Source organism: Pleurodeles waltl, chromosome 7 (genome assembly GCF_031143425.1).
Source record: "Pleurodeles waltl isolate 20211129_DDA chromosome 7, aPleWal1.hap1.20221129, whole genome shotgun sequence".
Lineage (NCBI taxonomy): Eukaryota > Metazoa > Chordata > Amphibia > Caudata > Salamandridae > Pleurodeles > Pleurodeles waltl.
The window spans coordinates 1,136,717,086-1,136,858,209 of NC_090446.1; the positions used below are offsets into that span (position 1 = coordinate 1,136,717,086).

The 141,124-nt window shown below is 47.0% G+C and overlaps 1 protein-coding gene across 2 annotated transcripts; it reads left to right on the forward strand.

Moving 5' to 3' along the window:
* Nucleotides 1-23,843: 23,843 nt before the first annotated feature.
* Nucleotides 23,844-84,544, forward strand: LOC138246025 (tripartite motif-containing protein 16-like protein). 2 transcript variants are annotated; one of them, XM_069200179.1, is made up of 6 exons: nucleotides 23,844-24,414; nucleotides 62,563-62,658; nucleotides 62,758-62,982; nucleotides 70,206-70,365; nucleotides 74,610-74,708; nucleotides 81,496-84,544. In XM_069200179.1, the coding sequence occupies exons 1-6, from the start codon at nucleotides 23,851-23,853 to the stop codon at nucleotides 82,083-82,085; spliced, it is 1,734 nt and encodes a 577-aa protein (XP_069056280.1). In that variant the 5' UTR covers nucleotides 23,844-23,850; the 3' UTR covers nucleotides 82,086-84,544. The 2 variants fall into 2 exon arrangements, with proteins under 2 accessions (XP_069056280.1, XP_069056282.1); XM_069200181.1 differs by lacking the exon at nucleotides 74,610-74,708.
* Nucleotides 84,545-141,124: the final 56,580 nt, after the last annotated feature.

The following is a 141,124-nucleotide window of genomic DNA, read 5'->3' on the forward strand; positions in this document are numbered from 1 at the left end:
AGAGGAATGAGGGGGGCCTTTGGATGGCCACCTGTCTTACCACTGGCTTGACAGGTGGCACAGGAGGCACAAAACTCCTTGACTTTCTGGGACATGTTGGGCCAATAGAAATGGTTGACTAACCTCTCCCATGTCTTGGTTTGTCCCAAATGCCCAGCAAGTGGAATGTCATGGGCTAAGGTCAGAATGAACTCTCTAAACTCCTGAGGCACTACCACTCTCCTAGTGGCACTAGGTGTGGGATCTCTTGCCTCAGCGTAAAGGAGTCCATCTTCCCAATAGACCCTGTGTGTTCCACTTACTTTACCTTTTGTTTCCACAGCAGCTTGCTGCCTAAGGCCTTCAAGAGAGGGACAGGTTTCTTGCCCCTTACACAGCTGTTCCCTTGTGGGTCGCCCTGGGCCCAAGAGTTCAACCTGATAAGGTTCTAACTCTGTAGGTTCAGTTCCCTCAAAGGCAGAACTTCTTCCTGGGAAGAGGGGTTCTTTTTCTTTTGCTGTGTTGAAGTTGGTTCCCCAGTCTTCTTTCCTTTTCTCTTTGAGGGTTGGGCCATTATTCCAGACTCCAACACCTCTTTTTCACCCTGAGCCTTGCACTATGCCCTTGTCTTGACACACACCAGTTCAGGGATACCCTGCATGGCTGCATGGGTTTTGAGTTCTACCTCGGCCCATGCTGAGGACTCCAGGTCATTTCCAAGCAAACAGTCTACTGGGATAGCAGAGGAGACTACCAACTGTTTCAGGCCAGTAACCCCTCCCCATTCTAAAGTTACCATAGCCATGGGATGTACTTTAGTCTGATTGTCAGCGTTGGTGACTGGATAAGTTTGTCCAGTCAGGTATTGTCCTGGGGAAACCAGTTTGTCTGTCACCATTGTGACACTGGCACCTGTATCCCTCAGGGCTTCACACTAGTCCCATTAATAAAGAGTTGCTGCCTGTATTTTTGCATTTTAGGGGGCCAGGCAGCTAGTATGGCTAAGTCCACCCCACCCTCAGAGACTAATGGAGCTTCAGTGTGGACCCTGATTTGCGCTGGGCACACTGTTGATCCCACCTGGAGACTGGCTATTCCAGTGCTTGCTGGAGTAGTAGTAGAAGGGGAACCTTTCTTGGGACAGGCCTTGTCTCCAGTTTGGTGTCCCTGCTGATTACAGCTACAACACCAGGCCTTTTTGGGATCAAAGTTTTTACCCTTGTACCCAAATGAGGATTGTGAAGAGGCTTTGGACCCTCCCTCCTGAGCAGGTGTTTGGGGCCATGTAGAAGACTCTTTACTTTTTCCCTTGGATCTCGCAACACTCTTCCCCTGGGGAGGCTTTGTGACCCCTTTCTTTTGGTCACCCCCTGTGAAAGTGTTGGTCGCCCTAGTCTTGAACCAATGGTCTGCCTTCTTTCCCAATTCTTGGGGAGAAATTGGACCTAGGTCTACCAGATGCTGATGCAGTTTATCATTGAAACAATTACTTAAAAGGTGTTCTCTCATAAACAGATTGTACAGCCCTTCATAATCATTTACACCACTGCCATTAATCCAACCATCCAGTGTTTTGACTGAGAAGTCAACAAAATCAACCCAGGTCTGGCTCGAGGATTTTTGAGCCCCCCTGAACCTAATCCTGTACTCCTTAGTTGAGAATCCAAAGCCCTCAATCAGGTTAGCCTTCATGAGGTCATAGGATTCTGTATCTTTTCCAGAGAGTGTGAGGAGTCTATCCCTACACTTTCCAGTGAACATTTCCCAAAGGAGAGCTCACCAGTGAGATCTGTTTACTTTTCTGGTTGCACAAGCCCTCTCAAAAGCTGTGAACCATTTGGTGATGTCATCACCATCTTCATATTTTGTTACAATCCCTTTGGGGATTTTTAGCATGTCAGTAGTATATCTGCCCCTATTTAAGCTGTTGCCACCATTGATGGGAGCTAAGCCAATCTCTTGTCTTTCCCTTTCTATGGCTAGGAGCTGTTTCTCCAAAGCCAATCTTTTGCCCATCCTGGCTAACAGAAGGCCATCTTCATTGAGGCTGCCCTCAATGCTTCCAGAGCTGTTGGACTCCCCTGTGGGAGAAGCAGCACCTCTGACAATCACTTGTGGAGTCAGGGTTGGAGGAATCCTGGTCTCCCTAACTAGGAGTGGAGGGGGGAAATTGTCCTCCACTTCACTAGCTTTCTCCTCTGTAAGGTTATCTTAAGAGGGGTTGTTTCTAGCAAACTCTGCCAAGAGCTCCTGGAGCTTTACTTTGGTAGGGTTTGATCCAGTTTTTATCTTTTTGATTTACAGAGAGTCCTTAACTCGGACATCCTAAGATGCAGGTAAGGGGTGAGGTTGAGCTCCACCAACATCTCATCTGTAGTAGACATTATTTCTCTAAAAGTTGGGATACTTTTTAAGAATCTAAAACTATCTCTAGAACATAATTCAAACCTTTACAAAACTTTTAAACTCTAAAAGAAATGCTAACAGGAACTAACACAAGGCCCCAGCAGGACTTTTAAAAATTTAGAAAAATAGCTCAAATTTCAAAAATCAGTTTCTAATGACAATTTTTGGAATTTAGTTGTGTGATCGGGTATTGGCTGAGTAGTCCAGCAAATGCAAAGTCTTGTACCGCACTGCTGATCCACCAATGTAGGAAGTTGGCTCTGTATGTACTATTTCAAAGTAAGAAATAGTGTGCACAGAGTCCATGGGTTTCCCTTAGAGGTAAGATAGTGGCAAAAAGAGATAATTCTAATGCTCTATTTTGTTGTAGTGTGGTCGAGCAGTAGGCTTATCAGAGGATAGTGTTATGCATTTGTTGTACACACACAGGCAATAAATGAGGAACACACACTCAAAGACTTACTCCAGGCCAATAGGTTTTTATATAGAAAAATATATTTTCTTAGTTTATTTTAAGAACCACAGGTTAAAGAATTACAAGTAATACTTCATATGAAAGGAATTTCACTCAGGTATTCTAGGAACTTTGAATAATCACAATAGCATGTACAATTTTGACAAAAATGGCAATAAGCTATTTTAAAAGTGGACACTGCAAAAATCAACAGTTCCTGGGGGAGGTAAGCAAATGTTAAGTTCACAGGTAAGTAAAACACTTACAGGGTTCAAAGTTGGGTGTAAGGTAGCCCACCGTTGGGGGTTCAAGGCAACCCCAAAGTTACCACACCAGCAGCTCAGGGCCGGTCAGGTGCAGAGGTCAAAGAGGTGCCCAAAACACATAGACTTCAGCGGAAACAGGGGTGCCCCGGTTCCAGTCTGCCAGCAGGTAAGTACCTGCGTCCTCGGAGGGCAGACCAGGGGGGGTTTGTAGGGCACTGAGGGGGGACACAAGCAGGCACAGAAAGTACACCCTCAGCGGCACAGGGGCGGCCAGGTGCAGAGTGCAAACAGGCATCGGGTTTTGTATTGAAAGTAAACGGGAGACCCGGGAGTCTCTTCAACGATGCAGGCAGGCAGAGGGAGGGCTCCTCGGGTAGCCACCACCTGGGCTTGGCAGAGGGTCGCTCCTGCACTGGAGTTCGGTTCCTTCAGGTCCTGGGGGCTGCGGGTGCAGTGTCTTTTCCAGGCATCGGGTTCCTTGAAGCAGGCCGTCGCGGTCAGGAGGAGCTTCTGGATTTCCTCTGCAGGCGTCGCTGTGGAGGCTCAGGGGGGTCGTCTCTGGTTACTCACGAGCTCGCAGTCGCCGGGGAGTCCTCCCTGAGGTGTTTGTTTTCCGCAGGTCGAGCCGGGGGCGTCGGGTAGAGAGTGGAAAGTCTCACGCTTCCTGCGGGAAACGTGGAGTCTTTAAAGTTGCTTCTTTGTTGCAGAAAGTTGCAGTTTGTTGAACAGGGCAGCTGTTCTCAGGAGCTTCTTAGTCCTTTAGATGCAGGGCAGTCCTCTGAGGCTTCAGAGGTCGCTGGTCCCTGTTGGATGCGTCGCTGTTGCAGTTTTCGTCGAAGTAGGGAGACATGCCGGTGGGGCTGGGGCCAAATCAGTTGTCGTCTCCGTCTTCACTGCAGGGCTTCAGGTAAGCAGTCCTTCTTCTTCTTTAGGTTGCAGGAATCTATATTCCTCGGTTCTGGGGGGCCCTAAATACTGAATTTAGGGGTGTGTTTAGGTCTGGGAGAGCAGTAGCCAATGGCACATCCCTAATCCTATTGGGGGAATCCTCCTTCTACAAGATGGAGGATTTCTAAAAGTAAGAGTCACCTCAGCTCAGGACAACTTAGGGGCTGTCCTGACTGGGGGGTGACTACTCTTTGTTTTTCTCATTATCTCTGTAGGAGGCTGGACTGGCTTGTAGTGAGTACCAAGGGGTACTTACACCTTGCACCAGGCCCAGGTATCCCTTATTAGTGTATAGGGGTGTCTAGCAGCTTAGGCTGATAGAAAATGGTAGCTTAGCAGAGCAGCTTAGGCTGAACTAGGAGACGAGTGAAGCTCCTACAGTACCACTAGTGTCACTTGCACAATATCATTTGAAAACACAATACACAGATATACTAAAAATAAAGGTACTTTATTTTTATGACAATATGCCAAAGTATCTCAGTGAGTATCCTCAGTATGAGGATAGCAAATATACACAAGATATATGTACACAATACCAAAAATATGCAGTATAGTATTAGAAAACAGTGCAAACAATGTATAGTTACAATAGGATGCAATGGGGACACATAGGGATAGGGGCAACACAAACCATATACTCCAAAAGTGGAATGCGAACCACGAATGGACCCCAAACCTATGTGACCTTGTAGAGGGTCCCTGGGACTGTAGGAAAATAGTGAGGGTTAGAAAAATAGCCCACCCCAAGACCCTGAAAAGTGAGTGCAAAGTGCACTAAAGTTCCCCAAAGAGCACAGAAGTCGTGATAGGGGAATTCTGCAGGAAAGACACAAATCAGCAATGCAACAACGATGAATTTCCAAACGAGGGTACCTGTGGAACAAGGGTACCAAGTCCAAAAGTCACAAGCAAGTCGGAGATGGGCAGGTGCCCAGGAAATGCCAGCTGTGGGTGCAAAGAAGCTGCTACTGGACAGTAGAAGCTGAAGATTCTGCGGGAACGACAAGGGCTAGAGACTTCTCCTTTGGAGGATGGATGCCCCATGCCGTGGAGAGTCGTGCAGAAGTGTTTTCCCGAAGAAAGACTGCAAACAAGCTTTGCTAGCTGCAAGTCGTGCGGTTAGGGGTTTTGGATGCTGCTGTGGCCCAGGAGGGACCAGGATGTCGCCAATTGTGTCAGGGGACAGAGGGGGCGCCTAGCAAGACAAGGAGCCCTCTCAGAAGCAGGCAGCACCCGCAGAAGTGCCAGAACAGGCACTACAAAGAGGAGTGAAACAGTGCTCACCCGAAGTCGCACAAAGGAGTCCCACGTCGCCGGAGGACAACTTAGAAAGTTGCGCAATGCAGGTTAGAGTGCCGTGGACCCAGGCTTGGTTGTGCACAAAGGATTTCTGCCGGAAGTGCACAGAGGCCGGAGTAGCTGCAAAAGTCGCGGTTCCCAGCAATGCAGTCTGGCGTAGGGAGGCAAGGACTTACCTCCACCAAACTTGGACTGAAGAGTCACTGGACTGTGGGAGTCACTTGGACAGAGTTGCTGGATTCAAGGGACCTCGCTCGTCGTGCTGAGAGGAGACCCAGGGTACCGGTGATGCAGTTCTTTGGTGCCTGCGGTTGCAGGGGGACGATTCCGTCGGCCCACGGGAGATTTCTTTGGAGCTTCTAGTGCAGAGAGGAGGCAGACTACCCCCACAGCATGCACCACCAGGAAAGCAGTCGAGAAGGCGGCAGGATCAGCGTTACAGAGTTGCAGTAGTCGTCTTCGCTACTTTGTTGCAGTTTTGCAGGCTTCCAGTGCGGTCAGCAGTCGATTCCTTGGCAGAAGGTGAAGAGAGAGATGCAGAGGAACTCTAATGAGCTCTTGCATTCGTTATCTAAGGAAATCCCCAAAGCAGAGACCCTAAATAGCCAGAAAAGAGGGTTTGGCTACTTAGGAGAGAAGATAGGCTAGCAACACCTGAAGGAGCCTATCAGAAGGAGTCTCTGACGTCACCTGCTGGCCCTGGCCACTCAGAGCAGTCCAGTGTGCCAGCAGCACCTCTGTTTCCAAGATGGCAGAGGTCTGGAGCACACTGGAGGAGCTCTGGGCACCTCCCAGGGGAGGTGCAGGTCAGGGGAGTGGTCACTCCCCTTTCCCTTGTCCAGTTTCGCGCCAGAGCAGGGCTGAGGGGTCCCTGAACCGGTGTAGACTGGCTTATGCAGAAATGGGCATCATCTGTGCCCATGAAAGCATTTCCAGAGGCTGGGGGAGGCTACTCCTCCCCAGCCCTAACACCATTTTTCAAAGGGAGAGGGTGTAACACCCTCTCTCTGAGGAAGTCCTTTGTTCTGCCTTCCTGGGCCAAGCCTGGCTGGACCCCAGGAGGGCAGAAACCTGTCTGAGGGGTTGGCAGCAGCAGCAGCTGCAGTGAAACCCCGGGAAAGGCAGTTTGGCAGTACCAGGGTCTGTGCTAGAGACCCGTGGGATCATGGGATTGTGCCAACTATGCCAGGATGGTATAGAGGGGGCAATTCCATGATCATAGACATGTTACATGGCCATATTCGGAGTTACCATTGTGAAGCCACATATAGGTAGTGACCTATATGTAGTGCACGCGTGTAATGGTGTCCCTGCACTCACAAAGTCCGGGGAATTGGCCCTGAACAATGTGGGGGGACCTTGGCTAGTGCCAGGGTGCCCACACACTAAGTAACTTAGCACCCAACCTTTACCAGGTAAAGGTTAGACATATAGGTGACTTATAAGTTACTTAAGTGCAGTGTAAAATGGCTGTGAAATAACGTGGACGTAATTTCACTCAGGCTGCAGTGCAGGCCTGTGTAAGAATTGTCAGAGCTCCCTATGGGTGGCAAAAGAAATGCTGCAGCCCATAGGGATCTCCTGGAACCCCAATACCCTGGGTACCTCAGTACCATATACTAGGGAATTATAAGGGTGTTCCAGTATGCCAATGTAAATTGGTGAAATTGGTCACTAGCCTGTTAGTGACAATTTGTAAAGAGAGAGCATAACCACTGAGGTTATGGTTAGCAGAGCCTCAGTGAGACAGTTAGGCATCACACAGGGAACACATACCTATAGGTCACAAACTTATGAGCACTGGGGTCCTGACTAGCAGGGTCCCAGTGACACATAACAAACATACTGAAAACATAGGGTTTTCACTATGAGCACTGGGCCCTGGCTAGCAGGATCCCAGTGAGACAGTGAAAACACCCTGACATACACTCACAAACAGGCCAAAAGTGGGGGTAACAAGGCTAGAAAGAGGCTACTTTCTCACACAACCCCCCCTCAAACGAAGGACAATAAGGCTAACCTTGGCCAGTTGAGACTTTATTGTCTAAGTGGTGATAAGTAGAGAGTAGCTCTGCAATAGACTGGTTACTCCCTTTATCATCCACTATATGGTTACTTCCCTGTGGGGATGTAAACCACCCTTTTTGAAGTTTTTTAGCTAAGCAACAATGTGAAGATGTATTTTTAGAGTTTCTATCAGTAAGTTTTAGTTTAGAGCAGTGGGAATTGTCCACTGAACCTATTTGTAGTGATGGAAATGCCAGACAGGGATGCTGTCTCAGAAAAGCCATAGCTGGGCAAAAACTTTGTCCATTTGGCTGGAAGAGAGAACAGGGATGCTGTTTCTCTTGGGTTGGAGCAGGGAAGGGATGCTGTCCTAGGAGCTCCACACTAGGGCAGGGATGCTGTCCTAAGTGTTGTGAGGCAGTGCAGGGTTTCTGCACTAAAGTTTCTCTGGGAGGGTTGGAGGGGTGCTCCATGTTAACCAAAATGGTGCTATTTTTGTCACCAATGTTAGTTATCCCACAGAGAGGTACTTCTACCTCAGGGAGTACAGCTTTGCCAGCTGATGATTCCCTTGGAACAGGTGCCACCCCAGGAGAGGTTTCTCCTACCACAGGAATTATATCCTGATTGGCAGGGTGGTTAGGGGATACTGTGATACCCTTTTTACCTGTTGTTGGAGAGGGATCCTGAGTTTTCAGGCCTTCTCTCCTTTGCTTTTTCATTTCAGTAGAAATGAGAGGGAACAATTCCTCTGGGATGCCCAGCATGGCTGCATGGGCATAAAACTCTACATCAGCCCAACCTGAGGCCTCTATGTCATTACCTAAGAGACAGTCTACAGGTAAGCTAGGTGATACCACCACATGCTTAGGGCCAGTAACTTCACCCCAACTAAACTGAATTATAGCTAAGGGAAGAAACTTAGTGGAGTTATGGACATCAATAATTTTATACTGTTGTCCAATGATGTGTTGTTCAGGAGCCACTAGGTTTTCAGTCACCAAAGTGATACTGGCACCTGTGTCCCTGTAGGCCAAGGCCTCAACACCATTTATTGAATCTGTCTGCCTGTACTTATCCATTGTAAGGGGACAAGCAGCCAGTGTGGCAAGGCCAATGCCACTAGGTGTGACAGAAACTGTCTTGGGACTTACTACCCCAGTTTCTATTATGGACCCATAAGTGAACCCAACTACACCCTTAACTTGACTGTTGCCAGCAGTCCCACCATTAGTACCACTACTGCTAGGGGCACTAGAGCTTGATGTATTAGTGGTGGTAGGCTCAGGGGGTTTACCTGGACAAGACTTATCCCCTGGCCTATGGCCTCTGTTTTTACACATGAAGCACCAAGGCTTTTTAATGTGTGCAGGTTGAGAAGAAGAGGAAGAATTTGTTTTATCCCCACCCTCTGAAGAGTGTTTAAGATTTGAAGTGGGATCTTTGGTTTTACCCTTATCCCCATGCTTATCTTGAGATTTTTCACCATCTTTCTTCTTGCCATCTTTGTCACCACCTGTATGAACTTTTCTGTTCACTCTTGTTCTGACCCATTTGTCTGCCTTCTTTCCCAATTCTTGGGGAGAGGTCAGATCTGAGTCCACTAGATACTGGTGCAACAAATCAGACACACAATTATTAAGTATATGCTCTCTCAGGATTATGTTATATAGGCTTTCATAGTCAGTCACTTTACTGCCATGTAACCACCCCTCCAAGGCCTTCCCCTGAATGGTCAACAAAGTCTACCCAGTCTTGTGAAGACTCCTTTTTGGTTTCTCTGAACTTCATCCTGTACTGTTCAGTGGTTAAGCCATAACCATCTAGGAGTGCATTCTTAAGAACTGCAAAATTATTGGCATCACTTTCTTTTACAGTAAGGAGCCTATCCCTACCCTTTCCACTAAATGATAGCCATAGGATAGCAGCCCACTGCCTTTGAGGGACATCCTGTACAACACAGGCCCTCTCAAGTGCAGCAAACCACTTGTTAATGTCATCCCCCTCTTTATAAGGGGGAACTATCTTGTGCAGATTCCTGGAATCATGCTCTTTTGCAGGATGACTATGGGGAATACTGCTGCTGCCACCATGGGTTTCTAAACCCAATTTCTGTCTTTCTCTTTCCACTTCTAAGGACTGCCTATCCAAATCCAGCTGTTGCTTCTTGAGCTTCAGTCTGGTTTGTTCCACTCTCAATCTATTGAGCTACCTTTCTAACACTCTGTCATCAGGGTGGGTGGGTGAGGCATGTCTAGAGACAGAAGTATGCTGAGATTGAACAGAAGGAGACCTGGCCCTAACAGATGGCACCCTAATAGCTTGACTTACAGAAACAGCACTTCTACTATGATGAGAAGGGATACTCTTACTGTGATGTGAGACAACACTATCAGTATGGTGTGACTCTACATCAGTACCAGCTATGCTAGGTGGCTTGCTAGGGGGCAGGCTTGGAAGTTTCCCTCCCACATCTTTTGCTAGGGGTCCCCCAGAATCAGAGTGGGAACCATCAGCTAACTTTTCAACAGGAGTGCCAGCTCTGGCCTTATCCTGTTCAACAAGCATATTCACCAACAGTTCTCTAGGGGGATTCTTCCCTACACTTAAACCTCTTTCTATGCAGAGACTCCTTGCTCCTTTCCAGCTAAGGTGATCATAAGCAAGTTTGGACAGATCAACAGTTTGGCCTGTGCCAGACATTTTAGAAAGTGTTTAGGTGATAGAAAAAGGAAGTAAAAGTTTTTCAGAACTTTTGGAAAGACAGAAAAAAAACTTTTAAAACTTTTTAAGAACTTTTTTGAAAGTTAGAGGTACTTTTCAGCACTTTAGAAAAGAAGTGAGAAAAGAAATGCAAAACTTTTTGGTTAGGTGTACATACACTGAACTTGTTTTGTATATTTTTCTCTTATGAAAAGTACAATGACAAAAGTGGTAAGTAGTTACAAAGTACTTATCCCACCGCTGCACAACCAATGTAGGAGGCTGGACTGGCTTGTAGTGAGTACCAAGGGGTACTTACACCTTGCACCAGGCCCAGGTATCCCTTATTAGTGTATAGGGGTGTCTAGCAGCTTAGGCTGATAGAAAATGGTAGCTTAGCAGAGCAGCTTAGGCTGAACTAGGAGATGAGTGAAGCTCCTACAGTACCACTAGTGTCACTTGCACAATATCATTTGAAAACACAATACACAGATATACTAAAAATAAAGGTACTTTATTTTTATGACAATATGCCAAAGTATCTCAGTGAGTACCCTCAGTATGAGGATAGCAAATATACACAAGATATATGTACACAATACCAAAAATATGCAGTATAGTATTAGAAAACAGTGCAAACAATGTATAGTTACAATAGGATTCAATGGGGACACATAGGGATAGGGGCAACACAAACCATATACTCCAAAAGTGGAATGCGAACCACGAATGGACCCCAAACCTATGTGACCATGTTGAGGGTCGCTGGGACTGTAAGAAAATAGTGAGGGTTAGAAAAATAGCCCACCCCAAGACCCTGAAAAGTGAGTGCAAAGTGCACTAAAGTTCCCCAAAGAGCACAGAAGTCGTGATAGGGGAATTCTGCAGGAAAGACACAAATCAGCAATGCAACAACGATGGATTTCCAAACGAGGGTACCTGTGGAACAAGGGGACCAAGTCCAAAAGTCACAAGCAAGTTGGAGATGGGCAGGTGCCCAGGAAATGCCAGCTGTGGGTGCAAAGAAGCTGCTACTGGACAGTAGAAGCTGAAGATTCTGCGGGAACGACAAGGGCTAGAGACTTCCCCTTTGGAGGATGGATGCCCCACGCCATGGAGAGTTGTGCAGAAGTGTTTTCCTGAAGAAAGACCGCAAACAAGCCTTCCTAGCTGCAAGTTGTGCGGTTAGGGTTTTTGGATGCTGCTGTGGCCCAGGAGGGACCAGGATGTCGCCAATTGCGTCAGGGGACAGAGAAGGCGCCCAGCAAGACAAGGAGCCCTCTCAGAAGCAGGCAGCACCCGCAGAAGTGCCGGAACAGGCACTATGAAGAGGAGTGAAATGGTGCTCACCCGAAGTCGCACAAAGGAGTCCCACGTCGCCGGAGGACAACTTAGAAAGTCATGCAATGCAGGTTAGAGTGCCGTGGATCCAGGCTTGGCTGTGCACGAAGGATTTCCACCGGAAGTGCACAGAGGCCGGAGTAGCTGCAAAAGTCGCAGTTCCCAGCAATGCAGTCTGGCGTAAGGAGGCAAGGACTTACCTCCACCAAACTTGGACTGAAGAGTCACTGGACTGTGGGAGTCACTTGGACAGAGTTGCTGGATTCAAGGGACCTCGCTCGTCGTGCTGAGAGGAGACCCAGGGTACCGGTGATGCAGTTCTTTGGTGCCTGCGGTTGCAGGGGGACGATTCCGTCGGCCCACGGGAGATTTCTTCAGAGCTTCTAGTGCAGAGAGGAGGCAGACTACCCCCACAGCATGCACCCCCAGGAAAGCAGTCGAGAAGGCGGCAGGATCAGCGTTACAGAGTTGCAGTAGTCGTCTTCGCTACTTTGTTGCAGTTTTGCAGGCTTCCAGCACGGTCAGCAGTCGATTCCTTGGCAGAAGGTGAAGAGAGAGATGCAGAGGAACTCTGATGAGCTCTTGCATTCGTTATCTAAGGAAATCCCCAAAGCAGAGACCCTAAATAGCCAGAAAAGAGGGTTTGGCTACTTAGGAGAGAAGATAGGCTAGCAACACCTGAAGGAGCCTATCAGAAGGAGTCTCTGACGTCACCTGCTGGCCCTGGCCACTTAGAGCAGTCCAGTGTGCCAGCAGCACCTTTGTTTCCAAGATGGCAGAGGTCTGGAGCACACTGGAGGAGCTCTGGGCACCTCCCAGGGGAGGTGCAGGTCAGGGGAGTGGTCACTCCCCTTTCCTTTGTCCAGTTTCGCGCCAGAGCAGGGCTGAGGGGTCCCTGAACCAGTGTAGACTGGCTTATGCAGAAATGGGCATCATCTGTGCCCATGAAAGCATTTCCAGAGGCTGGGGGAGGCTACTCCTCCCCAGCCCTAACACCATTTTCCAAAGGGAGAGGGTGTAACACCCTCTCTCTGAGGAAGTCCTTTGTTCTGCCTTCCTGGGCCAAGCCTGGCTGGACCCCAGGAGGGCAGAAACCTGTCTGAGGGGTTGGCAGCAGCAGCAGCTGCAGTGAAACCCCGGGAAAGGCAGTTTGGCAGTACCAGGGTCTGTGCTAGAGACCCGTGGGATCATGGGATTGTGCTAACTATGCCAGGATGGTATAGAGGGGGCAATTCCATGATCATAGACATGTTACATGGCCATATTCGGAGTTACCATTGTGAAGCCACATATAGGTAGTGACCTATATGTAGTGCACGCGTGTAATGGTGTCCCTGCACTCTCAAAGTCCGGGGAATTGGCCCTGAACAATGTGGGGGCACCTTGGCTAGTGCCAGGGTGCCCACACACTAAGTAACTTAGCACCCAAGCTTTACCAGGTAAAGGTTAGACATATAGGTGACTTATAAGTTACTTAAGTGCAGTGTAAAATGGCTGTGAAATAACGTGGACGTTATTTCACTCTTAGGCTGCAGTGGCAGGCCTGTATAAGAATTGTCAGAGCTCCCTATGGGTGGCAAAAGAAATGCTGCAGCCCATAGGGATCTCCTGGAACCCCAATACCCTGGGTACCTCAGTACCATATACTAGGGAATTATAAGGGTGTTCCAGTATGCCAATGTAAATTGGTGAAATTGGTCACTAGCCTGTTAGTGACAATTTGTAAAGAGAGAGCATAACCACTGAGGTTATGGTTAGCAGAGCCTCAGTGAGACAGTTAGGCATCACACAGGGAACACATACCTATAGGTCACAAACTTATGAGCACTGGGGTCCTGACTAGCAGGGTCCCAGTGACACATAACAAACATACTGAAAACATAGGGTTTTCACTATGAGCACTGGGCCCTGGCTAGCAGGATCCCAGTGAGACAGTGAAAACACCCTGACATACACTCACAAACAGGCCAAAAGTGGGGGTAACAAGGCTAGAAAGAGGCTACTTTCTCACAATCTCCTCCAGCCTTGCTGCCAAAAGTGGGGGCAATGGCCGGAGGGGCGGGCATCTCCACTAGCTGGGATGCCCTGTGGTGCTGTAACAAAGGGGGTGAGCCTTTGAGGCTCACCGCCAAGTGTTACAGTTCCTGCAGGGGAAGGTGTGAAGCACCTCCACCCAGTACAGGCTTTGTTTCTGGCCACAGAGTGACAAAGGCACTCTCCCCATGTGGCCAGCAACATGTCTGGTGTGTGGCAGGCTGGCAAAACTAGTCAGCCCACACTGGAAGTCGGGTATGTTTACAGGGGGCATCTCTAAGATGCTCTCTGGGTGTATTTTACAATAAAGTGCACACTGGCATCAGTGTGCATTTATTGTGCTGAGATGTTTGATACCAAACTTCCCAGTTTTCAGTGTAGCCATTATGGTGCTGTGGAGTTCGTGTTTGACAGACTCCCAGACCATATACTCTTATGGCTACCCTGCACTTACAATGTTTAAGGTTTTGCTAGGACACTGTAGGGGCATAGTGCTCATCACATATGCCCTCACCTGTGGTATAGTGCACCCTGCCTTAGGGCTGTAAGGCCTGCTAGAGGGGTGACTTACCTATGCCACAGGCAGTGTGAGGTTGGCATGGCACTCTGAGGGGAGTGCCATGTCGACTTAGGCCCTCATTCTGACCCTGGCGGTTTGAAACCGCCAGGGCAGAGGGCCGTGGAAGCACCGCCAACAGGCTGGCGGTGCTTCATGGGCAATTCTGACAGCGGCGGTAAAGCCGCGGTCAGAAAAGGGCAACTGGCGGTTTCCCGCCGGTTTACCCCTGGCCCAGGGAATCCTCCATGGCGGCGCTGCTTGCAGCGCCGCCATGGGGATTCCGACCCCCTTCCCGCCAGCCTGTTCCTGGCGGTTTACACCGCCAGGAAGAGGCTGGCGGGAACGGGTGTCGTGGGGCCCCCTAACAGGGCCCCATAATGATTTTCAGTGTCTGCTTTGCAGACACTGAAAATCGCGACGGGTGCAACTGCACCCGTCGCACCCCTGCAAATCCGCCGGCTCCATTCGGAGCCGGCTTCCTCTTTGCAGGGGCTTTCCCGCTGGGCCGGCGGGCGATCTTCTTGAGATCGCCCGCCGGCCCAGCGGGAAAGTTAGAATCACTGCAGCGGTCATTTGACCGCGGTGCGGTGTTTGGGCGGTTTCCGCCCGGCGGGCGGTGCCCGCCGCCCGCCGGGGTCGGAATGGCCCCCTTAGTCTTTTTCTCCCCACCAGCACACACAAGCTGTGAAGCAGTGTGTATGTGCTGAGTGAGAGGTCCCTAGGGTGGCATAAGACATGCTGCAGCCCTTAGAGACCTTCCCTGGCATCAGGGCCCTTGGTACCAGGGGTACCAGTTACAAGGGACGTATCTGAGTGCCAGGGTTGTGCCAATTGTGGAGACAAAGGTACAGTTTAGGGAAAGAACACTGGTGCTGGAGCCTGGTTAGCAGGGTCCCAGCACACTTTCAAATCATAACTTAGCATCAGCAAAGGCAAAAAGTCAGTGCTAACCATGCCAAGGAGGCATTTCCTTACAATTATCATACCATGTATTTAGGAGGTTCATGTGGTATATTTGTTCTCTACCGGACCCACTGGGTATTTCAATTTTATACGTTGCGGGCGTAACTTGTCAACGAGCGAGCCATTTGTTTTCTGTTGTGGGTAATAGTACTAACACTTTTTGACCTACTGTTAGGGTGCTGGGTTTACTGTGTATATCATAATCGTCTTTTTGCTTCCTTTGGGCTTCTTTCAAACACTTCTGGGTTTCTTCCCATATGGTGTGTAGGTTTTCTTTTAGGTCTTTAGTGTAGGTGAGAACGTCCTTAATTTCTTCCTCTGTCTCCTCCCATTGTTCTGCCAACATGTCTAATAAAGTACGGGGCTGTCTACCAAAAAGAAGCTCAAATAGGCTATTGCCAGTGGATGACTGTATATGGGTTCAGAGGGCATAGAGAACTTGGGGCAACTTTCTCTCCCAGTTTTTTCCTGAGTCACTAATGATCTTTCGCAGTAAGTTTTTGATTGTTTTATTATAGCGCTCCACAAGACCATCTGTTTGAGGGTGATAAACTGCTGTCCTGATTTGTTTTACCTCTAGTATTTGACACACCTCGGACATCAGCCTGGACATGAATGGAGTTCCCTGGTCTGTAAGGATCTCTTTGGGAATGCCTACTCGAGAAAAGAACTCTATCATGGCCTGTGCTATGGTTTTGGTGGTCATGCTGGCTAGTGGAATGGCCTCAGGATATGGGGTAGCGTAATCCACTATGACTAATAGGTATTGGTGTCCCTTTACGGAAGGAATTAATGGACCCACTAAATCCATTCCTACTCTTGTGAAGGGAACCTCTATTATGGGAAGCGGTTGAAGGGAAATGGTGGAATCGGGGGAGGGGTTTATCAACTGGCATTTTGTACAGACCTGGCAATGTTTTCTAATATCGTCGTACAATCCTGGCCAATGGAATCGTTTGGTTATAGCTTCCTCGGTTTTTTCTCTACCTAGGTGACCCTCACCATTGTCACTGTGAGCTAAGTGGAGTACTTGTTCCTGATAGCTTTGGGGAATTACTAACTGTGGATTCCGATTAGTGGAGTTGGGACACACTCTATACAACAACTCATTGGTGAGCTTAAACGTCGGACCAACTGACGGGTTACCAGGCGATAACACTATCTGCCACGCATTCTTCAGGGTTGGATCTTCTCTTTGTGCCTGCCGGAATTGTCCTGCCATGGGCATTATGGCTTTTGGACGTTTGTGTAAAGGTGTGATGGGATTAGCGGTCTCTTTTTGATCTAGTCGCTTTTGCTCGCGTTTTTGTGCATTTGTGAGTTTCCTTCTTGGGCTACTTCCCTCTATGTTGGAGGATACAAAGGAAGCCTCTTCCCACCATGACATATGAAGATTATCCTGATTTGCAGTGTTTAGCAGTAGAGGGAAGGCTTCATAGTCTGTCCCTATGATCAGATCTTCCCCTAAATCTGGACCACACCTACAGAAAGGTATTCCTCTTGCCCTCTCCAATTTATCTCTATAGTGGCGACAGGGTAGGTGCCTCTGTCTCCATGTACACAAGTAATTAATACCTGGGTATTCAGGTCCCACTGCTCTGGTTTTACATATGCCTGATTCACCACACATTGACTGCACCCGGAATCAATAAGTATGCTCCTCCTCTCCTTGTTGACCAACATGGAGGTGGTATACTTTGCCATGCTGTGTCCTAGCCATAAGACACGTCCTTTCGTCATTCCTATCTCCATTGGTTCATACTGCTGTCTCGAGTGTGCAGTGTCTTGCTATATGTCCCCATTCGGCACAATGGCAGCATTGCGGACCTGTCATGAACTCTTTGGAGGAGGGATGATGAGGGTTACTGGATCTTTCCGTACTAGGACCTGGTACTGGTTTAGCAAGGAGGGGTTTAGGAGTAGAGACCCGTGAGGGTACGGGACTGTTTTTAGGATAAGACCTCCTAAACTCAGGAGCTCGTGGAAGGCACAAGCGAGATCTATAGCGGTACGGTTATTAAGGTCAGGATGTTGTCTGATCCAATTTATTGTAGTGGGTGGGAGGGCGTCTAGGTATTGCTCCAGAACCACAGCTTCAAACATATCGTCTTTGGAGGTTTCTGATGGATTTAACCATTTTCCTGTCGCATGCTATACTCTATAATACAGGGTGCGAAGATTTTCCTGTTGTGTCCACTTTGTCAAACGAAACTGAACTCTATAGCTTTCTTGGCCCAGACCTACTCGTTCAAGAATGGCTTTCTTGATTTCGCTGTATGGGGTTACTCCTCCTGGATTTATGGCCTGATACTCCGCATGTAGATTGCCGGTTAATAACGGAGCAATGTACTGTCCCCACTTGTCTGTTGGCCAATTGGCAGAACTTGCGAGCCTCTCAAAATTCGTGAAGAAAGAAATCGGGTTTTCGTTGTCCTTATATTTTTGGACGACACTGCTTGGAACATTGGGGTGTACCCTGGTACTGGCTATGGTTTCTGTTAACTTCCCAGTAGCTGTTTCATGCACCAGTTGGTTATTCGCAGTAATCGTGGCCTGACTCTTCAATGCAGTCTGTAACGCTTCTCGTTCTTCCTTAGCCTCCTTCAATTGCTCCTCCCAAACCAGCTGGAGATGTCTTTGTCCTTCTGCTAATTGGGCAATCATATCGGGAAGGGATGGTTTGTCTTCAGAGACGCCTATTGAGTGGTTTACGGTCGGTTTACGTCTGGGTCACGGACTCCGGACTTGATGGTGTCCCTGAGGTACTGCTGGGCCGGAACATCGATAGTCGGCCTGGCACAAGGACGTGCTTGAATTCAAGAGTAGAAACATTTTTGATAAGGTTTATGTGGCAATAAAAGGGTTAAACATATTATGTTGGTTTAATCAAGGATTGTTTCAAATGGGTTTGAGGTCAGGCACCAAAGAACAAGTATCTGTGGTAGAATCAAGTGATTATGGGGTCAGTTTAAAGGAACAGTTTCCACCATTAAAGACTTTACTCATCAAATAAAAGTCAAGGAGGATGTCATAGCATACATTCAGGAGTGTACCATTCAGTGTGAGAGACAAGCTAGAGAAGGAATTAAAGGATTTGAGAAAAGTATTTTTGAACCCATAGAATCCTCTCTATGGTTATCTCCTTTGGTGGTCGCAAGGAAGAAGAATGGCGATTTGAGAGTTTGTGTTGATCTTTTCAGTTTGAACAAGCATATTTGGGTGGATTTGAACCCTCTGCACAAAATAACAGAGATGTTAGCTACTATTGGAGAGTCTAAATGGTTTTCCAAAGTGGATCTAGTGGCAGACTACCATCAAGTTGTTTTCAATCCAGCTTTGAGACACCTTACTACATTTGTATCACCTTTAGGTACCTTTCAATATTGCAGAATGCCTTTTGGATTGGCATCTGCAGAAGTTGTTTTTCAAAGGGTAATGTCCCAGATCTTAAAGGACATTAAGGGAGTAGCTGTTTTTCAGGATGATGTGTTGATCCATGCAGCATCTAGGGAGGAGCATGATCTCACTGTGAGAAGAGTACTGAAGATCATGCAGGATAGAGGGGTTGTTCTGAGAAGTGAAAAAGGCCAATTTTTGAAAAATAAAGTTGAATATTTGACTCATGTTGTGTCTGAACAAGGAATTGAACCTAAACCTGGTTTAGTCAAAGCAATTAAGGATGCATTACCACCTTGTGACAAGGCTGGATTGAAATCTTTTATTGGGTTGTGTGAATTTTAATCACGTTTCATGAATGATTACGCTACTAAAACCAAGTCTTTGACAAATTTGTTAAAGAAAAATGTTGCATTTGAATGGAAAAAAAGACTGTTGTCAAGTCCCAATTGGGTCAAGTCCCAATTAGTAGGATCAAAAATTGAAAAGATTTTGATCCAGAAGTGCAGTGTATTATACTGTGGATGCTAGTAGATTTGGTGTGGGTGCAGTGTTGACTCAAGTGAAAGGAGGTGTGGTAAATAAATTGGGTTATGTCTCAAGGGTTTTGAGATGATCTGAAGTTACCTTCTCAGTTATTGAAAAGGAATTGTTGGTGTGTTGGTGGGCTATTAGGAAGTTTCATCCGTATATATGGGGTAACAAGTTTGTTCTGTGCATTGGTCATGGCCCACTGGTGTCTATTTTGGCAGGAGATAAGATTAAGGAATTGACACCTCGCATTTCAAGACTGGTCACAAAGTTGTTGCAATACGATTTTGAAGTCCACTACATTCCAGACAACAAGAATGTTAGGGCAGATTTTTTATCTATGTTCGCGACACATGAAGAATCTACCATTAGTGTGGATGGAGAAGAAGAAGATGTAGATCACTGTTTTATAGCAGCCATAGATTTAGAGGGTATGTGTGCAGTGAGTGAAAATGAGTGGAAGGAGGAATTGGCAAAGGACATGGTATTAGCAAAGGTCATGAAATGTGTAAAAAAAAATGGTTGGCCCAGAGAAAAAAAAAATCCGATTCATTTACAGACATCTGTTAAAGTGTCTGAAGAAATGTCAGTTGAAGATGACATTCTGAGGGTTGAGAGGTTTGTTCTACCGGAAAGTTTGAGACAAAAAATTGTTGCTGGTGTACATGAGGCCCACCTAGGTAAGACACTTACAAAGCGTAGATTATGTGCAACATTTTGGTGGCCTGCAAGGGATCAGTGTGTTGATGCATGTGTGGATGAATGTGTAATATGCAACAGTTGTGAAAAGGGATTTAACATGAGAACTCCACCTTTACAACCTGTTGATTTACCTTCAAAACCTTGGGAAAAGTTGAGAATTGACCTAATTGGTTCTTTCAACATGTTACCAGTTTTGTTGAAATTTGCTGTAGTCCTAAATGACTATTACTCAAAGTGTCCTAAAATTAAATGTATAGGTGATCCTGCTACGAGGAATGTGATTGAATTCTTGAGAGATGTGTTTCTACATGAGGGGTTTCTGTCTTCTATTGTGTCTGACAATGGTGTGCAATTTGTAAGTCATGAATTTAAGACATTTTTACTAGAAGATGTCAATCACATTAGGAGTTCACTATACCATCCTCAAACTAATGGTCTTTTGGAACCAGGGGTGTGGAATTTAATAAAATATCTACTTGTCCATGGAACAGGTTGCTTCTTAAATCTACTTGTCCTGTAAAGAAAATAAACTTGTCCCTTTGGTGCCACGTAGTGCGGCGACAAATTATGGCAGAAAACTCCTTATGTAAGAGCTCCGATAATAGTCTCTTTGATTATGCCAGGGCTACTGCAATAGTAGGGCTTGAATACTTGTAATTTCAATCCCGACCATAGCAATTTCCTTATTTTGCCACGTTCAGCAAATCTACATACTTGGGCTGGAAGAAGCAGAAAACAATAGTTCCAGGGCTGGAGTGCCTTTGAGTCTGCAAACCTACTAACTTGCGTGTTTTAAGGATTTTCACCAGCTGTTCTCTAATCTTTTCCCATAATGAGAAAGACTGGACATTTACTCCTGACAATGGCAGAAGTAGAAGTTCTTCCAGGGTTGGGAAAAAGTGGGTGGAGAGAAAGTAAACTTGTAAACGTGCAATAGATTTTCACATGAGCTAATCTACACATGCATATTTGCTCATGCTAAAATACAGTTCACAAATTTTTTCTAGGTGTACAATTTCCTGGTCCCTAATTAGGTCTGGTGTTAAGAAAGACATTTTGTTTATATTAACCTTCTATTTCTCTCTATCGGCTGTCTTTACTGTGAGTGATCGCATTCTGCTCTTCCACAAGGAGCATACTGACAACCAAAGTAGTTTTATTCAGTGCCAGTGTGGCATTCGGTGGCATAATGAAACTGGAGGACGCCCCTTGCAAATTACATGGAGCACCCCCCCACCTAGACTCACTCAGGGTGGGTACTGTAATGAGGGGCTGCAGGGCCTTTGTTACACCACTGGTGGCAATGTGTGCTTTTAGGAACCAAAAACGTTTTCTTCTTTTTGCCGGTGTTTGTTACAATGGTGAGGGCCTGGCAGCTCCCACAACAATAAAGGGGCATATTTAAGAGCCCCTAGCGCCATCTACTGACACATTAGCATAATTTATTTGATACTTATGTTTCTTTAGATGGCCAAAATCCCTGCACTATATTTACAAAGTGGGGCAATGGATGTGTTGCATCACTTTGTAAACCCTTGCACCACATTATGCCTGTGTCAGGCATAATGTATGCAAGGGGGGCGAAAAAATGGCACAAGGAAATCTAAGAGACTTCCTTGCGCCATTTTTTTCGGCACTTTTAACGTCTGCTCAAAGCAGGCATTAAATGGGGGCATATCATTATTTATAACGTTTTGGCGCTACTTCTGCAAAGTACATCAATAGCTTCATAACAAATTATGTGATAGCCCCCTACCCTGCGCCATGGTGTGCCGTATTTTAATATGGCACACACATGGTGGCGGTATGAGGGTGGTAAAGGGCGCAAGGAAGGTGGCGCTACACAGTGTGTAGCACCACTTTTCTTAAATATGCCCCTAAGTGTTTCAAAAGTCCTGTAAAAAAGACAGGCATTGATGAAACCAAAAGACTCACAAAAAAATGTCAGATCGGTTGGTATTGTCAGTGCTTGTTTATTTTCATGCTTCCCATAATCTTTTTGAAAATGGTTACAATGATTTTTCCATTAGGAATATTTTTGGGGAAATGCTATCTTACATCAACACATTTTACTAACTGACGCTTCAAAAAGAAATAGCACTTAACATTTCATAGTAGCGAAACATATTTTTTTTCCTACTTGCATTTTTTTCTGAACATTTTATTTTGAAAGCAAAGCTTTGGCAAACATTTGCATCTAATCAGAGAGCATTCTGGGAGCATTATACTTAGTCTCATATTGTTAAACTTTTCAAATGTGTGTACACTTTTTTTTTTTTGCTAGAACCACTGCCAGTAGTGCAGTGTGACCTTAAAACGTTTATGTACAGCGCTCACTCTAATAATGAAGGCTTTTCATTAATGAACTATAAATACAAGTTTGAACAGTATTAACATATAGGCATACATATAACCTGAATTGCAAACAGTTCCCTTCTCTGTAAACTGGCAGCCAAAGAGCTTGTGCTGCAGGGTGTGGGCATACTTGTCCCAAGGACAAAATAAACATACAAATGTGTTGTCCCTGACCCCATAGGACAAAATAAACATGAAAATGTGCACATGAATCAAGTGTGCAGTGGGCTATTTCTAACAAATAAAATGTTCAAATTGCAGTACAATCTGTGCTTTTGTTTTATCGCACAACTCATTCATCCACTGGATTTTGTCCTTTTGAGTTGTTGTGTAGCAGGAAACCATCTTCAAAAATCTGTCTTGGCTGGATGTCCAAGGGGATTAAACAAAGTGAGTGGAGTGAGATTGATGGTATGGTCAGAAAAAATGTTCAGGTGGTACAGTTCAAGCAAAATAATTATTGTTATTCCTCTAAAAAAGTTTGTTCCTACCAGTTGTTGGTTGGGAATAAAATTAGGATTAAGATACCTGTTCACAAGAAGAAAAAAGAGAAGAAGTTTTCTGAACCAATGGTTATTGACAAGATATGTGGTAATGCCGTCAATGTTGAGAAGGTGGTCAAGGTCAAAGATGAGTGTAACAGAACGAATGGTTCTAATCAATCTTTCTTTGTGTTTCAGAGAAATGAAGTTCCAATCGAACATGTTGTTAATCAAAAAAATCCAAAAGATGTAAATAGATTTAATCCAGATTTGTTTGTCCACAGAAATTGTAGGCAAAGGGTTAAACCTGTGAGATACCGTTGACCAGTGCTTTAAATGGAAAAATAGAAGTGCAGGTACTCTGTGATAGAGTACCTGCTTGTTTCTCAGAAGTGCCGGTACTCTCCAATTAAAAGTATTACATTTTTCTTGAGATAAGCCGGTACTCTCCCTCTCAAAATAAAAAAGTGCCGGTACTCAGTACCGGAGAGTACCGGCCCATTTAAAGCACTGCCGTTGACTTTATAATTTTATCTTGGTTACCTGTTTTCAAGGTGCTAAGTTCTTTAGTGAGGTTTGCATTACAGATTCAGCTGAAATGTATGCTTAATTATGTTGTTAATGTATCACTTTTTGATCTTTCGTTTTTTTTTTTAGTTTTTATGTTTTCCATTTCTCAGAGGGTAGTATGTGTTGTATTTGAAATTTTGTTTGCCATATGTAAAAGGAGAGGATAATGTAGTGTGATGCTCTCGTGTGGGGTCCCGTGCGCTATTGCCATACACAGGACTCGAGAGCAGAATGTTGCGAGGGTTGGGCGGTGGAGACAAGCGACCGTGTGCACTGACGATTGTACGGCGGTCTTAGGTAAAATAAATCCTGAAATATACAACCTCCTTGAGTGTGATCTTCACTACATACACAAACTCGAATATAGCATACCACAGTAACCACACTTGATATGTTCAGACCCATTTCTCTTATGGGACTGTAGACCTAATTTAGAGGAAGATATTCAAGAATGAAACGCATAAAATAACTTTGTAACCCACAGTGTGCACTATTTACTTATTTAACTGTGTCCCAACCCCCATACCCTCAATCAGTGCGAACCTACTTTTCGGTCCCTGGGAAAATGTTTGTGAGTAATCCCTGGATGTTAGATCGGGCTTCTTTGAGCAAGTGGAATGCTTCAGCTCCGGCAAAACCAGCTCCTCAGAGCTTAACCAGGAGACAATGGGAAACAACATCCTGGTGCTGGCCTGGGACTAAGCTATTCTAGTTATCGGACCCAAAAATCGAGACGGCCCTACGCACGGACAGGCGACAGGATGTGGCCTTTTCCGCCCATTGTTCGGACACTTCCCATCTCTGCCGGGCAGTAGTGATAACTTTTCCCCTTCGAGGCTCTCTAGTAGAGGCATGGCAGCTGGTGGTGGGCTCTTCGCCCAGGAGTACCTGCGCTGTCCCGTGTGCCTCGACGTCTTCAGGGACCCTGTCACCATCCCCTGCGGGCACAGCTTCTGTCTAGCTTGCATTGGGCGCTGCTGGGCGCAGGCAGGCAACCAGGCCGCCTGCCCGCAGTGCCGCGAAGCCTTCCAGCCGCCCCCCCGCCTCTGCAAAAACAACATCCTTGCCCAGCTAGCCGAGGACTTTGCCAGTTCCGAGGCGAGCGCCCCCGGGCCGGGGGACACACCATGTGACTTCTGCGTTGGTCGGAAACTCAAGGCCGCAAAGTCGTGCCCAGTCTGTAGGGCGTCTTTCTGCCGACAGCACCTCGGGGCTCGAGCAGGCGCCTCGGCCAGGAGGAACACCTGGCTACCCTCCATAGAGCAAGGAGCCGAGCCCGGGCCCTGCCAGCAGCACGGAAAGACCCGAGCGCTTTTCTGCAGGACCGACCAGACCTGGATCTGCTCGGAGTGTGGGCAGCAGGCGCACCTTGGGCACAGCGTTATGGAGCCGGAGAGCGGTGACACCGAGCAGAAGGTACTGTAACTGCAACCCAATATTATATGCTTACTGGGCGTGCCTGGTAGTTTCGTTAAACCACGACAAAAAAGGTGGGCTCGGAGCACCGGTTGAATATGGTCAGTTTTTATTTCCTTCCTTATTTATTTATGCTTTTCTATATAGCGTGGACATTCCCCAGAGGTGTCAGAGCGCTTTACAATAGAACGTTACATGAGACCTTTAGAATAGCATGGCTGTAGGTAACAAGACGTATAGCTACTAAGGTGACATATAACGGTACTGGTCACGCTATAAAATGTGCGGGCATATACCTGGTGGGGAGCATTGGAGGAGAGCTATTGAGAAAAATGTATTTGGAAGAGAAGAATTTTAAGCTCTCTTTTGAAGATCCAAAAAGAGGTGGCGGTTCGAAGGTTTGGAGGTAACAAATTATAAATTCTAGCCGTTTTACCACAGAAAGATTGCGTCATGAGTCTTTCCCTTTTGAAGGTTGGAAGTTCGAGCAGCAGATTTTCAGCATTTCGTGATGGTCTGGAGAGCCACCTGAAATTTTGAGTTTGTTGTCTAGGTAGTGAGGGGTGGAAGTGTGAAGGGCTTTGCGGGTGATACAAGCAGTCTTGAACATAGTATTGGCTTCAATAGGAAGCCAGCAAAGAGTTAGCAGCATAAGTGTGATACCGTCATTTCTTCTGGCACTGTTGACGAAACTCACAGACGAGTAGAGGATGAATTTTAAAGGTGGCAGTTGGGTCTTGGGTAGGCCAGCAAGGAGAGAATTACAGCAGTCCAGTCTGGAGAGCACCAAAGATTGGACAATAGTTTTCAGGTCTTGCTCAGGAATGTATCGTCAGATCCCCCTGAGAAGGTGCAGTTGGAACCCTGCATTTTTGGCCATGGTCCTGATTGGAATTGGAGGTTAATGGCCTCATTATGAGTTCGGAGGTCCCACTGTGGGGTCGCCAAACTCGCGGGGAGATTGCTACTGCCATGGTGTGGTGTCCCCCCTGCCCTATTACAATGTTACTGCCAGTCTGAACGGCGGGAACATTGCAATAGAGCAATCCCGCCGGTCAGACAGGCAGGATTAGTGCTGTGAGGTAGCACTCTGCTCCCTTAAAAGAGCCGAGTGCTATCTTGCAGCACATAGAGGACCGACCAGCACCCTTAGAATGCGCACTGTCTGCAAGACAGACAGTGCACATTCTGACAGTGCTTGGCAAGGGGGCACCTGCATTGCCCATGCCATAGGCATGGGAAGTGCAGCCCCCGTGGCCCCTAGCACACCTTCAGCCCCAGCATTTCCATGTCAGGGAAACTGCCATGAAAAGGTAGCGGTGAGGGGAGTTGTAATCAGCCTGGCGGTGCCGAGTTCAGCGCCGCCCTGGCTGAGTACAGCGAGGACTGTCGTCATTCCGTCAGTAATCATGTTCCCGGTGGGGACGGTGGTCATCTGGAGGGTCCGCCTTCCAAGGTTGCAATTAGGCAGTTGGACCGCCCAGAGTGCGACGATCCGACCATCAACGCGAGTGTGGTGGACCTCAGACCCCCCCCACACTCGTAATGAGGCCCTAAATCTTTTGTCCACGATGACACCTAGGGATTTGGCACTGACAACAATAGTAGGTTTACTGTTAAGAATGTTTAGTTTATCCATTCATGACTGAACAGGAGATGGAACATTTTAGGTAGGGATACGAAGAAATTCAGTTTTAGAGGGATTCAGTCAAACGTCATCCATTGTTGTTAGAATTGAGAGTGGTGGCGAGAAGTGAGATGTCGTGTGCGGAGGACGCCTTGAGGTAGAGTTGGGTGTCATCAGCATAGAGGTGACAAAGGATCCCGGCCTCTTTTAAAAGGGCTTCTAGCGGTTCAGTGTGTAAAATTAACTATGGTTGGAAGAAGGATAGAGCCTTAAGGGATCTACCACCTTTAGAGTTAAGAGACCAGGGACTGGGGTTGGTGGTACTTGATTCCTCTGCTACGCCCGTTGCTTTTCTCAGATTATACATTTACTTGCATGCACAGTGGGATTGTGGTGCACCCATGTTATTGTTTCTGAAGGTGCCACAATGCTTCTAGTGGTGTGGTGGATGTTATACTTATAGAAACATTTTTGCTGCAGGCACTGGCCCAAGCATAGCGCTAGACTCCAAACTACTAAAATCATTAGGGGCGAACTACTCATCATTACGTAAAGACCCATAACTTGTCACTGACTTTAGAACAATTGATTTTGACCAGTGTTCCGAAAATGGGGTACTGCTTGACTTTTCCTCCAGAGCACAAGATGCCAAGACCTGGAGAAAACTCACTCACTTAATCTTCTGCTCATTGACTCATTCAACAATGCACACACTCTCTCATTCACTCCCTTTCGCAACCATTCTCACTCTCAGTTACTCACTCCTAGTTCATTAACTCACTCCTCCGTTAACTTACAATCAACCACACAAGCCGTTCCCCTCTCTATAGCCATTAAATAATTTGCTGGACGGAGAAAGACTTTGACTGCAAGCAGACGAGGTGCTGTAGTTTGAGAATAGCTGACTGGCAGAATAAGGGAATGAGTCAGTAATCCCATGGTCTGGGTAGTGTGTCTCAGTCGCTGCCAATGCCACAGCAGAGTTTGCTGTGTCAGCTTGTGGTTCCAGCCGGTCAGGCGCAATGCAGAGCATCAATTTATAAACACCTCCTTGGTGACTTCTGTAAGATGTTGGAGAATGGGATTGCCATGCAGTTTATCCACAATATTATCTAAACCCATTAGGCATAACTCTGCTTGGTAGGGTGGATCAGTCCAACCTCTACAGAGCCAGTCATTGATTACCAAGATGTGGGCTGCCCAGTAATAGAAGCAGATGTCTGCCATCCCCTTTCCCTTTTCATATGGGGTTGCTGGCATTTATCAGATGTAATGTGAGGAGGCCTCCCAGCCATAGGTATGTATGAATCTTGACTGTGAGTTTTTTAAAGCATTAAGGCAGAATAGCTAGTGGGAATTTCTGTAGGGCTTACAAGAATCATGGGAGAATCATCATTTTAAACAGAGCCACTCTGCCAAGGATGTGGAGCGGAAGCTTAGCCCATTCATGAAGATGTGTTTTCATTTTTGTTAATGGGGGGAAAGGTTAAGGCTCCACGTCAGCTCGTGTACTATCGCAAAATGAATGCCCAGCTTTTGGAAACTCAAACGATTAACTGTGAGGGAAATGTGCTAGTTTATATGCTTGTTGTCACCTTTAAGTTGAACTAACAATTAACCTTAAGGCCGGAGGCCTCCTCGTAGAGGTTCAGTATTTGGATAAGGCAGGGCCCAGAAGTGTAGGATTCAGTCAGGAAAAGTAGTACATCATAGGTATAAAGAGTGATTCTGTGTTCTGACCCATCTTCCCAACACCATCCCCAAATTTGAGCATCAGATGAGATTAAACAGGCTAGGGGTTCAATTGATAGTGCAAAGAAAATTGGAGTTAGAGGGCAACCTTGCCTGGCACCTCTAAGGATTGGGAATGGATCTGAGGCAACACCGTCGACATACACTTGTGCAGAAGGTTCGGAATACAGTATTCAGACATACCTGCAGAATCAGGGACCAAATTCCATCCGGAGAAGGACACAGCCCAGTCCACACTATCAACTGACTCCTCAAAATCAATTAGGAAACGTGTACATGGGTCTCTAATAAGACGAAGGTAATCCAGAGTGACATATACTCTAAAGATATAGTGGTGGGTGCTGCAGTTAGAAATGAAGCTGCACTGGTCTGGATGGATTGGTGACGTAAAGACCAGCAGCTGTCTGTTTGCCAGAGCCTTGGGAAGATCTTAACCTCTGTGTTTATAGGGATATGGGCACTTATGAGACACATAGTTTCGGTGGACAGCCAAGCTTATATATAACCACAAGAATGGCCAAGTCGAGTTCTGATAGAAAGGTACACTGTGACTCAGCATCAGTACAGAGGTCGAAACCTGGTAGTATTCCAGAGTGAAGCCATCCGGCCTGGGAGTTTTAGCCGATTTTATGTCTTCTAGTCCGTCAACTATCTCCTCTAGTGTAAGGGATAGAACTAATTCTCTCCTGTTCGAGGTAGTCAGGAAGTGGAGCAGTATTTCTGTCAGTAAGGAGTTAGGGGGTCATTCCGACCCTGGCGGTAACAACCGCCAGGGCCGCGAAGGACAGAAAGCACTGCCAACAGGCTGGCGGTGCTTCCTGGGCCATTACCGCCGCAGTCAGAAAACCGGGTCCGGCGGATTCCCGCCGGATTAACCCCGGTTGGCCCAATCCGCCATGGCGGCGCTGCGATTCTGCCCCCCTTCCCGCCAGCCTGTTTCTGGCGGTTTTTACCGCCAGGAACAGGCTTGCGGGAACGGGTGTCCTGGGGCCCCCTAACAGGGCCCCATGAAGCTTTTCACTGTCTGCTTAGCAGACAGTGAAAAGCGCGACGGGTGCAACTGCACCCGTCGCACACCTGCAACACCGCCGGCTCCATTCGGAGCCGGCTTCAGTGTTGCAGGCCCCTTTTCCGCGGGAATGTTGGAATGGCCCCAGCGGTCTTTTGACCGCAGGGTGGCCAAATGGCGGTTCCCTCCAGGCGGGCGGCAACCGCCGCCCGCCGGGGTCAGAATGACCCCCTTAGTTTGCTCACAAAGTGATTGCATTTGGGGGGCATATAGAGTATGGTAAAAGTGGACAAATTATGCCACAATTTCAGTTGACTTGCAGTGTTTTTGTTAGGGGGCCCACTGCCAAAGCCAGTGGCATGGGCAGTGCAGGGGCCCCCAGGGGCCCCACGACACCCTTTCCCGCCATCCTGTTTCTGGCGGTGAAAACCGCCAGAAACAGGCTGGCGGGAAGGGGGTCGGAATCCCCATGGCGGCGCTGGATTCACTGGGCCAGGGGAAAACTGGCGGGAAACCGCCGGATCCCCTTTTCTGACCGCGGCTTTCCCGCCGCGGTCAGAATGGCCCTGGAAGCACCGCCAGCCTGTTGGCGGTGCTTCCGTGGTCCCCGGCCCTGGCGGTCATGGACCGCCAGGGTCGGAATGACCCCCATAGTCATGCAGTAGTTTAGCTGTCACTGACATTTTGGTCGTGGGGACCCCTGTTGGAGTCAATGTTAGGATCAAATGGAGTTAAAGTCACAACCAATTACAGTGGTGCGTGGAGGAAGTTCAGTACCATCCCGCCAACAGCTTCAAAAGTTGGTTTAGTCTGGGAGGGTCGTTATACTGTCGACCTTGCAGAAGAGAAGGCCTGACACCTCTCAGTACCTATCATGCAGTGATTGGTTATAGTAGAGACCACAAAAGAGGAATTCTGATGCAGTAGATGGCCACCCCCTGGAGCTCTTGGCAAACCCAGCGTGGAAGACTCTGTTGTACCCAAATCGACTCAAAAAGAGACACCTTTTTGTAAGTACTTTATAGCTTGAGAACACCGGCCAAAACTCATTTGGCACGGCACAGAAGTGCCACCCTCCTAAGATGGTCATTAAGACTGTAACTTTGTAGGACACAATTATGAAATCAGTCTGGGGAATTAAAGCTCAGGGTGTGAATTTCACCTGGGTATTTCAGGTAACCAGTTATGGAGATGGCTAGGTTTGATTAATTTTCTCTGTAATATGGAGGGTACAGATAGCATATCCTGGATGCGATGGATACTGAACTGAACAACAACCTGACATTAATAGCATCTCTGTCCCCTTACCATCCTTCAACTCCAGAAGTATCTACCACCCAACAAAACCCTTCCAAACAAAGCATTTTACAGCTTATACAGGGCATTAGCGCGTGTACCTCCTCCTGTTTTAGAATGTAGAAAGTTTAACTTCTCACAACTCTCGTTACCAGCTGGGAACAGTAGCAATTAACAATTAACATTGCTGCTTCAGCAGAAATTTGGAAACAAATGAGCTTTGGTGTTAGCCTCCCTTCTGTATTGCAAGGTGATCGCTTCATCAAATGTCAATTGTCATGGGGCCCTTCATTATCTGAATCATGCGTCTGTGAATTTGCAGAACCCTTAGGTCCAATAAGTAGTCAGTTATTACAACTAGGTTCTATGCAGGGGTGGCCTTTATTTGTCTCGGATGAGTTTGGGACCCCCTGCCACAAAGGTCACCACTGGGATTTATGTGAGTGGGTTCTTCATCTAGTTTTAGATCCAAGCTCCCTGCCATGTGGGAGGAGGCAATAGCATTGGCCTCCAGGATCATGTGGTGGAGGTTCGTAGTTTTCCAGTATTTTCTGTTTGGTGCCCCATTCCCACGCTGCCTCTGGGGTGTCAAAGAAGTGGGACCTGGGGTTGTGGATTTCCCTGAGTCTGGTGGGGAAAAATGTAGCATGTGTTGCAAGTTCATGGCTCAAAGTTTTTATTTTAGTGCATCAAACAATCTCCTCTGCTTCTGGACCTGTCTGGTATAAAATGGTGTAACCTGGGAATATCATGAAGCAGAACGAATAGTAGATAAGCTCACCTTTCTTATTTGCTTCACTCAAGTGATTGCGTCTCCAGCTTGAAAGTTCAATATGCAGGCAATCAAGGGATGCTGGAGAGCGAGTTAGTGCTCTATCATCCCTCCTTATTCCAAACCAGGATGACAGTGTCTGACTAGGGGCAGATTTAATGAAAGTGGCGCTGCACCTAGTGCAGGGGCGCGCCACTTTCCTTGTGCCCCTTATAGCCCCCATGTGTGTGCCATATCTAAGATACAGCGCACCATGGCGCAGGGTAGGGGGCAAATAGCGTCAACATTTTTGACGCTATTGATGTACTGTTCAGGGTTAGCGTCAAAATTTGGGTGCTAACTCCCAACAGTACATAGGGGCTCATTGTAAACAATGGTGTGCCCCCTTTTAGTGCCTGCTCTGAGCAGGCATTAAAAGTGCCAAAAAATAATGTAAAGAAATCACTTAGATTTCTTTGCACCATTGTTTTGGCCCACCTAAAGAGAGGACACCCACTTTGCGTACATTATACATGGCACATGCATAATGTAGCGCAAAGTGTTACAAAGAGGTGAAATGCATGTATTTCACTACTTTATAAATATGGTGTGGAGAAAAGTCCACCTTTGCACGACCTTAGCGTAAAAAAAAATGAAGCTGAGGCAGCGCTTAAAGTGGCACTAGGCCCTCTTAAATCAGGACCTAGGTATCCAAGTTGTAATCCATTTCCAGGAATTGCTCTGGCACAGTAGATTCTGCTGCCTCTGTAAATCCAACAAAGCAGACATTTTTACATCCTTGTCTATTTTCTATGACCTCAGCTTTGTCTTCTAAAGTTTTGGTGGTGGGGAGAAGCTTAGATACATTAGGTTTAAGAGTTGTTTGTCATCTCATCCTCAAGAGTCGAGACGCTGTCTTCCACCTCGGAGACCCTGCTTTCCACAATTGAAGATCTTGGCATAGGAGAGAAACATCCATACTCACCTTAGACTCCAAAGCTGCACAGGAGGCTGGAATCTCCTGTAGGATCATGCCATTATTGCTGAGATCAGTCAGTGGCTGATTTATGGAGCGAGTCCTGTAGGATGGGTTGTGAATTTGTCCATCTTTGTTTGAGCATTCAGACTTGGGCCCTTATCTTTCCACATGGGACTACGCTGTTTGTTTCACAGGTTTTTGACGAATGAATCTCTGAAGCTGCAGAAGTTTCCTAGTTATAAGACTTGGATGAAGTGGGAAGGCTCCCCAATGCCAAGGAAGACAAAGGCAATCAGTGCTTGAACTGGCTTCCCGGTCCAGACATGAAAGCTGTATAAAAGGAAGCCCTAGCCCCTTCAACTGTAGTCTGGCCCACTTGCTCCATCCCCAAGGTAGCACAAGTGACCAGACCTAGCACAGAAATGTGTCTCCCACAATTATAAGTTGGGCTTCCCAGGCATCAAGACAAAGCACCTGGGTCCAAAGGGAGGCCACCCAATGCAAATGTCAAACCAAGTGTGCCTCTGTTATTCTTGAGATAGGCAGAAGGAGATCAGTTAGAGGGCCACTAAATAACCATTCATGGAGACCCCCTTTGCAGGGAGAGAGGGCCTATGCCTCTGCTACAGCTATCATACCCCACAGGTGGGTTGTGATTTAAAAATGGCTAGCCTGCAGAGCAGGGGGAGAAGGGATCACTCACCAGATAAGGCATGCATTTGTTCCAGTGGTATACATCAGGGGCGGCTGTGGGCCCTTGCAGTGACAGATGCGGGCAAAGGTGGCTGGGATCGCTGGCGCCTCCCAAGATCATGCAACTCAGGGCCAAGGAACATGTACCCAGGCTTCTGCAGACCAAGCTAGGCTATGGCTTCTCCCCCCTGGCGCCTCTGCTTCGCAGCCCACTCTAGAACCCTGGCCGCCACCATGTCCCATACTGATCCCATTTCCAGGGAAGTTCGGTCAACGGGTTCTGCTCCTGACACTAGACACAACCCCAGTAGGGAAGAGAGGAGCAGGATTTGTGAGGCAACGCCATCCCACCAGCACTCATAAAGTCTCCCTTGGGCATAGCATGTGGCTGTCATAATTTTTGGATCTCACATCCAAGCAGCAAGCCCTGCAGGACACCAGGAAAGAGCTTCAGTAGAATCTACAGACAGCTTCACGCAGGGGGATGTAGTTATTGCATTACTGTCCCGTATCGGTGGATAGCGTGTCTTGTGGCAGTGGCATGGCACAGGATCATGCAGGAGGTCCAGAATGTCAGGACCTCCTCCATCTTTGACAGCCAGGCCACATCCCCACAGACTCCTACATTGGTTTTACAAATACTGCTACTTAATATACAAGAAGAAGTTCTCAGGAAAATATCAATTTGATCCCAGTGGGTGAGGCATTGGAAACATTCACTGTCAGTGAAACATAGTGCTACAGAACTCTAAAGAAAAGAAGCATTGTTATTTGTCTGTGTGTAGTCTTGCACTCTATGTGAGGGGGATGGCAGGGAAAGAAGATCCTTACATGCTGAAAATATGGCTGCAGGCAACACCAACCATTAAGAAATTGAGGCCTACATTAGCTAAGAGTATCATGAGCAAGCACATTTGCCTCAATATAATTCTGTTATTCCAACTACATGTTCATTTTTTTTTACCTTATTAATGCTATTTTATTCATATAAATAGAAAAGCCTTGATCACATGTGTGGCCTTCGTAAGATATTTTTCACACTAAATCCTATTTAGACATGTTGGTAAGTGGCTATGTTTAGCCATCAACTGAGCAGACATGGCCTTGCATATCAAATATTAAATATGCAAGCTTGGTGCTGGTATCTGTTGAAAATATAAGTAGGTAATTTCAGGATTTTTGAAACATATTTAATGTCCCTTAACACTGCCCGGCTGTCACCTGGGAGACATTCTAGGGAGCGCATGACTCTTGAGTGTCAAAGATGCTCTCCACCAAATGATGCCACATTGGTGGATACTGGAATCCTTCTTTTTGGGGATTTTTTGAAAGGCAAGTTTCGATAAAAGGTGCTGAAGCGTTTTATTTTCACTGAATGCTGCTTTAATAAACTGTTGAATGCCTCTGGCTGTGAAATATAAACACCATGGCCCTCATTATGGTATTGGCACTAAACTCCACTTACCGCCACGCTGGCCGCCAACATACCGCCACGGTGGCGGAAAACCGTTCTGCATATTACGACACACAAACACCAAACCAACAGAATACATCTACATACACAAATCGGCCAGCCCAAAGGTCAGTGATAAAGTGGCAGTCCCAACACCCATACTGTTACGCCAACAGAACAACGCCCACCACATCATGACCCACGAATCACCACGGCGGACATTCAACGGCGGTAAACCATTGGCGGTACACACTGCCGCGCTCAGAATGGACACCCAAAAACTAAACTACACAACATTGGCCTATTCAAACAATACACACCTGACCCCCATATACTCACCACACCTAGCCACTCACACCACTATAAAACACACACCCACATTACCCACAACCCCCTACAAATACAAATCCTTGGCACCTGACAGACATCAAGACCACTGCGACAAACACACACACCCATACATCCCTCACGTACTCCACTATGCACACCCAATCACACCACCCAACACCCACACACATCACACATGTCCCCACAAAGGCACCCCCATTTCACAGATGAGGAGTTGACGGTCATGGTGGAGGAAATAGTCAGGGTAGAGCCACAGCTGTTTGGAGCAGATATCCATTTCAAGGAAGATGGAGCTCTGGCAGAGAATTGTGGACAGCGTGAACGCCGTGGGACAGCATCCAAGAACAAGGGACGACATCAGGAAGAGTTGGAACATCCTACGGGGAAGGTACGTTCCGTGGCAGCAAGGCACCAGCTCGCCATACAGAGGATTGGCTGTTGACCCCCACCTCCTCCCCCACAGCTCACAGCATGGGAGGAGCAGGTCTTGGCATTACTGCATGCTGAGGGACTCACTGGAGTAGCCGGGGGACTGGACACTGGTAAGTCAACATTTACCACTTATCATCCCCCCCACAATATCTACATGCCATCTCACACCCTCACCCTCACTCCCATCACTCCACTCCATCCCATACACTGCACCAACGCAGATGACTAACCCCAATGCCAATCCCTGCCTGCCATACCAATGCATGGACAGCCCTCCCAGCCCTGCATGGACACCCATCACCAGCGTATGCATAGCATAGGGGAACTAACAATCCCACAATAAATCACCATACACAATCAAAAATGGCAGGGCGAAAGCAACCATAGAGGGGATATAGGGATGTACAACATGTCACAGGCATGAAGCAATAATACACCTCTTACATACCCACAGGTGCCCCAGCCAACCTCAGTGCAGAGGAGGTACCACGACTATCCAGTCCCCCAACAGGAGATGCCCCCAGTGATGACAGTAACTCTGGACTCCAGGATCTGGATAAACAACCTGGCCAGTCAGGGACCACTGGACAGTCGGTCACCCCAGCCCACTCACAGTCCACCACAGAGCCTCCCCCATCAGTTACCAACACCACAGCACCCACCAAGCATCCCCACACCTCTGTCTCCAGGACACGTCAATCAGCAGTGTGCCCACCTGTACAGGGACCCCAGGCCACACCTCATACCCAAGACAATCAGGGACCTGGGGTCAGTGGCAGTGGGCACACCATTCAGGGGACAGGGGTACAGGGCAACAGGGACACTGGGAGGACCTCCGTGCACCAGGGGGAGGACAGGCCCAGGGAACCGACTCTCCAGGAGGCACTCACCAATGTCCTGGGTGCCTACCAACAATGCCAGGACACTATGGGCCAGGTCCTGAACAACGTGCAGGAGAACAAGATGTTGCAGGAGGAACACCATCAGGAGATCAGGGAGGACTTCCATGCACTCAACACCACCATGATCTCCATAGCAGGGGTGCTGGCAGACATGGCCAACATCATGAGGGAATGGACAGAACACCAGCGGGCCCCTACCACTAGCCAGTCTATTGACCAGCCCTCCACTTCCGGTGCCGCTAGTGGACAGGAGGCCCCGCTACAGGACCCACAGGCCATCAGCACCCTTCCCCCTGCAGAAGGTGAACCACCCTGCAAACATGCCCTGCGAACCAGACAGAAGCCAGAGATACTTGCAAGACCAAGATTAGCGCCAGGAAATTAGACTCTCCTGATTGTCCCCCTTGTGTCCCACCTTGTCCACTTTGAACTGCCATTGCTCCCCTTCCTATGGCCCTTTGGACACTGGACCTGTGCTACAAACAGATTGGAACAATACCCTGGACTTTCTTCCACCATCACCCCATTCCATTGCACTGTACCCTCAATTATATAGCACTACAATAAACACCCTTGAACACAATGTGAGTAACACTGTTTTATGTGTCTCTTTTTTTTTTTAAATATATTTTTATTAACAATTAACAATTCGCTGTTTACATCACTCAAGTACATTGTTGGGAGCATCTTATTCTCATCATGCCTAGTATTGAAGAGGATACAATATTTTATTTGTGTTCATGTGCAGCTTGTGTCATGGTTTAACGCTCACCCCTGTCTTTAACTAAACTTTATTATCCGCAAGCGTGTTGGTCCTAGTGTGGTTTCCCATGAGTATCTAGTTCCTTGCCGCCTTGTGCTACCCATTCTTCTTGCCTGCATATATAACAGCTTCAACTTAACACTAAACTATACACACACTTGATGGCTTTTGTGGGTGGTGTTAGTATTGTGCTGCGGGGGTGATTCCCTAAGGGAATTGTGCCTGGGGGGAAATGCCAACCTTTTCCGTGAATTTAACTACTGTTCTCTACGTATACCTGTACCCACCTCTTGGTTGATCCTTGCGGCCTGCCTCGTGTTTACTGCGTTTTTTACTAGTTTTTTCCCATTAGTGTTTTCCTTTTTTTTCTCGTTAGTGGTATTGTTGAGGATATTCCCTGTCTACTTTCTATTTACGCTCAGGTTTCTTCTTCTGCTGGTGTTGTGTTGGGAGCCATTGGTCTATCTCCTGCAGTAACCCAGTTCATCATTAGTTCTTCCCACCCTGCGGAAATGGGGGACTGCCTGATCCCCCTTGCCTCTTCTGACTTTAGAACCTGTAATTCCGCCCCAGCCCACCTCGTAACGTCGCTTTTCCATTCAGCCAGTGAGGGATGGTTTGAAGCCTTCCAACCCTTCGTGATTAATCTCCTGTAGAGGGCCAGGGCAAGATCCAAAAAACGACCCCCAATCTTCCCTTGTGACCTATTCGTCTTTACACCCAATAGACAGACATCAGGGGTGAACGGCAGTACCGAGCCGTATAATCCTGATATGTGCTCCATAACTGCCTTCCAGCCCACCTGTAGCACCTCACATTTCCACATCATATGGTCAAAGTCTGCCTCGCAGCTGCCACATCTGGGGCATGTCCTGGGGGTCCCCCCATATATACGGAACAGTCGGTGAGGGGTAAGATATGTTCTATGCAAGTAGTTATATTGGATATATTGTAGTCGAGTATTACGAGAGACCCTCCGGGGATAAGCCAGAGCTCTGTTCCAGTCTGTCTCATTTAGCTCATGTCCGATTGTTTTCTCCCACCTCTCTCTTAGTGCACGCATGGGATCCAATGCAGCTTCTATCTGGGCTCGGTATATTTTCGTAATCAGGTGAGACTCTTCCCCCAACGTTAGCAGGAGGTGTAATATTCCGTGAACCCCGGGTTCAGCATTAATTGTGTCCCAATGGTCCTTCAGAGTGTGCACTAGCCTCCTATACATAAGAAATTGACCCCGAGGGATCCCTTTTCCCACCAATTCGGCAAAGCTCTGTAGTTTACCTTCCCTATAGAGTTCCCCTACCGTCGTCACTCCCGCATCCGTCCATGTGCCCAACTCTCGTCCCCCCGGTATGGTACTCTTCGGCTCCACCACCATGACCGTGAGTGGCAGCACCGGGGAGTAGGGCGGGCCAACTCCGGTCCTACTCATACACCTTTTCCAGCACGCTGACGCAGTGCTAGTCATTACATTTTCCCCGAGGGGGAAAGCTTCTTCCCTATCATACATGCTATTATTCGGTCTATGTCTAATGAGCCCTGGGAGTTAACTAGGTCCAGCTGTCCCCTGCCCACCATCCAGCCCACCACCCACTGCAGCTGGGATGCCAAATAATATGCCTCGAAGTCGGGAGCCCCCAGCTTGTGTCGGTCTGCACATAGTCGACAGTGCTGAGCGCCTACGACCTACATCCCATATCAATTCCTGGAGCAGTGCGTTCATTTCTCGAAACCATGCCGAGGGGATCCATAGCGGTACGTTAGCAAAGAAGTATAGGAGACGGGGCAGCATCACCATTTTAGACAATGCCACTCTAGCCATTGTTGTTAGTTTTAGTGATCGCCAGAACCCAACTGAGGTGCGCAGTGACCGGAGTGCGCCACCCAAGTTACCATCCCGGAGGTCGGCCAGCTCGTGGAATATCTGGATCCCCAGATATTTAAAAGTTCGCGGGGCCCAATTCACATCTCTGGGGAAAGTTTCGGGGCAAACGCTGTTTGGCATTATGGGGAATACAAATGTTTTGCCTCGATTAAGACGCAGTCCCGATAGTTCCCCGAAGTCCTCTAAGTTCTTTAACACCCACGGGAGGCCACTGGGTCCGTCTTTTAAGTACACCAAGATGTCGTCTGCATATAGGGAAATTATATGTTCGTTTGGGCCCCAGATAATTCCTTTGCCAACTCCGTCCTGTCGTAGTTTGGCCGCTAGGGGTTCGATTGCCAGGGCAAATAGTAGCGGGGATAGGGGGCATCCCTGCCTAGTTCCTCGATATACCGGGTATGAATCAGATACTGTTTTGCCCGTCTTCACCCTAGTTAGCGGGGAGGCGTACAGCAGGTCCACCCACTTCACCCAATTTTCTCCCAGTCCCATCTCTAGCATCACAGCCCTGAGGTAATCCCACCTGATGGAGTTGAAGGCCTTTTCGAAGTCTACTGCTAAGAGGGCCCCTGTGGGGGGTTTCTCTGCAGCTGGCATGTGTAAAATAGCAAAGATCCGCCTCAGGTTCAGCGATGTGCTGCGGCCAGGAACTAAACCATTTTGGATCTTAAAATCGCTGTTCAGCATTGATAAAGGGCGGAAGTCGGTCACTGGTGCCTCCCTGTTTTTTGTTTTGGGTAGCGGCACCACCAAGGCCTCCCGCATTGTGACTGGCAGCTCTCCTCGTCACAAAGCCTCAGAGTATACCTCAGCCATTTGGGGCACTACCAATGTCCTATATTTTTTGTAACAGTCCATTGGGAGGCCATCGGTGCCGGGGGTCTTTCCAGGAGCTAATTGTAGTATGGCCTCGCTTATCTCCTCCGCTTTTACTGGTCCCCCTAGCTCATCTCTCCCTTCTGGGTCTAAGGTCGGGAGGGCGATTCGCTGCAGGAAATTTCGAAAGGTTTCAACCCCAAGGTCTTGGGGTTTCCTATACAAGTGCATGTAATATCCCTTAAAAGCCTCATTGATTGGGCCTGGGCTACGCCTGTGAATTCCCTCTTTATCTCGCACACTTGTGATGGGTTCTCCCCCTCCGCCTGGGCATACTAGCCAGGCTAGAAGCCTTCCCGATCTACCTTCCTCTGATTGCACTGATGTCAGGTATTTTTGTGTGCTATGGCACCTAAGCTGTTCCTCTAACTGGGAATGTTCTCTACGGGCACGTTTATATTCCTCGTTCTCTTGGGTTCCAGGATCCCGTCTCACTTCCCATTCATGTATTTTCTTCTCTAAGAAGATCAGTTCCCTCTCGAGTGGGCGTTTCACCCCCACCGACTGGCCTAGGCAAAAACCCCTCGTCACCACTTTAAGCGTTTCCCATTCTATGGCCCTAGACGCAGTAGATCTGCTGTTAATCTTGGTGTGTTCTGTCAAGTGGGCCCGAAGGGCCTCTCTATACGCCTGATCTTCCAACGCCGCTGGGGACAGTCTCCATGTTGGTATTGGGGGTCTATCCCCTAAGATACTTAGTGTCACCAGTAAGGGGTTATGGTCTGATAGTGTGCGGCCCAGGTACTCTGCTTGGGTCACATAACGTGCCAGGCCCGTGGTACATGTTATTCTGTCAATTCTTGTATGTAGCCGGTGGAGACCTGAGTAATAGGAGTAGTCGCTGTCGCTTGGGTGTTGTTCCCGCCAAACATCCACCAGCCCCCAGGAGTCCAACCATTCACAGAGCTTTTTGGCTATTCTAGTGGACGCTGCGCCCTGTAGCGGTGGGGTCGATCTGTCCATGTTAATGTCCAATATTGCATTAAAGTCCCCCCCCACTAGCAATTCTCCTGCGCATTGGCGGGTTAGGTGGCTCGATAGTTTGGTCAGGAAGGGGACCTGGTCCTGATTGGGAGCATAAATGCAACTCATGACAACTGGAATACCATGTAGTCTTCCTTCTAACACCACAAACCTACCCTCTCGATCTATGTTGGATGAGTCTACTGTCAGTGGGACCCCGGCCCTGACCCATATCAGTGCACCCCTCGCGTAGGCCGAATACTCTGTGGCAAACACCTGTCCCCTCCATCTGCGCCTCAGTTTCTCAACCTCCCCAGCTATCAAATGGGTCTCTTGCAGCATTGCCACCTGCACCCCTCTTCTCTTCAAGTAGGTGAGGACTCTGTGCCTTTTGGCAGGTGTGCTCATCCCCCTGACATTCCATGTTAAAAGATTATGGCCCTCATTCTGACCCTGGCGGTCGGTGATAAAGCGGCGGCCAACCCGCCAACAGGCCGGCGGTCCAAAATATGCAATTCTGACCCTGGCGGGAACCGCCAACACAGCCCGCCGCATTAACACTCCGCCCGCCACGGCGGAACAAACAAACAGCGCGGCGGTCCCCGCCAACAGCCAGGCGGCAGACAATGTACCGCCCACCCTATCACGACCCACCAATCCGCCACCTTTTCCGGGGCGGGAGCACCGCCGATAAAAACACGGCGGAAACAGACTACGAACGGGAAAACGCTCACCTCCACATACTCCACGCGAGATTCCGGCAGTATGGAACCCGAGTTACAGGTCATCCCCGCACTCCTATACCTGCTCCTGTACCAGGAGCACGCCCGGCGGCGCGGAAGACATCGGTGAGTACTGCACCTACGACACAGGGGAGGGAAAAGATTACCGGCACACACCCACCCACCCACACCCACTACAACACACACATCAATGCATTCCCACAGATCACTGTCACAACCCACAAACCCCCCCCTCCGAAATAATGCAAAGACCAAAAGAAGAGATCTTAAACGGGCAGATATATTGAAAAATGGACAGCAGTAATCCAAATAAATAAATAAACTATGTACAAAATATATACATCTACTATATGTAGTCCAACCACTGTCCGTGGACCACAGGGGTCCTGAGCAAAGGGGCAAGGCCCAGTCCCACAACAAGAACTCCACGGAGAGAACACTGCAGGGGCATCAGAAAGAGAAAAGGACAGGCACCCCAGGGGGAAGGGAAGGGGGGGCACCTCATCCACTTGAGTACACGACGCCAGATCCACGAGGGGACTCCATGACCACTGGCCCATCCTGGGGAGAGCAAAGCCACAGCCCATACAGTCCATACAGTGGGTGGCCTGCCCACTGGGCCATCCTGGGGAGTGCAAAGCCACAGTCCATACAGTCCATACAGTGGTTGGCCTGCCCACTGGGCCATCCTGGGGAGTGCAAAGCCACAGTCCATACAGTCCATACAGTGGGTGGCCTGCCCACTGGGCCATCCTGGGGAGAGCAAAGCCACAGTCCATACAGTCCATACAGTGGGTGGCCTGCCCACTGGGCCATCCTGGGGAGTGCAAAGCCACTGTCCATACAGTCCATACAGTGGGTGGCCTGCCCACTGGGCCATCCTGGGGAGAGCAAAGCCACAGTCCATACAGTCCATACAGTGGGTGGCCTGCCCACTGGGCCATCCTGGGGAGTGCAAAGCCACAGTCCATACAGTCCATACAGTGGTTGGCCTGCCCACTGGGCCATCCTGGGGAGTGCAAAGCCACAGTCCAAACAGTCCATAACAGACTCCACTGCCACTGGAGGAGGCATGTTGGCCAGAGGACATCCTGCAGCCCTGCCCGAGACAGATCCTGCCCTGCCACGTCTGCCAAAGGGCCATCGGTTCTTGCCTGGAAGGGCCCAGTTCAGCGGTTCTTGAGACGGCGGTCCCCAGCGGAGCGGTGCTGGAGACGGCGGGGCCCAGTTCAGCGGTTCTTGCCTGGAAGGGCCCAGTTCAGCGGTTCCTGCCTTGAAGGGCCCAGTTCAGCGGTTCTTGCCTTGAAGGGCCCAGTTCAGCGGTTCTTGAGACGGCGGTCCCCAGCGGAGCGGTGCTGGAGACGGCGGGGCCCAGTTCAGCGGTTCTTGCCTGGAAGGGCCCAGTTCAGCGGTTCTTGCCTTGAAGGGCCCAGTTCAGCGGTTCTTGCCTTGAAGGGCCCAGTTCAGCGGTTCCTGCCTTGAAGGGTCCAGTTCAGCGGTTCTTGCCTTGAAGGGCCCAGTTCAGCGGTTCTTGAGACGGCGGTCCCCAGCGGAGCGGTGCTGGAGACGGCGGGGCCCAGTTCAGCGGTTCTTGCCTTGAAGGGCCCAGTTCAGCGGTTCCTGCCTTGAAGGGCCCAGTTCAGCGGTTCCTGCCTTGAAGGGCCCAGTTCAGCGGTTCCTGCCTTGAAGGGCCCAGTTCAGCGGTTCCTGCCTTGAAGGGCCCAGTTCAGCGGTTCTTGCCTTGAAGGGCCCAGTTCAGCGGTTCTTGAGACGGCAGTCCCCAGCGGAGCGGTGCTGGAGACGGCGGGGCCCAGTTCAGCGGTTCTTGCCTGGAAGGGCCCAGTTCAGCGGTTCTTGCCTTGAAGGGCCCAGTTCAGCGGTTCTCGAGACGGCGGTCCCCAGCGGAGCGGTGCTGGAGACGGCGGGGCCCAGTTCAGCGGTTCCTGAGATGGCGGTCCCCAGCGGAGCGGTGCTGGAGACGGCGGGGCCCAGTTCAGCGGTTCCTGAGACGGCGGTCCCCAGCGGTGCTGGAGACGGCGGGCCCAGTTCAGCGGTTCTTGCCTTGAAGGGCCCAGTTCAGCGGTTCTTGCCTTGAAGGGCCCAGTTCAGCGGTTCCTGAGACGGCGGTCCCCAGCGGAGCGGTGCTGGAGACAGCGGGCCCAGTTCAGCGGTTCTTGAGACGGCGGTCCCCAGCGGAGCGGTGCTGGAGACGGCGGCCATTCTATGGCCAACTGCTCATTGCCTGGTGGTGCCCTCCTGGGCAGCGGGGATGGTGCTCCTTCAATGCCCACCTGGGCTGTGGGTGGTGGGGCCCTCCTGGCCAGCTGGGCTGGGTCCTCCCTGGGCAGCGGCTATGGGGGTGGTGGGCTCTCCCGGGGCAGCTGTGCCGGTTCCTCCCTGGGCAGCGGCTATGGGGGTTGCGGGCTCCTCCTGGGCAGCTGTGACGGGTCCTCCATGGGCAGCAGGCCTGCTGCCTGACTTCTCCGCCTTGCTGCCCTTGCCCTCCTTAGTCGGGAGTCTGTGGCCCTTTCCTCCCTTTGGAGCTGTGGCTGTTGACGGTGGCTGGCTAGTGTCCTGGGGGGATATAGAACCCGGGCTCCTGCGGTGCCCCTTCCGCCTTCTGCTCCTCTTCCCAGGGGGTGGGCTGGCTGTCCCCTTGCTGCTGGGCGAAGATCCAGACCTGCGGGCTGGTGGGCTCCAATACCCCTGCACCCTTGTCAAGGGGGCTGCAGGGCTGGTGGTGGCTGAGGTGCTCTTCTTACCCCGACGAGAAGGAGGGGGGGGCTCAGGGTCAGGAAAGAAGGTAGCAGTAGAGAGATAGATTTTCCTGGGACAATGGATAGTGGTAGGTACAGTGGGTATGGGAGTGGAGGGAAAGGATGTGGTTGTAGGCGAGACAAGTTTGCTGTCTTTGGGTGCAGGTGCAGGAGCGGGAGGCTGTCGTGAGGTGGATGGCTGTTGGGTGGGTGGGTGGCTGCGTTTGTGTGGTGCTGATGCTGATGCACACAAGCACAGAAAGACAAACAAAAAGGGGGGGGGAGAGAGAAATAAAGAGATTTTGAGTACATGGATCACCGGTACAGTTAGCGGACATGACAGACACAGATGCCCCCTGCACTAAGTTGCGCACTTGCGGTCCCCTACGCATTCCGTGGAACATGCCCTACGCGCCTAGAGTTGACAACTGCACCCATGGATGACACGGCCCAGGGATGGCTGTACTGGCACACTACTGAGGGTGGTGGCTGGGGACACAGGGGCTTACGGGGGTGCCCAGCCTACAGATATCGCCCTGGCCTAGGGGGACCCACAGCCCTCCTCCCCCACCCAGACACCTCCACTGCGCGACAACAGAGTAGATTATGCTTGTACTCACCCCCTTGTGTCTGCTGTGCTGCCCTCACGCGCCCATCCAAATCAGGGTAGGCCACCGCCAGGATCCGGAACATCAGGGGGGTCAGTTGACGGCAGGCACCCCGCCTACGTTGGGAGGCCATCCCCAGCAGAGACTCGGCGGTCTTCTTGGTCCCGCGGCGGATGTCCTCCCACCTCTTGCGGCAGTGGGTGCCCCGTCGATGGTGGACCCCCAGGGTCCGGACTTCCTTGGCGATGGCACGCCAAATCCCGATCTTCTCATGGGCGCGGACCTATGTGACACGTACAGGGAGGGAGAAATACCACGTTCAAGTTTGTCTGCATTATCGTTGCCAGTGGCCCAACGCCCCCCATCCCCGCCAGGCCCCCCGCCAGGCCCCCACCAGGCCCAACATGCCCCCCATCCCCGCCAGGCCCCCCGCCAGGCCCAACATGCCCCCCATCCCCGCCAGGCCCCCCGCCATGCCCCCCGCCAGGCCCAACATGCCCCCCATCCCCGCCAGGCCCCCCGCCAGGCCCAACATGCCCCCCATCCCCACCAGGCCCCCCGCCAGGCCCAACATGTCCCCCATCCCCGCCAGGCCCCCCGCCAGGCCCCCCGCCAGGCCCAACATGCCTCCCATCCCCGCCAGGCCCCCCGCCAGGCCCAACATGCCCCCCATCCCCGCCAGGCCCCCCGCCAGGCCCAACATGCCCCCCATCCCCGCCAGGCCCCCAAGCCAGCCAGCGGCCCCAAATCCATATTGAATTAAACTCACTTGTTGGTCTGGAGGACCGTAGAGTAGCGCATACTGGGAGAGGACCCCATCCACAAGTTTCTCCAACTCTTCTCCAGTGAAGGCAGGGGCCCTTTCCCCAGGCGCAGCAGCCATTGTCCCTTCCAGACCGAGGTCACAGCAACACTTGCAGTATAGGTCCTCTCCTGTGAAAGTTCAAGTTGCAAGTGAATAAGTAGATAGAAAATGGCGGTCACGTCCGCGGCGGTGCGTACCGCGGCGGTGCGTACCGCCACCGCCGGCGCCCTTCGCCATTGGCTCCTGAAACCCATAGGCTTCAATGTTAACCAATGCGGCTTTGCGCCGCGGTCTTCGACCGCCTACCGCCACGGTGTGCCCCGCCAGCGCATTGACCTCACATCCCATTGTCACACTTCACAGGCCAGGCAGCCGCCATTTCGAGGGTCCACATGGCTCAATTTCAACTGCGTCACACAGGCCTAGGCCTTGCATAGCCACTCAGACACGCCATTCACTGCATAGAGAATCGTTTACTGTGCAAGCTGTGAGTACGTACCTGTGGGTTGCTTGACTGTGTGCTCCATGTTGTCCTTCCTAGGCACCGTCCGCTGGGTTTGGCGAGGAGACGGATGAATCCTCCCGTGTACAGGCCGCTGGTGGACCTGTCGACAATGGAAGCACGCCACATTATCCTGACCTACCGGCTTGACCGTGCCACTATACATGAACTGTGTGCCCAGCTGGAGCCCGACCTGATGTCCCCCATCCGCCAACCCACAGGGATTCCCCCTCTGGTGCAGGTCCTGTCAGTACTCCACTTCTTGGCAAGTGGGTCATTTCAGACAACAGTGGGAATTGCTTCTGGGATGTCTCAGCCCATGTTTTCGAAGGTGTTATCCAGAGTGTTGTCGGCCCTGATGAAATACATGAGGAGCTACATCCTTTTCCCTGAGGTGGGCGAATTGGCTGCAGTGAAGGGTGATTTCTATGCCCTTGGACATATTCCCAACGTCATTGGTGCCATTGATGGGACCCATGTGGCTTTGGTTCCCCCAAGAGACAGGGAGCAGGTGTACAGGAACAGAAAAAGTTACCATTCCATGAACATCCAGGTGGTGTGTTTGGCTGACCAGTACATCTCGCATGTAAATGCCAAATTCCCTGGGTCAGTGCATGACGCCTACATCCTAAGGAATAGCAGCATCCCTTACGTGATGGAACAGCTAGAGAGACACCGTGTATGGCTATTGGGGGACTCTGGGTACCCCAACCTGTCGTGGCTACTGACCCCAGTAAGGAATCCCCGGACCAGGGCAGAGGAACAGTACAATGAGGCCCATGGGCGTACTAGGAGGGTGATCGAACGCACCTTCGGCCTCCTAAAGGCCAGGTTTCGGTGCCTGCATATGACAGGTGGATCCCTAATGTACTCACCTAAGAAGGTGTGTCACATCATCGTGGCCTGCTGCATGCTTCACAACCTGGCTTTGCGCCGCCAGGTGCCTTTCCTGCAGGAGGATGGTCCAGATGGTGGTGTTGTGGCAGCTGTGGAACCTGTGGAGAGTGAAGAGGAGGAAGACGACGGGGATGAAACAGACAACAGGGACAGAATCATTGCACAGTACTTCCAATAGGACACAGGTAACAATTCAAACATTATTTTGTTAATGTAAACTACTCTCCTGCATCTCTGCTGCCTGTCTATTTGCCCCAGTGTATGATGACTGAGTTGTGGCTTTTCCCTCCCTATTTCAGATCTGGGGTCCCCACTACGAGTCCTGTGCTTCGTTTCCCCATGGACTACAGCTTTGTGGCAGCTGTTTGTTGACTTCACTATGTACAAGGACATATTTGCACTGTCATGTCAATTACAATATTTTGAATTCACAGCCAGACTCCAGATAGTTTTGTGCAAAATAGGTGTTTATTTCAGTGCTCAAAATGGGATGGGTGGTTTCAAGTGGGTGGGGGCTATGGTGAAGGAATGTCCATGGCAGAGTCCAGAGTAACAGTCACACAGGTGCATTGTCCATAGGCCTGTGGAGAGATGGAGCATGGGCAGTTCAAGGATGGACAGGGTGACAATGTGGGACAGTGGGATGACATCAGGTGGTATCCTTTGCTGGCGGGGGTCTTGACATCCTACTCTGTCTTCTTGCGAGATCTCAGGGCCCTCTTGCGGGGTGGTTCTTCTCCTGCAGGAGGTGGGGGTCTGGTGGGCTGCTGTTGTGCGGGGGCCTCCTGTCCACTAGCGCCGGCGGAGGTGGTTGGCTGTTCTTGGTCCAGGCTAGTGGCAGGGGCCCTTTGTTGTTGTTGAGTGTCCGTCCTGGTGTTGATGAGTTCCTGCAGCAGCCCTACCATGGTAACCAGGGTGGAGGTGAGGGCTCTGATGTCCTCCCTGTACCCCCGATAGTGTTCCTCCTGCAGTACCTGGATCTCCTGGAACCGGGCCAGTACCGTCGCCATCGTCTCCTGGGAGCGGTTGTATGCTCCCATGATGGTGGTGAGGGCCTCGTGGAGAGTGGGTTCCCTGGGCCCGTCCCCCCCCTGTCGCACAGCTGCCCTCCGAGTTGCCCTGTTTCCCTGGGCCTTTGCCCCCTGGCCGGTGTGCCCACTACCACTGCCCCCAGGTCCCTGTTGTTGTTGGGGTGGTGGGTTATCCTGGGTGCCCTGTAGTGGTAGACACACCGCAGATTGACGCGCCCTGGAGACAGAGGCATGGGCCCGCTGGGTGGGAGCTGTGCTGGTGTTCCCAGAGGGGTTTGGGTCTGTAGTGGCCTGTGCCTGTGTGAGGGGAACCGACTGTCCAGAGGTCCCCGATGGTCCGGGCTGGTCATCGGTGTCCAGGTCGACAGAGCTGCTGTCATCGCTGACGGCCTCTTGGGTGGGGGGGGTGGAGAATTCTGGGCCCTCCGTGGCGGTGTGTTGGCGGTCGGGTCCTGCAGGGGTATAGAGGTATGGTTATAGTTTCAATGTGTGCCATATGGGTGTATCTGTGGGTTCCCGTGTCCCCAAGTGCTGGCATTCGTGTGTGGGGGCTTTGGTGAGGGTGGCTTGTGTGGGGGATGTGTATATGCATTGGGCATGCTTTGGTGATGGGTGTCCATGCTTAGTGGACGCATGCAGGCCTAGGTTTTGGGATGTGTGGGTTGTGATGGTGAGACATTGGCAGGGAATAGGTGTGCTGGGGGTGGGGGTGAGGATGGTGGTGGGGGTGAGGATGGTGGTGGGGGTGAGGGTGGGGGTGAGGATGGGGGTGGGGGTGAGGGTGGGGTTCGAGGATGGGGGTGAGGGTTGGGGTATGATTTGGCATGCAGGTGGGGGGGAAGCAGTAGTGAAGCTTCAACTTACCAGAATCCATTCCTCCGCCGACTCCTGCGAGGCCGTCAGGATGCAGGATGTTCAAGACTTCCTCCTCCCATGTTGTAAATTGTGGGGGTTGAGGTGGGGGTCCTCCGCCAGTCTTCTGCACGGCGATGTTGTGCCTGGATACCATGGAACGCACCTTCCCCCGTAGGTCGTTCCATCGCTTCCTGATGTCTTCCCGATTTCTGGGGTGCTGTCCCACAGCGTTGACCCTGTCGACAATCCTCTGCCATAGCTCCGTCCTCCGGGCAATGCTGGTGTATTGGATCTGTGTGCCGAAGAGCTGGGGCTCTACCCGAACGATTTCCTCCACCATGACCCTGAGTTCTTCGTCTGAGAAGCGGGGGTGTCTTTGGGGTGCCATGGAGTGGTGTGTATGATGTGTGGGGTGGAGTATGTGTAGTTAAGTGTGTTGAGTGTGGTGGTGTGTGTTGTTTTGTGTGTGGATATTGTGTGGGTGATGGTGTAGTGTGCCTCTGTGTGATGGTGTTCTGTGATCGCTGCTGTGTCTCTCAGTGCTTCTTTTTGGATTTTGGTCGAAGGGGTTTGTGGGTGATGTGGGTGTGTGTTTTATATTGTATTGTGTGTGTGGGAGTGGTGTGTGTATGTGTATCAGGTGTGTGGAATTCAAATCGGCCAATGTGGCTGAGTTTTGTTCGTTTGTGTGTATTCTGACCGCGGCGGTGTGTACCGCCAATGGAAAACCGCGTTTGAAAGACCGCCGCGTGGATTCGTGGGTCGTAATGGCATGGGTGTATTTCTGTTGGCGTGACGGTGGAGGTTTTGTCACCTCCACTTTTCCGCCGACCGCTGGTCTGGCGGTCTGTTGTGGCTGTCGGATTTTCGGAGGTTTGGCTGCTGCGGGTCAGAATGACCGTGGCGGGTTACTGCGACCGCGGCGGAATTATGGAGGATTTCTGACCGGCGGTAGGCGCCTTTTACCGCCGAGGTCAGAATGACCACCTATATTCTGCCATCTTAATACAGTAATTTGATGATAGCGTCCTTGGTTCCCCCAGGTTACCACCCTATCCCCGCTCATGTTCAAACATTTCCTACCATCGTGTATCGCCACCCACTTTGCCAAGCTAACTAATAACTGTAAAACCCAACTCCCCCACCCCAGGGCACCTACTAACCTGCAGGTAGCCCAGAAAATCATGTAACATTGCAACTTGTTCAAACTTGTAGCTACAGTTCCCGCCAGGCTAGCTAGACCAGCGAGGTACTGGTTCGGAGGGCGGTCAAGTCCGGAGGGGCCGCACATCTTTTTGTTGTGCCGCATCGCCAGGTCCACTCGTATAATGTTTAACCAAGTTCATCAGCAGACCTCAGCGTCACCTTGGGGGCACGTGTCGAGTAGCTCGAGTCCCCAGCTGAAGACACCACTGTATCATCTGAGTCCTCTCCTGAGCCGGAGCTCCCCGGGGGGGAAGCTCCACCACTGACCTGGGCCGCAGCCTCCAGAGCCGCTCTTTTATCTTTTTCTTTTTGCGTTTGTGTTGGCGCTAGCCTCAGTCGATTCCCAGGCCGCCGCGATTCACGGGCCCGTCGAGTCCGGTCTGCAGTCGCACCCTCACCAGCAGGTCTCCTCTCCCGGAGCCCCCGCTTCTCGAGCCATTCCCATGCCTCCGCTGGCGTTTGGAAGAAGGTGGTTTTCTCTTCCAGTATCACTCTCAGCCTGGCCGGATACAACAGTGAATATTGAATCCCTTCGTCTCTAAGGGCCCTTTTGACTGCTAGGAATGAGGTTCGTCTGTTTTGAACATCCAAGGTATAGTCCGGGAATAGCGTCACCTTCCTATTTGCTACCTTAAACTGGCCCATCTCTCTGGCCTTCTGGATGAGAGTGTCTCTGTCTTTGTAGTGCAGGAGTTTGGCAATCACCACTCTGGGTGGCCTACCGGGGGCCAGAGGTCTTGATGGCATTCGGTGTGCACGTTCCAATGTATAAAAGGGCGTTAGGCATCCAGGCGCAACCGTTGTAGTAAACCACTTCTCCAGAAAGTCCACCATGTTGGTCCCTTCGGCTCCCTCAGGAAGGCCCACTACTTGCACATTGTTCCTCCTGTTTCTGCCCTCCGCGTCCTCGGCCCTTTGTTCTAAGCGTGTTACTCTAGCAGCCAGGGAGGTCACCTCTGTCGCTAGATCCTTCTGTTTCGGTCCAACAATTGCCAATGTGGATTCCGTTTCCTTGACCCTGTCCGCCAGTTTATGGTGGTCTGCCCTTAGGAGGCCCACTTTGACCGCTACTTGGTTGATGTCGTGTTGTCGCGTTGTCTTTGTGTCTTCAATCGCCCCCAAAATTTTGTCCAGGGTTTCCTGTACGTTGGATTGCAGATAAGGCTGTTCTTCCATTTCCTTACACGCCGGTGGAGGTGCAGTGTCCATGATTTTCTTTTTGTGACGGGCCTTGGGGGGCATCGGCCAGGTCAGGCGGGGAGGACTGCACCTCTAGGCGCAGGCCCGAGCCACCACTCAGGCCAACTTACTCCTGCGCTCCAGCGTCACAGCAAGCGTGGGCTCAGGATTAGTCCCCCAGTTTGGCGTCAGGCCGGGCCCGTCAGCGCGGTACCAGTGGGGTCCACACCCACTGCTCGTTTACTGGTTTTTTTCAAGTTTTTGGGGTTCTGCCCATACCCTTCTGTAGTGTCCTTTTATCACTTGTTGCATTTTTTTTTTCCTTTTTTTTCTTCCCCCCTTTTTCTTTCCTTTCTTTTCTCTTTTTTTTTTTTTCTGTTGTCTCCAGGGCTCTGCTCCGGTCGGATGAGAGGGCGGCCTCGCGTCTCCTCTGCCGGCCGCTTCTGGTTTTGTTCGCTGCTCCTGGGGCCGAGTGCCGCTCGGCTCCGCCCCCGCTCCTCACGGGGGGGCCTCACCACTTCAGCCCGCGGCACCAGAGCTTACTCGGCCGGGGCCGCTTCTCCGGCCGTACCGACCGTGCCGCGGCTCCCGGCGCCACTCGAGGCCCCGGCTTGTCGGGGCAAGGTAGGCCGCAGGTCCGCCCCGGAGCCGACAGGCTGATTCTGGCTCCCCGCGCGTTCCGGATCAAGGTCGGCGGCCAGGCGGCCTCCGGGGGTCCTCCCCAGCCCAGCGGTTGCCCTCGGTCGTTGAGGCACCCGAGGATGGCACGCATTTTGGTCCAAATTCTAGCGGCCCCTCCGGAGCCAGGAGATCAAGCATGCGCCATCTCCCGGTAGCTGGCCACGCCCCTGTTTTATGTGTCTCTTAATGTGCATTTGTGGGAACAGTCACATCGAGTGCAAATGATCTAAACACTGTGATATCTAACAAATAATGACCGGGAACAGTCAGTTGTGATCACATCAGTTGTCATATCACAAACATCTGGAAAATGAGAAGCCATAGGTGACAGTAAGCTGAGATGCAAAGGAAGTGAATGCCATCATGCGACAGGCCCACAGATAAATCAATAGTCAGAGTAATGGTCAGTTCCACTGTCTCACCTGTTTGTCATTTGAAGTATTGTCGTATAACTGATGTTCTGTTGTCCTCATCCTCATCTTCTGCCTCCTCATCCTCACTGTCCTCAGGGTCCACTGCTGCCACAGGGTCACCTCCAGTCCCCTCCTCCTGCAGAAAAGGCACATGTCGTCTGAGGGCCAGGTTGTGCAACATGCAGCAAGCTACTACTATCTGGCAGACCTTTCTGGGTGAGTAGCACAGAGATCCACCTGTCAGATGGAGGCACTTGAACTTGGCCTTCAGGAGGCCAAAGGTCCTTTCAATAATTCTCCTGGTTCGCCCATGTGCCTCATTATAACGTTCCTCAGCCCCTGTCCTGGCATTCCTCCCAGGGGTCAGCAGCCACAATACGTTTGGGTAGCCAGAGTCACCTGCAAGTATTGAGGGACGACATTTAGCCTTACATAATCCAATGGGGAGAACACCTGAAGGCATACAGTGGGTGGGGGATCTGGCCACTGTATTTTGGCCATCACATTTGGGATGCTGCTATTCCTCAGGACGAAGGCATCATGCACCAACCCAGGATACTTGGCAGTGACGTGGGAGATGTACTGGTCCCCCAGGCAAACCATTTGCACATTCAGTGAGTGGAAACTCTTCTGGCTCCTGAACACCTGTTCATTCTGGTGGGGGGGGACTAACGCAATATGTGTACCGTCAATTGCACCAATTATGTTGGGGATATGGCCTACTGCATGGAATCCTGCCTTTATAGTGGCCAAATAGGTGAGTAGAATGTGCCTGCCCTCCAGTGTAGCCAAGTCCCCAAGGGGTCTGTACACGGGGGTTCGTCTTCTCCTCCCATTCATCCGCAGCGGTAGGTATCTAAGGGTCACAAGAGTGAGTAGGCTGTCACAATTTGAACAATCAAACTTTATCCTCAGTTTACAGGTTGCATTAAGGTGATGGGACAGTGGTAATGACAGGTATGTGCAAGTCTAGGCAGTGACGCAGTAAAGGTTAAGTGATGGTTGTCCATTTCCATGACATCCGCCTGTCCTGTATGTAGGGACAGGTGGAATTGAGGTAACGATGCCGACATTGGGCATCGTGGCAGAAGGCGGTCTTGCACCGCCGTACAGTTCCTCATTTGATAATATGGGGCTCTATGGAGGTCAGTGGCCAAAGGGGATCAGTGCCGGCGGTGACAGTGTACACCGCCACAGTTGTGACTGCGGTTTTCTATCTGATTCCTCACTTGTTTCCTGACCTTCAACAGCAGAACACCTACACTGCGTGTGCTGCTGTGACCTGTGTCTGGAACCTACCGTGGCCTGTGTGATGGGGGAAAGGGCCCCTGCCTTCACTTCGGAGGAGTTGGAGCGATTGGTGGTTGGGGTCCTACACCACTACGGACTGCTGTATGGGCCTCCAGACCAACAGGTGAGTACACCTTGGGCACGATGCATGTGGGAAGGATGCATGGAGATGTGTGTGCAAGAATTGTATCATGGGGGGTGTAATGTGTTGGTGTACATGGTGTGCGCCAGCCAAAGTGTGTGCCACTGGTGACGGAAACAGGATTGGTGGGCCATATGTGTGACAGGCTGGATTGTATGTGTAATGGTGTCCTCCCATCTGTATCGCCTCTGCAGGTCAGCGCCCATCAAAAGAAGGGATTATGGCAAGCGGATCACCCACTGTCGGAACCTGTGGGAGGACCTGAGACGCTGGGCACGGAAGACCGTGGAGGCCCAGCTGGGGATGGCCTCCCAACAAGGAAGGGGTGGCCGTCGGAACCTGATTCCCCACCCCCATATGGCCCGCATACTGGCGGTGGCCTACCCAGAGCTGGATGGGCGCTTGAGGGCATCACAGCAGCCACAAGGAGGTGAGTACAGTGGGTATTACTACAATAATTGATAGGTGGCATGGGATCCGAGTGGTGGGTGTCAGTTAGTGGTGCCCCTTAATGCCAGGCCAGACACTGCTGCGTGATCCAGCTAAAGGGTAATGGTTGAAAGGAAAAAAAGGTAGCCTAGGTAAGGTTGCATTCCATGTCAGACAGGCCTTAGTGGGTCCAAGGAGGCATGCAGTTGGCCCTCATCTTGCTGTGGCATCTAGCCAAATCAATGGCAGTGCAATGCATAGTGCTGAATCCTGATCCCTGTGTGTGACTGTGCTGTGTATGCCAACAGTGGTGTTGGTGCTGTAATTGACCCTGTGTTCTCTTTCGCTCTCCCCCCCCCTTTATCTTCTGTCATCCTGTCCATGTGTGCATTAGCATCATCTGGCGGAGGAGCAGGGGCACAGGTGACAGAAGGAGCTGCATCCCACAGGACCCAGGAGGCAGAGTCCATCAACGCCGAGGGAGCCAGTGGGACAGAGGGCGAAGGAAACACCACGGCGGAGACAAGAGGTGACAACACAGACTCAGATACCTCCTCCGATGGAAGCTCCCTGGTGGTGGCGGACACCTCTGTGACCACCCCAGCTGCAGGTACAGCCGCCATCCCCCGTACCAGCACCGCCCTCCCAGTGCCCCTCAGCGAGTTGCCTGTGCCCGTTCACCCAGGAGGGTGGGCATTTCCTTCGCCCCAGGCACCTTAGGCCCTGCCCCAGTGAGCCCTACTGCCCTGAGTGAGGAGGGTAATGACCTCCTGAGATCCATCTTTGTAGGGCAGTCAACCATTGTGAATGCCATCCAAGGGCTGGCATTCCAGATGCAGCAATGCAATGCATCCCTGGAGGGCATCCACGGTGGCTTGGCGGCCCAACAGAGATCAATTCAGGCTCTGGCCTCCTCTCTGATGGCAGCCATTGTCCCAGTCCCTACCGCCCCCCCCTCCAATTACCACTTCCCAGTCCCAGGCTCCTCAACCCCAACTGATCCCATGCACACATACAGACAAGCATACACACAAGACAACACATAAGAGTAGCACAGTCAAACACAGGCACCATACTTCAACACACAAGCACTCACACAAACACCAGACATTTGCAGACACAACCACATCCACAGCCTCCACTGTCTCACCCCCTCCTCCTACTCCACCTACCTCAGTCATGTCCACACTCACACCTGCATGCACTACTTCAAAAGCCAACATCAGCATCACCACACCAAGCAGCATTCACACCTCACTAGCAGACACCTCCACAACATCCATGCACGCGTCCCCTGTGCCCTCTCCAACCATGTCTGACCTCCCTCCCAAAGCATACAAACGCAAGCACTCAGACACCCAACAGACATCCACCTCACATCAGCACACTCCCCATGCACCTGCACCCAAGTCAAGCAGACATACTCCTCCAACAATCACTCCCTCAACCTCCACTCCCATCCCTCCTCCCCCTTCCCACCCCACCATCCCTAAAAAGCATTTCCTTGCCCAACTTGACCTCTTCCTTCCGCCCGTCCTGCCCGTAAGAGCAGGGTCTCAACGACCCAGCCCAGCACCTCAGCCAAACAGAGAACGCGGACAGTTGAGGCACCTCCTATTCCTGGAGGCAAGACAGTTATGGTTCCGACTCCACCAGCCAGGAAGGGTAAGGATCCCTCAGCCACTGCCATGAAGGGGAAAAAGCCCTCGACTCCTGCCATGAAGGGGAAGAAGCCCTCGACTCCTGCCATGAAGGGGAAGGAGCCCGCACCTCCTGTCATGAAGAAGCCCTCAACTCCAGCAGAGGCTGGCAGGGTGACACCACCACCACCAGTGGTCACGGAGCTCTCACCGCCAGATGAGGCAGTGCAGCCCACTCCTCCTGCAGAGGCTGCACCTTCACCCGCTGAGACAGTGCAGCTCATATCTCCAGCAGAGAGTGCCCAGGAGGCACCTTCACCTGCTGACACTGTGTAGCCCTCACCTCCAGCAGAGGCTGGCAGGATGACACCACCACCACCAGTGGTCACGGAGTCCTCACCTCCAGTTGAGGCAGTGCAGCCCACCCCTCCTGCAGAGGCTGCACCTTCACCGGCTGAGACAGTGCAGCCCTCAGCTCTAGCAGAGGCTGCCCAGGAGGCACCTTCACCTGCTGACACAGTGCAGCCTTCACCTCAAGATGAGACAGCGCAACCCTCACCTCCAGCAGAGGGCATGTAGGCTACCCTCCTGCGACTGCTGTACAACAAGCCCCCTCCAGAACCAGTGGGAAAGTCACCCACTCCAGAGACTGTGGCCTTGCACTCCCCAGCACAGAGAAATGGGCATGAAGCCTCCCCCCAGAACCAGTGAAAAAGTCACTCACTACAGAGACTGTGGCCTTGCACTCCCCAGCACCGAGAAATGGGCATGGAGACCCCTCCAGAACCAGTGGGCAAGTCACCCACCTGAGAGACTTTGACCTTGCACTCCCCAGCACAGAGAAATGGGCATGGAGCCCCCTCCAGAACCAGTGGACAAGTGCCCCGACTCAGCTGAGATGCCCCACACCCCCTTCCCTCTGAGGTGCCTGCCCACTTACAACATGATGCCCCTGCAGAGTTCTGTGCAGTTGATGTCAGGAGACAAGTTGGGCCTCAGACTGTGCCCTGTGGCTATGTGGCCCTTTGTACTCTGGACTGGGCATTGGCCCCTTGTGGACAATTGTACATATCATGTTCATGTGGTGGCTTTTCCCTTGCTTATACATTGTGTCTGTACTTACAAAATCTAGTCCATGTTTTATTGTTCCGTGTGTGATTAGTTTACGTCTGAAGCTGGTTGTGTGTCTGGTGTGTGTTGTGCGTGTGTGTGTCACTCTTGTTTTCCTCCCTCCCTCCCTCCCTTGTTTGCTAGGCGGCTGTACTCACCGTCGTCGTCTTTGTCGGCGTTGGTGTTCCAGGTGGAGCATGGTGTAGAAGGGCATCAGAAGGACTTGCAGTTCCGGTTCCATGGCAGCGGCTGAGTCCTCTGTGTACTTGTTGGTGAGTCTTTCGTTTTCTGTGTTCGGTTTCCGCCAGGCTTTTGATGGCGTTGGCACCGCACTGGAAATTGTTGCAGTGTGCTGTGTCATAATATGGTGGGCGGTACTTTGTCTTCCGCCTGGCTGTTGATGGCTACTGCTGGGGTGCTCTGTGTTAATGGCCTGTTGGGTGGTGTGGTACATTGGCTGTCTATGGGAGTTCTCACCTCAATGGTCATAATTTGGCGGTAATTACCGCCGGACTGTTGGTGGTATTTCCGCCACTTTATCACTCTCCGCCAATGTCATAATGAGGGCCCATATTTTTAAAGTATAACTAGCGCTTCAAAGCTGCAGTAGTGTGTGTACACTATGCAAGTGGTGGGCAGAGACAGTATCCTCTCTAGTTTTGCAGCGATAGACAGTAGTTTGTCAATAGTTGCTTTTTAACTTATTTTCCACTTTTCTGTAGGATTACATTTATTTTCTTACAGGACACATTGTGGTGGGATGATGTTCTCTCAAGTATGTTTCTCAGGCTATTCTGGAGACCCAGCCTTTGAGTAAAAGGATGTTTTTGTCAGCATGAAGCACTGAGGTTGGCTCCAAGCTGGAGCACCCACAACATGAGCACAAGGAAGTGTTAAATTTTCTTGAAGCAGCAATAATGTACAGACTAAGGACAGGCCTGGAAAATATCCTCTTCCTGAAAAATAGAATTTGCAGTCACATCCCTCAGTCCTCCCAAATACCAAATAACAGTGCACAGGAAAGACTAATCTGCATCTCCTTTGTTTTAATGTATAGAGGTAGCTTGGTCTCTTCCCTCCTCACTTCAGTGTCTTGGGTTCTTCCCTCCAACAACAGAAACTCAGGAAAAACATTTCCACTGTCTGAGAAGCTATCCTCAACCCTGTTCACCTGTTTCTAGGGCCTATCGAAAAGTACTTAATATAATAGTACCTCACATTCGAATAATGATATTCCTTTCTACAGTTTTATATCCCCAGAGTGCAGGCTATCTTGTGTTCCTAAAATCCTGAAAATAAATGAAAATGTTGCCTTTGATTTTAAAACTTCAGATTGTCTACTCTCTTGTTTTTGTAAATAACCTGCTCCTTACTTTCCATCTTCTGCATACACCCAGCTCTCGGAGTACATTCTACTCTGTTATGTGCACGTCTACATTAATCTCTATTGTGTTTCTGCACATTGCCCACACTTCATCGCAAAGATCATAACCTGTCCTCTTTTTAATGTCATACCCTAGCAGTACTTAATAAGTAGCTCATCTGCTAATCCCACTATTTTAATGAACTCACATACCTCCCCACTAATGATTACACTTAACTCCTACTAATTTGATCCACCACAAAGACATTAGAGTAAGTACATGGAATGGCCTTCTTCAGAGCACATTACAAACCCCAGTAACCAACAACCATTAACGATTGGATTAGTCACTAACCTTAGTTTCCAGAGCAGACTGCACCCCAGCTTAAAGTACTTCAGAGCCTTATCAGGGACAGTAAACGCTATATAAATGCAATTACAAGTTGTATATGTCCCTTTTTTCTGTAAGGGAGGGTCACGGGGAGAGAAAGAGAAAGGGGCCGGATTGGTTGCTACACATCCGAAAGTGGGAGGAACAAATGTAATATGTTTTTGTGCCTATTCAAAGCACCTTGGGGAAAATAACAGATTTGGTTTTATTCAGGGCACCTGATAAACATAAGTAAGTTGTACTCTATGTAGTCAGAGCTAGGTAGAACCAAACAAAATGGTTACTTGACAGTTGAAAGTCAGCCAAGAAAATTGAACCCAAATTATGCAGAAGTACCTGTTGAATTTTTTTTTATTCCTTTGTGTATGCACCTGGAGATGGTATATTATGTAGTTGTGTCCTCCACAGATCCTTGCATGTATTCATTCATTCATTCGTCCGTTCACCTGAATTTCTGTCTGTGCATCCCCTGTTTAATTTCATGTATTGAAGACATGGGTTTATTACTCACTTCTTTGCTTGGATGCTACAAGAGTACTATAGTTTGAAGCCCGTTTGGTAGGTGTCTAGAATAAAATGAATCTTGTGTTACCATATGTGGAAATGTATAGAAAAACAGTACTTATTAGTATGTCCTTGTGTTTCAGTAGAGGGAGTGTATTACATCCTGGATACATTTTCCCTAGCACCCTTATCATACAGTTGATATCCAGTGTCAATCATTCTACAGATACTCCTTGAGTTCTTCTGACTGGTCAGGAAACCTGTGGTCACCTCAGGCTCTGTCCCCTATTCCAACCTATCAGCTTCTCTGTCCCTTTACCATAGCATCTGTTTGCTAGTCCTCCTGCATCTGTCTTCAAAAGACCCACTTCTGATTCATGTTCCTATTATTCCTCAGGTAGCAGTAAATCTATGAACAGAGCTGCAGGAGCAGCTCGCGGCAAGTAGAAAGGGCGGGCGGCACGTGGGGAGGGGGCGGGTGGGATTAAAATAAAATTAAAAATGAAAATAAAAAAGCTTACCTTAATTGCCTCGACCCGCTCCACTCCTGCTTCTCCTTGCTGCAGGCACAGGCTCCCAGCTTGCCCTGCGGCCAGTGCATCAGGATTGGCTGGGAGCGCCTAGCCAGAGCGCTCCCAGGCAGACTGGGAGCCTGTGCAGGCTTTCTCCAGTCCGGCAACACAGTGCCAGGTTGAAGAGAGAGCACAGTGCGCATGTGTGTTTAGTCGGTGCATTGAGGGGGATGCCCCCGCCCTTTTACCAAACAACGATAATAAACACAGTTTGGTGAAAGTTTTGCAGCTGTCGCTGCTGGTGGGGGGGGCGACGCTCCGCCGCCCTCATGGAGGAGCCACCCCTGCAGAACTGTCTCGCCGTTAGAGATCATGTCAACCATTTGCTATTTTCATTGTTTATTTGTTCTCTCGTATATCGAGTATTGGACATTTTTGTTTTCACTTCATGAATACATAATAATATTTGTTATCACTGAGTTCATAGGTACCTTGTAGGATGCCTTCGTCCATACATAAAGCAATATGTATCACACACCTTTTCTGGGGTTGAGTTTGTGCCTAATTTGTCTGGCGAGGATCCTTCTTAATGAAGATTGATGATATTTTTCATGCTTTAGTAAATTAAACCTTTCATATGGTGTGGTCCTGTCCCGGGGTTCAGGCTTACTGGACCGCCGTAGTAACAGACATGACCATTGTCCTCAGATGGGAGGTGGAACTTACGCTATTGATGGCTCTGCGTGGGCTAAAGAAGGGCTCTGAATGCTCGAGGGTGGATAGGGTCTTCCTGGGCAGCACACACATGGTGGGCAAGCGTGATATAGCCGCCAGTTGCAAGAATCCTGCACCTTTTCCTTTTTTAGGTTGAGCATAGCAGTGCGCAAGCGCTGCCTTTCTGATTTGTTGACATGTATCTGGGCTTTTAACCACGCCCGCCTCACGCTCATCACTTTTAATTGTTCATGGGCTTGCCTTTCAAAAATCGTTTCTTCTCGTTGGTAACTGCTTTTGGTTTGTTCCTCCTTAGGGCGATTTTGTTACTGCCTTGGAGACCGACCCTGCTACATGGATAATTGCACTTTTGCCGATAACTGCGAGCGAACTTCTTTTTCCTTTTGTCTCTCTTTTCGCACTCATAGCGGCACTTTGAATCGGCTCACTTATTTGAAATGTTTTACATTTTCTATTTTCAGTTTGTGTAGTAAGAAAAGTCCAGTTAGGAATTTACAACGCTAATAGCTCTAACTCGAGCAAACGCGAGGCCCATTGCATTACAAATGCGTGTTAGAAAGGGGTGTCCGTTCCCCTGAGCCTGAGCGATGTTACCTTATGACCCAGCATTGCAGCTGCTTGCATTTGCAAACACTGGCCTCAGAATGTTTGTAATTCTATGTCCCACTGGCAGCATCCCCTTTGTGAGAATGGCCCAAGAGAGGTTTCACTTGCCTCTCATTTCTGGGCTTAAATACAAATTAGTATGTGAAAAAATTACACGTGATACATAAAAAGCAAAACCCCCAATTTTTTTTTTTCACGTTCTTTTGTGAACATGTTTGATTTGCTTTTGCAAAATACGCCTTTGACCTTTTAAGTGAGGATTAATTTAAGGGAAGGACATCACTTCTTGTGACATGCTACTTGTGACGTCATTGCAAATTGCATATGATAATTGCCCCTACTCTGTTTTCCTTGGGACTTGTGCCCTGCTTGTATGTTTACTGTTTTGAAATAATGTTGTGTACCCTTTATTTGGGTTGAGCGCACGCAAGCGCACCAGACCATGTTGTAATCTCTATGTGGGCTTCTAACCACGCACATGTTACGCCCGTCACTTTCATTAGTTCGTGGGCTTGCCTTTTGAACAATTCAATTGATTCCATTTGTGAAAGGCATGCACACGTCATGCCTTTTCCAGTGTTTAGCCCTCCTCGAGCGCACCGGTAAACTACTGAAAACATACGAGGCTCTGTGTTTTCAGCTGGTTTCTGGACTACTTTATCTTTTCATTTCCTGTGCAGCGCAGTCTCGCTGGGCAGAAGTCAAGCGCTTTGCATGTCATGGCGACCATCGGCTCGCATATGTGAAACTGTTTTATTTTTCAATATTAGTTTATGTGGCAAGAAAATTCTTTACAAAGCTAATAGCTCTAACGTAAACAAACGCAAGACCAGTTGCATTGCGAATGCTTGTTATTTCCACACTGCTTTTTTTAGGAAAGCAGTTGCAGATTTCTAGGCACTCACAATTTAATTAGCTCCTATCGGATGATTTTAAGGATTTGGGAACCATGGGTCATATAATAATGGCTCTGCACACAGCCAAGTGCCTGTTTTTTTGCAATTAATATGTCTAAAAGTATAGCATATAACTCGAAATTCCTCTGAGTTACTGCATGAACTTTATATATAACAAGTCAAAAACACAGGGACACAATCTCTGTTCACTGTTTCCGAGTTGATCAGTTTAAAGTTTGTGCATTTACTCAGAGAAATTACAAATTAGATGCTTCAAACTTTGGTGATCTTTCATTCAAAACAGGTATTGGGAAAGGTAATAGGTCTAGCCTATGAGAGTGCTATTAGCTTTCCCAATGTCTTTTAGCCATGGTGTAGAGCAGCGTGGCTGCTGTGCAACATGGCTAAAAGTAATATAAAAAAGAAACGCTATAAAACTTTTTTTTCCTTCCCTCATGTTTCAAAATAACTTTTATAGCTTTTTTTCAATAACCTTTAGCCATGCCGTTCAGCAGTCACAGTACTTTACAACATGACGAAAGACATTGGCAAAGCCAATACCTCTCATTTAGGTGAGACATATTGGCTTTGCCAATGTTTGTTTGTAAGTAAATGCAGCCTGTTTTCCTTAAAGGAAAACGGGATGCGTTTAAAAAGAAAAAAATGAATTTTTGAAATTTCATTTTTTAAGCATAGGCAGGCTCCTAAAGAATATTTTTCCAACCATTCTCAAAGATTTGCAAATGGGCTACCATCATCTTTCAATTGACTGTAAAATGTGAATGTTTTGCAACTGCATTTTGATCGCAAAACATTCATGTATTCCAATCCAATTCGGTATTTGTACATCACAAAAAAGCATTTTTGCATTTGCAGACGGCTAGATTCACAGAATCGGCCATTTGCGAATACCAATATGCTTTGTACATCTAGCCCTTAGTGTTTAGCAAACTCATAGTCTTTTTATGTTTAAATTGTGATTAAAATGGCGAATGGTTGAGACAATGGAATTAATATTATTGATTCAGTTCTGTTATGAAACTGGTTTGTATTGTTCTACTTTGATTAATTTTAAATGTTCTATTGATACTGTATTTCTCTGTTATTGTTTTTCCATTATTTTAGGAGATAAACCTTCTCTTGCATATGGAGCTCGAGAAACAGATTCAAGATGTCGAAGCGGAGATCTGCACAATAAGGAAGCAAATTAATATAATAAAAGTAGGTTCATGTTGGCGTTATATGGCTTGCAACGTTTTGCCTAAGAAGTTTTACCACAGTCTATCTGTAAGTGTGTGCTCATGTCTTCCCTCTAACAAGATCTGTACTCTAAGAGATAAGGAGAAGATGATGCAGAACTTCACAGAAATGCTGAGGGCTGTGAAGCTCACCGAGGGGAAGGTTCTGCAGCTGGCAGAGGGCATGGAGAGAGCAGCCCTGGACCAGGCAGAGGGAAGGCTCAGCGAGCTTGGGGAGAAGAGAACTGAGCTATGGCAGAAGCTACAACAGAGCACCAGAGCTGGTGGAAGTGAACAGCTTTTAAAGGTGCGTATAACTTTGCTTGGAGCTACATGACATTGCCAAACACTAGCTGAGCCCATGGGTTGTCCAGCTGGATGATCACAAAGCAGTTAAACTCTAAGACTGGTGTATATTATGATATGAGAAATATGAGGAAAGATGTTGTCATAATAACATAAGATGTGAAAATTAACGCTCATGATGCAGAAAAAGGCACATTTTAGCTTTGTGGTTGCTTTTAGGGTGAGATAAAGCCATAGGAAGTCAGACAGAGCAATGCAGTTTGCCAGTTTTCATTTGCTCCTTGTGACACAGCAGATACAGAAAAATTTAGTTTGTTTGTTAATTCACTGTTATTAGCCAGAATTAACTTGAGATTTTAGAATGGTTAACACAAGTCTCATTAAAACATTATTGACCAGATATACAACACAAATTTGTGGTCGCAAAAGGCGGAAATTGAGTCTGTATGCAGTTACCAATTCGCAAAATAGGGACTGCGACTCGCAGTTAGGAAGGGTCGTCCTGAGGGTGTCCCTTCCTAATTGCAACTCAAAGGGGGATGTATGATTGTTTTGTGACTGTGAATGCAGTCACAAAACAATCGCAGTTAACACCAATTTCAAATTGGTGTTAACCCATTCGCAAATGGGAAGGGGTCCTACGGGTCCCCTTCCCTTTTGGGAACCCTTCCCCTTTGTGAATGGTAGCGAAAATGTTTTTTTAAGAGCAGGCAGTGGTCCCACACACCACTGCCTACTCTAAAAAAGAAAATGAAAATACATTTTTTAATTTGTATTTCAAAAAAAGAAAAACTGCTTTATTGAAAAAGCAGTCACAGACATGGTGGTCTTCTGAGCCCAGCAGGCCACCATCCCTGTGAGTACTGCCATTCCCAAATGGGTTGCAAATTTTGACCTGCCTCATCAATATTGATGAGGCAGGTCACTTGCGACCCATTTGTGAATCGCAAACAGTGTGGTTAACACTGTTGTACATTTTGTTTTGCGATTCACAATTTGTGATTCGCAAATGGATTGCAAATTGCGAGTCACAAAACAAAAGGTCGTACATCTGGCCCTATTTCATAATATCAATATAAATCGTAAAGAACGCAACATTCTGATACTTGACTTGCACATTTCATTAGATATTTGCAAAGCAGAAAATTTGATGGATAAAGATGAGTATAGTGACAATGTGAAAAAAGGTAGAGGAAGAAAGTTTAAGGAAATGATAGAACATTGCTGGGAAATAGAGAATGTTTCAATAAAGAATCATGAACTTTGAAGAGAGAGAGAAAGGAATATAGATGAGGATCATAAGGTCTACAGAAGCATGAAAAAATTATCTTTTCTACCCACCTAGATCACAGAGATTTATAAGTCTGATTATCTTTGTATGGAAGCAGAAATAAGGTTTCTGTCTGCAGAGAGAGAGAGGAAGCAAGATAAGACAGAGAGCGAGAGAGAGACAGAGTTGATGGGAGGAAAAGAAAAAAAAAATACCGGCCAAAAAATCCATTGTGTTTAACAGAGCATTATTATAGCGAAAATGACATTTGTTCAATGTGAAACTAATGAGTATTGAGTGGAAGGGAACTTGGGTATTCACTGAGGTGGCCAGTTGGAGACACTCCTAGAAATTATACCTCCAGGCCCACTAGGGGCAGTAGGAACAGAACAGCAGCATTTAATACTGAAAATAGAGACTTTTTACTTAGCATCTATTTCGACTTATAATCTCACTGCTAAAGGTATCCTTAAACCTTTAGGCATGTTACAGAGATGATGAGAGCTCCCATAGGCTCGAATCAAATATCCATTGGGAGCAGTGAGGGTGGGGTGATTGGGGGACTGGGACACCATCTACAAACTACAATGGAGGGTGTTGGACAGAGAATAGGTACAGATCTGCAGATAGGGGCAATTGGGAAGGGCTTCTTGGGCAAGCCTAACTAGCTAAAACAAAGTTCTATCATTTCTTCCTGTCATCCCAAAGTAGTCATCTGTGCTTTGGTTAATTCTGGGTTCATATATACTAATGCTCCATCCTTATGTTTGCTAGATTATCAAAAAGAAAAAAGCTGCTGCAGACTGTCCAAAATCCTGGGGTCCAAATTATCCATGGGCAGAGGTTCAGCTTCCCAACATACACAATGGCTGCCAATTTCCAAGGGAGACATATTTAAAGTTCTTTGACTTTCAAGTGCCTGTCTGAACTGCCACCATATATAAGTCTTCGAGCGTGGTTCTGCCTACTACTGCTGTCTGGTAATACAGACTTGATAGCCTTTCTTTAAAATGTGAAAGTAGTATAGGAGATTCAAGCTTCTACACTTTCAAATAAGCTTTCATTGCATATTTCTCCCAATTCTGATCCGAAACAGAAAAGGCATAAAATCACTTTTGTTCAAATGAGTTCTAGTATGTGCCTGCAGCATGTAAACTATTTTAATTGACAAACTTATATATGAAATTCCATAAGGTTTATGATGAATAAATAAAGAAGACAAGACCTCACAACATTATCAAAGCTACCCTCTCATCAAAGTGAAGTGAACTACCAAACAGTGTCCGCAGAAGGTGGTGTATATATAACACACCAGCTAGCGGTCCCCACTGGGTAGTTAGTGATAGTTAGATTTGCTTTTCCATAGAGAACGCGTTTTTGGGTTTGCTAATAACTTTAGCGCTGTTTGAGAAATATTCACAAAACTTTCCAAAAAAAAGCGAATTCACTTTAGCTCCTTCCTGTAAACTTCCAAGGTGAGCCGTCAAGCAGAGGCTGAGAAAAAAGAGGGGCACGGAGCCATAAAAGCTAATTTCCCTAGGCATTTTCCATAGACTTCTTTAGGCAGGGCTGCAGCAAAAACTGCTGAACAGAATTACACCAAATCTGGCAGGAAGCTAGATCTTGATCCGCAGATTGTGCCTTTTTGTTGTTTGGTGTAACTTGTTCTTTAGTTTTTGAAAACTAAGGCCCTCATTACAACATTGGCGGTAATGACCGCCTATCGCCACGGCGACAGCCACCAACATACCGCCGCCGTGGCTACCAGCCAGCAACACCTATTATGACCGTCAACGGTCATGGCGGCGGTAAGGCGGTAAGGCAGTGCTGCTGACAACAGCACCGCCACGCCAGCAAAACACCACCAACCGTATCATGAGCAATGATACGGCCTGGCAGTGTTTTGCTGGTGGACGCTGCTGCTGACAGCAGCGCCGCGGGCCGTCTCCTGCCGGAGGACCCCCTGCAAGCAGGTAAGTCGGGTTCTCCGACTGGAGTGGGGTTGGGGGGTGTTGTGTGTATGCGGCGGGGGCGGTGGGTGTATGTTTTGGGATGCGTGCATGCGGGTGTGAGTTGCGTTGGATGCTTGCGTGAATGAGTGATTGTGAGTGTTGTGTGTTTTGGATGCATGTGTGTGACAAGGTATGTTGGTGTGTGTTGTGGTGTGTGGGTATGTATGTGTGCATGCGTGGGTGGAGGTGGGTATGCGTGTGTGCATGTGTGTATATGGGTGTGCGTGTGGGTGTGTATATGTGCGGGGGCAGGAGCGGGTGGGGAAGGACTCTGGGGAGGGGGTGGGGGGCAGGGGAGACCCCTGTCACTGCCAGGGAAGGGATTCCCTGGCACTGATACTGCCTACTGCCATGGTTTTCATGGCGGTACAGAAACCACGAAAACCATGGCAGTAGGCCGGGTCGTAATGCCGAGGGTGGGAATGTGACAGCCGCCGGGCTGGAGATCGAAGTCTCATTACCCATTTTTTTTACCGCTGCTTGAACACTGACCGCCAGGGTTGTAATGAGGGCCTATGTTTAAAAATATTTGCCTATCTGGACTGTTGGGTCCATGTGAGGCTCACAAGAGCACCAGTTTAAAAACAGAGCGTTCTGATTGGCCCCAGGAGCTTTTTTTTTACCCTTGAGCCAATTTGCTTCAGTGGGGGTCAGACTGCTGCAGGAGCGAGCGCTCTGATTGGCTGCCAGCAACATAAGACACATTTTGCTGGCAGCCACTGCAGGATTTGGGGACTAAGTCCCATATTTATACTTTTTGACGCAAAACAGTTTTGCATCAAAAAGTATAGCGCCGGCTTGCGCCATTCCTGGATGCCAGCCGGGCGCCAAATTTATGGAATGGTGCAATCGGTCGCAAAGGATGGGCTAAGGAAAAAAAAAAAAAATGACATTAGCCGGTTAGGGCCGGCGGTATGGGAGAAGGGGGTTTTGCACCCAAAAATGACGTTAGGCTGGTTAGAGGCAAACAAAAATGCCTCTAAACAGCCTAGCATAATTTTCTGATGCAAAACCATCCATACCACATGACTCCTGTCTTAGAAAAGACAGGAGTCATGCCCACCACCCCAATGGCCACCCCAGGGGACATGGGCCCCCTGTCCATGGCTATTGCACACTGTGCCATGCAAGGGGTCCCAAGTTGGGCCCCAATAGCACTTTAATAAAAAATAAATACTTATACTTGTCCCTCTGGATTGGGTGGGGGTGTTCCTGGGGCTTGAGGAGGGAACCTGTGGACCCATTCCATGGTGTTCAACCATGGAAATGGGTCCACAGGTCTCCTGACGCTTGGTCTGACCCAGGCGTTAAATAATGGTGCAAAGGAGGCTTTGCACCATTATTTAGTCCCTCCTCCCATCCGTGGGCCATTTTATCATGGGGGGACAAATATGCAAATTTGAAAATTCAGCGCAAATGGAGTATAAATATGCCCCTTAGCCTCCTGTTCTGGACTTTTTTTTTTAAAGTTATATATTACATATTATATCACTCAGTACATGTTCTATGATATCATTTATGAAATTACTGATGCCATCTCAACTGACATCATGTGGCATTGAAGTTAAGCCTACCATTGCAGCCTGTGGGTTGCAAGAGTGACCAGACCCATACTTTGAGACAACCCCCTGAACAACTTCATGTTTGGTTGTGCAAGAATTAAGCGACTCATGGTAATGTCTCCAAATACAAAGAAAAGATAATCAACATTTTCCCAGCATTTGATCTCTTTGCCCATTCCTACCCAACACCTCTGATTTCAAGAGGCGTCAAAGAGGAAATAAAGGCACTCTCTGGGCCTATGAACCCAAGCAGTAAGGTGCTGATTCCCTGAGACCCCAGAACGCTCTTTGAGGTCCCCAAAGTATCTTTGGGTAACCTCAGTTCACCAACCCTAGAATATAGGCTCTAAGTACTCTAGAGAGGCAAGGAAATCTTAACTACGACTGTTCAAAATCAAGATGCTGCTATAGTTAGCAAGGGACGTAAACCGAACTGTGAGTTACACATAGGATCTTGCTGATTTGGCAACTTTGCACTTGAGTGGTTTAAGTGAGGGCTACTATGTGAATCTTTTTGGGTGGGCGAAGGGGAGTACACTTGAATGCTGGGGACCCACTCCATTGATGATTTTGGCAACAGCTCTGTATGTGAAGAATATGGCCCGTATTTAGAGTTTGGTGGACAGAGTACACCGTCAAAACCTGGTGGATATCCCGTTCACTGGATACCAAGTGCCCCAGACTACAATGCCCTTGTAATTTGACAAATGGGATATCTACTACATTTGCAAGAGTATGGCGTCCCTCCCCCTAAATTCTAAGTAAGGCTCCAAGTCATATTAGCTGCATTCCTTCAGCACATTTCTGTGGGTGGCCTTATAGCAGTCTAGTGATGCCTTGCCACGCGTGTCTCACTGACAAGGGTCACACAGCCTCGTATGTTTTTGTGAGGTGTTTTAATGATGCTCTGTTATCATCAAGGATGATTGTGTGAGGAGCAAAACATACTGTTTGTGAGTATTTCCCTGCTAATTACATTGATTTGCTGCCGGTTTAACAATTGGAGAGGTGCTTCCCTCTACCATATTAATCAATCACAGACTGAAATATTTGAATAATGACTAACAGTCAAATACCAGTATCTCCTAAAGCTGCCCAACAGTCCTAAAAAGGCTAGCATTTCTCTAAAGATCTGCTGGGCAGGTAGGGAAGGAAAAGTAGAGAAAAATAATGGCTGAGGGAAGTGATCAAAAGAGAAGTAAAGAGTTAGACGATGTGAGGTGGAGAGGAATATCTGTGACAAATAATTAGAAATCCTCATACTTTGTTCCAAGAATATAAGGACAATGAGAAGAAGACCTGGGAGGCAGGATATGACCCTCACCCCACTGGCTATGGGGTCCCTGCGATGGAGGCCACTTCCTCATGCCCTCACCACAATGCCATAGCCAGGTACATTTTATGTAATCATCAGCTGAAGAGGGTGATATCAGGGGATGGCTGTGGCTGGTTATATTCCTAGGGATGCAGGAGAAATTCTTACGGGGCACTGAAGGCACTGGCCCAGCACTTGACTAGACCATTGTGGCATGTGCTGTACTTTCAACGTTCTGGCCTAACCATATGTTGCATGGCCGGCAACTCTAATGAGATCACTATGATTTTAGCCCAGCAAGGTCTTCAGCACATGGTTAGGACACATTAGGGGCTTGTTGAAGGTGCAGGCCATAGGACACTGCCTGTTTTGCTTTTGGATTTTCTGAGATTACTACAAGGAGGCAGAATTCAAGGACCTTGGTTGCACTACTATCCTTTGCAAAACTACAGTGTACTCTGCAATATACGTTATTACATAACATTTAAAAGAAGGATTGCCAGTGTTACTGCCTTGGTCATGCCAAGAGATACATAAATTACGTATGTGTATGTTACCTGGCAAGACGTTGTACTGTGAAACATTGTGTTTTCAAATTTACCTTTCTGATCACATTTAGAAACAAACTGCACTGCCCTCTCCCAGCACAGCACAGCTCTTTCACTTTTCCATCTCGTACTCCCACTTGAAGGCTACCTGCAGGCACAGCCCCAAGCAGCCTACCTATCCTTTCCATAAAGCTGCTCTCACCGGTACTGGGGCTTCTTTCTGTCTGTGACACCCTGTGCTTGCATGTCCTTTTGTCCGTCCCGCGTTCTGGAACTCCCTTCTGCTGTATATGAAGGATATAGCGGAGATCCTGTATGTTGATGGTTTGGCAGGGTCATGATATGTTGATGGTTCCTAACTTGTCAATTGACTTTTATGATTTTGTGGGAACCTAACCTAACCATTCTTATGCTCTTATGTATTAGTATGGACCTGGTGTGCAGTAGTGCTTGTTGATGTGCTCTAGTGAGCCTTAACATGCTTTGATACGCTTTGATGTTTATTTTGCCACTTCAGGACCTTAAGGGACCGGTGATGGATGTGAATCCTGACTGTAGCCGAAGCAGCTGGAGCCCAGAGAATCTACCCCTTGCACGTCTAACTCACACCATCACAGAATTCAAGCAGCAGCTTCTGAGCCTGTGCACGAAGCATGTAGAGAGCATCGTTCAGAGAGGTGAGTCCCAGGTGCTCCAGTGACACCAGGAGATAACTCCATAGGCCTGGCAGTAGGAGGAGGTGTACATGCAGAGTATTGCACATGGTGCTTGATTTCCCACTGTGTACATGCCTATGCACGTTGGAGCCCAGGGATGACACCAGTGCATCTTGTGGATAGAAAAGTATGAGTGGCCGGTGTGTCGCAGATGACAAGGCTTAGGATGCTTGATAGCTTTATTTCTTCAGCCGCCCTGACCAGACTGAGTCCGGGTTTCTTGCCCTACTGTTGATTTCATTTAGGTTTTTTTTAGAAAATTAAGTAGATGCAGAAAGATTAGGTGTAGTTTGCAAAGCACTATGGGGCATATTTACAATCCCCTAGCGCCTCCTACCGCAATTTTTTTTATGCAAGGGCGGTGTCAAGAGGCCTTTTCCCCTTGTCAGATTTACAAAGTGGCGCAATGCAAGCATTGAGCCCCTTTGTGACCCCTTGTGCCACATTATGCCTGTGCCAGGCATTATGTATGCAAGGGGGACATTCCCCCGTTAGGAGGCCCAGAACATGGGGCAATGAAATTCACGAGATTTCACTGCACCATTTTTCCCGTCATTTTTAACGCCTGCCCAATGTAGGCATTAAAGGGCTGCTCCCATTGTTTCCTGCGAGCCTCCTCATACATTGCTAGGCCAGTGCCAACATTTTTGACACTAGTCGACCAATGCGCTACAATTTGTGCTAGTGTGCTCCATGGTGCACTGTATTGTAAATACAGTGCTACCATGGTGACATTAAGGGGCGCAGGGGGGTGCAAGAAAAGTGGTGCATCGTAGCTGATGCCCTCTTTCTTGTAAATATGCCCCTATGTGCTTTTGAATGTCGGCGTCTATGTTTTAGTGAAGTATTCGTAGGAACAATTTTCCTGGAGCAGATGAGGCTGAAGCCTACTTTAAAGCCTGCTGGCATGTAGTAGTGTGCAGCTAGATGCAATGCTATGCACACAGGAACAAGGACAGCAAATGTAGGGCCCAGAGGTGTGTGGGGAAAAGGAAATGTCCCTGTACAGTGTGGATGTGGAGGATTGATAAAGTGACTGCTTACCACGGTACACTTCAGGCCTTAAGGCCCACTCACCCTGCCCATGCCTGTTCAGCAGGGGTGGAAAGACTGTGCATAAAGAGGGGGCAGGGCAAGGGAGCCTGGTGGAGACTACTCACCCTTGATTTACTAATCGCTGAGATAGTGGGTATATATAAATCAAGACGACTGCAGACATTGTGGTTATATCGCCTGATTTCCCTGATTAATGTTAAGCTAAAATGATTGCTAATGTTTTAGCCACTTGCCTCCTTGAAGTAGTAGGGTCACTGGTGCACTCAGACCAATGTGGCTTTATGCAAGATCGCTCCATACATTATCACATCCGGTGCCTACACAACACCCTGACTTTGTCAAAATATCGGGAGAGCTCTGTGGGCCTGTTGATGGTAAATCTCAAGAAGGCATTCAACTCATTAGAGTGGGACTACCTGTTTATGCTGATTACAGGGCTCAATTTTGGGCCGCAGGTTTTGGGTTACGTTCATCCCTTGTACACTGATTTGGTGGCAAGGGTTTGAATAGGCATAGCACTTTCAGGGGTCTTTTGGTGGAGTAGGGAACTAGGCATGTTCCCACTGTCCCTACTGCTCTTCACCATTGCAATTGAGCCTCTGGTGGAGTGGGCCCACACTAACTCTCTCCTGATAGGATTTGAAGGGGCACCTGGATTGCCAGACAAAGTCTGTCTGTGTGCGGATGACCTTGTGCTCTTTCTTCAGCAGCTGGAAAAAATACGTATCCAAGGCCCTATAAATACTTAGATCTGTGGGCAAACTTAGCATAAACTGTAGTGTACCCGGTCAGACCACAGGTGGCAAAACTCCAGTGGGCAGCAGTTGCCCACTGGAGTTCCACTATTCAGGAGACTATATCGCTAGACATAGAATGCACGCCTGTGAGAGCAATCTCGCTCCCTTGATTGCGAAACTGTAGAGTGACTTTGCCTTTTGGTCCCCTCTCCCGCTGTCACTGATTTTGTGCGCTGCAGTCTTTAAGATTGTCTTGCCGCCAAGGTATCAGCTTCAGAATTTACTGTACCGTGTCCTGAATCACTTTTTCAATAGCATTAATGCATTGCTTCGATATTCCTGTGGGCAGGGGAAGCCCCACACATTACTATTACTAAATGCTACAAATCTCCCTATGATGGTGGAATAGGTGCACTAGATATCATGACATGCTATTGCACAGCACACTTTTCATCATAAATGACTGGCTGAGCGATCTCCAGAAAGACCCTTCATTCACAACAGAACAATGGAACAGGGTAGGTACTTACCTCCACCCTTCCAATGTAGCAGGGGGGAAATATTATACTTACTGCCCACCACAACCAGTGTTAGCATTTTATGGTGTGGGACACTGAGGATTATATAGATGCATAACCAACTTTCTAACAAGACACAGCTTTGGAGGGAACTATGCTAGGGGACGTTAGTGCCTTCTAGGGGTTCCATCGAAGAGGTGATATTGGAATATCTAAGACGGGGGATGTCATGACCAGCTATACCATATTCTTCCGTGAATACGTTTAAGTCACATAAGACATGCATAAACACCAATTCTACAAATATTTGTAATTAAGGCATGCCCTATTTCCACACATCAAAGACATGACAGAGCTCTCTGACTTCAATCTGGCAGGAGGCTAAGCTCCTGATGAACATGTGTACCCATAAGATATCCCAGCTATACCGCTCCTTAGTAATTCACACCCCACTCTTTTGACACCCTTAGATTAGCATGGAAAACTACATTGGAAAACTTTTAGACGAGGACTAACAAACAGCCATGATGGCACCACATGAGGAAGCGATTGCCACCCAGTACCGGGTGAGGTTTCTGTACAACACTCAATATCACTCATCAAAAAATGTGGCATTTTGGGAAACTGGACTCCCCAGATTGCACCAGCTGCGGGAATCATGTAGGTGATCTAGTGCTCGCAACACCGCGATGCCCCAGGATACAATTATTCTGAGTTAGTGCTATGGGTATGCGGAAAGAAATAACTACCTGGGAAATAGGTGATTATCCAAAATTGTCACCCCTTCATATACCACTGGTATTGTAAAACATAAATTGGTCAAATGTGGCAGAGCACACCCTCCTTTGAGAGTTGGGTGTGAGTAATGATCACTGCATGACACTTGAGATCCCCGTCTGTCATGTGAAGAAATATGGGGAGATTGGATGGCCTGTCGGGGTATCGCAGGATATTCCATAGCGGTTGCAGTGCATTAACTTCACTATTGTGATGTGCCCGTAGACCACTTTGGAGGCAGCGACATTGTAGCATAAGTAATTATGTATATGATGATGCAGTGTGCATGAAGCGCGAGTACATGCAGTAGTTGTTGAATATGTTAAAACCAATAAAACTGTTAAAACAAATGTCCTGGAAGGTGAGAGGAGTTCAAGCAGAAAACATCCTGAAGAGCTGAGCCCTTGAACTACAGTGAGACCATGAGTGTCTGACTGCGTGAAGGATCCCGGGGAGTGAGAGGTGAACACACAGAGAGCAACGTCCAGAGCCGAGTCCATGGAACTACCGTGGCCCGTGTGGTGAACATCCGCGCTGGCGCAGTGCCGTGTGCCTGATTTTAAGACAGGAATGTATACACTTGGGCCCATATTTATACTTTTTTAGCGCCACATTTGTGGCACTTTTTGACGCAAAAGCGGCGCAAACTTACAAAATACAATTGTATTATTTTAGTTAGTGAGTACATGAGCCGCAGAGAACAAAGTTCAGAAACAGCGCACACCTTGTCGATGCTGGCAGGTGGCCGGAGGTGAAAGCTACAGACAGCCTTTTAGATGACAGGAGCATGAAAAGAGCATCAGTGTAGTATGTATGTATGTTTATGGTAGTTCTGTACAGCTAACCTAGCCAAAAGGCAGCAGAGCGATGTGCACAGACAAGTATGAAGTCAGTGTGCAGCAGGAGAGGTAGACGGTTTTCGGACAGTTAATCCGCTGTGAAGTAAAGTGCTTCAATATAGTACCAAATATTCTGCCCATGCCTGTGACAGTCAATTTCAATTTCTAAATCTACTGTAAAAAGCATTGATACATTCTCTAATAAGGGCTGATCCAGCTGCCACGGTCAAATGGAAACTCTTGTGCCTCTAGTCTGATTTATTTCATACTGTCTACAGTGCCAGATATGCCTTTCTCATCGGCTGGCCCCATCTCAGGCCTGGACCATTCCCACCTGCAGCCACTGAAGCCCAGGGTACGAGCGGAGTTCCTGCACTGTAAGCTGAGATTCTGCCCTTTATGCACGTGTCTGCTCTTCTTGTAAACCTACCTCCACCTCCTACATCCATCTGTTCTTATTGTATTCGTGCTGCAGTACCAAGATCCTCCTGCTCCTCTCAAGCACTTCTGAAGCCCTGCTGCACATTTCCATCATGCTTGGATCTGCTGCAAGACCACTTTCTTTTTGATTCCTGCATTGTAACTGCACCCCTGTGTCTTTTGTAAGTCTTACGATTTTCTGTCACTGCTGTTTCCTTCCTGCACCTGTGTTGTTTCTGAACCGCTGTGTTATTCCACCACTCCTGGCCTCTTTATTTCTTCTCGTGCTCTTGTGTTTTCCCTACAACCCACACTCTTCATTGCTTTCGACCGCACTCTTTGAACACTCCTGCTGCACTGCTGAGCACACCACACACTCTAGTTTTTCTCCTACACTTCTGCATGGTTCCAGATCCTTTCCAGCCTTCACCCTGCTTGTGTAGTACATGTTTACCCTGCGTAACTGCTCTACTTCTGAATAAGAAAACATCAAAAGCAAAACAGTCACAATCATCAACGTTCCAGGACTGACATTCTCTCCAAGGTCACATTTGTCATAACAGCTCTTATAACGTGCACTATGCTAACAGTCTTTGTCCTACCAATATTTATGTCAAAGATTGAACTCATTTACCTTTTTAATTTAGTGGAGATCGGAATTAATATGTCAGACACCCTATACTTTTCTTAGACGTCTCTGGATTTCACAAGTCCCAGTCAAGATCCCTGCACCATTTCCAAACAAAGGGGCAACAGGATATCCAATCTTGCACTATATTTCATTTGTGCACAACTAGAGCTAAGTTGTTTCCACCTTGCAGTTTTAGGATCATCCCACATGCCAATCAGTGCAACACTCTTGACGTGTATTCTGTTTTCAGTATCTTCTGCATTACTTTCCCCTACAATGTTTCTATTTCAGGGCATGACTATAGCATGTGGTAAAATGTTCCTACTTGTACACATTTCCATAAAAACATGTGGATGAGCAAGGTTACCCAGACACCTGCATCTGACTTCTCGAATAGTTTAAGTGCAGTATATTGAGCTAAATTAACCCCACCTCCCTGAGATGCATCTATGCCTCCCTCTAGGCCTCCACAAGCTCATATACACCGTTTCCTTATATTTTTTAAAGCCTTTATTTATTGAATTTTAACCAATATAGGCATAAAAGAAGAACAGGAAGGGGAAAGGAGAAGGAGGAGCGGTATGGGGAAGGGAAGTCCAGGGCAATTGCAACACCAGGAGAAAGCAAGAGGCATGAGCACAAGGAGTAACACCGCCACCATGCACTTAGAGCAGTGCATTACAATCAGTAGTCCAAAAGAGCCATCAGTCCAATAGGTCATCATTACACAGTAACATTGGTGCCGGGGTTGGTTGTGGTCACCTATCAACCTTCTCACTTCAGTTCGTCATCAGATGTTGAGAGGCCCTCCGTACCAGCTTGTTGCAGCATAAGTGGTACAGTGGTGGTGGGGTTCACACTCGCCCTAGCTCTCTTGAAGTACGTCTTAAAAGGTAACCAGATGCATTCAAATTTTTACATCATATATGAAACCAAAGCAGTCAATCATCCCATGGCATGAATGTGCCATACCTTAGTCTACCACAAAGCTAAACTTGGCGGGAAGGGTCCCTTACAGGTGGGAGCTATAGTAAGCCTAGCTGCTAGGAGGAAGAAAGTGAGAAGTTTGCCCCAGAAGGCTGTGTATGCATAGGCAGAGTCTTCCTTAGACGCCGAAAATAAAAGCCCCAAGGGGTCTATTGGCATGGTCACTGAGCAAATCTGGGAGACCAATAGAAACACTCCACCCAAAAGAATCTGACATGTACACATTCCCACCACATGTGTAAATAAGTGCCTCTGGAGCCACAGCCCCGTCAATAGAGGTCAGAAGTTCCCATCATAGCATGCAACCAAGCTCGGGTAAAATACCATCTTGTAAGGAATTTGTAAGAATTAGCCTTATGTTTTAAACAAATAGAAGTCTTAGCCACTCGCCCCCACAACCGCTGACAGGCATTGCCAGGGATAGTAGTGCCTAGATCTTGTTCCCACCGTAACTGGTATGAATGTTGTTGTGGCTGGAATAGATCACAGAAGACCAAATACAGGCGGGTAATTTCCTTCTTAGTGGACTCTTGAGCAAAGAGTTAATCTACTACCCTTGGCTTTCACTGTGGGTGAGTTGGTCCTGTGTAGTAGTTGGTTAAGACGGAATTCATCTGAAGAGGTTAAGTGCAAGCACTGTCTACAAGTTTGCCAGTCTAAGATGGTTCCATCATGGTAAAGGTTGCCCAGTAAAGAGGGCACTCCCTGTCCCTAGTCCGTGAAGCCACAGTCGAGAGTGCCTGGCACAAAGTACAGGTTGTGCACTCTGAGTGAGAGTTAAGATGGGTAAATAGTGTCTGCCTGACTATGGTTGATCTGGTTCCAATGCCTGACAATGTGGCATAAAGACGTGTTTAAGAAGAGAGAAATAGATCACGAGGCCTCAACCACATGATATGCTGTAGGGGAAGGGCCAAGCATCCCTCTTCCAGGACCACTCAGGGCTTTGTATGGGGGGGAGTATGCCAGTCCATGGCAGATTGTACTTGGGTGGTGTGTATATATTATTCTATGTTAGGGAATCCCAGCCCGCCATCTAGCTCTCTTATAGAGTGTTGTTTTAGGTATACATGGTGTGGAGTTATGCCACGCAAATGGCAGGAGCTGCCTTTGGACTTGTTGGATACTCAATGGGCCATTTTGCGACCAGAGAAATGCTTCATACATCTGGCCCTTGGGGCCTGATTTAGGTTTTGGAGGATGTAGTACTGTCTATCAGGGTGAGGGAGTAAACTACTCCATCGCACTGATGGACAACCGCCCGTCAAATTTAGAGATGTCCACCGGCTCCGTGGACATCTCTTAACATTGGCAGGAACCACCATCACAGTGGTTCCTGTCAATGTTGTAAAAGTTTGATCAACGGCTGCATCAAACATGACAGTTTGCTATCAAGCTTTTAGAGTATTACTTTTTCCAAAAACAAACTCCCAAAGCAAGAGCTTGTTTTATGAAAAAAGTAAAACTAACAACCCCTTCACCAAGGGAGTTTTCTCCCAAGGTGTGTGTATGTGTTTGGGGTAGGGATTTGGAGGAGGGATTCAGGCCCATATTTATACTTTTTTAGCGCCGCATTTGCGCCGCTTTTTGATGCAAAATCGGCGCAAACTTACAAAATCCCATTGGCCCGTATTTATACTTTTTTTAGCGCCGCATTTGCGCCGCTTTTTGATGCAAAACGGCGCAAACCTACAAAATACAATGGCATTTTGCAAGTTTGCGCCATATTTGCGTCAAAAAACGACGCAAATGCGGCGCAAAAAAAGTATAAATACAGGCCATTGTATTTTGTAAGTTTGCGTTGATTTTGCGTCAAAAAGCGGCGCAAATGCGGAGCTAAAAAAGTATAAATATGGGCATCACCTCCAAGTTGTACCTGCCGGTGTTGGACAGCAGCAAAAAAAGCCATACGACCACCTACTCTAAATTGGGTGAGCAGTCGAATGGCTTACTACGAAGGCCCGAATCCCGTTGGGCTTCATTGTTGTAGGATGGTGACAGAGCCATGTCATTGACATACTATTGGTCTGCCCACCTCAACATTGGATTCTCCACCAAACTCTAAATCGGGTTCATAATGAGAGGACGAAGTAATACTATGTCAGTGGTCACACTAGGGCCCTTATTTATACTTTTTTAGTGCCGCATTTGCGCCGCTTTTTGACGCAAAAACGGCGCAAACTTACAAAATAGAAGGGTATTTTGCAAGTTTGCGCCGTTTTTGTGTTAAAAAAATGACGCAAATGCGGCGCAAAAAAAGTATAAATATGGGCCACAATTGTATTTTGTAAGTTTGTGCCGTTTTTGCGTCAAAAAGCACCACAAATGCGGCGCTAAAAAAGTATAAATATGGGCCTAGATCTTTTAAGATGTTTTTGGCCAGGCCTAATAGGCCTCTTTTTGGATGGCACACAGTAAAACTGACCAGAACACTATGAGACCAAATAGTTGGAAGAACAACAGTATAAGAAATAAATGAGCTTTAATATATCTGACATCAAGGTATATCCCTGGGAGTGAGCATTGAATCAAAGTAATTGAATAACACTGATACCTATGAACATAGAGTGGAATAGTTGAAGGAAAGAATAATTTGAGTCATCCTCTGTAGATAAGGTTTGTGCTCATATGGTGCAAGCAGGAAATACATTTAGGGGCATATTTATACTCCGTTTGCGCCAAATTTGCGTAGTTTTTTTCGACGCAAATTCGACGCAAAACGAACTCCATATTTATACTTTGGCGTTAGTCGCGTCTAGCGCCAAAGTTAATGGAATTAGCGTAATTTTTTGCGTGAACACCTTCCTTGCGTTAATGATATGCAAGGTAGGCGTTCCCGTCTTAAAAAATGACTCCGATGCTATTGCGTCGGATTTATACTCCCGGGCAAAAATGACGCCCGGGAGTGGGCGGGTCTAAAAAACCCGCATTTGCGCCGGATTTTAGCGCCTGGGTTAAGGGACCTGTGGGCTCAGAATGAGCCCAGAGGTGCCCTACCCTGCCCCCAGGGACACCCCCTGCCACCCTTGCCCACCCCAGGAGGACACCCAAGGATGGAGGGACCCACCCCAGGGACAGGGACCCACCCCAGGGACATTAAGGTAAGTTGTGGTAAGTATTTTTTTTTTATTTTTTTTGTGGCATAGGGGGGCCTGATTTGTGCCCTCCTACATGCCACTATGCCCAATGACCATGCCCAGGGGACAGAAGTCCCCTGGGCATGGCCATTGGGCAAGGGGACATGACTCCTGTCTTTGCTAAGACAGGAGTCATTTCTATGGGGGATGGGCATCGTAAAAAAATGGCGCAAATCGGGTTAAGACGATTGTTTTGCCTCAGCCTGACTTGCCCCATTTTTGGACGCCCAAACGCCATTTTTCCCTACGCCGGCGCTGCCTGGTGTACGTGTTTTTTTTTCACGCCCACCAGGCAGCGCCGGTCGGCTAACGCCGGCTAACGCCATTCAATAAATACGGCGCCCGCATGGCACTTCAGAATGGCGTTAGCCGGCGCTAATTTTTTGGGCGCAAAACTGCGTTAGCGCAGTTTTGCGTCAAAAAGTATAAATATGGGCCTTAGTGAGTCCCTTTGATCCAGAATGAATTGAAGTAGTTTGTAGATTAGAAACTACACGTGGATGAAAAGAGGGAGTTAGTGTAAACAGAAGGCATACACATTTGCTGCAAATGGGTAAGTGGCTCGTAGGCTACTGGTAAAGTTCTAGCAATTTTGTCTTTGCAAACATCTAATCCAAATTCATAAAGCCAAAGAGAATAAATAGGCTTCCTTCCTTCTACAGCCAAATTCACATGCTATCATCACAGATGCTGCATACTGGTGTACGTGCTGTTGAATAGTTGTATATCATTACTCATTTGGTCCATGCTTTTTTTATTTTCTGCAAAGAAAGCCTATGAAATCTCCTACAAGGTCCTGGGCTTAGAATGCAACCATGTTATACTGCCGCAAGAGGTAGAGTCCTTGGGCTTTCCATTCTGAAGCCTTTTACAAAGGATTATTGTGACAAAATTTTGACTGGAAGCTCCTGTTCTCTCCTACTACAGAGTGGGTCCAACATCCGTGCAGGGCTGGCAAAGTGACCACAGTATGAAGTTAATTCACCAGGACCTGCGTGCCATGGGTGGCCAACTTGCTGGGCAATCAGTGTGTACCCATTCTGCTTGCTTGTTGGGTTAGCAGGGTGGAGGAGAACAGAGGCAGACACACTGAGCCGGGGCCTGGAAAACATTTACAGCAGTTTAAAACACAGGAGTAAATACTTAAAAGTTGCTGGGGTTCCCTATGCAATCTTGTGCTATGTAAATTCTAGTTTAACAGTAAACATCAGCAGCACTCATATAGTATATCAGGACAGCAGCTTGCACCGTTCTGCCTCCTAGAGACAGAGAGAAGCAGAACTGAAGTATTAAAGCTTAACTGCTGGCGAGACCATTGTGCCTTGGCATGAGCATGGATGCCCATTTGTTGGGCTGCTTTCTTGGTGCTGAAGCACACATTCTGGTATGTCCCAGGTATTTAAAAGAGAGGAGGAAAGATTAATAGTACTTGATTTACTAAATTGAGTAGCCTATGCTCTTTCAGTGATTGATTTGTAATACTCCCATAGATGACTCAATGAACAAACCAACTTCTTTCTTCATTCCTCAGCGAAGATAAGCACACTCACAGTTTCTGCCGGTGCATCGGTTCTTTGGTGAAGAGTTGCAAATGAGCAGGAGGGAGGACATCTAGTCTAGCGAGTGGCTAAACTGTCAACTGGGCATCCATGAGACTAGAGTTACAATCAGCTTTCACACAACAATATGCCTGTGCCCTAGGCTGATTACTTGGCAGAATTGTGAATTAAATATTGGTAATATGCTGTTTCTATTTGCTGCTTTAATAAACTGGATCCATGGTAATTTTCCTTTCCACTTGTGTTGAGGTAACAATCCTTTTGTAAGGATTACACGTTTGCTGCTTTGGCCACACAACGCTTATCACTAGCTGTGGTTCTGTGTCCCATCTTGTTACTAATCCTCTTGTTTTACTTCACTCTTCTACGTGGTGTAAGCAATTTTGTGAAGTTTAGACTGACTACTTGCTCCTTCTTTTCACCTGTTCAGATGCCCACGAACTCACCCTGGACCAGACAACGGCGCACAGGAATCTCTGCCTGATGGCGGGAAACAGAAAGGTGATTTGCAAGCTGCAGCCACAGGCCTACCCGGAGTGCCCAGAGAGGTTCGAGCACTTTACCCAGGTGCTATGCCAGCAGCAGTTCAGTGGGGGCCGCCACTACTGGGAGGTGCAGCTGTCTGGTAACCGCGTTGCACTGGGAGTGTCATACCAGAGCATCCCACGGAAGGGCCACCAGAGCTGCTGTCTGGTGGGCAGGAACACCCACTCCTGGTGCCTTGAATGGAACAGCTCCCGCTGTTCAGCCTGGCACAATAACCAGAAGAGTGTCATTCAAAAGAGCCATCACGACAGGCTGGGAGTGTTTCTAGATTACCCAGCAGGAACCCTGTCCTTCCATGAGGTTGGAGATGCTATGCCACTTATACACAGCTTCCAGGCGGCATTCAGCCAATCGCTCTGCCCCATCTTCTTTGTCAGTTGGAACTCCTTTGCTACAATTGGTGTGGACACACCAACACTAAACGTGGATCATCGGCAAAGGCAGTTCATGCGTCAAGCTTCAGCTGAATTCTGAGCAGCAAAATGCACAAAGGCCTTGAGCAGGAGCTGGGATGTGGCCCCTGAGACACCTCTTTCCCACTTCATAGAATCCTGGGCCAGATGTATGACGGGGTTTTGCAGTCTAAAAAGGCTCCAGTTCCCAGAATTGAAGCCTTTACAACTGTGGCATGAACGTTTGGTATTATAAAATCCAAATTGGCTTTACAAATACATATAGAATCGCTATTTAGAAGGGACGTGTTTAGGGCGTCCCATCCAAGTAGCAATTTGCAGTGGGATGTATTTATGTTTTGCGTCCAAAATCTGTTTGCAAAATATTAATATTTTACAGACTACGTAAAGGTAGTGGTAACCCATTCATAAAGGCAAAGGGATCCTCAAGCGACCCCCTTCCCCTTTGTGAATGTTGACAAAAATATTAGAGGTAAGCAGTGGTCTGAGGTGCATGAGGTGGCTGGAATTGCAACTTACTATGATTCAGTATTTTTCAACTCAACCTATTAGTACATAGGTCGGTTTGCAAAATGCCATTGAATTTGCTGAAAGTATGCCCCAACTGCAACCACTTTTGGCGAATACACTGTTACTATATCCAGCCCCCTGTTTTTTATGTGTATTGCACGCAAACTCTCAAATAAATATTCTTGGAGGGAATACTAATGCTTTCTAGTAACGGAGGCCTACAATACCTCTAAAAAATCCCATCTCTAATTCCTTTGTTACAGGCAGCTTAAGTAATAATAATGTAATAATGAAATTACATAGTTGCTCAGCTTTAATAAGTTATTACAGTTGACATCTGATGTAACTGTGGCCGCTGCTCGAGCCCAGCAGACAAGTTGAAAGCCAATTCACAGAACATCATTACAGCTGCAGTTGCAATAAGGAAACTAGACCTCAACTTATTCTACTGGGCTGATTTTATTTTGAAAATTAACAATGATCAGCAGAAATAGATATTTTTGATTGCTTGTTTCTTTTTTCCATGTTATGCATCATTAAAGGAAAGATAGATGTTTCTACAAAACCAGAGTTACCACATTTGTTAACCTGACCAACACTCTCTAATACGTTTTTGAAAAAAAATACTAACCTCATTTTGATGTGATTCTACTTTTATTCTCCTTCTGCAAACATACTGTGTCTTTCATATGTAAGAGCTAGACACAAAGGTTTAAGTGGTTTGTGAGAAGAGTGATGAAATGACCATGCATTATAAGGTAACAAAATACCCCCTCGTACACGTTAAAAGTGTATTGCACAGCACCCTGGAGTTCCATGAGCTTATGAAGGAACTCAGCCTTTAGCCTCATTGCTCTATATGGACAAGGAACTCCTCAGTGACTTGCAGTATCCCTATAATATTTGGCAGGGAGAACTTTATCCCATACATCCTGGAAGCAGCCTGGATGAGGAAAGTAGAGAACATAAGATAACTGTTAAATACTTTGAGAAAATTCTCCAAAACAGATTCATCATTGCCATGGCAACCACAATAGCATACAACACTAATTTAAGATATTTGCATTGTCCTTGTTTTTACATCTGACTTAAATCTTTTGTGCCTTTTCATTGGTTTGTGTTTTTGTCATAGAAAGGTCAGCTTTATCTGTATGTACAGAGATAATTATGTTGGATACAACATATTTGCTGAATAACAGTGCGTCTGAGCCACTAAGATGCCTTTTTGTGCCAGATACCGATCTGACCATGACCATGTCCTACAGTAGACTGTGCCAATTTACATATTTACAATCTACATTCTTATAACTCTGTATAGATAATTACTCCTATGGACAAAACTCACCCAGTACCAATTAAGTGGCTTTACTGCCAGCAGGTGTTGTGCCTGAGAACGGCTTTTCAAAGCTGCTGAAAGTCAGAGTTAAACCACAATGGCTACATGTGACTCCGCTCATCTTCTCTTGTAGGCGCGTACCAATCTCCATTTCCTGTGTTGTGCTAAAAGTTGAGGACAGCATTGTACACCGTACCATACAGGCCCAATCTTTGTTTAAGATTGAATAGCTTTTGTGTCATTCTCAGTTGCTCTGCCCCTTTTTGCTCCTTCCACCCTTTGTACTGTTTAGTACATTTGTATTTCACTTACTACCCTTCTGTGGGGTGCTGAAGTACTTACCCACATGTATAGCAAGCTACACAGTGTAGGGTGTGTGGTTAGAAGGTGTTATTTTTGTTTTGAGCTTGTATAGGAAGTGTTTTCATGTTGTGCGTGATGACCACAGAGGTGCGATTATCATGGTTTGGGACTCAGTGCCTGGCAAATTTGGCCACAGGGCAGTGGAATGCTGTGTGTCCATACACTAAGAAGCATTTACAATGCAATAGGTCTTGCATTTTCTGGAGTTAGAGCTATTGGCACTGTAAATTCAGAACTGGACTTTTCTTGCCACTTAAATTGGTCAACCCTGTCTCATAATTTTGTCTTTTCCTGCCATGTTTTGGTGGTCACTGGCGGCTACTAACATCAGATACATCTGAACAGAAATTGGAAAATAAGGTTGATAAAGTATTTTCTTTTTATTTTAACAGAATTAAAAGTCTTGCAAGAGTTCTTGCCTCCCATTTCAACAAAGCTTTAATGAAGTTAACAATAGCAGAGCAGCCTGAGAAGATTTATGGCCCTGTGTGCGATGTCCTCAGTGCTGGCAAGGAGGGGCCCTGGAGAGAGGGACTGCAGGGCAAAGCAAGTTTCACATCATTGTTTCTAGGTTTAGCTACATTCTACCAGAAAAGGAATATTGTGGCTTTTTCCGAGCAGTGAGCTAAATTACTGGGTGTTTCTTTTGTGAAATAAGCTTATTTTAGGAATCAGAGGTAAACGAGGACAGCACTGGAATAAAGCCAAAACAAATGTCAGCGACATAGGTGGAGGTGGGAGGAACAGAATGCTGCAATAAAACAGACAGCTACCAGCCTAAAATACCCACAGTGAAAAGGCAGCAACATAGAAAAAACAAAAAAACAGTCTGCCACAGCAACAGATAAAGACACCAAAATGGAATAATACAGTAGTTGGTCACTGCTCTGAAACAGAAAAAGGAGGGAGAAAAGGGCAGAACTAACCAATAGCAAGCAAGAATTTTTAAAGGAAACTGCAACCAACAAATGAAATCGCTTTAAGCCATAAGAAGTATACTAAAAGTATACATGAGGTCAAATGCTTATGCTCAACCTAATAAGGGGGATACTTAGAGAAGGCCCAGTAATCTATATAGTGCCATACAGAAATGGTGATTAATAAATAAAAGGATACCAAAAGGGCAAGAATGGGAATTGGTGATAAGCAGGGGCCATGCACTGTTTTATTTTTTTAATTTATGTTTTAAAGATTGGGGCACTGCCTACTGCTGAATAAATATACCTCTTGAAGGAGCAAAGAGTTGAAATGAGAAAATAAATGCTGGCAAGCTGAGCAGAAACTAAACAAACTTCAAAATGCCCAGATTACAGTTACTCCTGCTAGGCGAAAGGAAGCCAACATTTTGAGCAGTGTTTCTTGCCTCAAGGTCCTCTCATGCTCTTAAAGGCAGACGAGCAACAGTTGGGTGAGCTCTAGGTGGGTCATGGTTCGGACCCCAGTTAGACCAGACATCTAAGCATGTGAGGGTGAGAGACAAAGAGTTTGGTAGGTTGCTGCCCTGACAGTGCAGAGCCTATCAACTTGCCTCGTGTTACCCTGCTATCCTCTCCCCTCCCTGCAAGCCCAATACTTTTCTTGGATTTCAGAGATGCTGGTACTGTGTAGTTAACATAAGGAGCCATCTTCTTTACCTTCTAGAATACAGTAGTGAATGACCGCCCGATGGCCTGACGGTGGTGCAGGTCGTAACCAGCCAGGGCAGCACTGAAGTCAGCGCCGCCCTGCTGATTATGACCTGATTCTCTGCCAGCCTTTTCAAGGCGGTTTCACTGCCATGAAAAGGCTGTTGGGGAACAGGTGCAGGGGGCCACAGAGGGGCCCCTGCACTACTCATGGCATGGGCAGTGCAGGGGTCCCTCTGCCTAGCACCCTTGAAATGCGCACTGTCTGCTGTGCAGACAGTGCGCATTACAAGGTTGCTGGTGCCCCATGCGGGTGGCAGCTTTGCCGCCGGCTAATTATGAGCTCGGGACAATGCTTCCGCCACTTGCCTGCTGGGCTGACGGGTGGAAACCCTGGTTTAAACCCGTCAGCCCAGTGTGAAAACCGTAATAGGGCTGGCAGGGTGGTCGCCAGTAAGGCAGCAACCTCCCCATCGGAGGTTTGACGGAGGGGAAATGAGGCCCTTAGTCTTCAGGGACCTGACCATGAATACATGCGCTAGCTCAGCATAGGGCGGAACGCCTGTTTTTATGAGTTGTTTTTTCTAAAGTACATTCATTTAACTGGATAGTTCTCTGTTCTTTAGACAGCACAACCCAGAAACAAAAAGAGGAAAACCTTGCTCACTGTTTCTAAGTTGTACTGTCTGAAAATAAAGCTCTAACATTGAGGAATGCCAGATTAAATTAATTCACTTTTTCTGTAATAAGAGCTACCCATGTTCAATGAAAATCATCCTGAGCTACTAATATTACTGGTTTTGTATTAGTGACCTTGTCAGACGAGATAACATTATTGGCCATCCCATTACTAAAAGTTCAGTGCATCAGGCAGGGTTGTCATTGGTAACATAAAAAAAGCTTTTTCATTTTGGAAACCCCTGGCACAAATGTATTCATTGCTTGATTTATCACTCAAATATCAGGTTTGAAATATTTAGGAAGTCCATTTTTTGCCAAATATCTCTTCTGAAAATAGACACATTCTGTTATTAACATTTATTCAGTGCAAACAAATCACCCCCAGAGGGCCTCTTGGTGCTATTGCACGCTAAGACAAGTAAAAAAAATCAAAGGATTTAGCACAGCCAGGTTTTGAGAAATTCTTTGAATAGGGTAGGTCAGAACAGCATCATGTATGCATGGGTAGCCTGTTCCAATGATGAGGGGCCGGATATGAAAATGATCTACACCCCATATCTGGCCGTAAGTATACATCAAGGGCATTATTAAGATTGCCCACTGGAACTAAGGTTGTGCGTTAGCACATAAAGCTTAAGCTTGTTCCCCAAATAGCGGGGTCTTTTCCAAATAGGGACTTGGGTAAAAGGCAGAGGAGTTTAGAAGAGGGAACCCTTTTTATAGGTAGCCAATATAGAGATTTAAGCGTGCGCTCCGAAGGGGAGTGGGGTGGCAGCTTACAAACCAGGCAGGCAGCTGTGTTTTATACCACCTGAAGTTTGGCTAGAAGAGCATTTGCTGCTACCATCAGGGCGTTGCCTAAGTCCATGCGACTTACAATAAGTACCTGACTGAAGGATTTTCTGGTCTGAAGGGGTAGCCACTGGAAAGCTTTCCTTAGAAGGTCATAATCCCAAAACAGGACCCTAAAATTACATTTACATGTTCTTTCATAGGTTATCGTCTATCGGGATGCCCTGATTTCAAACTAGCTTTTTTGGGGTAGGGACCAGCCCCGGTTCTAGGGGCCACCTTTCTTCAGACCAGAAGGAGTGAGCTTTTCCGAAGAGAACGATCTTGGTCTTTCTTGTATTCAACTGAAGATAGTAGGATGACATCCAGAGGGCAGTTTTTTCATGTATTCACTGAATCTGATTTTAGTAGATTCAGGATTAGGCTCCATATTTATTATAAGTTGTGTTGTCGTTCGCTTATGAGATGACATTGAACCTCCATTATCTTATCACTTGAGCCAGGCGAGCAATGTAGATATTAAAAAGGGTGGAGTTCAAAGACGAACCCCTGTGGTACTCTTGAACTATGGCCCTTGACAGGGGGGCTGTCAAGGGCCATAGTTTAAGAGTTAAAAAGCTCTAGTGGAACAGTGGATCCTATCACTCAAAACGTTTTTGAGCCAGCCCAGGGCTTTTCAGCCGACACGAGTCTCTACCAGTCTTTGGATTAGGATTGAGTGTGAGATGGTGTTGAATGCTGTGGATAGATCTAGTAGTACCAACATTGCAGGGTGGCCTCTGTCCAGTTAGAGTTTAATGGTATCTAGAGCATCCACCAGTGCTGATTCTGTGGAATAAGATGCCTGGGAACATGAATGGGAGGGGTCTAGCAGAGAGTGGCTTTCCAAGAAAGACAAGTTGTTTATTAACTAAAGTCCCCATAACTTTTCCAAAAAAAGGTAGCAGTGATATTGGTCTATAGTTTGCTAGCTCTAGGGGATCTGCCATGGGTTTCTTTAGAATGGGTCTGACATGAACTGCTTTCCATTTTATAGGAAACATTTCAGTGCTCAGAGACTGGTTATACAGGCCCGTGATTGTAGGGAGAAGTGCTAGGGACAGGATTGCCATAATATAAGGTGGAGCAGGATCCTCTGATGTGCCAACTTTGATCTTATTAATCTAGACCAATACTTGCTCAGGGTGATTGGATCAAAGGGTTCCAAAAGAGTGAGGTGATAAGTGACTGAGGGGGCAGATGTGCCAAGACCATCCTGTGTGACACCATTTGAAACGGTGCGGTAGATTTTAGAGATTTGTTCTCCAACATGTTTCGCGAAGTCAATGCAGAGAGACTGAGATGCTGGAATGGGAGGGGCACAAGTTTAGGGATTAGTAAATTCCTTTGGAATCTTATATAATTCTTTTGTTGCATTTTCTGTTTTGTTGATTCTGTCCACTATGTGGGTCTTCCATGCCTCCTTAATGTTTTTAATGTAAGTGCATGGAGCAGCTTTAAAAATAAGTTTGTCAACTACAGTTTTAGTGGTTCTCCATTTATGTTCCAACTTTCTACAGGCTGCTTTTTCTACTTTAAAGGACTCAGAAAAACAGGGAGTAACAGCTTTCTTTGTTTTTAGGGGGCTAAGCTTTGTAGGAGCAATAGTATCTAATGCCTCGTACAGGCATCTCATCTTGAATACACGCTTTTCAGTTTTGGGATACATATATTAATTAAATCACACAAAGTTCAGTTGTGCTGCATATGGGAAAGCTACTTCCAGGTAGCTAGGGAGCTGCCAATAGCACCAGAGCTACTCATTAGAGAAGCCTTCTTTAAACACTGCAGGCACATGAAAGCAGTTGGTTGGCTTTCCCCTGAGCCAGTGCAGCTGTTCATGATACTGCCTAATGTGTTTCTTGTCTGTGTGTGGGACCTATCACTTAAATGTGTAAGAGCAATTGGTGTGTTGTTTAAAAGGGCAATGTGCCAAATCTTAAATTCCCTTGCATTGCGCATTGGCATGCACACCACAAGTGGTAGAATAAAATGTATAGTCAGTTTCCAGTCTCTATATGTCAAAGATATACACTGAGTGCAGCCATTTTGGCAGTGAATAGGCAATTATTCTCCTACCAAGCCGCTAAATCTTGGAATGACCTTCCCCCAACACATCAGGGACTCCTCCTCACTACTTGAATTCCGCAAGAAGCTGAAGTACTAGCTTTTCAATTTGTCTTCTTGCTGGACCTTCGAGACTGCCTGTACTCAGGCTCAGCCTCCCCACCTACTCTCACCTACTAGGCACCTGTATACACTCATGAGTGACAAGCAGCATTCTACAAATCCACCTTATATCTGAGATCTTAAGTGATCTCTGGCTCATATATGAAAAGGCCCCTGAGCACCACGCTACTCTCCACATCTGTGAAGATATCAGAAACTACAGTTTTAGGAGAGCATTTCTGACCATCATTCATTGCATACATAGATGGTATTGTATACGCAGAAGAGCCTAAGGAAACCACTATGCTGAGATATCTGCTGGTGACACACAACACCATCTTTTGGACAATGCCTCAAATTCTGGGTGGATACTTTTGCTAACCCTGGCTTACTGTGCACTGTTGAAGCAAGGTATTGTAGTTGGGACTCCCTAAGTTTAATTTTAAGCCAAACATATTCAAATTGGTTTATCTTGTGAGCAAACCGGCATCTTCTATGAACTTTGGTGGAAGGCTGATCATTGCAAATCACTTAGCCAGACCACTCAGGTCAGACTCTTAGGCCCATATTTACACTTTTTTGCACTGCATATGCGTCATTTTTTATGCAAAAGCGGCGCAAACTCACAAAATGCAATTATATTTTGTAAGTTTGCGGCGCTTTTGCGTAAAAAAATGACGCAAATGCAGCGCTAAAAAGTATAAATATGGGCCTTAGAGTGTGGTGTCCTCCTCCCAAACCTCCTTCCCTTTTCCCTGTCCTTAACAACAAATGATCTTGCTTTGAAACTGAAAACTTAGTAATTACACTTTGTTTTTTTTGCTGTGTGTGTCTGCCACTGATCTTGCATCTCTTGCATGGCCTTTACTCTGTCCCTTTCAATTTATTTATCTGTAGGTGGATTCCCCTTGTGTTTCTTGTGTAATCTTTGCCATGTAGGTCTTAGCTTTTCCACCCAGATACTCAGGGAGATCTTGGAGAGTCACATTCTTCTATTGCTGGGATGTCAAAGGCTTCTGGAATGGTTTTGCTATCTCGCCCCAGAAGCCCTGGAAGATTGTGAGAAATCACCTCTTACCCTTGTATTTCTAGAGAATCAGGGCTTTCAGAAGGGTTTCAACTAAGTGTTTCACTTCCTCCAAGCTGAAAAGGAGTTGAAATGGATGAGACCTCAGACAAGACGTTATATCACCCACTTTAAATCTCGCCTTCAGCTCAGGTGGAAATGGTTAAGTTATGAAACAATTAGAAAGTGTGCCCCTCAGAAGTTCTTGCTTCTAAGCAGTCTTCATTTCCTCCATTTCCTCTCAGAAGAGGATTCCTTTAAGTTTATTGTGTGGGGCCTCTCTGTGAGCTTGTCTGCTTATCACACTGGGTGAAGGATCTTCTGAGAAGGTCCTGATATGCTTCAAGAGACTTCTGACATACAATTGGCTTACTTTACTTTTGGTATTCCTAGGCAACCCTTAAATTGATTTGTTGTTCTGTCTGGATCTGTTTTCCAGATCTTCTCCTTTTAGGAGGAGATCCTTGTATCTTTCTTTCAGAGTTAGGCATCTATTGCTCATTTGATGTTCTTCAGTGCGATCATACACTATTTTTTCCAAGACATCCATCCTGAATCCTAGACCAATCACATCTTTCTGTATTTCTTAACCCCTTCCGTGCTGAGGACGAAACAGAGGCATCCTCAGTCACGGTGCCAGTGTGGTGAGGATGGCTCTGTTTAATCCTCTGCACATAAGCAGGAAATCCCTCTGGTGTGGTGACCAGAGGGATTTTCTTTTAATATTTTCACCCTTGGTTGCTGGACCCAGGACCCAGCAACCAAGGCTGAAGATATCCTCTCCCTGTAATGATGATCAGCGCACTGTGCACACCAACGTCATTACAGGAAAAATAAAAGTAAAATAAGCCGATCAGGTCATTTACTTTCATTTCCATAGGTGCTCAGGGGCATATTTCACACCCTGAGCACAAGACACCAGGAAGGAGGGAAAGAGGGAAAGGCCCCTTGGGCCAGGGCTTTTGCTCCCTCTGATTTTTGTTTTTATTAATTCAGTCTTTCTGGCACCTCCCAGAGCTACCCACGTTGAAAAAACAAGGGTCCGTTTTCAGTGGCAAAATGCGCTTGGTCCATCGTGCTTTTTGCTCCATTTCCTGTTGTGGGCTCTAGGTCTGTGCAGTATTCAGTGCTTGTTTTTTTGCTGCTGCGTGCATGCCCTGCGAGGCATTGTGATGTTATAACATTCCATGTAGGAATGTGCATGTCATTTGTGTAAAAGCAGTTTGAGAGACGGAGGTTATGCGTTCATACTGCAGCGAGGCACCTATTTCCTCAAATAAACCTTCCTGAAAAGATCAGTCTTGGTACTTGATTACTACAATTTGTTTGGCGACGAGCTTCACACAGTATGGAAACAGATGTCAGCGAACGCTCATAAGTTCCTGCTTCGAAAGATAACAAGAATACCTGGTTCGGAGTGACGCGTCTTCATCGTTGGAGTGTGACATGCTTATTCGTAGGAGCTGTGTCTGTGCCGGCTACGGTTCGGGTAAGCCGTTAAGATCCTGTGCGTGCATCAGGAATCTGTGCTTGTTGCTACAGCGACGCACACGATTACAGCGGCCATTTTACCTAGCTTTTGTTGCTATGGTGATACTTACCAAACTGAATGCACTGTATTGTGCTTGAGGCTACAGCGATGCGCTCGCTTAGAGCTGCCATCTTAAAAAGCTTTTATTTTATTTTATTTTATGGGATATAAAGGCTAATTGAAGGAAGTGTTTTGTGCTTGTTGCTACAGCGACGCGCACACTTACGACAGGCATAAATTCTGGTTATTACAAGTGAGGATTGTTATTATCAGACATAGGAAGTGTGCTGCTATTAGCAGACGTAGGAAATGTGCATTTATAGGTCTAGGAATCTTAAAGGAAGTGTACTACTTTTTTATTTATTATCACAAACGTTGTCTACGTGCTTTTAAAAAAGGGTTTTGTTTTTACAAGTACTGCATCAAGCCAATGCATGTTACACGTGTTTTGGAGCAGAAATGTTTGAAGTTAACTCAGTGATACGCACACCAGGTTCATTTGCATAAAAAAAGGGTTTTAACAGTTGAAATGTAAAGTTTTTGATGATTTTATGTGCATGATTGGAAGGCCTGTGAATTTTACATTATTCTGTTATTTTCCATACTTTTATCTGTGTTTTTTTCATTGGAAATTTATTAGTATTTTGTTATCTATCTGTAAAATTTACATTATGCAGTCTGTACTACCTCATCCACCTTTTCTTGAGGTTCCGGGATCACCAACTGTTCCATGGAGAAATTGGTACGATGCTTTTGTTACTTATTTAGGGGCCATTGGTGCCTCACGGTTAAGACCAGAAAGGAGTTAATTCATGTTGCTGCATTCTCTGGGTTTTGAAGGAAGAACAATTTTTAAACATCTTCCACCATTAGTTTGGAATCAGGGAGATGAAGAAGACTTAGATGAGTATTCAGAAGCAGTTCAAAAATTGGAATTATGTTTCAACTTACAACCAAGCATTGTAGTCATCAGACATAAAGGCCCGTATTTATACTTTTTTTAGCGCCGCATTTGCGCCGCTTTTTGACGCAAAACGGCGCAAACCTACAAAATACAATGGTATTTTGCAAGTTTGCGTCGTTTTTGCGTCAAAAAACGACGCAAATGCGGCGCTAAAAAAGTATAAATACGGGCCAAAATCTTCACAAGGGAGCAAAGAGATGGTGAAGATGTAGATTCTTTCATTTCAGCGTTGAGGAAGTTGAGTGCTGATTGTCAGTTTGAGGCATTCACTGAACAACTGGTGAGAGATCAGTACATTTGTAAATGTTCAGATAAGTCAATTCAACAGAAGTTACTTTCTTTGGGAAATCCTCTGCTCCAAGAGACTTTTCGAACAGCGAAAAGTATTGAATTATCTAAGGTTTCTATGAAAGAGTTAGATGTCAAAACAACAGTTAGCGTGGGTGCAGTTAAACTGAGAGAACCAAAAGCAAATGTTGTTTCTAGGAATAATAATAGGTAATTTTTCAAACAAAATAATATTTCTTTCAGATGTGGTAATGCACCTCTTTATAAAAACAACAAAGGGTATCCTGCAAGATCAGTTACATGCAGGAGTTGTGGGAAGTTTGGGCACTTTGCTAAGTTTTGCCAAAGTGGCAGACAGGATAATGGAGTTGGACAAATGGTTAAGTCTGCTAGCTAGTTGCTAATGTTTCTGATGCTTTGTCACATGATTTAGAGAAAATACAGAAACTTCAGGATGATTTAAGAGATGTGGTGATGGCAGTGGGTGAAGAATCCATTGTGGAAGGCGATTTGTCATCATGTGTTAATCCTTATGTTGAAATTGGTGTGGGTGCAAAGAAAATAAATTTGTTAATGGATTCAGGGGCTCGGATAACTATGATTACGCAAGAGTTGTTTGAAGCAACGTGGCAAGGCAGACCAGTGATGCCTCCTGATAGAGCACCTGTTTCATATGAGTGACGAAGGATAGATCTTGCTGTTTGTTTTGAAGATGTGCTTGAGTTTAAGGGCAGGAACATTTTTGGCAAGGTCTATGTTGCAATCAAAGGGTTGTCTATTCTGGGTTGGTTTCATGAGGGGCTTTTCAAAATGGTCCTCAGACCTGGAACAAAGGAACAGGTGTTGGTTGTGGAATCAAATGATTTCACTCATAGTATTATTAACCAGTTTCCAACAGTTTTTGGTGGTGGGTTAGGATTTATCAAGGGTTCATCCACCATATTAAAGTTAAGCATCATGCTATTCCAGTTAAACACTGTTTGAGGAGTGTACCTTTCAGTGTCAGGGACCAGTTGGAGCAAGAACTCAATAGGCTTTGTGAGAAGGGCATTATTGAGTTGATTGAGTCATCTCTTTGGCTTTCTCCTTTGGTGGTTGCTAAGAAAAAGAATGTAGATTTACAAGTTTGTGTGGATCTTCGCACCCTGAATAAAAACATTTGGGTGGATTCCCATCCTTTACCCATAATTTCAGAGTAATTGACCACTATTAATGGTGCCAAGTGGTTTACTGAGCTAGATCTGGCTTCTGCTTACCACCTAGTAGTACTTGAACCTTCGTCGAGACATTTAATAGCTTTTGTTTCTTCTATTGGGACCTTTCAGTATTGTAGGATGCCTTTTGGACATCTGTTTTTCAAAGAATCATGTTCAACAAGTTGAAGGATGTTAATGGGGTTGTTGTGTTTCAATACGATGTGTTAATTCATAGTGATTCTAGAGAAAAGCATGAGAAAACATTGTTACAAGTCCTTAATATCTTGAAAGACAAAGGTGTTGTTTTGAAGAGAGAAAAATGCCTGTTTTTAAAAACAAACATAGAATATTTGGGGCTTTTAGTGTCTGATCAAGGTATTGAACCACGTGCAGCATTAGTTGATGCAATCATTGATGCCAAGTCGCCTTCAGACAAACCTCGTTTAAAGTCTTTTATTGGACTATGTGATCTCTACTCTAGGTTTGTTCAAGATTATAGTTCCAAAGTCCAAACTCTTATCAACATGTTGAAAAGAAATGTTCCTTTTGTTTGGAATAATGAGTGTCAGGCTAGTTTTGAATGGATCAAGGCTCAATTAGTCAGGTCAAAGGTCTTGAGACCGTTTGACCCTAGTGTTGAGTGTACCATCACGGTCGATCCGAGTGGCTTTGGCCTTGGTGCAATTCTGACTCAACGCAAGGACAGTGTAGACAACACATTGGGTTATGCTTCAAGAGTTCTCAAAGGTCCAGAATTTAATTTTTCGGTGATTCAAAAATAACTTTTGGCTTGTTGGTGGGCTATCAGGAAATTTAATCCCTATATACGGGGTAGGCATTTTGAGTTATGCACTGATCATAGTTCAAGAGTTGCTATACTGTCAGGAGACAAGTGCAATGATCATACCCCAAGGAGAGACAGGTTTTCTACAAAATTGTTACAGTTTGAATTCACGGTCACATATATTCCTGGTAGCAAAAATGGGAGAGCTGATTTTCTGTCCAGATTTCCTGTGGCTGAAATGGAGGGTTGCATTTTTGAGGAAGAAGAGCAAGAGAGTTGTTTTATTGCTTCAGTTGACATGGAAGACGTGTGCCGTCAGTGAGAAGGAATGGAGGGCTAAAATATCTAAGGATGAAGTTTTACTAAAAGTTATGGAGAATGTGAAAGAAGGTTGGCCTAAATACAGGAATCTCAGCAGTTTCAGATGTTTGTCTCATGCGCTATGGGAAACTAGTGCCTCCTATAAGCCTAAGAATGAGACTGATCCATGGAGCGCATGAAGGAAATCTAAATAAAACTTTGACAAAGCGTAGGCTGCGTGAGTTGTTTTGGTGGCCCTACATGGACAGGACAGTGGAACAAGTTGTAAATGATTGTGTGGTATGTGCAATTCCGAGGAGGGGTTCAAGGTGAGAATTCCACCTATGCAGTCTATAGAATTTCCAAAAAGACATTGGGAGAAGCTAGGTGTTGCTTTAGTCAGCCTATTCAATATCTTGCCATCTTCTAGATATGCTGTGGTGGTCAATGATTATTATTCAAAGTGGCCTGAAAGTTGTTTAATTAGTGAACCACCATCAAAAAATATTGTGGATTTCTTGAGACATTTTTGTGAGAGAAGGTTTTCCTCTCTCTATTGTTTCAGACAATGGTGTTCCAATTTGTTAGTACAGAATTTCAAAAAAATTTGAAACAAGGGGGGATTACCCATTCAAGAAGTTCACTGTACCATCCACAAACCATTGGGTTAGTTGAAAGAATTAATTGTGTCCTAAACAATTGTGTACAATGGGAAATTATGAGGAAATGTGTTGTGCAAAATGCTGTACGTTCAATGCTGTGGGTTTACCGCAGTACTCCTCATTCTTCAACGAAAATATCTCTGGTTGAACTGTTAAGTGGTCAGAAACCATCTATTAAGATGTGTCTTCCATGGATGTCTAAGTGGGTGAAGATGGATGTCATGGATGGTGTTGATAATATTGCCAGACAGAATGTGGAAAAGTTGCAAAAGCTTCAGAAACAATATTTTGATGCTAGGAATAGAGTTTCTCAACAACAGTTTGAGGTGGGTGTCGTGGTGTGCATTAAAGCACCTGTTTACATAAGGAAGGGTGTAACTAAATATTATGAACCGAAAGTGGTTGTCAAAGTGTGTGGAAATACAATTCGGGTTGGAAGCAAAAATTGGTGGAATAAGGCAAAGGTATACAAAGTAAAGAATGCTGTTTTGAATGAGGAAGATGAAAATAATTCTGTCATGAATGAAGGAAATTGAAGTGAGTGTAGTTTTCATAGGTTTCCTGACAGAGACTTGGTAGAAACACATGTACAAGCTTGTAGGAGCAAACGTCAAATTTCAATTCCTGTAAGATTTAGATCTTAGTGATCTGAAGGGTTCGTCTTTTCATTGTACGCGATATATTCGTTACATCATTTTCTCAAATTGGTGTGTTCACAAGTGTGTTTTTTTGTTTCCGATTTTATTTATGCTAAGTTTTATTTCCTTAGATAGCAACATCTTATTTTAGTGTTGAAATATTTATGCAGTTTTTTTATGTTATGTACAATCAATAAGGTGTACCAATGTGTGTTTGGTTGTTGGTTATTCATTATTGTTCATTTACTGTTATTTCATGTTTGCATTTATGAGGGGGAAGGGATATTGTAGTATTCAGTGCTCGGTGTTTTGCTGCTGCATGCATGCCCTGCAAGGCATTGTGATGTTATAACATTCCTTGTAGGTATGTGCATGGCATTTGTGTAAAAGCAGTTTGAGAGACGGAGGTTATGCGTTCATACTGCAGTGCAGCACCTGTTTCCTCGAATAAACAAACCTTCCTGAAAAGATTCATCTTCGTACTTGATTACTACAGTCTGCCTACATGAGTGAGGCACCATTTATGTCAGGAGACTTGTAGGAGCATAGAATAGTAGAACCAATTGGATTTTGCTGCATTTGTGCCTTTCAAATGTAAGAAGGTGTATAAGAAAGATGACATTTTGAAAAATACCCTCCAAAACATACTCTAGCATGGGTACCCACAAATTCAGGGATGTAAAAATAACCACTACTCCTAAACTCTATATCTTGTGCCCACTATAGAAATACTTAAGCTTGTTTGATACCCATTTTTCACTCTGCCTATTTCGCTATAAGAATTGGTCTATATGCGATACTCAATGAAACCCCACTGCATGGTGCAGCTCAGTTGTTTGCTCTGGGTACCTTGGGTTCTTGGAGAACCTACAAACTCTATATATCCCTGCAGCCAGAAGCATCTAAATGCTTTTATCAACAGTTGAAAATGTCACAAATGCCTGATTTTTTCCTACTCATTTTCAATATTTTTTTATTTCCACAGTTATTTTCATTGGGAAAACCTTGAAGGACCTACACATATGACCCATTCCTGAATTATTAGTACAGCATACCATTTGGATGCCACTTTTAGGGGGAAAAAACAGACACTTTTATCTGGAGCCCTTTTTCACTATTTTTCTCAAAAAGCTCACAAATTTGCTCTATTTTGCCTATTTTGTCAGTCCCCTCCAGGGGAATCCACAGACCATGGGCACCTTTTGAATCCCTAGGATGTTGGAAAAAGAGGACACAAATTCGTCATGGATAACTTATGTGGACAGATGGTTATGGAGGCCTTTAGAGCGAACTACCCCAAATAGCTAAAAAAAAAAAAAGGAGCCCTAGCAGTGAAACGGTTAAGGGCATATCTTGAGATCAGACATGATTGTGCTTAATTCCACCTTTATTACTACCAAAACATTGACAAGAAATTATGCGAGATGGGCAAATTGGCTTTTCAGGGGATGATCTGAATGCATTTGTTTACTCATTCCCCCTGGAGCCCCTCACAGTGTTTTTGCTGCCAACATGTCTTTAAAAGTGGGATCCTGGTAAGCTATAGTTTTTCAGTTCATCCCTATTAGCTTAAGGTATCTCCTGGTAGATAATGGATGTTTCATGCAACTGCCATGCTGTGCAGGTGTTACTCTGCAACAATGGTGGATAAGGTTTCTCCCAAAGTGCTGGCAATTCATGTCCTTCTACTAAGTGGGAATTATTTATTACCTTTGCCCCGTACTGTGATATCATGCAGCATAAATTGAGGAGCCTCTGTCCAATAATTTGGTTTAAATCAAGATGGAACTAACTGTAATTTAATCAGATCTTTGATCCATATCCTCATATTCAGATGGCAGGGGGTCAGGACCTAATTACCTTTTGATCTTTTCAGGTGTGGTCCTAAACTTCATGGAGAAGCCCTTCTTCTGATGCAAGTGCTGCATGTGCCTATGGAGAGGCTTGTTGGGCAAAATGTGCTGTAGGTTCCCTAGTCTGCCTAGCTTTATTCTAGGCATGTATTGTAGGCTGTAGGCCACCATAGCATTTAGGGTTCTACAGGGAGGGACTTCCTGCATCTCCAGTCCCCAGTGTTCACTGTCATTGATTCAGTCACCAAGAGATCTGCAAGTACTGACATAGTGTGCACAACTTTCCAGGGACAGGGTCATGGGTAGGCTTGTCTTCTTTGCAGTCCCTGGTCATGCTCACTAACAAGGCCTCTCACCAAACCTGGGTCACTCAGTTGCCCAAGTGTTGCTCAGTGTACTTCTGCTCTTCCTACATCCAAAGATCCTCATCTCTTCAAATGGCTTTTGGACTGAAGCACCACCAATGGTGTGTTCAAAAGCCTCTCTAGTTACATCAGCTTCATGCGGTCTGACAACTGCAGGCAGAGGCCCCTGGGGTGCTTTCTGGTAATAGAACAATATTGAACAGCACACTTCTGTGCCATCACTCTTCTCGGTTTCTCCGTCTCATATCGTGGCTTCTGGGTAAGGTGCACAGCCTCCGGGGAGACCGAATTAATCTCTTGTGGATTCTGTGACCTGGCTCAGCCCCAGGCAGCCTGTTAAGATGGAGGATGAGAACTTCCAGAGCTCCTGCTGGGGGCGGATTATTTGTTAGTTAGCAGGTGAAATGTGGTTATTTGGGTTGTATCAATAGGTGTGACACTTTGGGGTTCATTATGAGTTAGGCAGTGCCAGGACCGCTATGTTGGCAGCGGCTGCACCTCCGACAGGCCGGCAGAGAAGACCACCAAATTATGACCATGGCAGTCTTCCCGACAGAAGACAGCCAAACCACCGCCTGTATAGCCAGTGCAGTCATGCTGCCACCGACGGCGGTAGCCACGTTCAGGCTGGCGGACACCATGTTCCTGCCGGACATATTACGACGCTGCACACCACCTTGGTTTCGGACAAGGTTTCTGCTGTGGTCGCACCACCACGAAAACCCTGGTGGAAACCAGCTCAATGAAAGGAGACATTCACCTTCTGGAACACACACCAGCCTGGAGCCACCATGGAACCTGAACTGCACATCCTCCCACTGCTCTTGATCGCACAACGACTCCAGAACCAGCGACGACAACAACAACAACTGTGAGTACACAATCCTACCTGACACTGTAGGGAAAACTCAAAGTACACATGCACTCACAACATATACATCTGGGACGGCAGGCAACGGCAACACACATACCCCCACACACACACACACACTCATACCCACATTCACCCACATACACACACACACACCCATACTACACACACCACAGTCAACACACAAGTACAATATACACACCATCCTGCACACACAGCACCGGCACAGTCCAACACAACAATACACAACACGACTGATTCACACAACTACACCACAACTGCAACAACACAAACGCTATACAAGCGAACACATTACACACCTCCACATGGCACTACATTCATACAACACATTACAACACCTGACAACCAATCTACACAATAATACAGCCATACAACAAGGCATACGTCATACCACGCTAACACAACACACAACGCATATGACATACCCATCACCACACACATACTCATAGACACACAACAACCACACAAGGGCACACACCACCACCATTACACATGTCAACACAAACAATACAAAAGTTATCAACCTACATGCATGTTCCAAACACAAACATATCCTACACACAACACACAACTATCACAGCGGGACACATGGCAGGGCCACACCCACACATGTATGCCAATAAATAAGAACTATGTTCAAACAGAAGGCCATTGGCCAGTCCAAAGTGCACAAAGCACAGATGGCACTTCTGTGTGCGCCTACATGACTCCTGATTGCTAGAAGACCTCCACAGGGTAGGGGCATCAAGGGGGCAGGCATGGACCTCAGGGATTGGGGGAGGGTTTTGGGCCTGGGTTTAGGGTTTCTGGGCTTGGAAGTGGGGGGCTCTTTGGGCTTGGGAGGGGTCAACTTCTAGACAGGAAGAGGGGCATGGGTACTAGCGGGGCAGGGGAGGACTTGGAGGTGGAAGGGCTGGACTTGGAAGGGGACACAGGCCAGCTAGGGGTATCACGGGGTGGGAGAGGAGTAGGGAACAGGGAAAACTCAGAGAGGAACACTTTCTTAGACACAGGGTGGCAGTCATGGCAAAAAGTTGAGTGAAGGTAGAGGGAGTGGTTGTAGGAGGTGTCCTGGTGGATGTCTTGGGTGCATGTGTGTGTGTGGAATGCTTGTGAGTGCTGGGTGCCTGTTGGGTGAGGGAGTGCGGGTGTTTGTATGTCTTGGGAGGAGGAGGTGCAGGGAGATCCCATGCTGGATGGGTGACTGACTGTTGGGGTGGTGTCTGCAGGTATGGAAGATGTGCTGCATGTGGGTGTGTCAGTGTTTGTGGTGTCTGCGGATGTGGTGATTAGGGTGGATGTCTGCAGGTCTGATATTGTGCTGACTGGGTAAGATAGGAGTAGTGGCTGGATCAGTGACTGTTGGTGTGGTGGCTGCAGGTGTGTCTGGTGTAGTATCTGTGAAGGTGGGGGTATTGGTGGAGTCTGTGCAGGTAGTGAGTGTTGGTGTGTCTGCAGGTGGGTGTTGTTTGTGTGCATGCCGGTGGGTCTTGTGGTGCTTGTGTTTGTCTGTGCTACCCTTGGGTGTTGAGGTGGATGATTGCTTGTATGTCTGTGTGCTTTGGTTGGGTTTTGGATTGGGAAGAGGTAGGTGGAAAGAGGACGGTAGACAAAGGGTGACTGGCTGCCGTCAGTGAGGAGGCCAGAGCCTTAAAGGATCTCCATAGGCCAGCCAGTGCACCGTTAATGCCCTCCAGGAATCCATTGCTCTGCTGGATTTGAGCTGCCAGTCCCTGGATGGCATTCACAATGGTCGACTGGCCCACAGAGATGTACTCAGGAGGTCAATAGCCTCCTCACTGAGGGCAGCAGGGCTGACTGGGGCAGGGTCAGAGGTGCATGCGACAAAGGAAATGCCCACTGTCTTGGGAGAGCGGGCACGGGCAAATGGGTGGGGAGCTACAGGGAGGGTGGTGGTAGTAAGAGGGGTGGTGGACAAAGATGGTGCTGGGGTGATCCCAGATGGGTCTGCCACCGCCAGGGAGTGTTCACTGGAGGAGAATCCCAAGATGATGTGGAATATTCGGTCTCCCCGTGGCACTCCCCTCTCCCTCCGTGCCACTGGGTCCCTCGCTGTCAGTGGTAGCAGCACCCTGGGTCCTGTGACCTGCAGCATCCCCACTCATGTGTGCCCCTTCTCCTTCGCCTGCCAATGCTGATGCACAAAATAGAAAGAGAGAGGGAGGGAGAGAAAGAGATACGGCGAGAAAGGGTTAAGATATACCTCACATACACACATGTAAACATGCACATCTGTGAGAATACATATCCTGGCTAGGCTATCTCAGGTGCCAATACACATTTCCTACATCATGTCACAACATGTCACTACTACCCATCCCTGTATGCCAACCTTCACACCTACATCTATATCCAAGTAGGTCAGCACGACTGGAGTCATCCACATGATCACCACCAAAGGCATGTTTGCATGCGCATCATGCCCTGGATGAAGTACAAATGACTCCCTGATTTCACATCATACCTCTCCTTACCCCCATCACTCATTGGAAGTGCAGCTGACTGAACAAAACACATCAGGCCTCTACAGTTACAACAGCTGATCGGTCCACGTTCTTTATAAAATATACATTACAATGAAGACTACTCCACTCACACACCACACAGCATCTGTCTGTCACATTACATAGCTGACCTAACACTTTGTACATTAATGCCACTATAGATATCATAATTGATTTAGCCACTACAAGTTAGACACCCATAAAGGTGACATCTGATGTGTACAACACAAGTCGGGTATAGCCATATGATCAGTCTGACCCAATCACAGAGAAAGATCTGCAGACACCAAACACATATCACAACTAATCATACAGCTAAGTGCATCTACAATGGACCATATTGCACATATTACACATCTATACTCAGTTACTGAGTGAAGTGTCACAACTGATGTGCTTCGGGAACACACATATTACAACATGGCCAACATACAATACCACCACCCATGCAGTTTCACCAGTAGGACTTCACAGCATGATAACATCACCCTCACATACACCATTCCAGATTTGTGAATACCTGTACTTGTGCCCATACAGCACATATCTCAGACAGTAAATACACGTAAGCATTATGCACACATGGACCAACACCATAGCCTTTGCACTGACAACACATCCCACTACTACATAGGGTAGCCTCAGGAGAGTAAATGCAATATTTGATTCACATCAACATCCCATAATTCATGCAATACCTAATCCTGTCCTATGTTTGCCACTTCAACAGGTAGTAGACATTGTCCCACTCCATCAGATGTGCCTCCAAGTAACCATTAAGACATGATGTAGGCAGTAACCAAGCTATGTTGCACTGTAATTGCTAGGGCACTGGCATACATGGCATATCCATAACATATTGACGATGACGAGGTCTGGCTAGGCACTTACTACCTGTAGTACCATCCCACTGGGTTCAAGCTTTCAACCCCACAAGTCTAACACTTAGAAATGCATGATGTTTGCAATCAGACCTAATCTAATGTACATGTATAACTATCCTACTTTAGCAACCATCACATACGCTAAAGTCAGCAGATGACCAATAGATAGGCATACAACTATCAAGCTATTAGTCCAGTCATATAAAGGCCACATCTGTGGTGGAAATGTAATGGCTGCCTCACATTCAGTCAATACCATTACCATTACTTGATGTATATAGTCCCTGTGATAATACGAGAGTCACATAGTTGCATATACAGGTATGCTACACGAATGGGAGTGGACTGACATCTTAGATCCACAAATGCAGATGGATGGAGCAGCTCATACTAATTGGTTAGGATGATCCACAAGCTCACATCCATTGTATAGGCAGGATGAAGTCACACTTGTGCCAATGTCATTAGACCATCTCCACGATCCAGACATGGAGATGTCTTGATATGGGAGATTTACATCCACTGACATAAACCATGAAAACACAAGTACAACTTATACTCAGCCCGGGTGGTTACTACCCATTTCCAATAGTCTACGTACATGTTGCATTTACTACATTGTCACATAAACTACAGTGAGGCAACTAATCCCATACAACCTGAGCCAAGTCCCAAGATAAAGTCAGTACTCACCCCCTTGTGGCTGCTGTGCTGCCCTCAAACGCCCATCCACCTCAGTGTAGGCCACCTTCAAAATGCAGGCCATTAATGGGGTCAGTGTCTGATGGGCACCCCTCCCTCGTTGGGAGGGCAACCCGCAGCTGGGCCTCTGTGGTCTTCCAGGCCCAGCGTCTCGGGTCCTCCCACCGCTTGTAACAATGGGTGCTCCGCCGGCGGTGGACCCCCAGGCTCTGCACTTGCTTGGTGATGGCACGCCAGATCCTTTTTTTCTCATGGGTGTTTACCTTCATGGATTACACAGACAAAAGGAGAGTCATGTACAGTGGCACCATACCAACAGCAGTGGACTGCACACATCTGACTCACCAAGTGCCCACACATACCCATCCTCTCCGCTCACACGCCTTCACTTCATGCCCTCTGCGTGCATGTACTCCCTCACCGGTACACTTACCCCATTCACCATCACACGGACTCCTATCACACATGACTATGGCATTGGGCTCACCTGCTCCTCTGGTGCCCCGTACAGCTGTCTATACAGTGGTAGGACACCTTCCACAAGCTTCTCCAGCTCTTCTGGGGTGAAGGCTGGGGCCCTATCACCTGCAGGATGTGGCATGATGGGCTCCCAGAGACAGTACATAGCAGCCCAGGTAGTGGAGGTCTTGCTAGCAATGGTGTCAGGAGTCAAGTGAGCAAGGCTGCAGAAAATGGCGGTCACATACAGGACCGTCACCCCCGGCGGTCTTTGCCATTGGCCTGAGTTCGCCATAAGCAGCAATGTTAACCAATGACAAGTTGCACCATGAAGGCATACGCCAGTGGACTTAGGTCACTTCCATTCTGTGCATGTTGTGCATGTGCATGGAGTATGCCATCTTAAATTCCATACCATGGTGGGTCAATTTCTGGGTTGTGAATGATTAGTGGCCAATTGGATTGGTCACAGTGCTGTAGCTCTGTTTAGGCTTGTTTTGCATTGTGTTGTGTCATTGCATTGCTGTCATTGCCATGTAGTGGTCCTCAGTCATACCATCTAGTTGGTATAGCTAGTACAATAGTCATACATGCAAGGAATGTGATGTGATGTGCACATTCCAGGTATTCACGTAGATGGGCTAGTGCACTGTGAGAGTTGTAGTGATAGTATTAGCCAATGGCATCTGTGCCTTTGCCAAGGGCTGTGTGGGCATTTGGGCTGGGTGGAGGTGTGGCATGCAGGAGAGGGGCATTGGTTGTATAAATGGGAGGTGTAGTGGGACATACAGTGAATTGGGGAGTATTTGGGTGGTGAGGAAGCATGCAGGATATGACAATTGTGCGACATGGCAGTTACAGGTACTTACCAAAGTCCTGTCCCCCAGGTATTCCAGTCAGACCCTCAGGATGCAGAATGTCCAAGACCTTCTCCTTGCAAGAGTGGGGGAGAAGGTGGGGGTCCACCGCCAGTCTTGTACACGACGATCTGGTGTTGTGATGCCATGGAATGCACCTTCCCCCTAAGGACGTTACACCTCTTTCTGATGTCCTCCTTTGTGCGTGGATGGTTGCCTACAGAGTTGACCCTGTCAACTATTCTCTGCCACAATTCCATTTTCCAAGCAATGGATTTTTGCTGGACCTGTGCTCCAAACAGTTGTGGCTCAACCCTGATGATTTCATCCACCATGATCCTCAACTCGACGCTGGTGACACATGGGTGCTTTTGTGGGGACATGGTAGTGGTTGTGTTGGGGGGGGTGTTGTGCATGTAAGGGTGCAGTGTAGGGTGATTGATGGGGTGTGGGTGGTGCATGGTGAGTGATGGAGGCTTGCGTGTGTGTATGCTCATTATGGGGGTGATTCTAAGTCCGGCGGGCGGCGGAGGCCGCCCGCCAGACTTCCCCCACCAAAATACCGCTCCGCGGTCGAAAGACCGCTGAGGGTATTTTGGGATTTGCCCTGGGCTGGCGGGCGGCCGCCCGCCAGCCCAGGGCAAATCAACCTTCCCACGAGGACGCCGGCTCAGAATTGAGCCGGCGTAGTGGGAAGGTGCGACGGGTGCAGTGGCACCCGTCGCGTATTTCAGTGTCTGCAAAGCAGACACTGAAATACTTTGTGGGGCCCTCTTACAGGCATGGCATGGGCACTGCAGGGGCCCCCAGGGGCCCCGCGGCACCCCCTACAGCCATCCTGTTCCTGGCGGGAGACCCGCCAGGAACAGGATGGCGGTAGGGCTCCGCCGCCATGGAGGATTCTGCAGGGCAGCGGGAAACCGGCGGGAGACCGCCGGTTTCCCGCATCTGACCGCGGCCGAACCGCCACGGTCAGAATGCCCTGCGGGGCACCGCCGGTCTGTCGGCGGTGCTCCCGCCGACCCTGGCCCCGGCGGTCTCTGACTGCCGGGGTCAGAATGACCCCCTATGTGTCTTTAGTGTTGGTAGTGCAGTTCTATGCTGTGTGCTGAGTGAAATGTGTATATGTGCCTATGGTGTAATGGTGCTATATAAGTGTATTTGCCTGCTCTCGTATGTGAACATCGAATTTGTAGCATAGGATTGTGGGAGAGTGTTATACAATGCAGTGATTAGGTGTGCCTGGTGTGTGTATGTGTGTCCGGTGTGGGTTATTCAAACTGTCCAATGTGTACCACCAATGGTTTTCTGCCGTGAAAGAACTGCTGTAGTGATTTGTGGCTAGTAATCTGGTGGGTGAAATTGTGTGAGGCTGGTGGTGCAATGGCCTCTTTCCTGCCCTTCTGTCTCCTGGCGGTGTCAGATTTCTGGATGTTTTTTGTAAGTCTTTAAAGTGTGGGTCATAATACAATAGTCAGATTACCGCCAATATGGCAGTCTTTTGGCAGCCGTCACTGTGGCAGTCTTCTAAAAAGTCCCCCAAAGTCGTAATGAGGCCCTTTGTCTTTCCTCCAAGGCTTTCCGTCCATATCTGATTCCAGGTTGATTATATAATGTGAATGGGCCAGAGCAGAACCGGCAGACCTCAAGTGTTCTCTATACCCCATCCAGGCCACCCCCATTGGCAGGTGTACCTAAAAAAAGTATGAAAACCCTTTTTAGATGTAATGCACTTTGCAGAAAACTGTGATTATTATTATTGCAAAACAAGTAGTATGGGATTTGAATTGCTGAAACCTGAAGAGAAAGTTTAAACACACAAGGGTGTCTAAAATATAAAAATGATTACAAATGGAAAGAAAAGAAAACACTGGTAAAGAGAAGTATTAAACCACCAAACCTGCCACTAAAGTGCACTTCTTTATACATTGTACATGGGTGTGCACATGCGATCATCCAGAATGCAACCACTCAGTGCAAGGTAGCCAATGGCTTAAATGGGCTGACAGATTACCTCATGTTCTTTCCTTTGGTCTTAGTGAGCAAACGTAGATGACAGTTGAAACAGACCAGAGGGAGAAGAGGGCTGATCCCATGACCCTCTTTGTAGGTATGTGTTTTTATTAATATTTCTTGGATTATAGGAGGCTGACAAAACTGCTAAAGCTGTGCGACCAGACATAAATTGAAGGTGCTAGCATCTTCTCTGGCTTAGATAAGACCTTTAATGTATTCGTAATGACATAGCTATATGCCGTATAGCCATAATTACCCTCTGTGTCTGCACCTATGCTGACCAGAGGAAGCTTTGAGACTCGTTGTTGGGCCTTTTACCATGGTGTTTACTGAGGGACATGTATACAACAAATTGGCGTAGGGCAGTGCTGCAAGTATTTCTGCTATGCTGCCCTACACCATTTGAAAGGGCAGAAATGCACTGTATTTACACAGTTCATTTCTATCCTTTCCACCTGCGCTGGTGCACAATTTGCTGCCTAGTGCCAACGCAGGTACCCTTGCACCATGGTGAAGGGTGTCTGAATGCACAATTGTTTTTGTGCCGGAAGGGGCACCTTCCTGCAAAAAAACAATCCATGGAGGTGTTTTCCTCTTTCTATGTTTCTATGAATGCAGCACACATAGAAAAAGAAATAAACAAGGAGAAATAAAGATATTTCTCCTCATTGTACCTGCCCTGGGATGGCATAAGGTTCTGATGCATTAGTCCTGTAAATCTGTAAATGCGTCAAAACACACTGGGGTTGCATGGGAAAACCTACTGCAATGCCCATGGAACGCCCCCTTGATGCAATGTAAGACAACACACCGACTTGTACTGCATTGCCTTACACCATATCTACAAGGCCATGAAAAGCCACGCAAAGTAGCTTTGAGTGGCCTTGTAGATATGGGTCTGCACTATGCATTGTTGGAGCGACAAAAGGCTAGAGGTGTCATTCAAAAACACACATATTAACAATCTTACTATGACATGCCTGGCTCTCTGTTTCAGTGGTGTTGGCACCCGGCTAGACAGCTCTGTGAACTTAAAGCCTAAGCCGCTAAACTTCAAACAACAAAATGGTAAAAAAAAACATGAAACCATGACACACCATCCAGACAACAAGGATCCTACCCAGGAAAGTCAGTGGTGAGGACTCCTTCTAAGTCTTGGGGGCATATTTATACTTCGTCTGCGCCGATTGTGTGTAAAAAATTTAGACGCACAATCAGCGCAAACGTTGCCCCGTATTGAAACTTTGACGCCCAAGCCCGCGGACGACAAAATTCCGCCGTGTGCGTAATTTTTTGGATGCGGCAACCTGCCTTGCGTTAATGATATGCAAGGTAGGCGTTCCCGTCCAAAAAATGGCTTAAACGGCCGTGCGTCGTATTTATGCTTTTGGGCAAAAATGACGCACGGCCGGGAGGCGGAGCCAGAAAATGACGCACAGCCCGATTTGCGTCAAAAATTAACGCCTGGGTCAGGGCAGGCGTTAAAATGCGGCAAAACACACCTGTATTTAATCAGAACACACAGAACAAACAGCAGAGCAGCAACAGGGAGCCATGGAGGTCATTCTAATCCAGCATGCACGCAGACGCAGAGCCCAGCAACAACAACAGCAGCTACAACAACGCCAGCAGGGACCCCAAAGGCAGCGCAGAAGGCAGGAGAGGATATTCCGCCCAAGAACAACCCTTCAGGGCCTCAGGGAACACAACATCATACAGAGGTACCGGTTGAACTGGCAGGCCATCCAGCAGCTGCTGCGCAACATTGAACAGCAGTTGGCCCCCACTTTGGTGACACCCCGTACCATCCCAACAGAAACAAAGCTGCTTGCCGTACTGCACATGCTGGCAAGTGGCTCTTTTCAAACAACTGGTGCCCTGGTAGGCGGAATATCACAACCATCATTCTCCGCATTTTTGCCCAAAGTACTGGATGCCATCATTCGACTGACACCCCGCCACATCTGCTTCCCTAACACACTACAGAAGCAGCAGGAAACTAAACAGGGGTTCTACGCAATCAGTGGCTTCCCACACGTCCTTGGTGCAATCGACTGCACACATGTACGCCTTGTCCCACCTGCTGCAACTGAACACCTCTACCGCAACAGGAAGCACACACATTCAATCAACGTGCAGGACATTGTCGATCATCAAGGAATGTTCACCAATAAATATCCTGGGAGTGTACATGACTCATTCATCTTCCGTCACTGCACCATCAATCAACACTTCCAGGATGGACGGTATGGCAACGGACTACTTGTTGGTAAGTACAAAAACCTACTTATATATACACTTCACAGCAACCCTCTAGGACACTCAACACATACACCACAACAGCAACATCTAGACAGGAACACACTGAGGTCCTGACATCACTAGCCATGTTTCTTAAGTCACCATTGAACCTGTCACACATCGGAATTTACTGTACAGCCCAAAGTTAAGACATTAATGAGTGTGGTTGCCGAAATGTCACCTTGCAAATTGTAAGTGTTCCAATGACCTTTACATTAATACATTGCATAAGTCTAAAGGTATGGGATGTCCAGGGTACTTTGATATGAACGTGTTAACAACACTTTCAATTTTAACTCTGCATGGAACTATCATCTCACCCCCAGTGAAGACACACGGACACCTGTATCACAAGTCACAATGCTAGGGAGGGCACACTGTACTGAAAATCCCAAAACATACTGCTGACAAACGGTTAGCAGACAAACACTTGCTCAGCCAAGGAAACAACACAATGCAGATGGTATAGCCTACAAGTATAGGATGTCACATTAGTACACAAAAGAGTCACAGACAACACAAGACAACTACTGCCATTAAAGGTCTTTTCAATAGTGCCAACTACATCAACATGATCCCATTCTTTTTCTCTTGCAGCTGATCAGGGGTATGGCATCCAGCCATGGATAATGACACCATTTGGCAACCCGAGTACAGCTGCAGAGCGTGCATACAACGAGGCCCATAGGAGGACACGCAGCATTGTCGAGCGGACCTTCGGCATCCTCAAGTCAAGGTTCCGCTGCCTCGACATCACTGGTGGTAGCCTACTATATTCCCCCAAGATGGTCTGTAAGATCATACTAACATGTTCCATCCTGCACAACATTTGCATAAGAAGGAACATTCCCCTCCTGGAACCAGACCCATACATGCCTGAAGAGGAGGATGCTGCCCTGCAACAGGAGGGGGAACAACCAAACACGGCTGCTGGAGTGCGTAGGCGCCAACACATTGTGAACAATTTCTTTTAAATATTATCACCATCACCACTTAATGAACTATTGTAAATAAACACTGATAAGAAACACCACATCATGGTCTGGCTAATCATTTCTGCACACCTTTAGCTCTAACTGTCAGAAGAAGAGTGTTGCCTCATGGAGCATTGATGATATAACAATCAGGACACAGAAAATCCCACTACAAATGTGATGCCTATCATACAACGGTCACATACACACACAATGTAAATGACTGACATCCTGTACAGTTCACCTTTGAAGGGCAATAGCTGAGGACCACACCTATTACACACATACATGTTGGAAACATGGTTCATCGCAGCATATGGCACACAACAAAAACACCATCACTCAACTAGGGGAAAACAGGCCTCATACATCAGGCAGTTGACATGCTTTTGCTTCAGGAACAGGAGTGTATGACCAGACCCTTGACAGCAGTAAGTCCAACTACATACAATCTTTGCAAAGACTGTCACTAGAGTTACACATAAGCAGAACATACACAGCACAAGTGCCACACATATGACAAGCATCCAGCACATCACATCCCATCTACATGCCAGCCCTTTTCTAAAAACCTGACACACCCATGCGCCTGGTCACACCCCACCTGTCTGAAGAGGTCCCTGGAATACAAATATGTGTACCCTGATATTCCCTCATCTACACACACACACTAACAAGAGTCATCCAGTGTGCCACACCCTTTCCTATGGTATACCATTGTCATAGTACTATCTGACTGCATGGACGTCAGCTCAAATAATACACTGGTTTGGAGTTTATAAGGCCTGGTATCACCTGTCGATTGCTTCCCGTGTGAAAGGTACTGTAGGCCATTTGAAAGCAAATCTCATCCGACAGGACTTGTGAGACACTGATGGAGGCCACACCAGTGATCACCTCCATGCACATCACCCAAATTTACATGCACCGTCCCTGCTGATGCCTCCTACAGCATAGATGTTGTCATTTTGGCAATTACACCGTTAAGCATTGCTACTAATGTAGCTGTGTAACACTGTATCTGGGTTCATGTGTCACCTTCAAAACAACACAGGACATACAAAGTTTGACATGTCAACTGTCTACTGCTCCCTCCGACCAGTCTTAGTCAGACCACTGATCATGTCAATTGTGAAAGAGCTGGATCCTGATTGACCCTGCATCCTGTCAGCCTGACTGGCACCTGTCCGTAGGTCACCATAAAGATTCCCGGTGGCCACATATGGACCACACTTGCTGTTCAAAACCTCTCTTTCCTCAGAGGCTAATTTGTCATTTGCCTCATCAATGTATACTCAAATACATTGTATTGCATCATCTGACTTTTATGTGTATCATATTTGTTACAGTGCCCTTGAATAGCTAAATCATGCCCCATCCGTTGTCTGGGCCTCATTAATGCCTAAACTACAAAGTGTGACAGTGTACCTGGGCCATAGCCTGGAATGGTGTACGTGGCCTCCAGCAGAACCAGCAACCTCGGATAATGTCCATGAAAAGTCTACACATTTTAGGACCCTGACAGTTCACACGCTGTGTAACATTGTCCAAATAATAGAGATGGCTCGTGTGTGGTGAATACCAGCCATATTATTCTGCACAGAGGCTATGATGTTCCCAGATGCATTTGCATCCACAGAGGCCACCTTGAGTACAAATGTTGCAATGACACATGCCGGATCCTGACACCTGAGACATTCTCTCACTCAGCACACCAAGGTTGCCCAGTTGAAAGTCTCATTACACGTTCTCAGTGACAGGGTGGGACCATCCACGTGTAGGTTACCATGTCCTCAATGACTTTACTCACATTTATCTCCAAAGGATACTCAATAGATACACGATTAGCTGCCACTAACTCATGATGAGACCTGGACGTAACAGTGACAACATACACCTTAACAGTTGATACAGGATCAACATTGCACCACACACATGTATATGTACCATCCAATCACCAAAGAGGTTGCAAGCAGCCTATCACAGAAGTGTCCCAATTGTAACTTAGCATGAAGATTGAAACATGCCACTAAACCAGGTAATGCATTAAGGGCCACATGCATCAAAAACCAATTTGCTATTATAACATAAGGAACTTTGAGAATTTGCTATTAAATCTATGCTAAATGGTATGTCTGATTTTTCTAAAGAAGTTATAGGGCAAACTTCAAATGGGCAAATGGTATTATAGATTTGCAAAAAGAGAATCATACTCAATTTGCATCTATGGGCCTGCTGCCAATGGTTTAGCATTACAGAAATTGTGAAAACCGTTGATTAATTTGCAAGTCAGGAACAGCAAATCCCATGGTGCTGGGGGCCTAAGTCCCCCTCTGCTGCAGCCCAATTAAACACTTTTTACGGACACGTGAAGCACACACATGCTTAAGGGGCATGTGTGCGCTACATGTCTATAGTAAAACATTTTTTTGCTAAATTAACTGGTAATTAGCACATGGTTACCACCAAAAATTGTTTAGGCGTCAATTGCATTACCTAAATGGCCATTTTGCAATTTGTAAAAGCTTGATACATGTGCTCACAAATTAGCTAATAAAGACATCCTGTTAGCTCTTTCATATTTGGAGAGTCTTAATTAGCAATTATCTACATGTGTGCGCAATTATGAGTAATCTCCATTTTGGCCGATAATTACTATTGCACTGTGAATGCCTTCCATACATCCTGTAAGGCTCATTTGCTTTCGCTAAGCCCAGTATTTAGCATTTAGCACCGTTAGGTAAATCAAATTTGCATGACTCATTTGGACATAAAAAATACATAATTGGCATTATGCGTCATATTTTCACGCATACAGCTTGTGCGTCATATTTTTTGACGCACAGGAGTGCAAATAATGCTGCATCCAATAATTTTTTATAATATGTAAATAATATTTGGATGCGGCATAATTTTCACCTCCGGAAGTGAAAATTATGCCGCATCCAAATATTATTTACCAATTATTAAAAATATTTGGATGCAGCATTATTTGCACTCCTGTGCGTCAAAAAATATGACGCACAAGCTGTATGCGTGAAAATATGACGCATAATGGAAAAAAACGGCGGCCATGTTATGCAGGATGTGATGTAATAGGATATCCTGTTTACAGATTCTGTACAGTGGGTGTACTTTCACTTTCACTTTGCAGTCTGTGATTATTCTAGACTGTGTGGCTGTGTGCAGTGTTGTCCTGTGATTTTGTGCTTTTGTGTCCAGAGTGCCATCTTACTTGTTGTTTTGTCATTTAAATATTGTTGTAGAATACTGTCTGAGTGTGTGTTGTTTACATTTGTCCAGTCCAGTGTTGTATTTATTGTCTGTGGGAGTCTGTTGTGGGTATTGTTATATAGGGGATAGTTGGGCTCTTCTATTTGTTAAGTTTACTTTGTATTTCCTTACTCCTACTTTCCCCATTTTCCCCTTTCTTCTTTTTTTCCCACTACATTTTCCCCTTTTCTGTGCAGAAATGTCGGGTAGGCCACGTCTTTCCAGGATGGGTGAGGAGGAATTGGTGGGGTTCATATGGCTGGTGTGCCATTTCCTCCCACTGATGCTTGAGGCTGGGGGTAGGGTGATACAGGGGTATCACACTGAGGCCCGAAAAGTCCGGTGGGGGAAGGTGCGCCATCACTTGGTGCGTCTGTATGGGAGCCAACGCAATGACCAGCTGAAGCACCGCTGGGCTGACCTGATCTCCAGGGAGCAAGATCTGCTGGACCACCTGGGAATCATGATTGGTGGCCATGTTGGTAAGTACAGATCATGTAAATGTGCACAATTAAAAGCTGTGTAGTGACATGAAATGATTGATACACAATCTGCCAGATAAGTTGCTGACTGTGTGTAATGCTGAGGAAACATACAGGGTAATTGATGCACTATGTGAAGGATGACAAATGCTAGCAGTCAGGCAGCTCATGTTCTGCAAACTTCCAGGTTGCTTGTTGCTGAATGTAATTTAGTGCCGCCTTTGTGTCAGACAAGCGAAACATTAATGAGGCAATCATGACTCTACAGGTCACAATTGCCAGTGAAGTATGGATGTACTAATATCATACCTACATATGTTGACGCTATAGCTAGACTGACATTGGAAACCCTACATGATGCAGTAAATGAGTGCTGCCTTCACGTCAATTGATGATAGCAATGTGGCCCAGACATATGTCTCATGTGTGTCTGGTGATTGTGTAAGGAAAGTGTTCACAGAAGTGCTATGCCTGTTAGGGATTACTGTGCTACTTCATATTTGAATGATACATGCCAGATCTGAACATGAACCATTTTTGGAAAGGAGTCAGGTGCCCTCAGCTAACATCTTAGACAGGTATTTTTTGTTTCTTGTGCCAAAATCCGATTAGGGATGGCAGTCCAAAGGTATGGACTAGGGTACAAACATCTATGTTTGGTGCCAATCACCATTGTTGGGACACATCAATTTATGAAACTTTAACAACATGAGGTATTGCCAAAGTCCCTGCCCCTCTGTACAATGTACCTATCTGTCACAAATGTGTCATGACCACATAGGCTGTTTGACAGGTCATGCAGTCCTCAAGTAACCAGCCTTTGGATGTCTCTCTTGGATGCACATGATGAGACGAATACACACCAATATTGTTGCTGCTCACTAATGGAGGTGCATGTTTGCCACCACATGACAGTCAGGGCCACTGCATGTGTGTAGAAGTGTGTGTAACTGTAGCAGGAGACCCATCCTATGTAAATGTTGGCCGTGAAATATTCCATGCACTATGAGCATGTCTGAAAGTGATTCATTACTCATGTCAGCTTACACATTGTTTTTGTAATTGAAATTGTTTGTCAGTGAACTGATTCTGAGCATATTCTTCCTTCCATGCTTTACAGGTGGACCTGCACCGTACACAGTGGGAGAGGTGGCTCATTTTGAGGACCCCGACACCTACAGTGAGTGTTGACATGTGTGTTATGTTTTGTGTTTGCTGGTGATGTGTGATGGACTCCTGTGTGTTGAACACATTGCAAGGTGTGATGCGCTGCCCAATCATTAGTCTTGTTCCATTAGTGGGATTTCAGTTCTTAGAAATATTGAGTTGACCAATGCTTATCCATTTGTCTGATCTAGGGTTTGTAGGCCATTCCTGTAGGCCCCACTATGAGAACTGGGGTGAGTCATGTGGAATACACTAGTTACAATAAGAGTTGCACTGGGACTCGTCTCAGACTGAGTCTGCATGTCAGACTCACATTTTCCCAGATAGCTTCTGCAAATGGCTTTTCTGAAGACTGCTGCTTCCCTATTAACCGATGTACTGAGTACACTGTAGGTTGAACCTTCTGGGAGCATGTACTTCCACATGTTGTACTACAAGTGTGTGGAACTAGAGTGCAAAGGCCTAGGTGTGCATGTTATTCATGATCATGGGTGTTCTTGCTACTCTGTGTCTGTTGAAAATTATGCCTCACTGGAAGTATGTGATGTTGACCGAGGTCAGTACATTCTGACATGTGTGGGCCTTGGATAGGACAAGGTTTAGCTGACTCCAATTTGTTGATAGCCCTTACTGGTGGTGTGTGTGTAGAGCCAAACACATGTTGAGCTTTCTATACACTCTTGGGTGTGCATGTAGTTTGGAATTGTTTGTTGTTCTCCCCCCCCCACACACAGGCATGGGTTTGTGAATAGGGTACCTAGGACTGAAGCAACCAGTATGTTACACATACTTGTGACTATTTGAATTAATTTTTTTAACCTAGTGTACACACTCAGGTATGGCACATGAGTACTGTACTAGCAAATCCTATTACAAATAGCAGACCTTGTGGTTTGTGATTATCATCACATACACTGACATATGTAGCCCAGGCAATAGGCAGAGGATGTGCAGCATGATTGTTAGCTGACAACTGTCAGTACTTTGATGACAAGTTATTGCGAGTTGTTACCCATCATGTAGGTTTTGGATGTGCTATGTGTGAGATGACCTTTGTAGGCAGGCTTTCAATGTACTTCCTCTGAGACTTTCAATGATCTGTATGGTGATATGAGCTGTTACAAGTACAGTAGATGTATTGTCAGATTGACCACTTGTGCTATTTCACACAATGCAGTTCCTATGGTAAATAGTTGCCCTTTGTCTTCACAGCTGCAAACATGACACCCGCCCAGAAGCATGAATTTGAGAGGCGGGCCATGAGATACAGACACATCCTGCAGGTGCAGTCGGAGTTCCGAAGGATGTCCCGTACATACCAGTCCGATCGGGCCTCCGGAGCATGGTGGGCTTCACCACAGGGTGGCCCAACGTTGCCCACTACAGCCACCAACACCACAACCACCGGTTCTCCCCAGGTGGCCCCACCCACAGCGGGGACAGTTGTCCCTACATCTGCAGCACACCCAGGCCCCAGCAGTGTGACAGCTGCAGGACAGTTCAGTGGGCTAGGCTCCACACGGCCACAGAGCACCTCGGCCGGGACACAAACGGCACCAGCACCAACAGTCGACCCATCGGCATTCCTGGCTTTGGAACATAAGATGGACTGAGTTTTAAAGAAGATGAACAATCTTAGCCAGGATGTCAGCTACATAAAGAAGCGGGTCAAATTGATCAGGCGGACCCTCCGGAGGGCCAACCTCTAGGAATATTTTATTGCAATGGACATGATTCCCTCCCCTCCCTCCTTTTTCCTTGTTCTCATGATTAGTGGGCTTGGGGGATTAGTGTTAGGTTAGTATAGGTTGTTAGTTTAGTTAGTGTTGGGGGGGGGTCCTGATTCTTTCTACTTTTCCTTATTAAGTGTGTGGGTGGGGGGCAATGTTGGGTTTCCTGTGTGTTTCAAATAAAAAATAAAAAAAATAACTAATTTTTTTTTAAAAATATGAAGAAAAAAAATTACAAAAAAATATATGATTGTTTAGGATAGATTAGTATGTGTTGTCCTCCATGTGTCCTGTCGCATAATGGGGGGTGGGGGGTTGATGTTTAGAACGATTCGTTATATGTGATGAGTAAGTTTAGCTTAGGTTAGTTAGGGACAGTTGTGGGTAATAAGTAGTCAGGTTAGATTAGGGTAGGTATGACTTTTCCCTTAGTTTCCTCTTGTGTGATTAGTTTTGAATAAATATATAGATAACCCTTTACATTATGTGTTAACTGCTACTTGATCATGGCCTTGGCATCATTGTAGATGATTGTTGTTCTATGACATTTGTGTCCTAAGCTACAAACAAATAAACCTGAGGTGTAAAATGGCAGCTACCCCAGTGCTACCTTGGTAAGAATCCACCATTTGTTTGAACCACCAATCGGAGTTGACATGGATCACAAATGATTTTTGTTGATGAGTATGTTTTCTACGTCACAAAGTGTGCTTCCAGACTTAGTAGTGTGGGGACAGTTTTAGGTCTGACTGCAGTGTGATGTTCAGGGACACCTTCTAAGATGAGTTCTTGTTAACACTCTTGTCTTCTTGTCTTCATAACTGACATAGATCATTTGTGTCACTATTCAGCATGATTACCTATTTGGATGTTAACTCAGAAAGATTGATTCATGCTGTGTTTTGTAGTGTTTGCTTAGATTAGACTGCACAGTTCTATGTGTTAGTATTGCATGGTGACAACATTTATCAGCCACTATTAGTTGACTTTGATATCCCTTGAGGAAGCATTATTCTGTCCAACACAGCATGATGGTGTGTGGTTTCTCACTTCATCAGTTCTTCTCCTCAGGATGGGCAGGCTATGATGCAATCCTGGGCACTGTGCAGATGTATCTGACTACATGATGTCAGGACAGTTGTATTGACAAGCTACATGATTGGAACACAGGCACATTTGTGTTATCTACTGCACAGTTGATGTGTCAAATTACACAGAGACATATTTGTTGTGCAAGTGCTATTTATTGAAAAGTGCTGTAGTGCAATATGTACATTGTCCATGTTTGATGAGTCCGTTCTAGTGAAATCTTACATTGTGATCCTACAGAAGGGGTGTAGGTAATGCTACTGACATGCTGGGGTGATGTTACAGACAGTGCAGAGGGACAGGATGTGCCGATTAGTAGGAGAGAGACATTAACTGGGAATGCTGACAAGATATACAGTGGTTAGCAGAACAGTCATTGAGTAGAGTTGTTGTAAGACTGGCATTTGGCAAAACGTAGGACCTTGGTAAAAGTAGGCCATGGTGCAGGAACTAGTGCTTCCGGGTACTCTTCCGTGTGAATGTGATCTGTTCCATGTCTTCTTCTTCTAATGTGTGTGTTGCCTGCTTTGTCCTTGTTGTTGTTGGTTGTGAAGGGGCAACACACACCTCAGTGTTAGAAGACGTGGAGTCAGACATCCCGGTCGCTGCTCCCTGTGAAGGTCTTAAGGGCAGTACTGCAGCAAGGAGGATCTGCTGGTTCCTGAGAATAGCAGCCACATCACGATGGTAGGCAGCCAGGTCGGCCCTGAGGGAGTCATGATTGCATTTGTGCATGCAGTGGAAGGTGTGGGGTGCGAGGTGTTGTGGCAACTCCCTTACTGCAGTGGTGAATTCCTTGACAGTTTCTTGTAGTCCTTGCAGTATGGATGTTAGGGCTTGCATAGCCGCTGCCTGATCTGCAGATTACATCATGCACGAACGCACCCCCTCAAGGCTGGCTGCCATAGTTTGCATCCCCACCGCACCTCCTAGGCCAGCTCCCGCTGTACTCCAACTACAGTTCTCTCAAAGCTGGTTCCAGTGTCGTCTGAGTCCTCAGCTGTATTGGAGCAGGCAGGTCTTACAATTGGGGTGGTGGGTGGATCCTCTGCGATGGCTGCTTGTTCTGTGCTCCTCCTTGTGACTGAAGGTGGGATCTGGAGGGTTTCAAGGACCTTTTGGATGGTCTCCTGGGGAATGTTTATGGGCTCGTCATCCATGTCATCAGGGAAATCTGGGACAGGCATATCGGCAGGAGATCCATCTTTCTCTGCAAAGAAACACGGTACAATTAGTGTGTCTGTGTTGTGACAATTTTGACGTGACGTGCCTGCCTTTTGATGAATTCACTTTGTGATCTTGTATTGTATTAATATCTGCAGTCCTTCAGATGGGCATTGTTTCAGGCCTATGGCCCACCTGTGTGTTACATGTATGTTATTGAGTTATCAGACTTGTCAGCCTCATTGCCTCTAGGTGTTGCTTTATGCCAAATAGAGAATAGCCACCTTTTTGTCCTACTCGACCCTCCGTGTATATCCATTCTCATGGTGAGACCTTTCACTGGCTGTGGGTGTTCTGATGGCCCAGGCAGCACACTTAACTGTCAGGACCTGCCCCAATCCCTGATCTTTCACATTGACTTAATTGTAATTGACATGTAGCATATCCTATGCATGGCAATGTTATGATGTGATATGGATGTTGACATTGTTGATGTGTCCTGCTGATGTTGGGTAATGTGAGTTACATTGGATTGCCCTGATAGTCGTATCAGTGTCTTATTTCGTTCTCTGACTGTGCAGGTGTATTTCAGTGACCAGTTACATGTGTCCCCTCCTCAATGCTGTTGTCTGAGCAGTATGACATTTGTGATGTTGCCTTGTTAGCCAGGCACAGGATGGACCCTGACATATGCAGCATGGGTGTGTCCTTAGTGCTGTGTCACTCCTATTGTTGTTTACATTGGCTGATGTTTGTGACAACTATGGGCATTGACATTTGAGTGTACTGGGGCCTTTGTCTTGTTTCTGGAGATTGTTGCAGGTGTCATCCTCACCCCCTAATTTAGGTATGTATGTTCCATGGGGAGGTTACTGCCATTGGCTACTTGAGCTGCACACAGATCAGAGGTGGTAGTGGCAACTGTTGTTGCAGTTACATTGCAGTTGTCGGTTTGGCTAGAGGATTGCTAATAGGGCCCTAGTTAATATAGGAGGTATGTTGGCTGACGAGTGCCAGGATGTAAGTTTGACGTTGTGGCCTTCCCTTCTGTCGTGGCTTTCCCTTTGCTCCATCGTTGACATGACAGCATGCCCCCATGGGACTGTTGTTGGTGTAGTGTAATGGTGTGCCCCAGCTTCTGTTTGTGCAGGCCATGCCCCCCTGCCGTGCCCCTTTACCCATGCCACTCCATGTATATGATGACTTACATGCAAATGTGTAGTAGGTATTTCCCCCCGCTCACAGTTGACATTCTTGCATTATAATTCCCCATGCGACTTACCCTGCATGTGCGTTGTCTCGTGGTAGTCTGCGCTGTCCTGTCCTTGAATCCCTGTGACGATCTCCTCAGGGATGACGGCTGCGACCATCTCCTCCATGTGGTCCAGGTGTGCTGGACTCCCCCCTCCAGTCTGCAGTGCTGCCTTCCTGTTCCTGGCCATCTTTTCCTTGGTCCTGCGTTTGCAGTCATGCCAGCGTTTCTTGCACTCGGTGACTGTTCTGCGTACTTCTGCCACACTGTTAATCTTGTCAACAATTTGTTGCCATATAGCCTCTTTCCTACTGATTGGCAACTTTGAGGTGATAAACAGTTGGTGCTGGTGTTCTGTCACCTCTTTAACCAGGATTTCCTGCTCCTCTGCACTGAAGCAACACTTTCTTTTCTTTCTATAAAGGTCCTGGTTCTTGTATGGATCCTCCTGGCTGGTTCCTGGTCTACTGTCATCTTCCTGGGGTCTGTAGTGGCATCTGGGATCCATTTTGGCTCTCCTCTGGTGAACTGGCAGTGTTCGCGGAAAAATGGCGCATATCCGGGTTGTGGTGTCGTAAATCGACCCACAGTCATTTCCGCCGCGTTAACGTCGTTTTCCTTTACGACTTGACGCCGCGGTGTGCGTAAAAAATAATGACTCCCACCTGTTGTTTGCGCCGCCGTGCGTCAAAGTATAAATATGACGCCCGCACGGCGCAACGAAATGGCGTTAACCGGCAGTAAAAAAAATTACGGCGCAGTTTTGCGTCAAAAAGTATAAATATGGGCCTTGGTGTTTGAAAACTACCTAGTGGTCCAAATTGTCTTTTTCATTTTCAAATAGGGGCAGATGCACTCTCTTTGAGGTCCTCTAGATGTAAATAGGTTTAGAAGTCCATATCACAAAATCTTAATCTCATGGACAAACTTTTCAGTGGCAGGGGTACCCAAAGGACTAGGGGCACCCACTGAAACAAGAATGTATCAGTTCCCAGTGGGTACTGGGCTTGTTGCTAAAAAGACAATATATATGAAACCTTAAAGGCTAGAGAGTGTTCAAATGGTTTTGGAATCCTGATGGGCCCCTCCCAATTCTTCCATCAAGCCAAATGAACAAGATGTGAACGCAGATGTCCCCCTGATGCTTCTGGGGCTTTAGAAAGGATTAGGGCCCATATTTATACTTTTTTAGCGCCGCATTTGCACCTCTTTTTGACGCAAAAAAGGTGCAAACTTGCAAAATACAATTGTATTTTGCAAGTTTGCGCCACTTTTGCGTCACAAAATGATGCAAATGCAACGCTAAAAAAGTATAAATATGGCCTTAAATGTCCTCTCAATTGTACAGGGCCGGTAGAGGCAATACAAGCACAACAACTGGACGAAAACAGTGATGCTGCAGCTCCATGTGCCAGAGCCCAGAATTATCAAAAGTTGACGCAGCGCAATGCAGTAAGACAACTTGCTGCACTGTGTCAAATGGAGAGAGCAGGGATGCACCATATTTACTAACATATCTCCCACTCCTGCTCTCCCTCTGCCATGGTGCAAGGGTGCCTGCTTTGCATGTTGGATTGTTTTTGTGCAACAAGGGACACTTTACTGCACAAACACAATCCTTAGAGGTGTTTTCCTCTTTCTAGGTGTGCTGCATACTTAAAAAGAAGAAATGAACAAGGTAAATAAAGATATCTCTTTATGTTGCACCTCCATTTGTAAAGCTTAGCATTTTGACCCATTCCCAGGTTTACATGTCTTGGTAAATTTGGCAATGTGCCAAAAAACACCCACTCTCCACTCATGTACTGCCTTCCTGGCGCACAATATTGCAAGGCAGCAACTTGTGCTGCTTTGTGTTACTCTAGATTTACAGAGCAACATGGGGCCAAACAAGATGGTCTTGTGTGGCTTGGTAAATCTATCTTAAGGATTGTGTTCCTCTTTTCTGCAAAAAAGCAATTGCAACACAACTGTATGATAAATCTGGGCCCCTATGTCTTGTGTTTCCTCTCCAGCTGAATAGGCTATGGAGCTGATGGCATCTGGGTAGTCTTACTCCATTAAAGAATCCTCCACACAGAGTCTCCAGCTAGCTGGATACTGTGCAGAGCTTCCTGAGTGCATAGTGGTTCTATTCTTGTCAGGCACAGTCCAGTTTATCTTGCAAGTTGATGAGCTGTCCACACCGCAGGTCACAACAGCAAATCTTCAGTTGAGAATTGTTGGAAATTTGCCCTTTCTGCAAACCTTTTTCTTAACCTTATTTTTGCTAGCTGTAAAACATTACCCCTGCTAACCAGAGGTAATGTGCTTATGCTCCTCCTTTCAACATGGTAGAATTGGTATACTCCTGATTGGCACATTTAATTTACTCATAATTCTCTAGTACATGGTACTTAGGCCCATATTTATACTTCTTTAGCGCCACATTTGTGTCATTTTTTGACGCAAAAGCAGCGCAAACTTACAAAATACAATTGTATATTTGCGTTAAAAAAAACGACGGAAATGCAGTGCTAAAAAAGTATAAATATGGGTCCTAGAGTACCCGGGACCTGGAAATTAAACGCTACCACAAAAGCTAGATTGGAATGGCAAAAGGACCTAGATGTAGTTTTAACAGATGCCCAATGGCGGTACTGGTACTCCATGATTCGTTCCATATCCCTCAACAGGAGATACATATAAATCAGATCAGTGGGCTGTAGGACTCATCGTGCCACCCATTGCAGTAGCACTGTTTAACTCTCTCTAGGCCTACCATTGTAGGTTGGCTGTGCATTTTCAAATTGAAAATATGACCTAAAAATAACTACTTTTTGCAGGCCTAAACCTTCCCTATAAATATTAATAATGTCACCTCTAACTAGGCTTTACTGTATATAAGGCACGGTACAAGGTATTTAAAAGTAGGACATGTAAAAGGTTTTAGGCCCATATTTATACTTTCTTAATGCCACTTTTGCATCATTTTTTAATGCAAAAAAGGCGCAAACTTACAAAATACAATTGTATTTTGTGAGTTTGCGCCGCTTTTGCGTCAAAAAGCTGCGCAAATGCGGCGCTAAAAAAGTATAAATATGGGCCTTAATGTTAAAAGTGTACTAACAGTGAAAAAACCGTAAAAGCAATTGTTTTTTGTAGCAGGGTTGTCTGGTTCATAGGAAAGCACTGGGATACAATATTAAGTTTAATAGATGTTATTTATTACAAATCCGAATTCACCAGTAAAATGGGCTTGTAATACATATTTTATAAAGTTAAAAAATGTAATTAGTAATTGTTTCCTAGCTGGAAATATTTCGGAAATACTTTGCCCTGCCTGAAGTCCCTGGAAGCTAAATCTGTATTTTACTCTCCCTCTTCTGCCACCCATTAATCAGCATTAGGTGTGAACTTTCTTCCAATACAGGGACAAAAGCCCTTGGGTATGGGGAGGTGTTGTTGTGCCTTTGACTGGATGGCCTGGAGGCAAGACCCAATGAGTGACTAATTTCAAAAAGGCCTACCCTGTCACAAGCAGATGTAGCTAAAACCTAGGTCTGCACCTGTCTTTTGCCCCTCGAGCTAGACTGGCCTCCATCACAGTGGGCCTCTTGCTGATCAATCAATCAATCATTTGTAAAGTGCGCCACTGTCACCCCTGTGGGTATCTGGGCACTGGGATGCGATGTCTCTGTCGAAGAGCCAGGTCTTGAGTATCGTCCTGAAGTCTGCCAGTGAGGGTGCAGTTGGGAGGGGGAGGGGTAAGTCATTCCAGGCGTTGGCAGCGATGTAGGAAAAAGAGTGTCTGCCACTGCAGCTGTGCCAGATCCTGGGTGTGTGTGCGAGGGCCAGACAGGAAAAGTGCAGGTGTCTGGTGGGTTGGTGGAAGTGTAGACAGTGGTTGTAGTATGGTGCTTGATCGTGCAGGGCTTTGTAGGCATGCGTGAGGAGCTTGAAATTACATCACTTCTGGACGGGGAGCCAATGAAGGTGTTTGAGGTGGGGGTTGGTGTGGGTGCACCTGGGGAGGTCCAGGATGCATCTGCTGGTGGTGTTCTGTATTTTCTGGAGTCTCTTTAGGAGTTGGGAAGATATGCTGGCGTAGAGAGCATTGCCGTAGTCGAGGCGGATGGTAATGAGGGCCTGGGTGACGGGTTTCCTGGCGTTGAGTGGGATCCATCTGAAGATTTTGTAGAGTACAGAGGGTGTGGAAGCAGGAGGAGGTGACTGCACTGATCTGCCACTTCATGGTCAGCTCACTGTCGAGGATGATGCCAAGGTTGGGGACATGGTCAGTAGGTGTGGGAGTGGGTCCGAGTTTCGTTGGCCACTAGCTAGGGTCCCAAATGGAGGTGGTTTTCCCAAAGATCAGGACTTCTGACTTGTCGTAGTTGAGCTTCAGGCAGTTGGCCTTCATCTAGTCGGCTATGGTGGTCATGGCAATGAGGAAGTTGGTTTTGGTGGTGGAGATGTGTTCACTAAGTGAGAGGATCAGTTGAGTATGGTCTGCGTAGGAGATGATGTTGAGTCCATTGGATCTAACAATGTCGGCCAGGGGGTAATTTAGGTATTGAATAAGTGGGGCTGAGGGATGAACTTTGAGGTACGCTGCAAATGATGCTCTTGGGTGCAGAGATGAAAGGAGGTAGTCGGATGCTCTGAGTGCGTAATGTCAGAAAGGAGGTGATTGATTTGAGGGCGTTGTTTTGTATTCCGATGCTATGGAGTCTGGGAATGAAGGTGTGATGTGAGACAGTGTTGAAAGCAGCTGATGGGTCAAGGAGGGTCAGGGCGGAGGTTTCCTCGTGGTCAAGAAGTGCTCTGATGTCATCAGTGGTGGCGATGAGTGCAGTCTTGGTGCTGTGGTTGGAATGAAAACCTGATTGGGAGGTGTCCAGCAGGTTGTTTTCTTCCAGGTAGCTGGTGATTGATGGCCTTCTCGAGTACCTTGGCCTGGTAGGGGAGCAGAGAGATAGGTTGGTAATTCTTGAGCTTGTTGGGGTCTGCAGTAGGTTTTTTCAGGAGGGGTTTCCATTTGTCTGGAAACACTGCTGAGGTGATGAAGGTGTTGAGGATGCTGGTGAGTTCCGTGCTGATGAGGTTGGTTCCGAGGTTGAACAGGTGGTACGGGCATGGGTCAGTGGGTGCCTTGGAGTGAATAGATGACATGATGGCTGAGTGGAGATCGTGCTGTTGGTGTGCCCAGGGGGGAGGGGGGATCAAGAGAGCTGAGGTTGGAGATCGTGGGTTGGGGGTCAAAGTGGTTGTAGAGGGTGGTGATCTTGCTGTGGAAGCAGACTGAGAGGGTGTTGCAAAGTTCTTGGGTGGGGTGGATGGTGTTATCTGTGGTTGCTGGGTTGGAGTATTCTTTGACTGTTTTGAAAAGTTATTTTATGCGGTTGAATGCTGAGTAGATATGGATCGTATTGGACGCTCTTTTAGCCTCCTTGAGTTGTTGGTGGTAGTTGCTGAGGGCTGCTTTGTGGGCTGTTTTATCAAAGGGATTCCTGGTGGATTACCATTGTTGCTTGAGTTTGTAGCAGCTGCGCTTGGTGGCTGTGAGCTCTGGAGTGTACCAGCTAGTGTTTGTAGAGGTTTTGTTGGTTCTGGCTGGTTTCAACGGGAGAACTGAGTTGGTACATTCAGTGAACAAGGAGGAGAATTTCAGGATGGCCTACACAAGGTCAAATGAGGCCTTGGGTTTGGATGAGCTGAGGTCCAGTGCCCATTGTGATTCAGTTATTCTGCTCCAGTTGAGGTAGTTGGCTTTGTGGTTCCTGGTGGTGGTGTGTTGGGCATTGGCGATTGTGAAGTGGACGGTGCTGTGGTCAGACCAGGAGAGTTCTGTGACGTGGCTGAATCTGACTGTCTCTGGAGGTGAAGAGGGGGTTGAAAGTGTGTGGGTATGTTGCTCAAGTTCTCAAGGAGGGTGGTGGAGTTGGTGTTGTTGGATTTGTAGATATGGAAATTGAGGTAGCTGAGTAGAATGAAGTGGTTGGAGTCGATGGCTAGTGGTGCGATGATGTTGGGGATGGTGTCACAGAAGGCTGGTCAGGGTCCTGTGGGGTATGTGTATTAAGGTGCCTCTTAGGGTTGTTTTGGCGTTGGTTTGTAGTTGGAAATTGAGTTGTTCCATGAGGGGTGAGGTGTTGTCGTTGGTGGTGATGCATCAAATGGTGTTCTTGAATTTGAACATGCCCTGCCATGTTTGTTGGTGCGGTCTCGGTGTATGATCTTGTAGCCGTTGGGTGTTGTGGTGGCAATGTTGCGGTTTGGGTAGGGGTTAAGCCAGGTTTTGGTGATGAAGGCCATCTGTGAGAAGGAGGGGACATGTTTGCAGAGGGATCGGGCGTTGAGCAGGATACATTAGAGAGATTCCGGGTTGACCGTGGCCTTCTGGATGGGTGTGGTGGGGTGCGGGGTCCTGTGTGGGCTGGAGGCTTGGTGCTGCTGGAGAAGCAGCTGTATCGGCAGGTGAAGGGTCTTTTGGAAGCATGAGGGGATGTTGTGCAGCAGCAGTTATTGTTGTTGTAGTGGCACCCAGGATACATGGCACTCAGCTCCTCTGTGGCTGGAGAGCCAGAGTTCCTGGCGCCAGGCACAGTCTAGGGGCAGATGCGCACAGACGGACTTTGTTTGGGTGTGCTTGTGGTGCGAATGCACTGGGTCCTCCTTTAAGTAGGTCCTGGGGGATGGCGGGACACTGGGTGGCGGGAGGCTGAAAATGATGGAAGGAAGAGAGGAGAAAGAGCAGATAAGGCAAGCAGGGCAAAAACGAGTAGAAAAGAGGGGAAAAACATGTAGAAAATGAGCAGAAAAGAGGGGAAAGATGTGCAGAAAACAAGTAGAAAAGAGGGGAAAGAGGTACAGAAAAGAAGCAGAAAAGAGGGGGGAAGGGGCAAAAAAGATGGGAATAAGGTGCAGAAAAGAGTGAAAACAGAGCAAAAGCAAGCAGAACAGAGGAAAACAGACAACAAGCAGAAACCAGAGCAGACAACAAGCAGAAACCAGGCAGCAGAAGGTGGCAGAGGTCAGGCTCGACAGGAGACTGCCACAGGGAAACTGGTACGAGGGTCAGCTCAATGGGGTCACGCTGCAGCCTCCATTAGGTAGGTCCTGGGGGGATAGGGGGCGCTGAGTGGCAGGAGGTGGGAAACGGCGGGAGGAGGGAAATGGAGATAAGAGGAGAAGGAGCAGATAAGGCAAGAAGGGCAAAAGCAAGCAGAAAAGAGGGGATAAAGGTGCAGAAAACAAGCCAAAAAGAGAGGAAAGAGTTGCAGAAAAAGAGCACGAAAAAGGAGAAAAAGGTGCAGAAAAGAGGGGGAAAATGTACAGACAACAAGCAGAGCAGAGGGGAAAACGGTGCAAAAACGAGCAGAAAAGAGTGAAAAACAGAGCAAAAACAAGCAGAACAGAGGAAAAATAGGAGCTGACAACTAGCAGAAACCACACAGCAGAGGGTGAAAGAGGTCAGTCTGGACAGGAGACTGTCACAAAGGAGCTGGCACTAGCACGAGGATCACGGTGTCAGAGCCTGCGGGAGTGTCAAGACCTGCCTGACAGGTCTGCTAGGGTTTTCAGATGACACTTAGGACACACTTCAAAGAGGCCTTCTCTGTCACAGGCAATTGTTAGCTGATGTGTTACCCGACACTTGGGCAAGGCCCTTATTTAGTTCCCGCCCAACCAGACAGGCCCCAATCACAGTGGGCCTCTATTTGACATTATAGTGTCATACCCTGTTTGACATGCCTGCTGGGTTTACAAGTAACGTTTGGGGCACACTTTAAAGGAGGAAAACAGAATGCCAAAACAATTTGTGTGTATCCACTTTCTGGATACATCCACTGTTGTTACCAGACTTCTGTCTCTAAGAATTGTTCAGGATACAGGGACTGCCTAAAACTGGATTTTAGTGTTAAATGTGGGAGGACACTAGGAAACCTGTACCCCATTAGTTAGGGCATCCCCAGGGATAATTTCCAACTACTAGGTCGTACAAAGCATAAGTGTGGCATATCCAGGCACCCAGTTCAGAACACTCCTGGGCATGTAGAAGTTCAGAAGACTAAGCCCTGGGGGGCTTCAAATGTGTAATCATGTGGTGGATGGGGACTTAAAAGACTAAAGTGAAAAGGTAAAATCTTTTGACCAGGACGAATATGGTTAGGTTATCCTAAGTACCTAGGTCCTATTCTACCATGAGCAATGACTATCATTTGCACTTTATGCTTCTTGACACTATTTCTACTTAAAACGTTAAAAATTCATATCTACGGTTACACTTGTTCGATTTTTTTTCTCATGTGTTTATTAAATTTGACCACATTTTTTTTTTTGCATTTTGCATTTTGACTTTATTATTGTTTCGGTACTGCATAAATACTTGCGATGTAGCCTTAAAATTAAGCATGTCCGCTGTGTGCCACAGCTACCATATTTAAAGTATCAGAGTGAGCTACCTTGTTGTGTTTAAGTGTTACTTAAGGCAGATATACTGTTGCTTTTGCTGACAGTGCAGTGTTTTGCTGGTTTGCTTACAGTGTGGTGGGGGACAGCATGGACAAACTCTCAAGAAAAAGTAGGATTTCTGAACCTTCACCATCCAGTTCTTCCTCAAGGACACACGAGGGGGATGTATGAGGGCAACGGTTTGGAGGACACAAAAGAATTGTCCTTGATACAATGAAGGCTCTTAACTCTCCTCAAACTACTACTCCTGGTACTGAAAAACAGTATTCTTCGGCCCGTATTTATACTTTTTGACGCTAAACTGCGCTAACGCAGTTTAGCGTAAAAAAATTTTGCGCCGGCTAACGCCATTCTGAAGCACCATGCGGGCGCCGTATTTATTGAATGACGTTAGCCGGCGCAAGCAGACCGGCGCTGCCTGGTGTGCGTGGAAAAAAACCACGTACACCAGGCAGCGCCGGCGTTGGGAAAAATGGCGCTAGGGCGTCTTAAAAATGGTGCAAGTCAGGTTGACGCAAAAAATCGCCTCCACCCGATTTGCGCCATTTTTAACGACGCCCAGACGCCATTTACATGACTCCTGTCTTAGTAAAGACAGGAGTCATGCCCCCTTGCCCAATGGCCATGCCCAGGGGACTTATGTCCCCTGGGCATGGTCATTGGGCATTGAGGCATGTAGGGGGGCACAAATCAGGCCCCCCTATGCCAAAAAAAAAAAAAAAAAAAAAAAAAAAATTATACTTACCTGAATGTCCCTGGGGTGGGTCCCTCCATCCTTGGGTGTCCTCCTGGGGTGGGCAAGGGTGGCAGGGGGCTCCCTGGGGGCAGGGGAGGGCACCTCTGGGCTCATTTTGAGCCCACAGGTCCCTTAATGCCTGCCCTGACCCAGGCGCTAAATTCCGGCGCAAATGCAGGGTTTTTTGCCCCGCCCACTCCCGGGTGTCATTTTTGCCCGGGAGTATAAATACGACGCATTTGCGGCGCAGTCATTTTTTTAGACGGGAACGCCTACCTTGCATCTCATTAACGCAAGGAAGGCGTTCACGCAAAAAAATGACGCTCTTTACTCATACTTTGGCGCTAGACGCGTCTAACGCCACAGTATAAATATGGCGTTAGTTTTGCGCCGAATTTGCGTCGAAAAAAACGACGCAAATTCGGCGCAAACGGAGTATAAATATGCCCCTTCATTTCCTAGTTCAGGGGAGGAGGGAGGCGTGGAGATGTTTCCCTCTGAATCAAAGGCAAATATATGTAGAAGGCGATGTTGCCAAAATTCTTGTCTAGGACTGGAGAAAATATGGGGTTTCCAAGGGAGGAATTGCCCAGTACTTTTTCAGAGCTAGTTTTGAGGAAATTCAAGCAGCCCTCTTCCTTCGGGGTACCAATTCACCAACATGTTGTGGGCAGGGGGGACGTCTGTGTTAGAGGAAAGCATCCTTAAAGACCAGACTGAGAAGATCATTGACTCTGCACTAGGGAAATTGTATGTTGGAGCCCGTTTAGCAAAAAGGTCTGTTCCCTTACTTCAGCTATCAAAAACATTTTAAGGGGGTATAGGATGGTCTGAGTGTTCTGCGCTTATTGGAAGCATTGGAGAAACCGGTAGTTTATATCTGATTTCCTCTTTGATGTAGTGTGGGCATCAACATTGGCTGGAGAAGCAACTATTTTGGACAGAATAACCTTTATGTGAAGGAATGGCATACTGATGTGGCACAGGGTGTGGTGGAATTGCTGATGCCCTCAAGAAGGTCGGGCAACAACAAAAAAATTCTGTTTTCAAACGGCAACAAGGAAAGGAGAACTGAAGCTCAGGGGAACGAACAGGGAAAGGGATCTTCTGCCAGAAACCAGCACTTTCTACTATACCGAGGAGAACTCTCCTTAACCAGTGGGAGGAAGAATAAGAGTTAACCTACCAGCATAGGAGGAATCTCCTACTGATGCCTGGGGGATTCAGGTACTGAAGTTGGGTTACTGGATAGATTTTGGACACACCATTAGATTCAGGATCATTCCCGGGCCAGAAGCTCAGGGCATAATATGGAAGGAGGCATTGAAAGCAGAACTTCACAGTTTGCAGATGAAGCAATCCGTTGGTGCAGTACTGAGAGAGGAGGGGGGCAAGGGACTGTATTCAGGTATTTTCCTAGTTCCCAAACTTTCAGAGAAATTCAGATTGATTAAAGACCTAAGAGGAGTAAACAGGTGGATAAGGAGTATACCATTCAAAATTGAGACATTACAAAAGATTGTTCCTATAATTCTGGATGAAGCTTTCATGATCACAATGGATCTAACAAATACCTAGTTCCGCATCTCTCTCGCATCAGAAATATCTCAGGATTTTTGCTCTAAAGGAGAACTACCTGTTCCAGGTGTTACCCTTCGGGATCAAGTCTTCCCCAAGAGTATTTACAAGGATGATGGCTCCCTTGGTGGCACATCTTCATCTGCGGGGATGGAGCGTGTTTCCCTGTTTAGAAAATTGACTCCTTCGTGTCCCATCAAGGAAGAAGGATGGACGGTTGGAAGATAATGAAGGAGCATGTAGAGGGCTGTGGTCTATCAATCAATTTGGAGAACACTGGACCGGTCTCAAGACAGAATTTTCATTGGAGCCCATTTCAGGACAGATATGGGTATGGTTCTTTGGCAATCGGAGAGCTTTAAGATTGAGAACAATGCTCATATCCCTGTTATCCCAAAGGCACCATGAGGCTGTGGCTGGAGGTTCAGGAACGTATGTCTTTGTGTGTGTTTCTGGTCTATTGAGTGAGACTTAATTTGAGGCCTCTTCCAACACATCTTTCAAGATATTAGAGGCTGTCTATATTGTACTGGGAAAAGAAGATCCCTCTAACAGATAAGATCAGGGTACAGCTACATTGTTGACCAGAAGAAGAGTCATTGAGTAAGGTGTTTCCGCTACAGTCTCTTCCAGAAATAGTGATTACAACAGATGCTTGCCCAATAGTTTGAGAAGTTACACTGGGGAGCAAGGTGGGCCAAATTTATACTTTTTTTAGCCCCTCATTTGTGTCATTTCTTGACGCAAAAGCAGCGCAAACTTACAAAATTAAATTATATTTTGTAAGTTTCCAGCGTTTTTGCGTCAAAACCTGACGCAAATGCGGCGCAAAAAAAAGTATAAATATGGGCCTTAGATACTGAGGTTCTTCTCTCAATATCAGAATCCAGAAGCATGGGGTTAGATGTGCTGTCTTCACCTTGGCTTCCTAAGCTGCTGTATTCATTCTCCCCTATTCCACTCATCCCTTGCTGCATTATGAGGCTGCAGATTGAACCCGCAGAAGTCATAGTGGTAATCTCATTTTGGCCCTGTCACTCCTTGTTTCCCCTCTAAAGTTCCTGTCCATTCTTTCACCCTGGAGAGCCATGTTGTCTCCATGTCCTCCAGATCAGTGAGGTGTTTTCTTCTTCAGAAGCTGACCTTATCGGTCTGGAGGTAGAGATGATTGGGGTTTGGAGGACAGAGGTACCAGAATATATAGCAAGAACCATTCAGTTTGCCAGGTCCCCCTCAACTTTGAAGTTCTACAATACAGAGGAATTTCCAGAAAGGGTGTTCTTCTAGATCTCTGTCAGCAGTACAGTGCGGTATTGCTGACATTCTACAATTTATGCTGGGTGGTTTTGAGAAGCAGCTGGCTATCGCAAACTTAAGGGCCCAGTGGGCAGCTGTCAGAACATTTTGGAATCCTTGGTCTGATTCTAGCAAATATTTTTATTTGGTGACGAGACTCCTGAAAAGTTATTCTACTTCAAGGCTTACCGCTAGACCTCAGGTTCCACCTTGGGATTTGCGTGTGGTCCTTAAAGCTATGCAATGAGTACCCATTGAATCTCTTTTTATTGTTGTTGTAAAGTACAGATCTTTAAAGGTGGCATTTTTTAGTAGTTATCACCTTAGCAAGGAGGATTCATGAACTTGGTGCTTTGCTAAGTAACCCCCCCCCCCCCATTTTTAAAAAAAATAGATGCCTGAGGACAGAGTTTTACTTAAACATAATTAGGCCTTTCGCTCCAAGGTGGCTTCCAAGGAGGGAGCAGGAGATATTACTGTTTGTATTTTGTCCTTCTCCACCTACAAATGAAGAGGAATTTACTCATTTGCTGAAAGTAAAGAGGGGAGTTGAGAGTTACCTCTAGAGATTTGAGGGGTATAGGAAAACAAAACATTTATTTGTGACCTTTGCGGGAGTTAACCAGGGTCAGAAAGAATTAAATATCACACTGAGTAGTTGGATCAGATCAATAATTGTTTAGGCACATTCTTCACTACTCTCCCTCTACCTGATGTGATACGGGGGGATCCACACGGGGGTGGCACCTCTGGGGCAGAAGCACAGGGAGTGCCTATGTTTGAAATTTGTTGAGCAGCCACTTGGGCATCAGCACAAATGTTTGTTAAATGCTGTAACATTGAATTAAATGCTTTGGTAAAAATGCATTAAATGTATGTTTCACTTCATTTCTTTCTAAATTTGATGCACTGACTAAAAATGAAGAAAGCATGATTAGTGTACTGTTCCAAATATAGGAGCATTGCGTTTGGTAGTGAAGGCAAGTTTATGCTTGGGTAATCCTCAAAAGTAATGACTGAAAGGAGGACATTGGAAGTAGGGAATAAGGATAATGAGATTTTCTTTATGAGAGCTTTCCAGGAAATGTTTTATAAGCAGAGCTGTTGTCTTTTTACATTATACTCTGGATTTATCTTATCCTATTTTTTTCTGAATTTCTTGATTGTTTTTACCAATGTACAGTTTATTCCATGGATATAGGACAGGATGTGGTTACACAAAATAATCTATTGTTAATCTAGTGACTGTGCACTTACATAAATGGATGCACAACATCACCTTAACCAAAGTCAACTATACATGTACAATGTGAATTGACCTATGGGGTGGCCATATCCATTTAGTACAATAGCGAATGTATAAGAGGCCCACTGAACAAATAAGGAAAGATTGCATATTCAGACTGAACAACTCTGTTTTGTGTGTAGATAACTTTAATTACTTAGGGCCAGATATAGCAAACGTTTGCGAGTCGCAAATGGGTCGCAGCGCTATTTGCGACCTCACAAAATGCAAAATGGGATGTACAAATCCCATTTTGGAGTACCAAATAGCGATGTGACCCATTACCGACTTGCAAAATTTGCGACCTGATTTTACGAGTCGCAATTAGGAAGTCGCAAATTGCGAGTCGCAAACCGTATGCAAAAGCCAGTCGCAAATTGCGACTAGTTGCAAAAAGCCCGTTTTGCACACCCAGATTACCACTGATTCAGGACAGGTGCTAACCAGAACCAAAGTATAAAAGGAAACCCAGAAGGCATCTGAGTTACTCAAAATGGCTGCACTATACAGATTGCATGGAGGAGGAGAGTCCAGGCTGCCCAGCAGAGGAGGAGGAGGCAGAGACAGGAGAGGATATACTGAACCAGGCAGGCACTATTTCAACAAACTGAGGACGAGATTTATGATAAATACAGACTGAGCAGACCTGTAATCCTATAAATCATTGAACTGCTGAAACCTCAGCTAGAACGCCAGACAATGCGTGGCAGCACCATCCCCACACATGTGCAAGTGCTATGCTCACTGCACCTCTTGGCCTCGGGTAGCTATCGGGGTGATTGCAGTGGCAGGTGGGGTATCCCAAAGTGCCCTCTCAAGATTCTTCAGACGTTTCCTAGATGCCACACTCACACACATGTGACGCCCATAATGTCATTACTGACATTGTGGCTAAATATCCAGGGAGTACACATTATGCATACATATTCAGGCACAGTGGGATACACCAATGCCTAGAACGTGGGGAGTTTGGAGAAGGATATTTATTAGGTACTGGCGAGTACACTCTGAAGCCTTACATACATGTTACTGCGTAACCCTGTGATGCCCTCATAAATTTGTCTCTTTTGTCAAACAGGTGACAGTGTATATGCCCTGAGACCATGGATACTCACCCCATACCTAACACCTGGCAATCAGAATGAGAGGCGATACAACATTGGACATCGGCGGACCAGAGCTGTAATTGCGAGGACGTTCGGCTTGTTGAAGTCACGATTCAGATGCCTGCACAAAAGTGGAGGAGCACTTCAGTATGCCCCAGAAACAGCATGCAAGATAGTTGCCACCTGTGCCATCCTGCACAACATTGCCACCAGACGTGGGCTATATCTCACCCCTGACAACACAGATTCAGAGGATGAGGAGCAAGAGCTACCGCACCGACAGCCTGGGGATGGAAGCATTGCAATGGAGGACAGACAGAGACGGAACCACATAGCAACCCACTACTTTGGCAGGTACGTAGCAACCGTGACAACACTCACTAATGAAAGACACACATTTCCCAAGTGTGTAGTTCAACAAATTAACCCTTTTATTGCAGGACTATAATGTGGAAACAATAGTCAACAATACTACAGAATGCAAAACAAAAGTGTAGTCTGACACATTAGGTGCATGTGCCTCTGTAACGCCACATATCAGTAGCTCACAGCCTCCTGCAACTGTGGCCACCATGGCTCCCTCCAGGTTGGTCCCCTGATCCCTGGCGTGCACTGCTACTCCGCAACACACGTGCATCAGTGGCAGACACACTACTCACACTGGAGACCTCCTCACTGTCCTGCGGGGTATCCCAAATGCCCCTTGATGCCTGTCTGGTCTCCAGCAGGTCCACCGCATGGCTGATGCGGCTAAGTCCTCGAGCCACATCTGCAAAATGGCCTAGTTCCACTTGCAGGCTGACAGTGCGCCTTGACAGGAAGGTTGTAGTGGTAGCCAGGCGCCCTATAGACACACCTAGCCTGTCTAAACGGGCAGCAGTGTTGCGCTCCCTGTGCCGTGCTTGTGCCCTGTCGGCCACCATTTCCCTGACCAAGTTGTCTTTGTAGGTAGTCAGGTTACCCAAGGGAGAGTTAATTGTAGTGAACTGGTTGTCCACATTTGCAAGCCCATGCGTGAGTGTCTTCTGCAGTCTTGAAAGGTTACGGTTCATTAACCGCATTTGTCTATTTTGCAGCTGGTGACTCCAGTCCCAACAATTCCTAATCAGTAACATCCTCCCTACGCACAGACTGCATTGTGCGTTGTCTACGCACTGAGCCAGCTGATCCCCGTGGTTGACTCTCCCTAGGCATTGGCCCTGGTGTCACAATGGCTGCCTCTATACCCAGAGGAGGATTATCCATGTTCTCTTGTGCCGATTGGATGGGTGTTGTCCTGCACTCCCCTGTGGTATCTGTGGCAGCCTCCTCCTGTGTGTCAGTGCCGTGATCCTCTCCCTGCACAGTTGCGCTGATGGGGGGTCCTTGTGGGAGACCTGTGTGACATAGGGGATACAGTGTCAGTGTCTGACATATGTTTGATGCCTCAGAATAAACATTTGCCTATGTTTGGACTACTGTACTACATTGCCCATAATGCATTGTTCTATAGGTTGCAAAGCTGGGAATGGAGCCAATCTGGAGGTGCATGCTGATGTGTACTGTGATTGTGTGCATGGTGCATAGGCTGGTGTAAATACGTTAATTTTGGTACTTTCTTTTTGATGTTCCTGGTGCTGAACTGTCTGGGTCTCCGATGCCCAGTACAGCCTCCGGCTCCAGAGTGGTCTCCACCATGGTTTCGATGGCTGTAGGGGGGTGGTACAGTAGATGGCCCTCCTCCAGTGGCATGCATCTCCCTCATGCGCTCCGCCACCCTTTCCTTGGTCCTGGAGAGAAGGTCATACCACCTTTTGCGGACCTCGTCCAGGGTGCGGTGGCTGACACCGATGGCATTTATTTTGTTTGAGGATGTCCTACCAGATCTTCTTTTTGTGGCTGTCAGGGACACTCATTGCTGCCTTGCAAAATAAGTCCTCATGGTGCAGACTGCACTCCTCAGTGAGCACCTCCAACTCCTTCTCAGAAAACTTAAGTTTTCGTTTTCTGCCTCCACTGGGTGTCTCCTTCTCCTGTGTGGCCATTGTTGCTGCAGCTCCTCTCTCCTGGGTGTGGCTCTGCAGTTTGGACTGGGAGGGCTCCTCCCTGTTCCATGGGGTTACTTCCTGGTTCTGATGTCATCACTCAGAACCAGGAAGTGGGTTTTTCAAAAGTTTAATTTGCACATGCGTGCAATTTGCGAGTCAGTCGCAATTTGCGACACCGGACCACACCCTTGTGCAATTTGCAACCTTGCAAATTGCAGTGCAACTCCGCACCGAATCGCTTTTTGGTATAGCAATTTTTTCTGGCATATCGTTTTGCGAGTCAGAAATAGCAATTTGCATGGAGTCGCTTTTTCTGAGTCGCTATTTTTTGCGTTCCTACATCTGGCCCTTGGTCACAGATATTCATTTAATGAAAACAGGTGGAGCTTGAAATGCATAATTTAAGGGCTTTTCAGAAAAAAACATATCACAGTGGTGCACAAAACATTAAGGCCCATATTTATACTTTTTTTGCGTCGCATTTGCGTCATTTTTTGACAAAAATCGGCACAAACTTACAAAATACAGTTGTATTTTGTAAGTTTGCGCTGCTTTTGCGGCAAAAAGCAGCGCAAATGCGGCGCAAAAAAAGTATAAATATGGGCCTAATTTTCTCCTGAAAGATCGCCAATGCATAACAACATATAACAAGAAACCGAGCATTATTCGCTCAACAGTGGGAGGTTTAGGTCTGTATTGAGAACTTCTGGGAGGTTTCTTAACTGAGGAAGACACTGACAATAGTGAGTAGGGGGTGAGAGAGCTGCACAAAAAAGGGCTTTTACGAAGGACAAGGGGAAGACATCATCCTCACAGGATGTGGCTTGAGGGAGTTAAGAATGCTGGTAAGGTCCGTGAGAGACAGGTGTTTGAAGGATAACCATTGTGGGATACAGTGTGGAGAGTGGACGTCAGAATAGAAGCAGGCTTGGTGCTGTCAGTGTACAATAGGATTTGTATTTTTTAAATGAAGAAGAGATTGATGGCATTGCAGTTGTCCGTAGTGTGCGGGATTGGAGTTTGAAGGAGGGGCTCGATGACCTGCTTGTTTCAAAGGGCATTCTGCTTCTTTTGCCAGTCTCATTGATGGTGTTGGCATAGACAGGGCTTTGGTAGCCGATGTGATGATTTGCCTGCATGTTGCACTAGGGTCTTCAGTAGTGTGAGGTCATGGGGTTTCCATTTTTCTTTTACTTTAATTGCCGTGAGTGGATGGAGCATTTGTTATCAGTGAGAGCTTTGAAGTACAAGGATGCTGAAGGATTTGGCGTGAACTTGCATGTTTTAGTTGAAAGGTGGGTTTTCAAGAACTGCACTGAATTCATTTAGAAGAGTGTTGGGTTTGGATATTGATGTGGCAGTTCAAAGTTGAGTTCAAGCTTTATCTGAAGGATTAGAAAGTATGCTGTTCATATGTGGGTTGAGGTCTTTGTGTTGGATGTATACTGTGCAGAGTAACAGGGATGGCCAGGTGATCCAACTAACTGACTAACTAAATGAACCTGAATGGATTCAAACCATAACTTTCACCCAATGCTATGCCATGTAAAACCGACCTGGACACTGACATCAGCCACAATGAACGCATTGCTAAGAAAATCAAGGCAGCTCAGAAAGTGACTTCAGAACTGCTGTTTAGGTCAGCTCACAATGGTGGTGGTGATAGCCTTCTCCATGGCCTCTCACACTTCACACTACTCTCCCATAAGAGCATCTACATACTATAGGGCAGAATCTTCCACCCACATAAATGTATTGGACAGTCATTTGGCTCTGGAACTACTAAACATTTTCTAGTGGTGTTCAGGTTATAGGTGTAATTGGCCACATGAGAAGTATGGCATCCTGCTAACTCTGCTTGGTGGAAATACAACTGTGGTAGCACCTACCTTGTTCAGGTAGCACCTTTTCCCCCAACTAGGGGATATTCAGCAGGTCCTTCAATCCAAGCCCTAGGGGCATCCAGCCTGACATCACTGTGGCCTAACAGAATTGCAAAAGTGAACATTCCATCTTCCGGTATGGTCACACATCTACATTCCCTGTGTGACAGCGTAATGTCTGTGTGGAAAGGGTCACGTCCTACAAAAGATAATGGGCAGCCCTGTGTGCCCAACCAAACCTCACTCCTAGACATTCTGCATCCTCGCTTAGCATCACTCAGCTTAAGCACCTAGAACCTTGAGATCTAGCCATTGCCCATTACAGCCACCACCTAGAGAGCTTTTACTTAAATTAGAAGAGTTATTGCAATTAATTCAGATTGATGTTTTAGTATTTTTTATGACCAAGGTACCTTGCATACATTGTTGGGAATTTAAGAGGCAGTATCGAAGAAGGAAGATGTGGCTTGATGAAAAAAGGTTTCAAGGATCACAGTGTATTATCCATATATTGATAAATGGAAACTCCTGACCTGCAGAACGATGAGTTTAGTTGTTTGAAGTATAAGATGGCCACTGTTGGTCTTCAGATTGATCCTGGGGTACTCCACATTACATCAAATCCCTTACTTGTTCAGTGGCTAATGTAATGTCCCATGTTTTTGTGTATTCATGTCCTTCACTAGTCATCTTGGTATGTTGGTACCATTTGCTCATGTCAGACACCTTACAATTTGTTGGGAGTTGAGTTATCTCTTAGCCTAATTAATGCAGAAGCCCTTCTAACACAGGACTTCTGTGACATGGATCTCCTTTTTTTGGAAGACCATGATTCTTTTCATTAACTAAGCACATATTTGTTCTCTAGGTCCTCTGTGTCTCAGAACCACACACTTTGTCAACATTTGGACAAGATCATTTTGAGGACACACCACTCTGTTCCCAATGTATTGGTTGTTTTTTTTGCACTTGCTTAATGTACTGAAGAAGTTGTGCTCAATCATGATGTCCAGTATGCTTGACAGATCCAGGACACTGTGTTCTGCAGACCCACCTGTTCATGGCATATTAATGTCAGTCAAGCTATGTGAAAGGCCATCACTGTAGATGGATTACCTTGTGTATCTACCATTGTAGTGTTCTGCATTGCAGGGGTCTTCCTTTTGATATCCAAGTGATGTCACTATAGCTAACATCGCTTTAGGGACTTTGCAACTCAAGAGCTTATAAAAGAGACAAGCAGATCACGTATTTACCTAAGTTAAAGCTACTGACTCTCTGTTCACCTCGTCCCTTTCTATTCATTCTTCTGTTAAATCTACCCACAGGTTGAGAAAGGCAGGGAGCCACGACACAGAAGTATGGGGATTCTTGTATGAGTGCCTTTAGACTTTCTCTGTTTCCAAAACCTTTCCAATGTCCCTCAGTTATGAACCAAGCAAACACCGATTGATTACTGTTTGTTTGTAGTGTATGAAATGGCAAGGAGGGTGTACCCACAGTGGAGGGCTAAAGAGTGACAGATGGAGGTGGCCTTACCATTATGTTGACTCTGGCGAGAAAGCCGTGTGACCTTCATCCAACTTGCTCCCTGTGTGTACAGTACACACTTCTACACTACAAGGGCATATGCCTTAAAATCTTTTGGGAAAAGAGCCATCACTCCGAATTGCCCCTATGCGTTTCAGATGACTAGTAACTTACCAAACATCCGACCAAGCCACAGGAGATATACTGTAGCCTCAAAATCTATAAAGAATGTAGTCATGGCTCAAAATAATTCTCTCACAGAATCTCTAGGAG

What these genes read in the sequence shown, in the direction of transcription:
- LOC138246025 (XM_069200179.1), top strand. Translation starts at nt 23,851, where the DNA reads ATGGCAGCTGGTGGTGGGCTCTTCGCCCAGGAGTACCTGCGCTGTCCC. An exon ending in AGAGAGCATCGTTCAGAGAG is followed by an intron (nt 70,366 to 74,609) that starts GTGAGTCCCAGG and finishes TACTGTCTACAG; the next exon opens with TGCCAGATATGCCTTTCTCA. An exon ending in ACGAGCGGAGTTCCTGCACT is followed by an intron (nt 74,709 to 81,495) that starts GTAAGCTGAGAT and finishes TCACCTGTTCAG; the next exon opens with ATGCCCACGAACTCACCCTG.